Raw genomic sequence first — 141,086 nt, forward strand, 5'->3', positions numbered from 1 at the left:
AACCTTCCATAGACCCATGGGTAGTTCAGTACATAACTAGGCTTAAATACTTGTTCAAATGAACAGATACATACAACATTTACTGTTTGGTCCTTGTTTCTTAAAAAGTCCTGCATTGCTGCTGTCTTTGGCCTTGGCCAGCCTTTTGTTTTGGCTTTCTTATACCAAACTCTAGACCACTTGCTAATTTACCCATGTAATAGTATCTTTGGATTGGAAATGTTTTCCACTAGTGTGATTGTCTGTGAACTAGAGGACATCATTTGATCAAGTTGAATGCTGTCATACATTTCTGATTATGTATTCTACTAATCTGCTTAATAGGATCTACAGAATCTGATTCTAATCATGTTGGGCACTACTGTTTCTTCAGAGAAGAGCTGTAGATTCTCTGTAAGCAACAAAGAGCTTTGAAACTGGATCTTGAATTTTCATGGTAGAGATGGGTTACACTTTATATGATCTTAGTAATGATCCCATTCCCTTCAGACCCAAATGTTGGTCTTCTGTCTTTATTCTGTTTCTTCTCCTTTTCAGTAGACTGCCCTTAGCTGGTTCTTCAGTAGTCTGTCACTATATATGAGGATTCTTTTGGTTGTCTTCAGAGACCTAACTGTCATCAAGACATGAAACTTTTTTCAGCTAGAAGCAGCCAAATCAAGTTAATACCTAGTTCCTAAATGACTGTAATGTAGTTAGTATGCTAACAGCAGGTTTGGAGGTCATTGAAACTCCATGTCATAAAACAGGACTTTGATTGCTATTTTTAAAAGGGGGGATTTGAATGATGTCTTTGGCCCTAGTAGACATGACATTGTGAACTTCTAGAAGGATCATATATGTAATTACTATTGGGTAGGAGGCTTTCTTTTTAAGATTATCTTTTTTAAAATTTTCTATGTAGGAGTATATGTCACATGTGTAAGGTTGTCTGTGGGTAGTCCCCTGGAACTAGAGTTACACTCAATGGCTCTGGGTGTTGAAAATAAAACTCCTGGGCCTCTGGAAAAGCACTAAGTATTTTTAACCACTGAGCATCTCTCAAGTCCACTAGAGACTTTTTAAAAATGAAGAACAATGTCTTAGTACTGTCTACTCCCTTAAGAGTTAAACAAGTCAGGCATGACTTTAATTCCAGCACTCAGAGATAGAGACAAGCCTGTGAGTTTGAGGTCAGCCATAGCTAGTAAGACCCTGAACAAGGACACCGAAGCACGGCCAACTACCGGACGACGGAGACAAGAGAGCTGCAGCGGGAATTGAGGACTCTTCAGGCCATATAGCTCGGTGCGTCGCTGGAGAGGGAAGTAAGGACCAGTTGTCCCATTGTCATGGGGAAGATATGGATTAAGGAGGCTTGTTTCAAGGGTTGGGGATTTAGCTCAGTGGTAGAGTGCCCGCCTAGCAAGCCCAAGGCCCTGGGTTCGGTCCTCAGCCCCGGAAAAAAAAAAAAAAAAAAAAAAAGGGACAAGGTAATGGTAAAGTGTTTTTGTGTATGCATTCTTTTAGAGTTATGTTCTAGTCTTTGGACCCTGAGTAGAGATAGTTTACACCCTAGACATGAGAGAGAATGGGTTTGGGAAAACAGTCCTCCCGGACTCTCTGTGGATGCTTTGGAGAAAGAGAAAAACTTTCAGAGCTCTCCTAGGAACAGAAGAAAGGCAGGAGATGTCCTGCCTCACTGCTGGCTCCTATTGGAGAAATGCTTATTTCTGGTTCTGGGTTCCATAGGTAGGATATCTGGGTCCCTTCTGTGGGACACCATCTAGTTTTTCCCCTCTGTGTCTATTGTCTGTCCTTGGTGCACCAAGCTGTCCATGTCTGTCAGTTTATGTCTGTGGTTTTTGTTTCTCGTTGTTTAAATGTTTTATGTTTCATGTTCAAAAGAAAAAATGGTAAAAACTTTATCTGCTGGTCGTTCACACCTTGATTTGGTTTTAACTCGTTTCAAAAAAAAAAAAAAAAAGGAACAAATGAATAAAAACAGTTTCAATTGGCCTTTGGAGCCCTGTACCTGTAGCTAGGAGCCTAGGTCAGCTGGAGAAACTGCCTGGGGGGCTGAGCGTCTGGAGGAGCTGATCTTAAAGGCGCCAACAGCTCCTCAGCTTCTATGGTATGGGAGCTGATGGCTGTTTCTCTTAGAAAAATCCCTGACTTATTATTAGACTTAGCAGGTGACAAGGCGCTTCTTTTAAAATCACAGCTAGAGGGGTTGGGATTTAGCTCAGTGGTAGAGCGCTTGCCTAGCAAGCGCAAGGCCCTGGGTTCGGTCCCCAGCTCCGGAAAAAAAAAAAAAAAAAGAAAAAATCACAGCTAGAAAAGTAAAAATGGTGCTTGGTCTAAATATTCAAGATATGTGTAGCCACTTCAATTTTGTTTCTGATTGGTTTTAAATGTATAAATATGCTCTACATGCCATGGTTATGGACTATTGGCTTTTAAGTTATTGGATATGGTTAAAAAATGTTACATTGGTAACAGAAAGTTGACATAGAGCTGGTAAATTTGGATGGAGTCATTCTAGACAACATGTGGCATGAGCCAATCTAGGGAAACAGGTCTAAATTGGGATAATTTTTTTATAGAACTCTTAGCCTAGAAACCAGGCTTCTAAAAGATTTTAAGGCAATGTCTCTTTGTTGAGGTATTGGAGACCGCACCATCGTGCATTCATACGTAGGGATTGGCAGTCAAACCTTGTAGCATGAAGGACAGACTCGGTGTCTTGGAGACTAGATTTTGGAGACTAGGTTGTTTGTTGGAGGTTGAGTTTTGCTTTCCAAAATTGTGGTTTGCCCTGAAGTTATCTGTATTTTGATGCTAATTCTACTGCCCCAAGGACAGCTGCCTAGTCACATACTCAGAACTCAGGTGACTTCCCAAAGTTGTGGTTGTGCTCTGGTGTTACAAGGAGAACTTAAGTATTGTGATTAAGGATTGCCAGTGTTACACTGACTAACTCAAACTTATTTATAATTAAGAAAAAAATCAAACAGGTAGAGATTGTTACAAGATTTACAAAGGATTGATGAGGTTTTAGAACTTATGAGAGGGGTTGGGGATTTAGCTCAGTGGTAGAGCGCTTGCCTAGGAAGTGCAAGGCCCTGGGTTCGATCCCAGCTCAAAAAAAAAAAGAACCAAAAAAAAAAAAAAAAAAAGTAGAACTTATGAGAGCATTACAGCCTGTTTGTTTACTCCAACTGCCATTTCAAGATAGATTTAAAGGATTGTTTTTATGCAGTTTGTTTACGTCCTGGCGATTGTGAGTAGTTTTCATTTCGTGAGCTTGCTTATAATTTTACAGAGCCCATGAAGTGATATCATTAAAAATTTTACAAAAAAAAAATGGCTAATAGCCTTATATTATGTAATTTTGTCACTTCTTCAATGTAAGAAGTTAAAACTTTAAATCTTTCAGTGTATATGGAAATTTTTACTACAAACCTTTGCTCTCAAAATGAGTTTTAATATTTGGGGAGTAGCTGTTGCACTACTCCAGAAAAGAATATTTTAAACTAATTTAAAGCTTCTAAGGATATGTTAATTGGCTAAGTACTTCACCTTACCAGAGGACTTAGGCCTTTGTTTGTTATCCTCATTGGAGATAAAGCTTCAGTTGTGTTAATACAGAATTGTAGGCTAGAGTCTTGAAAGTATTTTAAAAAGAAACCTGGTAAAACATAAAACATATTCCAAATAGCAATTAAATTGGTTATTACAAATACTGATATTTGGCCTATTACATATACAAATCTTTCAGGCAAAATTGATACTTTTACTCTTTGCATGCTTTTGTATTTACTGTAAATTTGTATATACAACCCATAGAAAATGCGCTTACTGTATTTATAGGTGGTTCATCTAATAAAAATGCTACATTTATAATTGGACCATTTGTTTATTCTCTTGAGTTTCCCCTGCTTCAGCACAGATTATTAAATTGCGAGCTGTAGCCACTGTTTTTAAAATGTTAAAAAGAAAAAAATCAAGCTTTCAATTCATATACTGATAGCCAATGTGTGGCTTATGGTTTACAATTGATTAAAAAGTTTTCCTTTTTTTAAAGATACTACTAACCCTCAAATTTTACAATTACTTAGTGCTTTATCGGAGACAAATTTTCTACATGAAATCAGTGAGTGATGATTTCAGTGTGAATATCTGACAACTCACTGTCCTTTCAGTGCTCTGCTTCAGACAACTAAACAAAACCATAGACTCACACCCAGGTCTTTGGAAATGGTAATGGAGTTGATAGCACACCCTCACAGAAAGAGGAAGACTCCATTTGCTTACTCTCAACTCCCAGCCTCACCCTGCCAACTCAGGGATTTCTAAGTAAGGCTAAATCTGGACCATGTTTACAGGATTTGGCATTTCTAATTAATGCTTACATTTAGGTAAATAAAGCTGGTGAGGGGCTGGAGAGATGGCTTAGTGGTTAAGAGCACTAAGTACTGTTCCTTTATAGGCCATTTAAGAACTCAAACTGGATTGCCTGGACCCCTTAGCAAGGGAGGACAATGATACCAGACAGATTATAGGCCTTACATAGGAACAATTAGTCAAAAAATCTCATTCTTTATATCACCAAAACAATAATGCTGGAGACAATAATTTGGTATAAAAGTCAATTTATAAATACAAGTGCTCAGTGTCCTCAATTTAATCCTCGAGGACTTATCTTAATAAATAATATCTTAACTATATCTTAATAAATAAAAAAGGGGAGTTATCCCTGTATGCTAAATAATGCTCCTTTTATTTCAATTTTAAAATTTGGATGCCAAGGACTCTGAGTGTTTAATAAATAACAACTAGGCATATATGCCTAGGTGAAATAGAAAGATCCACATATTGGATGATCCTATCCAGGTATTTTATGGGGAAGAGGAATCTTTGTTTTTTTCTATAGGATGCTACAAATGTGCCAGCTGCCTGAGTGGCTGGTGAGACATGCTGATCCTGGAAGCATGAAGATTCAGCTCTCCTGGTTCGGGTCCTTGGAGTCATTCCTGTGCCCTTGGAAGAAGATGGAGACTTTTTAGGATTTACCCTTACCAAGGTATCCGGGGTGGGAAGCTGTATTTTGGGAGAACATATGCTCCCTCCTCACCAGCTGTTAGAAATATGCAACCATACCTTGGTTGTTAACATCATGAGTACCTGCTCACCCCAAACCATACCTATCTGGCATGTTCATCAGGGCTGACTACCTATGTAATATCTGATTTCTTGTAGCAGCGCGATTATTGCATATTAGTACAATTACTCCCCAGACTCAGCATTCATGAGCCACAAGATATCTTGGAATTTTGGAATAGAAACCCTGGTGCACCCCATCGAAATAAGAGACAGCCTATATCGGCCTGAAAGAGCGTACCCCAAAACGGGAACTGCGTCTCTGGCAGCTGCCTGAGTGGGTGGGGTGCCCCCAGGAATCAGTAGCCATTCTTGATGTAATCCACGAGGTAGCATTTATTAATGAGATCCCTGGTTTGGGATCCCGGGTCATTCCCTGATCTCACACAGGAGACAGAGGAATCGATCAAAAGCCTCCAAACTCGGGGGTTTATATAGGGGAGGTTAGGGGTTTGGTGGTTACACACAATTGGCTAATTTCTGGGGCTATAGGTGATTGGCTCATTTAAACATGGCAGTGAGATTACAGCACAACCGGAGAGTACTTATTGACTGGAGCGTAAGGATTTTTTTGAGGAACTAGGGGCGATCAGGGTTTGAAGGACATCAGTGTGACTCTGATAAGCTGGGGAGGTGCCCTTCATGCCAGATGGCTGGGTCAGCCCTGATAACTCAGGCTGGTTCCTGCATTCCTTTTCTTTATCTTTATGGTCTGTTAGTCCTAGCAGCAGGGCGGGGCTGCCTGGACTTGCTTTTCACAGTGTTTAGTCCTGAGTCTGAATTTTCTTTTAACTTCATATTTTTAAACCTTAAATCTGTATAATTTTCCTTTCAGGCCATAACTCTTGCAGTCCTCTTGGGGTTAGGGACAGCAGGGACAGGCACAGGCATCACTTCTCTTGTGACCTCCCAACAAAATCAACAACACTATCATTTACTCAGTGCTGCAATTGACCAGGACCTAGCTGAACTGAGAGAGGGCTTAGCCAATTTAAAAGATTCTGTTGCCTCCCTTTCAGAAGTAGTACTGCAAAATAGAAGAGGGCTTGATTTGCTCTTCCTACAACAAGGAGGACTTTGTGCAGCCTTAAAAGAGGAATGCTGTGTTTATGTAGATAAGACTGGACTTGTAGAAGACAGTCTAAGAAAAGTGAGAGATAGCCTAGAAAAATGAAAGAGAGAACGAGAACAACAAGAGTCCTGGTATAAAAACTGGTTTTCTACATCCCCATGGCTCTCTACCTTGTTGCCTTCGATTTTAGACCCCTTGTGGGCCTGCTTCTGTTGATTTCCTTTGGTCCTTGGGCCTTTCAGCGCCTCACCCACTTTATTAAATCACAAATAGATTCTGCTTTGTCTAGAAATTCTGTTTCAGTACATTATCATCGCTTGGAGACCGGAACAGTTGAGGAGAACCAGAGAGACGATGAACAAGATGAGGTGCCCACAGCATATCAGGAGAGGCTCAACTTCCACAATCTCCTAAATTAATGCCGTTTGGCCCCTACCCTTTTGCACCTGGGCTCAAGTAAGAGGAATGAGAAGATGACCCGGAGTAGCCATACTCAGTGATGGGCAACGTCCTCTGACTCTTGACCAATCTAAGACACGGAGCCTTGAGGGCAACAAGGTAATCCTATGACGGATAAGACGAGGGTTAGAGAGGTCGATCCTAAGACAGAGGTAACTGCACCCCGTTTAAATGTACGGGCCGGTCAAATGCTCCTCTGCCCAGTTTCTCCCCTCCAAAACACACACGTATAGCCCAGAACGGTGTGTTACAGCATAAGTTCATTCCTAGCCATTGGGGTGCAGTCCTAACTACAAGAGTGGCTCGCCATGGCCAAGCTGGGCACTCTGTGAGCCATGTCTGATCTCTCTCAGACCACTACTTCCATATAATGGTCTTTTATAAAAGAAAAACGGGGGAGATGTAGGGAGCTGTATTGGATTTGGGCCTGGCCTCTTTGCGACTGTATGGCTCAAAGTGGCTACGTGACTCTGGGCTGTATGGCCACAGAAACTCACCCCTAAGATGACTGCCATAAAGTCTTGAGATTGTTGGACAAAAGCCTCTTCCATGAATTTACGGCACAGGAAGATAACAATCACGGAATGCTTCAGCCTGAGCAAATACCAGATTTCTCCTGAGCAAACACGAGGTGTCTCCACCACATGACCTCTTCACCTCCTGCTATCAGAGTACCCTTGTCCCTCCTTCCTTTGTGTTTCACAAAGGTCACTCCCCCTACCTGAAAGCCTTAAAAGCTGTAACGCTCACCCCAATAGATGAGACCTTGACAACAGAACCTTGCTTGGTATCCTTCTTTTCTCCCCCCCTTGATACTCAGGTAGAGCCTCTTTGGGACCCTGAATAACTGGACTTGCTGGACGGGTCAGTCTGTGGGTAGTCCCCTGGAACTAGAGTTACACTCAATGGCTCTGGGTGTTGAAAATAAAACTCCTGGGCCTCTGGAAAAGCACTAAGTATTTTTAACCACTGAGCATCTCTCAAGTCCACTAGAGACTTTTTAAAAATGAAGAACAATGTCTTAGTACTGTCTACTCCCTTAAGAGTTAAACAAGTTAGGCATGACTTTAATTCCAGCACTCAGAGACAAGCCTGTGAGTTTGAGGTCAGCCATAGCTAGTAAGACCCTGTCTCAAAACAGTTAATCCAAGAATGCCTGGCAATCATCTGGACAGGAAAATCCCCTCAGGAAAGCTGTCTGCTAAAGTGACTTTAAGGAATAATATGAAAGCTGCCTGAAAAAGTAAATTGGTATAAAGGCCATCTCTTCATTCCTGAGAGTACTTTGTTCTACAGTGGCCTGTCCACTATCATCTCTCCAGTGCTCTTATTTAACCTTGCAATAAACTCCATTTTTATTCTACATTCCACTTTCTAATCATATCTGAATTCTTTGGAGAAATCACAAAGCTCAGGGGAGCTAAAGAGTATGCAGGAAAGTCCCTAGGAACAGAGAAACAGCTCACTAGTAGAGTCCTTGCCTGGAATCTCTGAGTCTATTGGTTTAACCTCCAGTATTGCAACAAAAATTTTCATACATTTGACTGGCAAGATGACTCACTAAAGGTATCTGTCACTAAGCCTGATATCCTGAGTTAGAACTCTGACCCATGTGGTAGGAGAGAACTAATTAACTGAAGCAAGTTGTCCTTTGATTTCACCTGAAAATATATTTCCAACATGCTTACTATTGTCTTATATCTATTTAATGAGTCATAGCTTTTGATTCATCACTAAAAATAAAAGATCTCAGATGTAATGTAGAATATACAAGGCAAATACATTTCAAAGTTGGGAAATAGGCCTCTGGGCATGTCTGTGAGAAGTTATCTTGATTATGTTATTTGAAATGGGAAGACCTTCCTACTGTGGGTGGCACCATTCCCTACACAAAGGCTCTGAGACTATATTTAAGAGTGCAGAAAGTGATTTGAGCACTGACGTGAATGTATTCCTTGCTCTGTATTCCTAATTATAGATATGACATGATCTGTTTCTTCAAGTTCCTGCTGCTGTGACTTCTCTGTGATGAACTGTGATCTAAGACAAACCCTTTTTTTTTAAAGATTTATTTGTTTGTTTATTTATTTGTTTATTTATTATAAGTACACTGTAGCTATCTTCAGACACACCAGAAGAGTGCATCAGCTCTCATTATGGATGGTTGTGAGCCACCATGTGGGTGCTGGGATTTGAACTCAGGACCTCCGGAAGAGCAGTCAGTGCTCTTAATCACTGAGCCATCTCTCCAGCCCCAAGACAAACCCTTAAGTTGCTTTCATAAGAGCATTTTATCATAGAGAAAGAAAATAAACTGACAAAAATTAAAGGTAAATAAGAATGATATTCTTCCCTGCTTTCTTTCTTCCTTCTCTCCATCTCCAGACAATGATTTGCCACCTATACCCTGTCTTTCAGACGATGACTATCCCTTGACATATACAAGTCTAAAAGAAATAAGCATCTTGCTTCAGGGCTTGTCTGAGAAGGGTTAGGGATTAAGAATCTGCAGGCCCTGGGTATCTGAAAATATGGACCCAGCAAAACTAGATATTATGAAGTAAAACTTCTTGAATTCTTCACGTTGGCCTCTTTGAAAGAAAGAGAAATGGAATACAAAGTTATGCCTGAACACATTGACTTTTACTGTCTATCAGAAATGACTAGTCCAAGACCAACTCAACTTTTTAAAAATTCTGTTCCACTGATCAGGGCCTAATAGTAGCAGTACTTGGTAAAATGTTGGTGTGAATTAATGAGTAATGTATTTTTCTTCCCCAAATGAAATTTTAATGTTTTTTCATTACATTTGTATAATTCAAGAGTGTAGCTTGAAGTATTTTGTATTTAAGAAGATTTAGATCTATTTTATTTTATAAAAAAGTTTCGTTTGCATGTGTGGTTACCTATGGGGCCAGACAGGGACATCACATTCCCTAGAGTTGGAGTTACACATGATTATGAACCAGCATATGAGTGCTGGGAAACAAATCTATGTCTTCTTAACCATTGAGCACTCGCTCCAGCACAAGGTTTTGTGTTTTTTTTTTGAGATATAGCACAAGCTGCCTTAATCTCCTTGAAGAGATCTTCCCATCTCTGCCTTCTGCGTGCTGGGATTACTGGCTGTGGAAAGGTTTTCAGGTAATTTTTTTCAGACTGGTTTTAAACTTTTTCCTTTGTTTTTTCAAGAAGCCAAAAGGGGCCTGGCTATCCTGGAACTCTCTTTGTAGACCAGGGTGGCCTCAGATTCACAGAGCTCGCCTGCCTCTGCTTCACAAGTGCTGGGGTTAAAGGCTGTGCCACCAATCCTTGCAATTTAAAAGTTTTTATCGTGAACATTTGCAACCAACACAGAAGTAAATAGACATGAGCTGTTGTGTGTTAATTAGTTCAATTAAGCCATTTTCTAATATGCTTACAGCGTGTTGTGTGTTATGAATTGATTAGATGTTTACTTGTCAAGTATAAAGAATAAACATATTGTCTTAGTTAGTTAGGACTTCTATTACCATGATGAAAAAAATCAGCAAAGTAACTTGGGGCAGGAAAGAGTTTATTTAGCTTTCACTTATATATTGTAGTCCATCACTGAAGGAAGTCAGAACCGGAACTCAAGCAGGGCAGGAACCTGGAGGCAGATGCTGAGGCAGAGGCCCTGGAGGGTGCTGCTTATTGGTTTGCTCCTCATGGCTTGTTCAGCCTGCTTTCTTGTAGAAACCAAGACTACCAGCCTAGGGATGGTGCCACCCACAATGGGCTGAGCCTTCTCCCATCAATCACTAAGAAAATGCCTTGTGGCCAGATCTTAAGAAGACATTTTCTCCTTTCAGCTGACTCTAGCTAGTGTTAAATTGACACAAAACTAGCCAGCATGTAGAACCACAGAAGCGTGGTAGAATGCTGCTTTCCTAGCATTCCTTCCCTAGCATCCTGTGTTTAATCCTCAGGCTAAATGACAGCAACAACAACAGTAGTCAAGGCATGGTGGAGATACCTGCAATCCCAGCATTGAGAAGCAGAGGCAGGAGTCTCAGCATGAGCTGGAGACCTGCTACAGAGTAAGACTCTGTCTCCACAAAAGACAATACACATTATTAAAAACGCTTTCCTTTTTCTCTGTCTTTTTCCTGCTAACAGAATCCAGGATGGTCTAGGACTCACAGTCCTTCTGCCACAGCTCTGAAGTTCAGGGATTGAAGGGATGCTCCCCATTCTCAGGTCTTATTTCTCCCTCCCACTCACCACCAGGGCAGCTCCCCAAGAATGGACTGTCCAGACATATACTTAGTTCTTTTTTCCTCTTTGTGTGACCTGTTTGATGGAAGGGCTCTACCACCTTGCATCACAGAATGACTGCAGAAATGACTCCAAGCAGTTAAGTGTGGTGAAGTTCAATAAATTGCTCCAATATTTTTTGTTATGCTTTATTAACAACAATATTCCACAGTAAGAACAAAGAAGTAATCACAGTAAATCATTGACCGTTAATGTGAGGAAAACTATAGGTGTAAAACACACTACCTGTTGTTACTATCGTCCAGACGACAGTCCTGTAGCATTTTGGTCTTCTGTAGGCTGCAGCAGTGGACATAGGAGGGCACAGGCCTGCATTCCACCTTCTTGAGATTGTGGTTTGATTTGAGAATTAAATTACCATGAGACAGGCTAACAGAAGAAAAGCCTAGTACAAATTTAACTCTTTTTCTTTTACATTTATCTATTTTGTGTGTGTGTTTCTGCGCACCCACACATGTATGTGCACCATAGGATCCATGGAAATCAGAGTATAACCTGTGGGAAGATGTTCTCTCCTTGCATCTTGTCAGCTCTGGAGATTGAGCCCAGCTGGTCAGGCCTTTCATTTCTACCCACTGAGACATCTCTCTGACCTTTACACAAGCTCTTGTTTTTCTGTTTTGTCTTATCTTGTTGAGACAGGATTGCTTTACATAACCCAAATGTCCTGGCACTCACTATGTAGTCAAGGCTGGCCTCAAAAAAATCAGAGAAATCTGGGGTTGGGGATTTGGCTAGGGGGTAGGGCGCTTGCCTAGCAAGGGAAAGGCCCTGGGTTCGGCCCCAAGCCAAAAAAAAAAAAAAAAAAAAATCAGAGAAATCTGCCAAGATCTGACTCTATCTACTTCCCAAGTGTTGGGAATAAAGGCATGTACCACCATGCCACCACACTCAGTCTGATACCATAAATAAATCCCATTTTAAAAGGGGAAGAGTTACTGATATGTGGAGCCAGGCAGGAGAACAAAAAGCAAACTGAAATGTTGTTTCATAAAGGAAAGAGGCTTGGGCCAGGGTGGCTGTAGGAGGAGTAGCTGTGGAGATAAGTTTACAAGGCTTATTTGTGCATAATTCCTTGGGCCTCTACTTGTTTCTCCTCGATGATAAGAATGAGAACAGCTCTCCCCAGGGATTTCGCTGGTTTACAAAAAGTAGTGCATTCATAGTCAATCTTGCTTTTTGCTTGCTACTTTTTAAATGCCTTTAGTTCAGACTGTCCCATCTGCCAGACCTCTGCAGTCAGCAAAGAGAGCCCAGGCAGCAGTTCAAGTTGGAAGAAGCCAGAATCCCCTGCCCTGCTACATCTTAAATCAGAGTTTTGGAGCTGCTTCTGAGACCAGGAGACAGCAGGTAGGTGTGTCTCTAAGACACCTTTCTCTAGCCTGGAATCTGCCATATTTCTGTAAGGAGTTAGATATTAAGTATTTTCTATTGTTCTACGGTGTGGTTGAAGATGAAGCTGTATTTGGCTGTGACAATAAAACTTAATGTATGTTCTGGGGAGATGGTTCAGTTGGTAAAGTGCTTGCCATGCAAGTACGAGGACCTAAGTGTTTGATCCACATCAAAAAGCCACACTCTGTGACAGATGCTTGCAATTCCAATGCTGGGGAGATGGAGAAATGAGGCTCACTGGTGCTCACTACCCAGTTACCTTAGCTTACTTGGTTAGCAATGACTGGTCCTGCCTCATAATAAGGTGGACAATGACTGAGGAATAATACCCGAGACTGTCCTTTGACCTCTGCAAACACACACACACACACACACACACACACACACACACACTCACACACACACTATACACACATACACACTACATGCACATTACACACACATTATACATACATACACACACCACACACATTACACACACACACTACACACACATACAACACAAACATACACACACACATTATAGACTATACACACATATTATACATACGTACACACCACATAGACATTATACAACATACACATACCACACACATTATACACACATATACACTACACATACACACACTGCACACATAAACAATACACACACATACATACTATACACACACTACAAACACACACACAAACAATACACACACACTATGCGCATACACTACACATACACAGATTCACACATTATACACACACACCACATACACATTATAGACATATTACACACACATTATTATCACACAGACACACTATACACACATTATATACACATACACACTACACACACACACACACACACACACGTGTAAATATGGGCCATATAACTTCATGTAATTTGTCATGGACCAGTATTATTATAATTGGTGGTAAACCTTTGGAAATATAAAAATAGCTATGAATGCTGTAAAAATAAGAGGTTATGTGCAGCTCTTCCACAGTGTGAGAAGACCTTCTGTCTGCTCAAGTAGTTTTGGACATCTGAGACTTTTCTAGAAACAATGTAAAATTTGCACTAACACACATACTCTATTTTCCCCAAACAAAGGTAGTCTTTGCTGGATGTGCTGGTTCACACCTATAATACTAGCACTTGGAATGCAGAAGCAAGTTGGAATTCAATGCCAGCCTGGACTACAGTGTGAGACTTATCTCAGGAAACAAAACAAACAAACCTTGTCACAATGCTGATGTTGTGGTTTGCCCTGGTTACTGTATTTTGATGCTAATTCCACTGCCCCAAGGACAGCTGCCTAGTCACGTACTCAGAACTCAGGTGACTTCACCAGAGCCACCTCCCCATTGAATTTGTAAAGTACTGGTGAGGGGCAGGTACAGGATAGAAGGAGGCCTGTCATTGAAGGAGAAGGAAGGATGGGCGGGAGAGAAGTTTGAAGGAAGAGGAGGAGACTAGGAGAGAGGAGAGAGAGAGGGGAGAAGCCATGGCAGGTGATGTTAAGATTCTGCTCTGTGTATTTACAGGTTGTTATTAACGTTCTCAAGGGATGGATAGTACTGGGCTTTGTATGTTTAAGTGGGCAATTATATCATACCAATTGGGTCAAAGATTATTGTGTTGTATGTTCTTTTATGTGAGGGTTTCAGAGTAGGAAAGTGTGCGGTTGAGCTGTGTTTCCGCCAAGATATCTAGCAGATACCTTGGGCACTGTGGTGTGGACCAAGCGGATAAAAGACAACTACTCTTAATTATTTTTATATTTTTACAACAACAGATGGCGCCCAATGTGGAGCACCATCTGTTGTTGTATAAATATAAAAATAATAAGGAATAACAGTGTCTTTTGCCCCGCTAGGTCCTCACTGCGGTGCCCCAAGATATCTGCTAGATATCTTGGCGGAAACACAGCCCAGCCGCACACTTTCTTACACTCAAACCCTCACATAAAAGAACACACAACACAATAATCTTAGATCCAATTGGTAAAATATAATTGCTGATACTTGTAATTCCTGAGTAAATCTGTTTCACTAATATTCTTCTCATTATAATGGCATCTTGGGGGGGGCGGGGTTGGGGATTTAGCTCAGTGGTAGAGCGCTTGCCTAGCAAGCGCATGGCCCTGGGTTCAGTCCCCAGCTCTGAAAAAGGAAAAAAAGAATAATGGCATTTTGGGAAGAGTTATCCCAAAGGCAGACTCCAGTATTGAAGATTATTTAAAAATACCTTTTAACAGGTTAGTCACAACGGAGGTTATTATGTGGACCAAGTTGCTTTCGTATCATCAAGTTCATCTCCATCCTTCTCTTGTTCTACTCCACCAAATAAAGCATTTCTTCCCCAGCAACTTTATCCTTTGGCTGCCAGGGAGGCAGATGAGAGTAAGGCAGAAGCCAGGACACCTCTCCAGCTCTTGATCCGGAGGCATCTTAGTGTCCTCAGGACATCCCCCTTCAGAAACTGTAGCAGCCTTTCATTAGCCTTGTTAATTATCTGTGTGGTACTCGAGTGTGAATTCCCCATCCTGGTGGCCAGTTAATTTTCCTTCCTTGGCAATGCCTTTCAATTTAGCCCAGGGCATCTGCTTCTGGAAAGTGATCTTTTGTATGAAATCTTGCCTCCCTCAAACCAGTTCTCTTGGGCCTTTTCAGTTTAACGTTTACTTTTTCTGCTCCACCAGGGACAACTTGCTCTTGTTTACTAAAGAACATTCACCAAAGACCTCTGAAGACCTCTAAAAATACATCAGAGGTCAAAGAAGGCAATTTTTATCCAATTCAGGAGGGTGGAAGGGAATCAGAATCTTGGGATTGCTGTTGGTCAGGAAGCAAAGCAAGGCATGCCTGAATAGTCCTGACGCTGCTTTTAGGAGGATGAAGTAGACCTGGAGATGGTGGAAAGCAAGCACAGTGCCGGTGATGCTGGGAAGGTAATGATTTCTTATCTGTGGTTGTAAACTATCTTTCTTCCCTTTCCCTGTCACAGACATAATCATGGAATGTTTTGTCTCCATTTGTCTAGTATAGAGAACATAATGGCCTTCTTTATGATTGTTCAGGTTGGAAAGAAGTGCGTTCAGTTGTCCCAATTTTTAGCTGTCTGTGGCCAGATTTATGTTTCAATTGACCTCGCAGACTTATGGTGAAGACTCGATATAATTGTATGATGACACTTGAATGTTCAGAGAAATACACTTGACATTCGGTACCTGTGCTGTTTATTTTTCTGTTGCTGCCAAAGTTACAGAAGACGGAGTTTATTTTGGCTTACAGTTCAAGGGGATTACAGTCCATAATGGTGAGGACAGCATGACATCAGGCAGCTACAAAAGGAAGCTGAGAGATCGCATCTTTAAACATAAATGAAGAACAGAGAGAAAATTGCAAGTGGGGCAAGGCAATGACTTTTTTTTTCTCCATCTTTATTAAATTGGGTATTTCTTATTTACATTTCAATTGTTATTACCTATCCTGGTTTCCAGGAAAACATCCCCCTAACCCCTCCCCCTCCCGTTCTATATGGTTGTTCCCCTCCCCATCCTCCTCCCATTACCATCCTCCCCCCAACAATCACATTCACTGGGGGTTCAGTCTTAGCAGGACCAAGGGCTTCCCCTTCCACTGGTGCTCTTACTAGACTATTCTTTGCTACCTATGCAGTTGGAGCCCAGGGTCAGTCCGTGTATAGTCTTTGGGTAGTGGCTTAGTCCCTGGAAACTCTGGTTGCTTGGCATTGTTGTTCATATGGGGTTTCAAGCCCCTTCAAGCTCTTTCAGTCCTTTCTCTGATTCCTTCAACGGGGGTCCCATTCTCAGTTCAGTGGTTTGCTGCTGACATTCGCCTATGTATTTGCCATACTCTGGCTGTGTCTCTCAGGAGAGATCTACATCCGGTTCCTATCAGCCTGCACTTCTTTGCTTCATCCATATACAGCTTGGTGGCTGTTTATGTATGGGCCACATGTGCAGCAGACTCTGAATGGGCATTCCTTCAGCCTCTGTTCTAAACTTGGCAATGACCTTTAAAGCTCATCCTCAGCAATATACTTTCTCAGAGCAGATGTACCACCTCCCCAATGAATGTCACCAAATAGTATAATACCCAAGTCTATGGGGGACATAGCTTGTTCAAAACACTGCACTATCTAAGAACATTTTATTGATACTGATGTCAGGAACAGACTTCGATGGTATCTGGGGCTGCTTGTACTGGCTCATAGGAGTGAGCTGTGCAAATATCTTTCCAACTCAACATTGGGCAACATAAGTGACTTTATAATGAATGTTCTTAGGTCTGGGGTACAAGGGGGACACTGAGGCAGATTGCCCTTTTGGGTAAGAGGTTTATTAGAAGAGATAGTCACAGTGTTGTAGTTTGCTTTTCTGTTGCAGTGGCAAACATCACAGCCAAAAGCAAATGGAGTACACAGGGGTTTATTTCAGCTTACAGGACTGCAACTCATCATGAAAGAAATCTGGGCAGGATGTGGTGTCAGGAAAGGAAACAGAAATTTTGTAGAAACAACTGCTTACTGGCTTGCTCTTTATGGCTTGCTCAACCTCATTTCTCAAGCAACCCAGGGCCAGCATCTGCCCAGGGGAGGCACGGCTCATATTGGACATGTCAGTCATCAATCAAGGAAATGTTTCTCAGACATATCCATTGGCCAAGCTAATCAAAGGGATTCCCCAGTTGAATCTCTCTCAGCTGGGTGTGTCAAGTTGACAGCTGAAGCTAATCAGGAGAAATGCCATGGACAAACAGCTGTAGGAAAGAGGCTACTACAGAGGAACAGGGCTGTATCAATATATGAATAACCTGAATCAGCTATGGTGAGAGGATTTGCCCCTCTGAAATTGGCAAGCTCTTGACCAGCATTGTGTTTTTTTGCCCAACAATGGCTGCTAAATATGTGTCAGTATGCTCCTGCTTGGGAATTGTCTGGAGAGTGAGCTACCAATGACAACATAAATGTGACAACAGACTGCTACTTTACTCTTTGATTTGATGACAGTGGGAAACATGTTTATCTCTGACTCTCCAACTCCTTTCCACTACTGCAATGACCAAGTTCATTATAACAAGGAAATATAGCCTATACTCAGCTTCCTACACAGGATCAGAGACAAGGTTTTTCAATACATTAATTTAAAACCCTTTACAATTCCCAGTAGCTATCCTGGGCCATCTTTCCCTTTCTCCTTTTCTTCTCTTCTTTCTTCTTCAACTTGGAAAGTGAAATTTAATTTTTCATTTTTAGAAAGGTGACCATTTTTATAGCAGCAGTCTTCTGTTCACAGTATCAAGTTTATTTCAGATCTGGAGGAGAAAGAGAGAAAAAAAGAAAGAAAGAAAGAAAGAAAGAAAGAAAGAAAGAAAGAAAGAAAGAAAGAGAAAGAAAGAAAAAGAAAGAAAGAAAGAAAGAAAGAAAGAAAAGAAAGAAAGAAAGAAAAAGAAAGAAAGAAAGAAAGAAAGAAAGAAAGAAAGAAAGAAAGAAAGAAAGAAAGAAAGAAAGAAAGAAAGAAAGAAAAAAAACTCCTCGGCTTTCGGAGCTTTCCTAGGCAGGTCCTTTTTGGTTGGAATCTAATAACCGTCGGCTCCACGCCAGACAAGGAACCGTTTCCTGTACAGAGTTCTGAGACCACCTTTGTCAGCGTCCTTTGAAGGACAGGAAGGAAGAAAAGGACTTGTTGAAATCACTAAGGTGTGGCTGAGTAATAGTAGAAACTTAATTACATAGATTGGGTTAAACAGCAATTAAATAAACCTTCCAGGGTGACCTCGTGGCGCAACGGTAGCGCGTCTGACTCCAGATCAGAAGGTTGCGTGTTCAAATCACGTCGGGGTCAGTGTTTTATACTTGCGATTACTCTTGAAAGAGTAGGAAAAAAGTCCTTCCTCCCAGTTTACAATGCCGAATTATTGTAGTTATAAGAAAGAAGAATACAGGCAGGTACCCACAAGTAATTTAGTAACTTACTACAAGCATTTTGAATTTCGGTACCCACTCTTGTTCCTGTTTTAACCGCAGATGCTACTCTTCTATACTCGCAACGTCTCCTATAGCAACCGCTAGCCTTTGTAGACTCTTACTTAGGTTTAGGTCACCAGTTGGAGATTTCTGCCTCATATTAGCTTTTCCGCACCACAGTGTCTCAGGATTTCTGATTTCTCCACTTCCGCAAAACCTCGAATTTATTTCATTTCTAAAGGAAGGGGATCTGACCGCAATTAGGCTGCCAAATTCTGGGAATGAACCACTGAAACTTGTGAGCTACAGACCACGCCCCGCCCAACTCCACGGACTTAAATAAATCTCTATATTTAAAAAAAAAAAAAAAAGTGTACAAACGTGCCAGCACTTACTGCTCTATGGCACCAGATCCACCAGAGCACCAGCACGTTTATTTCTTCAGAAGAATTACGTTTGTTAGACCTAAGAGGGTGGGGGAAACATTTCCACGACTGTCTAATTAAAAGGAAGCTTTACTTAGACTGACCAAACGGCTGCCTCAACCCTAAGTCAGGATTTCAGACAGCGGCCCTCACTGGCTTTTGAGGTTCCTTTCCTGGAGAAGGGTTAGGGTTGATAGAAAACAGCTGTCGAGATAATTGGCTGTTGGCACTTGAGCAGAAAGGGGGAGGGAGGTGTCAAGGCTCAAGGCTGCGTATGGGGTAGATAAGCATGATAGAACACAGCTGTCGGGATAACTTGCTGTTAGAAAGGAGACAAGAAAAATAAGTGCAAGACTACTTCATGTAGGAGAGTCATCAAGGTATCTGAGAAGTCACATTTTCATAAGGCAAAAGAGCAATCATATTTGGCAAACAGGAGGTGAGCAAGGCACAAAAGGGTGGACACACATCATGAGGTTCCGAGTCTAGGTTGAAAACATAGTTTGCAGGATACAATTAGGCTTAGGAAACAGAAATGTATTCTTATAAGGTATGGAGACTGAATAACAGCGTGCGAAAATGACTCCTGTTTGGGTTTCACACTTTGTACTGATGATTTTTAAAATCAGGAATTCGATCTATCAGCAGATGATATAAACGAGGTACTGCACACAACCAATTGTTTTTGTTTGTTTTCCGGTTTTGTTTTATTTTGTGACAGGGTTTCTGTGTGTAGCCTTGGCTGTCCGGAAACTCCCTCTGTAGACCAGTCTGGCCTCCAGCTGAGCCTCTCCTGGTCTAAGGATTAAAGGGGTGACCCATCCAGCCCCCTACTGTCTGCTATTTTTTTCTATTTTTAGAATTATTTTCTGTGTATGAATACCTTCATGTATGCATATGCACCGTGTGCCAAGGAAATCAAAAGAAGATATTGAGTTCCCTGGAACTGGAGTTATATTATAGATGGTTGTGAGCCACCGTGTGGGTACAGGGAATTATACTCAGGCTTTATACAAGAGCAACCCGTAATCTTAATTACTGAGCCATCTATCTCTACAGACCCTTTTTTTCTATTTGCAATAGTTGTGGTGCTCTTGATCCATGGAGATTTCAGAAGGATTACATGCCATATAGCAATTTAGAAAAGGTTTTAAAAAGAAGTGTGTGGGGGGGGATATCAAAAGATAATTAGCACAGTAGCTTTACTGTAGCGTGCTGGGCCCATAACCCAGAGGTCGTTGGGTCGAAACCATCCTCTGCTAGAATTTTCCTTCTAGACTCATATTTTGAGTCTTCCTAATCCGAGTGCATCTCTGGTATATATAAAGTATTAACAATAAAAGAAGGGATTGATCAAGGGCAGAGAGTTGTTGAGAAGGTTGTACAGAGGATACTTATTTCTGTAGATGAGGCTTGATATTAAGGAAAGTCCTTAAGGAGAGGAGTGTGAGTCACAGTCACCTACTGCAGTGATGCTCTTTGAAGAAAAACAACCACTATGTATGAAAGAAGTGTGGCGAAGTTAAATTCTAGCATATATTTATTTTGTATAAGGTAAAATGTATAAAAACAATTAATTTACAGAAATTTAATACAGGAAAAAAACTTGAGCATTCCTAAACAAGATAAAGCAAAATAAGGATGTCGAGCCAGCCAGGAGTCGAACCTGGAATCTTCTGATCCGTAGTCAGACGCGTTATCCATTGCGCCACTGGCCCATCTCTAGATCTATATACATAGAGAAAGAGGAAGTGACAGTATTATGTTGAGGTTCTAAGGTTACACTTGGGAAATATTTATTTCATTTCAAAGAAGATGCAAAACTAGAAGTAAAACTAGAAGTTTTACTGGTGTCTTTAAATTAATTTACTTTCGTTCAATTTCTTCATGAGAAAAACATCTAAAACGCCGATTAGGAAGTTTATTATGAAATAGCAATTCTATTATTTTAAATGAATGCCAACCAGGAAGTTTATATCTACTCCAGTGAAATGGAGAAGGCATTGACTTGATCAATGTCATTGATGTCATTTATAAAACATCCGAGATGGATTATTTACTCTCAAGTAGAGTTGGAAATCACAAAAGCCCACAGCCGTAGTCGGCAGGATTCGAACCTGCGCGGGGAGACCCCAATGGATTTCTAGTCCATCGCCTTAACCACTCGGCCACGACTACAAGTGCTGTAAACCTTCTTCAGGATTCAGTATTCTACATCTTAATGTATATCACACATTGACTACCCTTCTGGTATTATTAAGGATTTATAATTTGTTGAATTCATGATCTACCAATGGAATCAGAGAGAAATCAATCAAATTTAATTCCATACATGAAAGTGGGGACTTGAAGGGCATTGTTTGATTCTTTAGAAAACAAACCCGCAATATGTTCTAGGAACTGTATCACAAGCCAAAACTTGTGATATTTATCCTCACGCGTCCCAGAAACATTAAATGTCACAAATTTTAAGTCTGACAGAGGAGGGTTGTTCTTCAGAAATTCACATGTACAACTAGTTAGTCCAGTACTTGCAATACAGCTTAAATAAAACTTAACTGCCATTAAAATTAGCATTTTAAAATTCCATCGAAACATTTTACAGGTGAGACTATCGTTTGTTTATTTGTCTAGCTGTAGATATTTTTACACCATTAAAAGTATTTCTGAGGGACTGGAGTGATAGCTCAGAGGTTAAGAGCACTGAATGCTCTTCCATAGGACTTGAGTTCAATTCCCAGCAACCACATGGTGGCTCACAACCATCTATAGTGGGACTGATGCCCTCTTCTGGTGTGTCTGAAGATAGCTTCAGTGTACGCATATACATTAAATAATAAATCTTTTTTTTTTTTTTTTTAATTTATCAGTACATTGTTGCTCTCAGATCTCATTTCAGATGGTGTGAGCAACCATGTGGTTGCTGGGAATTGAACTTAGGACCTCTGGAAGAGCAGTCAGTGCTCTTAACCGCTGAGCCCAATAAATAAATCTTTAAAAAATTATTTCTGAGTGAAGTTAGAAAATATTTTTGATGGTTAAATCCTTTTCATTCTGAGGGATCTTCTCTCATAGAAGGAAGTATCTAATATTTTGCAGATAATAATTTAGAAATACAAAGATCATTCCCAATGACAGGACAGAACCTCACAAACTTCACTTTTCTGAAACTTGAATACCGTGGTCACAATACTGTCCTGTTTATGCATTCGTGAGAACACAAGGACTTCCGTTTCATCTAAGGCTGAGAAACCACCGCTCGTGTTTTCTCTCCTAGGCTCCAGAATATTTAGGTGCCCTAGTCATTTCTTTTTTTGCTTGTCCCCAAAGTAACACTTTCTAACTCCAAAGGTTGCACCCTCCCAGGTATGGCAGTATGTGCCTGTAATTCCAGCCGCCTCGGAGGCTAAGGCAAGGAGATAACTGAATTGGGAAATAGACTTGGCTACATAGTTAGAGGTTATCTCATGCTACATAGTGATGCCCTGTCACAAAGGAATTAAAAATTAAAAGAAAAAAATCCGGCCACAACCTTCAAGATTTTTTAAGTATCAACATTTACAGACGCGATTAAAATGAAACGTGCTGCGTGTTCCAGTAGCCGAGAAACTCGCGCTAGATCCCACCCACGGAGGTCTTAGCGTATTCCCTACAGTCACTGTAGAACCCAAGGTGCGTGAAGACAGCTGCCAATTCTACATTTGATTTAAATGTTACTGTTGTTGTTAAACTCTGAATTTTGCATGGGGAGCTTGATAAATATTCATAGAATGAATTATACCTAAGCTCAGATCTGAATGTGTATGACGGAGCCAAGCTGGAGGCAATGAAGTTGTGTTCTAAACTTAAACCTCATGGAACGTGGCACCAGTGGAAGAAAGATCTGCCTATGAGAATTGCTTTTTGAAAGACAACGAGAAATCACATTGGAGACATCGTGGAAGGTGGATTATGTCTACCACACGGTTGTTCTTCCTTCTATGAGAGAAGATTACCTCATAATGAAAAGGATTTGATCATCAAAACTTTTTACTAATTTCTCTCAGAAATAATCCTTTCTGGGGTTAAAATATTTTCAGCCAGATAAAGAAACAAAAGATAGTCTTGCCTGTAAAATATTTTGGTGGAATTTTAAAATGCTAATTTTACTGGGAGCTGTTTCAGCTTGACCTTTATCCCACCTAGTATTTTCTGTCCTCCCAGGCAGACCACTTGTCAGGCTAGAAAACATGCAGCCACACTTCCTCATGAAGCAAATACTTCTTTCTTCACCCTGATCCTTGCTTTGTTTACAGCCAATGTGCTCATCCTTAGGGCTCTTTTTTGTGAGTAGCTTTTGCCTTGCCTTGCCTTGACTTGCCTCTCTCTCTCTCTCTCTCTCTCTCTCTCTCTCTCTCTCTCTCTCTCTCTCTCTTTTCTCTCCTTCCCTCTCCCTCTTTCTTTCTTTTTTAAATTCATTTTTTTAAGACAGATTTATTTTTCTTATTATATACACTGCAGCTATCTTCAGACCCACCAAAAGAGGGCATCAGATCTCGTTACAGATGGTTGTGAGCCACCCACCATGTGGTTGCTGGGATTTGAACTCAGGACCTCTGGAAGGGCAGTCAGTGAGCCATCTCTTCAGCCCTCCTTTTTAAATTCAAACAGGAAAAAAAAAAATTGAGTAGGGTTTTGCTTTGTAGCCCAGGCAGGCCTACCACTTGGAATCTTCCAGCCTCAGCCTGAGGGCTGAGATTACAGGTATAGGCTACTACACTCAGCAAAATATTTATTATGATATTTTCAATATATAATGAAAGTGGAAATGGAATTATTTATATATTCATCATCCACAGTCAACAAGTAACTGTTTATTAGTTTCATCTAGTTTTTAAATTTTTTACTGAATAACATTAAATTAATTTGGGGACATATGATTAAATATATAAACATGTCATGTATCACATGAACATATATTGATACAGCCACTGTGCCCTTGTCCAATTGAAGACGCTATAACAATTCTTTACAGGTATCTAGTAATGTTTTGTTTTCTTTTACGTTTCTTTAAAATATAAGGTTTTTCCTTTCCCCTTCTTTTTCTTCTCCGACTCCCTCTGAGACCTTGTTTCATTCCGAAGTCCTTGCTGAAACCCCTTGTGTAGACAGTGCGATCTTTAAACTTGTGATGATGCTCCTGCCTCTGTATTGGGATTACAAGAATAGTAGTTGTTTTTTATTCCGCCCCTGGTTCAAGTTGCTTCATACTGTTTGACAGTAATGGCTACTTCAGTCTCTGAGTTTGAAGTTTTCCAGAGTTTTCGCTTTGTTATTTTGCTCTGCTACAAACTTTTTTTTAAAAGTCTTGTTTGTGCTTACCCGGTATTAAGGTTACATCAGGAAGCAGTTGTCAGATGACCTATTGTCAAAGATGAAAAGTAAAATCCACTACCCAGATCAACCACGAAGGGATTCGAACCCTCAATCTTCTGATCCGAAGTCAGACGCCTTATCCATTAGGCCACGTGGTCCCACATGGAGAGTGTGCTGCTCGTGTATTATTGGAAAACAATCTTTTCTCTTTGCGTTTTATAGTGATTGATGTTATTACAAATTTATCAGTGAACTATGTTTAAATCTAATATAATGGAGTTCTTTCTGATCAGGAACTCTTGAATATAGAAATTTGATGCACCAATTATAGTTGTTTTTGTTGTTGTTTTTAAATCGTTAGATCAGAAGCAAGAATAAAAGGCCACTACAAGCGCAAGGGCTTCCACGGGGCATTAAAGGAAGGGAGCCACTGCTGCACACACAGACCGTGTACCACTCACTGCCCTGCAATGTTTCCAGGTCAGGAATTCAACTTGTGCACTGGACAGACCCACCCAAATAAATCTAAGACATAAATTCATATAGTATAAAAGACACTCATGAACAGAGACCAGAACTTTTATAATCTGGACGGTTGATGGAGGAGCAACAGGACCTGTTAGGCCTCAGAAGGCTCAGCTTCAAACTAAGACGATGGTGAAGGTAATGGGGCTGGTACCATCTGCCTCTTCTGCTTCCACTGCGCTCGGCTGAGGCGACCTTCAGGTGCTCTACTGTGTCCTCCAGATTCCTCAGATTCATGTGTCTAAACCTAGATCTTCTGAATGTCACTGTACTGGAAGAGGAATTCTTTAAAGAGGCGACAAGGCAAAACGTGACTGTCATTCTTACATTCTAACAAGAAGAGTATATTAGAACACTGGTTCACAAAGAAAACCACATAGAGAAGATCATTGCCTGCAAGCCAGGGGAAAGAATCCTTAGGGAGGATATATATATGTACATATACAGTATCTATTCAGTATATACTGTGTGCACATCAGTATAGACTATATGTAGGATATATACTATATATGTATATATTTATATCAGTATAATTTTTAAAAAGTAGAAAAACAAACAAAAAGAAATTCCTGTTGTTCAAATACTGCACCTTGCAGTATTCATTATGGCCGCCCTATATGACTACTACTTTGTCTAACACAATCCTAGAAGGTCAGAAGTTGTGTCTCTCTCCCTTTTCCCCACTTCCTTCTGCTCTTCCAGGTTGTCGCACTGTAGATTGGAATATCCTGGAATTCGCTATATAGCCTAGACCATCCTCACACTGGAAGCTTATCTTCATAAGAATGTGTTTTAGCCTGGTTTTGCCTGTTACTCCTTTTAAGAGTTCATTTCAGCTTGTAGAGAAAGAACACCAAGTCTCAAATCTGACTTGAGGAATAAACTTTGAAGATATTAATGGTCTGAGGAGCAAGAAATAAAGAAATCAAAGAACACACGACAGTAAGCAATGAGGTGGGGCAGGGGAAACTCCCAAACGTTTTCCTCTGGCTCATGTGGACATTTGATCAAAACACGTGCTTTTGATTCATCTTCAGATTCTACAGCAAGAAAATTTCTTTTTTCTCAATTCCCAGCTGCAAGAGGGTTCTGTAATGTACGTAATTTCCAGTATTAGTCAGGAAGATGGTTGCAAATTTGAAGCAAGACCCTGTCTCAAAACCCCTAATAATGGGCTCTTGGGCACTCAAATTCAAGTAAGTAGCTACTTTGCTTCGAAATACAATCCTTTAGAAGACCCAGAACCCCTTCCCCAACCCCACCCTAGTAACAACAGCAATAATAGATCAGCTGTTCTGCTGACCCTGGGGTAATTGCCCACAGAATCGAGGATTACCTCGGTGAGTGTGCTTTCTTTGTATCATTGCTGTGAACCGAGCGACCTGTATAGGCATTATGGAAGCTGGTGGAGTATGACCTGGAGGCGAGGCTTTAGGGCTAATAGTGGCCCTCCAGGCAGAAAATGGTCGGCGCACTCACGGGGCAATTCTCCTGGCTCACTGCAAAGCTAGAAGTTTGGTCTAGGGTTAGAAGAGATGTTTCTTGGTTCTGTTTACTGTGACTATAAAGTACATTCATCTACTGTTTTTCTGAAAATGAGACAAAATTAGCAAATGAGAAAACTGTATGAAAGTAGCAAGAGCGTTTGAAAGTTAAGGATAAGTTGGCAGAATTCCTTACTTTACCACACAAGGCCTTAATGGAGCTATGAATTTTGAAAACATAAAGGATCAAACTTTGAAACTTAATTTTAGCACAAGTGGACAGGTCATTCTGAATACTTAGATGAGCCTGAAAACACCTTAAGGCTGTGACCTCGTGGCGCAACGGTAGCGCGTCTGACTCCAGATCAGAAGGTTGCGTGTTCAAATCACGTCGGGGTCAAAAGTTTTGGTCTAGGTCGGTGAAAAAGATTCAAATGAAATGTTTATTTAATTAGTTCCTTGGTTTAAGATCTGTGCTGATAAAAAGCGCTGCATGTTTGCCCTCAGTAAGATTTCTGTTGTGTCTTATTCGGGTTTTTACTGGCATTGAAAAGTGGGTTGCGAGTTCTAGCTTTTGCTACTCTTTAAAAGTGAGTTTGTAGAAAACACAGAACAAGAACAAAATTAAATAGAGTGGTTCGCAAGATCAGGACGGACTGACAGCAAAACTGGGTAACTTGGTAAGGTCTGGGAGCCGTCTGCGGCATCAATCAGGAGCAGGGACTAAAAATTCTGCAAGGAAGGGATAAACCTCTGTGCTGGTTAGTCTTATGGCAACTTGACATAAGCTAAGTGTGATCTGAAAGGAGAGAACCTCAACTGAAAAAATGTCTCTTATAAGATCAGGCTGTAGACAAGGTCGTAGTGCATTTTCTCAATTAGGGATTGATGGAGGAGGGGCCAGCTCATTGCAGGTGGTGCCATCCCTAGACAGGTAATTCTGGGTTCTGTAAAAAGAAGGCCGAACAAGCCAGTAAGCATCACCCTTCATGTCCTGAGTTCCTCCTGTCCTGACTACAGTGTGGAAGTATAAACCCTTTCCTCCCCAACTTGCTTTTTAGGCCTAGTGTTCATCGCAGGAATAGAAATCCTAACTACGAACAACTCTGAATGTTCCAGGAAGCTCATCGGGTTGTAGTCCCTAACGTGTTTTAACTCAAGACTTTAGTACACTAGCAACTCCGGACCTTTCTGGTGACCTCACCTCCCACCAGGATCTCCTATCTGTGGCATGGCTTTGACCTTGGTGATTATTGAAAATTGGGCACCCTGTTTGATCTGGTTAGCACCCATAGCTTTCAGGAACAACGCTCCCTAGGAACATCTACTGGAATCAGCTTCCCACTCACTGCCTTTCCCACCGCGGACATTGGCTGCTGTGCTCTGAGCTATTGGACTCATTTTACCTCTACCCATGTTAATCCCAACAAATGAGAGATCGTTACCCAAAGTCTTTGGTCAAATTAAGCAAACTTTATTTTCTGTCAGACAGGGCTAACTCCCTAAAGTAGGGTTTGAAAAAATTTCATTGGACATAAGAGGAGGTATGATTTATAATTAAAAAACAAAACAAAACAAAAACCTGAAGACTAGGGGATTTTCAAGAGTTTGGGAGATCTCCAAAGACATTTGGTTATGTACAAACTTGACTGAACATTTTAAAATTATTTGGCAGAACATCTTATTTTATCAGGGTATATTCAAGGGCCGAGTCAAACTCCATAGGGTGAAACAGATTAAAGTGCAGACAACTTGATTTTTGCACCAAACAGAAACGGACTTGTCTGACCTTGTAACAACATGTCTTCCATCCTTACGATGGAGTCAGGCTGGCCCATCACCCACTGTCTGTGGATAAATTCTGTCTCCGATTATCCATGGTATGTATCACTTAGGCTAAGATTGCTGTAAGTTGTTTTCCCCCTTTTTGTGTGTGAACAGTAAAGTGTGCGTTTGAAAAACCATACCCGACGTGATGTGTCTGTGATGTGCAAGTCATGAAGATACAGACATGAAGCTATTCACCTCTTCCCAGTTTTTTTTCTTGCTCAATAAAATCTGTGTTTTTACTATGCTTGCTTTTAAAAGTTAAGATTGATTTATTAGACAAGTTGTGATTGTGCACATTTGTGTTTTAATGGTGTGTAGCGTGTAATGCGGTTTTATGGTGTTTTAATATTATGCTTACATTATGCTATTTGAGATAGTCTATGTAGCCAAGGCTGGTCTTACCTCTTATCCTCCTGCTTGGGTTTCTAGAGTGTTGAGATTACAGATATGCACTTGACTTCTAATTATCGTTTTTTTTCCCCCCATGTAAATCTTACCCTGGCAGCTGCCTGTGCCTGTTAACTATGTGTTACTGGCCTTTCAGATCCTGAAGCCTAGTTGCTTTTTCTTTCCACAGGACTTTTGTGTCTGATTTTTCTGAGAATGTGTTCTGAAAAGGTATTCTCTGCCCTTCGATGCTTGATTTAGATACTTATTTTTCAGTGCACAACCGAAACAAATCGGTTCCTCCAAAGCAGCCTTTCTTCTGACTTTAGTCAGAGCTTCACTTTCTGAATGGTCTCTACCACCAAGTCCTGGGAAATCTGTAACCCCAGTGCCTAGCAAAGCATGTGACAAATGAATGAAAAATAGAAATAAAACGAAAGGGAAGGGCATGACTCTCCCTAGGTACGATGAAAGGGAAAATTTATTGTAGATAAAAGGGGGACATAGCCAGAGGTAGACAAAACTGGGAGAGTCCTTAGTGGTCAAGACCCTGATCATGTGGGAGAGGGGGATAGGAAGGTAGAGAGTCACAGGAAGGGACAGAAGGAACCAAGTGCAGCAGCTAGGGGGCCACAGGTACAAAAGAGATGAGTAACCAAAATAGATTATACAGGAAAGAGCCTCTGGGGGAAGGGCAGTCCAGTCCCTGGGCTGGAGAGTTCAGGGTGAAGGGCGGGGTATGCCAACCATACCCTGTAACAGGTAGGGACTGAGGGATGCTGGGAGAACCTGGAGGCCAGGTCTGATTTGATATGTTAAACAGGCATCTCAGAGGTTTGTCCAGGGTTTGAAACTTAACAGTGTACAGAAGGTACCTAATTTTGGAGGAATTATGGAAGGAGATGGAAGATATATATCACAAAATACTACTAAAGAGTTTAGGAAAGATATTGGAAGTGTAGCTCAGTGGTAGCACACTGACCTGATAGAGCTTCAAGCAGAAACCCTTAGTAAGGATAGGGCAGAGTTGCAGCATCAAGTAATGTCACTAGCCTGAAGTACTCTCTTGGTTTTCTTCTCTTTCTCTTTTCTTCTCTTCAGTTTTTCAAGAGAACAGGGTTTTTCCTGTCTAACAGTCCTGACTGTCCTGGAACTCACTCTTATAGATCAGGCTGGCCTCAAACTCAAACTCACAGAGATTTCTGCCTATCTCTGCCTGTCTCCCAAGTGCTGGGATTAAAGACCTGCACTACCTCTGCCCTACTGGTGTGTTTGCTAGCCTATCCTAAATCATACATTGTAAATGACTTTCACTGTGGCATTTTTTTTTACATTAAAGAGTGTATTTTGATCATATCCGTCCCTTACCACCTTATCTTGTCTCCCCCACTTTTTCCCAATCAGACACCACCTATTTTCATGGTATATGTTTGTGTCTGTGTGTTCCAGTTTTGTCAAGGATGCTTATAGGAACATGACTAAGGATTTCTTAAAGTAGGATAGGCTTTGGAACTCACAATTCCCACACAACCTATTAATTGCTTATAGATCCTCAGGGCTCGGTAGAGCCCTAGGAGCCTCTCCTACCTCCTTCACAGGACCAATCAAATGAAAGTGATTACAGCAGCTGAGAAATCAAAAGTGCAACAAAAGCTTTATCCTGCCTGGAAGACAGGATAAAGTAAATCCTTCCTTTCTTCTCCCTCTTCTGAGATATTCCTTGAATCTTGGAGGGGGTAATAACAGATTTCCAATTTTTGGTGGAGCTCCTTCTCAGCATCGTGGCCAGATATAAATTTCTGCAGTGACCACTTCTCACTACAGAGAGCAGCTTCTCACTGTACTAATCTGTGGTTGTAAGTACAGACAATTGTTAGAAGGCAATTTAACAAAACAATAACAATTGTTTTCTCATTATGGCCTGTGACCTCCCAAGTCTGGGGATTTTTAAATTATCAGAAGTGAATTCTCTTCTCTGGAGTAGGACTCAAATTCAACCGGTTATCACCATAACAGAACTGTCACTGCTACATCAGTAGGCATGCCTTGCCTGGCTGCTTAGGAGGGTAGGATGTCATTTCACAACAGAGTGTGATTACATTTCATAACAGAGTGTCATTACCACCACCACAAACACCAATCTGCACAGAACCATCCAGAATTATGAGGACTGTCCAGGAAGAAGGAAGATTCTAGTTCAGTTCTAGCTTCATTTCTCAGTGTCTAGTCACCAGGGTATGTGATGTTTTCAATGGGGGGTTAACCTTCTAGTTCCGGTGGGCAACCAGGGGCAGTGGCAATGACCAGTATTGTTTCTAAGGCTTGAGGGGGCCTCCCTGGCCAACAATCTATAGAGAAGTAGCACATCACCTTTTGGGTTTTCTCTTCATAGCCAGTGGCTTCTAGTAACATCTTTATCCATTCACAAATCTGCTAGAACTTTATTTATTTTGTTTGTTTATTTATTTATTTGCATTGCATTTAGTTACATGTACAGATGTGTGGGAAGGTCAGAGGACAACTTACCAGAATTGGTTCTCTTTTTCTACTATATGGGTCCTGAGACAGTGTCTCACTAGGTAGCCTTGGTTGGCCTAGAACTTGCTATATACAATAAGCTGGCCTTGAACTCAGAGTGACACCCTTTCCTTTGCCTCCCAGTGCTGAGATGAAAGGCCCACATCACTCTATCCACATTTGTTGCTATCTTACAAATACAAAATGAACTCACATTTTATTCTATCCAATATCTAGTGAGCAAGTGTATAAGCTATCACAACCACTTAGAAGGAGAACTAATGTGCACACACAGATGCACATGCAAACACACACACACACACACACACACACACACACACACACACACACACACACACACACACCAAGACACAAGAGGGAAGGTAGAGAAGAGAGAATGTCTTGTGTATTGTATCAGCGCAGTAACCCTCAATAAAATGCTGATTGGCCAATAAGCTTACACAGAAAATAGAAGGTAGGGCATCCAGTAGGGAGATGGACTCCTGGGACAGGGCAAAAGAGGGAGATTGGAGGTCAGAAGTATGGGAGCTGAGCAGAGGTAATCAGTCACATGGCACAACTTAGGTTAGAAAGTCCCTAGGGCATAGTGGTACATGAAGGGGAGGCAGGCAAGTCTGAGTTCTTGACCAAGTTCTTGAAAGATGTGTGAAGTCACTGTTTTCTACATCGATTAAATTTCACAGCATGGGGCTGGAGAGATGGCTCAGTGGTTAAGAGCACTGACTGCTCTTCCAGAGGTCCTGAGTTCAAATCCCAGCAACCACATGGTGGCTCACAACCATCTGTAATGGGATACAATGCCCTCTTCTGGTGTGTCTGAAGACAGCTACATGTATATAATAAATAAATCTTAAAAAAAAACAAAACAAAAAAACAAAAAAAAACACCACACACATACACACGAACACACCCACATTTAAAAAAAAATTTCACAGCATGTCTGACTAATGATTCTACTTAATACAGCAGGAGATTCAACAATATTTTAATATGTTTGTTTTTGTGATTTGTCACCTAAAATTTTCAGATATGTATAGTAAAGTTTTTCTTGAAAAGTAGAAAATATATTTTGTTTTGTTTTTGTTTTTCATGTTCCAGTAACCCAGCAATCCTGCAACAGCAAACACGATAGCAAATGCAACAGCAGCAAGGGGAGAGTCAAAGGGGGCAGTGGTCACCATGGGCCCTCTCAGGGGCTCTTGCATTTATACCCTCTCCAGAGTTTCCAGAATTAAACTATCTGGAACTGGCAAAAACACACCCCCTCCTCCAGCACTAGGCAACCATAGTTAATGGCCATGGATCAACTGAAACAGCCCTCTATCCCACACCTGGGGTTAAAATACAGTCATATAACATAACTGTTTTGTTTTGTTTTTTTACCCCTCCCCCATAACTGAGTTTTTTAAGAAGTCAAAACTTTCACTACATAGGGTTTCCACTGTGGAGCAAATATCAGGCAAGTGTCGAGAAGAGCCAGTATTAACTGGTGACTAGGATAAAGTATGGTATTTACAAGAACAAGCCCATACTTGACCCAGTTATAGAGGGAGCTGTAAGAGATGGCACTCTCTGGCCGATAGTGGGAGGGGCAGAGTGCAGAGGTCAGGCCTGAGTTCAAAGAATGTGGGCACCAAACAAAGCTTGGTATAAAAGACAACCCCAGAACTGTTTGATTTAAGGACAAGGAGGTGGGTGGGAATGCTGAAGGAACTGAATACCGATTACGTTCTAGAGTAAGGATTGTATATAGAGAATGGTATGACATTAAAAAAAAAAATTGGTTTCTTTAATTCAACAAAGTAGCAGTGAGAACTTCAGTTGTTGCTGTTGTATTTTGCAGCATGGTGCAGAAAAACACCTAAGGATTAACAAGCAACAAACAAACAAATGCTTGGCCAATTTATTCTGCTTCATTGTCATTGATTTTAAGGTGGCTCTGCATGACTTCTAGTGACCACATCTGACAATGATTTAACAACTTCAGTATTTGAAATGTTAGGTTCTGCCTAGTGGATTTCTATAAGGTATTGTCTCAAAGACTCAAAAAATTCAGAGTAGTTAGGCACGGTGGCACACACTTTTTATCCAGTACTCAGGAGTCAGAGGCTGCCCCATTTCTGTGAGTTCCAGGCCAGATGGAGTTATGCAGTGAGACTGTTTCAAAAAACAAAACCAACCAGACAACAACCCCAAACAAACAAACTCCAGACTAGAATATGGGTTTTAGTTTCCAATAGGAGGAGGAATGTCTTTTGGAGTCAAGGTACGAAATTTTCATATTGTTGTTACAGAACACGGGGGAGGGGGGGATGATTTAAAAGAGGAAAGTATCAGAGACACTGTGAATACATTCCAGCATGGTAAAGAATATATGAGAGTAGGTGAGGTATGTCAAGGAAGTGATAAATTTGTGTGATGAGCTTGCTTTCTCCTTATTCAGTCTAGAACTCCAACTCAAGAAATGGTTGGTTCCATCCTCAGTTAGGGCAGGTCTTCCCACTCAAGTGACCTCATCTAGACGATCTCTCACAGACACTCCTAGAATCTTGCCTTTTTAGTAATTACAGGTCCTGCCAGGTGGGCAATCATTATTAATCACGGGAAGAATTTGAGGCAAGGGCCTGTATATGTAGATTAGGCCGGGTTTGAACTGAAACTTACTGATAACTGAGGATGACCTTGAACCCTGACCTGCGGCCTTACGGCCCAGGTGATGGGATTACAGGGTTGTCCCTCCACATCCAGGTACAGGTATTTTAACGTCATTGTAAGAAAGCTAGAAGATTACCTATCTACCGTTTTTCTCATTAATTTTTTAATGTAATGGTTTTTAAATATTGTGGGAGCTGGTATTGAAGGTGAGGTTTGAAAATGTCCCGTATGGTTTACTCTTCTTATTAACATGAGTTTACTTCTTACGTGTTCGTTCTAGCATTCTGTTCACTAGATATTTCCTCAGGAACCAATTATGTTGCAAATAAGTGTTTATTCCAGAGCTCCGTGAAATATTCATCAAAGTTTCAGTAGAAGACTCCGAACGACTGCTTCTTGGTTTGATCTCAGCCTTTGGGATGGTTATAAAATATTTTGTTCTATGTGTCCAGTAACAGGCTTCTACCCAAGACCCAAATGCATGATTTTGGAAGGGAAAATTTTCAGCTTAGGGATGCCTTCCGATGACCAAAGTAGTCGACATCCTTCGCCCTCATGAGAGATCCTCCATCCAGGTAAACCCTCCTTAATATCTGATCCAAAGAGTCTTTGAGTTTTCTTTGCCTTGTCTTGCCTTTTCGTTTTTCCAGACAGGCTTTCACTATGTAGTTCTGACCAGTCTGGAATTGTTGTGTAGACCTAGGGTGGGATGGGGTTGGGTGGTGGGCCTCACGAGTCTGGGTGGTTCTGGAATGACATCGTCAGAGATCTGTCTGCCTCTGTGGTTTCGGCGCTGGAATAGCATATGTAAGTCACCACACCTAGGTTATTTCTAAAGGCTTTAATTTTATTTTTTTCTTTAAAAATTTATTTTTAAGTGTTTTTAATGGGCACTATTTAAACTTTCCTTTGTAAGCCAGTTCTTTATTCCAATTGTTAGAAATAAGTAATTAAGAACAAGTTAGGTAACTCGATCAACATTTTAGTTATTTCCCATACTCTTCAGATCTGTATACCAAATTTAGGACTTGGAGGAACTTGATTAAGCTCCAGTTCTCCTTTTCCAGGAAACTGATAAGTTTTCTGCTGTTTTGGGTTCTTGCTTTTTCTTTCTTTCTTTTGTTCCCCATTCCACAGCAGCCAATCACAGCTACCAAAAACAACTTGTACACCTTGGAAGACCTACACTTCTCTATTCTGAAGAACGGATAAGATAGATAAGAGGGACCATATTGCAGACTTTCGTTTCGTTTCTTTCTTGAAATAAAAAACTTTTTTTTTGTTAGAGATAATCTCTATTTTCTAATCATCTATTAAAAATTGTTGGGTAGTCAATTAGATAAGATGGATGAAGCAGAGAAGTGCAGGCCGACAGGAACCGGATGTAGATCTCTCCTGAGAGACACTGCCAGAATACAGCAAATACATAGGCGAATGCCAGCAGCAAACCACTGAACTGAGAACGGGACCCCCGTTGAAGGAATCAGAGAAAGGACTGGAAGAGATTGAAGGGCTCGAGACCCCACATGTACAACAATGCCAAGCAACCAGAGCTTCCAGGGACTAAGCCACTACCCAAAGACTATACATGGACTGACCCTGGGCTCCAACCTCATAGGTAGCAATGAATAGCCTAGTAAGAGCATCTTGGTCCTGCCAAGACTGAACGTGATTGTTGGGAGGAGGATGGTAATGGGGGGAGGATGGGCACGGGAACACCCATATAGAAGGGGGGGGGGGGGGGCTAGGGGGATGTTGGCCTGGAAACCGGGAAGGGGAATAGCAATTGAAATGTAAATAAGAAATACTCAAGTTAATAAAGATAAAAAATTGTTGGGTAGTAATTTTCTGGTTGTTGACTTTTTCCATTTACAAACTGACCAAAAAGATTGATACCATGTAATAATAGCTAAGTAAGGAGAAAGAAGATGGCATTTTCAGATGGTATTGGTGGTTCAGTGGTAGTATTCTCGTCTGCCATGCGGGAGGCTCGGGTTTGAGTCCCGGCTAGTGCATAGCAAAGCATGTTTAAAGATTTATTTTAAATAAAACCACCAGAAAGAAACAAAAGAAGGACAACAGAACAAAAACAAAACAAACAGGCAAATAAAAAGAGACGCCAAAATGAGTTTGGGTCCAAAACTTCAGGAATTTGGCAAGTTCAAGCTTTTGCAAGATTGCTATTAAAAGTTCTGACATTGAGTGTGTTTTTTGTTCTCTAATCCGAAATAATTTTTATCAAGCTCCTGAGCTCTAACTTCAGCTGACCGATTTTCAGCAGAAAGAAATTCTAAATCGGCGAATTCGTTATTAACCTTTACATTCGTGTAAAGATATCAAGTCACTTTCTATATAGTGCTAAATAATTGATAGGAACGAACAGAACATCTTAGTCTTTAATAAAGATTTCAAAAGGATAGCTTTTTTTTATTTTTCCCCCCTCACTCACGCGTCAGCAGAGTGGCGCAGCGGGAGCGTGCTGGGCCCATAACCCAGAGGTCGATGGATCGAAACCATCCTCTGCTAGGTGGTACCTTTTGGCCTTGTTTCAAGGAAAATTTTCAATAAGGAATAGCAGAGTTCGCTAGTAGACTTTTGAGTTCTCAATTTTATCTATAAGCAACACAAAGTCAAATTTTATAAAAGCTACTTATTGTATTCAGTAAGGGCTCCTGAGAGAGATTCCTACATTCACGATCTCTTTGTCCTGTGTCTCTGTCTGTTCTGAGAACGTTCATATCAGCCAAGTGTTTGGCTACATTTCCTGTCTCCAGCTTTCAATAGCATTGTATTTTAGTACGACGGCAAGTAGTCTACATCTGCTATTACATTTCAGAAATATCGTTTGAAAAATATTTATGGAATAACTTCTCATGGGAATATATACTGTATGTGTGCTCATTCTTGTAGTCGTGGCCGAGTGGTTAAGGCGATGGACTTGAAATCCATTGGGGTCTTCCCGCGCAGGTTCGAATCCTGCCGACTACGTGCTTATGTTTTCTCGACAGGTGTTAAAACCTGTCCCTACTACCAATATAAATATTATGAAACACCCAGTTTTCTTTGGTTAGGAACAGCATTTTATTCCAATTCCATTTTCTTCTTTTGAATCTAACAAGATGCAAGGTCGTGCCGGTTTGACATTGAAATATGTTTTTTGTCTGAACTTCAAATCCTCGCCCGCCTTCAAGGTAAACGCAGGACATCGCACATACACTCCAGGGTGTATTTACTGTTTTGAAATAAATATTTCAAACACATTTTCGTTTGACTTACCTCTAGATTGTTTCGAAAGACGAATTTCTGAGTCAAAATAGCAGATAATTTTCAAAACTGGCTAAATTTAATTTTAAAAATAAATAACCTTGTTGGACACCAATGGGAGGAGAAGCCCTCGGTCCTGACAAGGCTGGAACCCCCAGTGTAGGGGAATGTCAGTGGGGGAGTGGAAAGCGGGGGTGGTTGGGGAGGTGGAAGGGGAGGAGGATAGGATAGGGGATTATGGACAGGAAACCAGGAAAGGGAATAACATTTGAAATGTAAATAAAAAAATCCAATAAAAGTAAATAAAAAAATAATAGCTATCGCTATTTAAAAATGCCCAGACATTCTAACGCGTACAGACATTGCTGTTGTGGAGAAAAAAAATTTAAAAAAATATTATTAGCATTATATAAGTAATCGATCCATTGTTAAATGCGGATAAGGACGAAGAAAGAAGATAGTTAAATAGGTAAAGAAATTTATATCCTAAAGTATTAGTGAATTCTCCTTTTTTCTTGCGTTGGCCACATGCCTATGTATAACAAGAGATTTCTAGGTGTTGACACTTTTTCCTGTAAATTTCAGTGTAGCAAATGTTGATAACTTTGGTCTGGCAAAATCACAGTTCTTATTTTGCAAGGAAGAGTTGTTTTCTAGCAGTACGGCAATGTTTCAAATCCAAATCACAAAAACATTATGAATCAATTTTCCAACTCTTGGTCTATTATCTACCAAAGACATACAGTGACATGGGCCCCATGGTGTAATGGTTAGCACTCTGGACTTTGAATCCAGCGATCCGAGTTCAAATCTCGGTGGGACCTAATATTAATTTTGGCGCATTTCCTTTAGAATTTGTCTGTGTATCCATAGCAAGTTTAGAATCCTCAAGTTCGATGGCGTCCGAACATTTTCTCTTCTCATCTATCCACCCCTTCAAGATACTTTACTTCTATACTTACCCTTATCTCTCAGCTGAAGTTTTACCAGGAACCATTTTTGTTGGAAACTTCAGTTTCTAATCGGGCAAAGTTTTGTGCAGATGCGAGAGTTAGGGATGCATCTCGTTTATACTGGAGCTGAATTCCTGTGTAAAGGACTACTCATTACGGTTTGAACTTCAATAGATTTTATATATGAATTTGGATCTTACAAGATAGAACAGGTGAGATATTTCTTGTCTGAGGTAAATTTGTCACAAATTAAAACCTAATCTACAAGTTGAGATTAAAACACATGTAAACATACTTCAGGTAGTTTGTTATAGAGAATGACGTCTCATGTGTGGCCCCATGGTGTAATGGTTAGCACTCTGGACTTTGAATCCAGCGATCCGAGTTCAAATCTCGGTGGGACCTGCTTTCCTTTGTTTTCTTACATTTCTTTCGATGAGTGTATCCTCTTTCTCAGTTCTGGCCTATGTTAAGTGTATGTGTAGTCAGAGAGCCGTTCAAATGTCGATGTTTTCACTCAGCAATCTTTTCTCCGGAGTCTCTTCAAAATATGTTTTCGAATGCAAAGAGAAATGTTAGCAACAAGCTAACACTAGTTATCAGGAGCTACCAGTGACTGTATAAAAATTATATGCTATAGTGGGGTCTATGTTATACTCTAAAATGTGTCCTGTCCATGATATGTTTCTCCTTCCTCTACCTCCACATCTCAAGTCTCTTTAATCACCCATTAGCTCTCCTTCAGAATGTATGCACCTAGCTGCAAGTGCTTTCATTTTTAAAATTTGTTTTTCCTTTGCCTCAAAGCTACTCAAAGCAAAACTGGCTTGTTACCATGGACTCTGTCTTGGAAAGGTTTGGGGTACAGTGGTACAGTGTGTTTATCTTAAGGCTTCTTTTATTTGAGACACCATCTAAGCACCTATACTCACCTGTTGACATTATTTAGATTAACTGTCTATTGAAAGTGTATGTCAGACTTTCAGTAATTATCCAGCTTAAGGCACTCAAATTATAATGTCTAGCAAGTGGACTCCAAGATTCAGTAGATCTGTCTCTTTTGGTGTTCTGGCTTTTCATTTTCACTCAAACTAGGAATCTACCCAGCATGCATAGACACAGCTTCAGACTTACACTTTCTCTTCTCAGGAACAAATCCTAGCCCCTTGGGTAAAGGAAGCCCTAGCAACATTACCCACCTTTCTTATTTTTCTTACTTATTCTTGTTAAAACACACACTTTCTCCTGCCCACCCCCACCCCCTTTTAGCAATTGCATTTGGTACAGAAGAGAAAGAGAAACATATTCTCTGGTGTCCAGAGACAGGCCTGGATGCTAGGGTCTAGCCTGAGACTCAGAGTTGGGCCCTAAGGATTGTCTTCTGATGCTGTGTAACCTCACAGCTTCTCCACAGAACACTGACATTTTTTATTTCAATGAAATGAGGTAGAAATTTGATCTAACAACAGCAAAACATTTCGCATCTTGATACAATGATTAAAACAATCACTAAATATCTCCTGATAACTACTAATGAGAGATCACAAGTTTTACAGCCTTTCTTTCTACTGTTACCTTCTACATCAAGTCCACTCTGATACATAAGCCCATTTGTATTTTATCTTTTCTTTTTGTAATGAGAAATTGTTCTTCCTTAGTATATCAGTTATACATTTACTGATACTAAACTGTTTAGGTATAGAACTTGGTAGCATCCAGCTAGAATGAAACCTCTTGCTCCTTCCTCCAAAGTGTAAGCATTTGCTGGGAAGCCCTTTCCTACACTTTCTTGCTGAGCCTTCCAGAGTTTCTTCTTATGATGCATTCTTCCTACTTGCAGAGAAACAAATCCAATTCATCTGACTGCAAATGTGTTTTTGGTGATCTTTGCTTGGTTTGGTGTGGAAACAGATAATAAGAAACGTATCAAATGTAAATACCAAATGATGAGTTTTGTCTCTTTTTCCTCTATAAACTAGACAAAACCAAGTCCTTTCCAATATCCCGTTAATTCTGTGTCTCAAAGTCCACAGCTTGTTAAGAACCAATGATAATTTAACATATCCCACCTCTGCTTCTTGGAGTCTAGGATTATGTCACCCGGTAGGCATTTATTTCTATTGGAAGTATACTTGGGAGCAAAGAGAGGTACGTCATAACGCCAATGCTGAAAGAATTAATATGTATGGCCTAAATGACAAAATCCAATCTGAGTTTTAAAACCAGAGTCATCATAAATGGTCTTTCTTATTCATTTCTGCTTCTGTGGCTATATTCAGATCCACTTCTCAGCAGTTTATCTTTCTCTGATCAAACTAAGGGGGCCACTTATACACAGTAAAGGCTTTGGTTTCATTAATTAAAAAGCCAAATTAGACTAATGGAATTTTCTTCCAAAAAAAAACAAAAAACAAAAAACAAAAAACCAAAAAACAAACAAACAAAAAAAAAACCCAAAAAACCAATCCTTATAAATTCTAATTGCTCCACAACATAAAACCTATATCAAATACTGTGTTGCCATGACGAGGTGGCCGAGTGGTTAAGGCGATGGACTGCTAATCCATTGTGCTCTGCACGCGTGGGTTCGAATCCCATCCTCGTCGACGAGTTGTGCTCACTTGTGGCCTTGTGGGCTTGAGGTTTTAGCACGGGTGTTGAACACAACACCTGGCCACTTTTACTTTGCCAAGTTTCTTTCTCTTTTCCAAAACACTTCTCCGCGTTGTCACTTCCTTGGAGTTTTATCTGGTAGATTTCCTCACTGTTTCTTTTCAGGACCAAATTAGTTCTCCATATGTCTTTATGGAGACATAAAGACATATTGATTTACTCAATTTCTTATTTTCGCGATTTCAGGCCGGTTTATAGGTATGAAGTTGTCTCACCTTATAGTCTCCCACCATTCTTCCACCCGACTCTGCCTTTCACTGTTTCCTGACTTTGCCTTTTAGGCGTGGTTTCTTTCCCCTCTGTTCCGGGGCATGATGTTCCTTCTGCTCTTTGGCAAAAAAAAAAAAACAAAAACAAAAAAAAACTTGCCTTGAATTTCCTCCGTCAGAAAGCGTCGCTGTATTTTAACTGGAGATCGTCTCAGGTATTCCAGTTTCTATTTCTGTCTTCTGTATTCTTACACGTACACCTTAATTTTAACACACCAGAAACCCAGAAAAACATCACTTACCTGCTTTTCCAGAAAAATATTGTGCACCCATAATAGAAACACAAAATTGGTGGGGAGGGATTACTAACAAAGATGGTCTCTGAAAAATCTTTCATCTCTTTGTCACTTGTCTCTTTTATAGATAAGGAAATTGAAGTAGAGTTGTTTTAGATCTATCACTTAAAGTGCTGAAGTCTTTCCAACAAGGTTCAAGTTTCCAGGTTCCCAGGGGATTTCAAAGCCTCACACGGGAACTGGAGATTGAGTAGCAATATGTTTTTGAGGTTTATGCACAGGATATATGGTTTGAAGACAGCTTTATTCCATTTGATCTTGTAAATGAACGCGTAGGAGGTGGCTATTCAGTTTGGGAGCAGTCGAGAGACTCCATAAAGTGGATGCTGTGCTCTGTCTCCGAGATACCTGAAGTCAGGAACACCTGAACAGGCCCATCCTGACCTGTTCCTGCCCTTTATGTTGAGAATACGTTACAATGGCTTTTTCTCTTTACCTTTTAAGTTTTACACACATCAAACATGTAACATATTTATAAAATAAATGCTTATAGACATTGCATGTGTGTGTGTGCGTGTGTGTGTGTGTGTGTGTGTGTGTGTGTGTGTGTGTGTGTTAATGGAGGGATTTAAGGAATTAGAATTTTTTCTATATGTAATATATTTAGGTCATTGTCAATCTTATAGTAACACCCGAGTGAAGCTTTTAATTGTCTGAGCGTGTTAGAAAATAGGGAGGTGGCAGTAGGGGCAGTTTTGCCTTTCTGAGCCTTCCATCTTGAGAAAAGCCAGGCACAGTATCTACCTGTAATCCCAGCACTTGGTGGGTGGAAGAAGGTGAATTAGAAGTTCAAGAGCATCCTTGGCTATATAGGGAATTCCAGGCCAGCCCAGTCTACATAAAGAGGGAAAGAGGGAGAGGGAAGGAGGGAGGGAGGGATCTCTCTCTCTCTCTCTCTCTCTCTCTCTTATCAAACATGGAAGACATTTTCAACCTGTTCAAGAAGTCCATTTTCAACCAGCTCAAGAAGTGGGGTGACTTAGAGAGTATGTGGAAAAGGTAGGTAAAACCTTAAGACCTCAGGCTCTGTGGGTCACCCCTACCCTTTTGAGATGCTCCATTTGTGTCTTTGGGAGTGTTTTTTTTCAGTTACAATAAACCTTGCTTGCTATAACTCTATGTGTTTGTACCTGGATTCTTCTCAGTGAAACGACTGGATATAACTTTGGTAACCACAGCACCCATTAGTCTTTAAATTGCAGATTGAATATCTGATGCTTTATAATAGATTTAGTTCAAGCACTGGAGCAGTGCTTTAGTTCAACCACTGAGATGGAGCAGGAACACATCACTTCAGGTTACTAGTGGACACCACTGAGCTCTGGTGGTGTTAGCACTTATCATGCAATATACACAACTAACCGTGTCTGAATAATTGTCTCTTTGTTTCTTTCTTTGTTATTGCTGGGGATCAAGCTCAGGGCTTCATTTAGTGATGGGTAAGTGCTTTACCATGGAGAAAAAAAAATGCCCAGATCTTAAATTATTTCTAAAAAATAGAAACGAGTATAATAAATAGTTTGGCATCACCTGCCCCCAAATGAATTTCACTCTTGGAAGGAATGTAAATTACATATGTGTTCTCAAAAGATCATGGACAATTTACATCAGAAACCTAAAGCCTGGTCTGGTGGTTAACACTCATAATCCCAGCATTTGGGAGGCTGAGGCAGGAGAATTAATCACCTTGGGTTCCAAGCCAGCACTGGCATTATATATCCTTTTGGATGTAGAAATCACTCTGGTTATTTCAGTTTATATTATTCAGAAGGTCTCACTCTTTCGACTAATGGGGAAGAAGCAAGTGATAACAGGTCAAAAATATTTTATCCAAGGTGACAATGAGCCACGTAAAGGAAAGAGTACTCAGGGACCTGTGTCTGTAGGTTTTCTATGGAGTGGTATGGGATTAGATGAAGACCTAGCAAATGTGTGTCGCTGACAAGAATACAGTTATGTCAAAGACTTCAATGCCTCAGATCCATTGGAATAGCAAAGCCTTCCTTGATTGAGCTCTGAGGACTGGAGAGGCCTTCCTAGTCAAGACTAATTGCATACAGAAACTATTAATCACAGTTTCCTCCAGATCTTTGCAGCCTAACACTGCTCCCCTATAGAAACGTTTTAACAAAACAAGATAAACCTGCCTGCCTTCCCCCCTCCCCCCAGCTATATCCAACAAATTCATTCATTTCCTGGCTGTTCTTCGTGCATCTCATCAGAGTGCACGCCTATGCCACCCCATCTTTTCTGTATGCCTGTCTATTGTTTCTTCTCCCCATAATGGATCCAATTAGGGCAGTCCTTAAGATCTGCAGGTCATTGTAATGTGTTTATATTTACTGGCTGTAGGAATGTGTAATGCAGCAACTGCTTATAACTGTAACTATTAGCAACGTAAATCAGAGGTTGGTCACGTACACTATGCTAAACAAAAGACCATTAACATTTATAAGACAGAAAGGTAAAAGTGTGCGTCGTGAAAGTATGTATAAAAAAAACCACAATAAAGACGCTGATAAAGCTAGTAAGTAAATATTTATATTTTCCCCACTTATCTTTAAACACATAGAATGTTGTCTTCTAGTCCTCTGTTTCTCCCAAGTAAATGAAAGTACAGCAGTGTTTAAAAAAAGAAGTTAATTGGAAAATATTGCTACAGTTGTGTCTTGCCAAGTATATTAAAATGTTTAACCCACCTGCTCTTGATCTGGTTTAGTGGTGGATAAAAGGGAAGTGTTACGTGGAAGATAGCTGACTCATTTGTTTCAAATTCAAGAGCAACTTGCTTAGCATGAGCAAGGCCCTGAATCTAGGGTTTGTCCCCAGAACTGCCAAGGAAAACGCTGGACAAAATTGTTGGTTGTGGATAAGGATTTAGTGGCTCTTTGGTGCCCTCATGTGGCTGGACTGAAGCACTGCTAGGCTATGGGAACTGTGAGAAAGATGCTTAGGGCCCACAAAAGCCTGGAGCGGCATTTGCATTACGGAAGCTATAGATGAATTTCGTAGACATTCATAAGCAAGTTTCTGTGAGCAGCACTTTCCAACTTTCTTGGGTAAACGGCAAGGCATGTGGTTGAAGGATCCTACGGTTGGGGAGACGGAACCCGGGACCTGTGACCCCTTTCTCTGTCTGACTTTTCACTGAACATTTAATTTAATTATTTTCCTCTATAAAACAACGACCAACAGAAACATACCCTCAGTTATGCAAAATGGAATGTATTAGTTTATTGCAACGAAGGAGGCAAAATGTCGTGGTGAATCAGTTGATTCAGCAACTATTCTTGAACTAGTCTTTTTATCTAGTTGAAACAATAATGTAAGACTATAGCTATAGGTAGGAAAGAAGTAGTCATCACATGGAGTCGGGGTGGGATGGGTTGGGTCTGTGTTTAGGACATTTAGTCATTTGTTAGCGCTATTATTTTACACTGGTACTATCAACCGACGATGGCTTGTTTGCGGTCCCTTCGTCCCTTTCCCATTCTCCTCTTCCCCTCCCCTTGTTTCCTTCCCTCCCACTTTTTACTGCTTTCCCTTCTATCTTCCCCATCTCCATTCACTTTCCATGCATCTCTAAAGAGCTTCAGAGCATGCGTGTTTCTGAACCCCCGCTTTAAAACAACATGTCTCACATATTTATCAAAGGGTGTAAATATTATAAATATAATATATTAAAAATAATATAATTTCTGATTTTGGGACAAATCTCTAGCATCTGATGACCACTCAGGGTGTCCGAGATTTTTCTTCTTTTTCAGTTTTCCTCTGTGGTATTTCATGGATGGAACATGCCTTTTCTTCTGTGCAATAGAAAGAGGAGAAAAAGGGGAATACTTTGATTCAGGCACGTTTTTATTTTCTTGGACCAGAATCCCATTTCTCCTAGGCATGATGCGGCAGGCATGTGTATGGTATGTGCTTCTTGACCCTGGGAGAATCAGTCCAAGATACCCGAAGGCCTCACTTCAGTTGATTCTTGTCTTCCTCCAGCTCAGTTCTTCGCAGTATTTCTCAACCTGGGGACCGCGCCCCCCGCCCCCCGGACTGGGAGTTGCATATCAAATATCTTGCATTGATCAGGATATTTACATTAAGGTTTATAACAGTAAGAAAATTACAGTTATGAAGTAGTAATGAAATAATTTTATGATTGGGGATCACCACAATATAAAGAATTGACTATATTAAAAGATCTCAGCATTGAGAACCACTGCTTTACGGTGTTCGAAAAATGGTCTCTTTCCTTTTGATTGAAACAAATAAGAATTTCGGAAAACCCGGAAAACGAAGGAGTTTTCTTTTATTTTTTGACCGTACGTCACAATTTAACTTACAGAAATCAGAGGGAAGAAAAAAAAAAAAGAGCGTTGCTAACCACGAAGGGATTCGAACCCTCAATCTTCTGATCCGAAGTCAGACGCCTTATCCATTAGGCCACGTGGTCACAGGAGCACTTTCTGGCCACAACATTTAGGAAGCGAAAGGAAGTGTCTGCTGGGCGCTCCACATTATAAAAGGCAATGCAGTCCACACCAGGAGAGTCTATGGATTATTCGGGACCACAGGGCAGATTTAGAAAAAATTGGGACTGAGTTATTTCGGTATTGTAAACTGCTTCCCTATTAATGCTCGTCATTCACAAACTCATTACTTGCAGACCCTCTAGCGTAACAAAGCCACCCTCCCATGTTCTACTTTCGTTGATTCTTATAACTTGGTGCCACAGCACTTTTCAAGATACATACTGTTCATTTCAGAGAGAAAACAGTAATTTTTTTTTTTTTTGAGATCCTCTAGTTTCTTGACAGGTCCAAGATCATCAATTGCTATTTGTAAATTAGCTTTCATTAATAAGTGAAAAGACCTAAAGTTAGGAATACAAACCACTTTGACTATTACCACGTTTTACACTTATGAATAAAAAAATGGTATTATAACAATTTTAGAGAAGAAACATTCATAGAATTCACGATGGTTTCATGATTACTAAAAGCAATTACTGGAGTTCAGAAAGGGAGCCTTTTACACAGCCTTTCTTTCCTGTCAGAAGAATAACATCTGGAAAATAGGAAGAATGAAATAGAAACACGAATTCTTTACACACTTTTGTTCTGGAATCCCACAATCGCCTGTCAGGTGAGCTTTGTTCACATGGACACATCCTTTGGTACTGTGGAAGGTGATTTTGGTATGTAACAGGCCCTGAGACCTTAGCACAACTGACTTCATGATTGAAATGCCATTCCGGCTGTAATAGGTGGCACTACCTGTCAAAACTAAAACAAAACCTCAATCCATCAAAGTCCATAGTTTTGGGAGTCTCTAAATGTATCACCCTTGTTTTCTGGCTTCTGTAGTTCTGCTTCTAGCTAACTGTTCTTGTCAATTGAAGTACCTCACATGATTTTTGTGCTTAAAAGCTAACCCAGAGAAAGGCTCAGGGCCTCACCAGTGATCTGGAACACACAGTGTAGTCACTGGTTGGCTAAGAAGGACTTTCTATTTGGCTAAAACCCATGTCTGAGAAGTCTTTTCTGGTGAACACCCCACAACAGAATGTTCTTTCTTCCTGGAGTCAGCGATTTCTTGAAAAGCTGCGTAGATGTTCAGATGGCACTTGCAGCTTAACCATCATGGAAAATGGTGGCACAGCTGGTGAGAATTGTTGATGGAAGTCTTATTAGTCTTCAAGACTTTTATTTCTGCTGTTGCAAAAAAAAAAAAGTGTTAATTACATAGACTCAGCAGGTTGTATTTGTGTATATGCTTATATTTGTAATAATGATGATGATGATGATGATGATAGAGCTCATGAATTTCATAGGGATTGAGGTATGCATGGGAGGAGTTGGAGGGTGAGGAGGGATGGGGAAATGATATTATTACATTTTAATTAAAAAACTGCAAACCCAGCAAACAGCTATCCCCATTGTTTTTGTTGTATGGGATGGAGGAACACTTGGGAGGCTGAAATGTGTGTGTTTAAGGTTTGTTTGCCTAAGACTGTGTATGAAATATTAATGTAGAAATGCCCAATTTAAGATGATCACTCTTGCATAGTTTAATATAGACAGCCCCAAACGAACACATCAGAACAATTCCATATAGCCCATATTAGGTGTCTCGTGTTCTAGTGTTTCATGCCATTTCCAGTGGTTGAAGAGATGATCTGAGTGCAGTCTTCTCTTTTCAGAACCGCCTCCCTCACCTTCCTATTATCCCACACTGAATTTTTGTAGTTAGAAGTGTTAAGCTCTCATGTACACCTCTGTTGGTTTCTTTTCCATAGAATGCTCTTCTTGGCTGTCTAGCAATCACTTACTTAAATCCACCCCTTTTCCTGGTGTATAGATGCCAGTGTGATGGTGAAAGAAACTATTTTATGCTAGTCATCCATCTAGCTGCTTGTCTCTGACTCCGGTCCACAAGTCTCAATAACCCTGATTCAATGAACCCCATTCAAAAATGTAGACCCCTGTGTGACTATGTTATTATATGACTAACTTCTTTTTTGCTTCTGGAACTTGCTTACACAGATGCCCACAGATGGCCTTGAGTTGGCTTAACCACTCAACTTGGCAGAATAGAACAGTTTTTGCTTGCTTGTATAGATATTAAAGGTCTTGGAAGTTTCCCCTTTGGAACTCTTTTCCTGGCAACCTCAAATTTAGCTCAGAGATTGTTTGTCCTGTTAGCAGCTAATCAATAAATTTTGTAATTATAATCAGATTGAATCTGTGGCCTTTTCCCAGTAGTTACAAACTCCCTAACATCAGGACAAAGCTATGGGAGCAGAATGGCTTGATTTAATTTTCAGTTCTGTGAAATAAGTTCTGTGGATAAGTGCCATGGTGATGACCCTTGGCCATACTCTAAAAAGTACAACCTGGGAATGTTCACATAGCTCCTGGGTGGTAATTTTATTCTACATTCCTGAGGCAGGAAGTCAGTATGATCCATGCTGGTAGCATATTTAATGTAGCATTTAATTTGTAACCAATAAGCATGTGGTCACCGGGCAACCAGGTCCTTGGAGCTACTCTGACTCCTGTTCGATGGACTTTACTAGACTAGCATAGCAGATACACACTCCAGTGGCTCTCAGTTGGAGAGAAGAATGTCTGTCACCAAAGAGGAGAGGACAAGAGAGACTTCTCCAGTCTTCTTCTTTGTGACCGTCTTTCCCTATATTGTAATCTTTCCTGCAATCCTGCACATGCATGCAGAGTTATGGGAGGACTTCCCCAAGTCACTGAACTAGGGGATGGTTATGGGGCTGAGATCAACAATTGGTTTTATTCGCACAGCTCACAAAGTAAGTTCTTAAATTTTATTTTTTGTCTGAAGCAAAAAAAAAAAAAAAAAAAAGGCTACTAGGCGGTTCTGTCAATCATTTTTAAGGGCTGATCTTGACCTTCAGTCCTCCCTGAGAAGAAGTAAAGTCTTCCATCTTTCTAGCCTAACAGGAGAGAGAGGCCTTTGAGGTTCGGAAGAACTATTTCAAAAAGACACAGTAAACCTTGTTGGTAGAGGAAGAGGAACACATCAAGGTCACTCAAAACAAAGGTCACCAAAGTCCCTGTATAGATTCTAGGCTACTTAATGTGTTTTTTCTGAGTTTTAACTTCTAGGACAGTATTTGAACAATTTGAACAGGAATCCTTCCTGTGAGAGAAATAAAAAAGACAGTGAGTACGAAACTTGAAAAATAAATGTAGAGAATAGCAATAGCTTAGCAAAAAGATTTATATATGGGAAAGTAGAGATTAGCAGGACTAATGTCAGTAGGAGAAGTAGTTTTCTGACAGACTTCAACTGTAGACCCCACATTTTCCCTCAGTGGCACACTTTTCTCAAAACACTACCTACTGCTGTCAAGATTAAGACTCTGGTAATTGCAAAGAATATCTACAGGGACTGTTCACTGTACTTCTAATTTATCACCAGACTTTTGAAAAATAAGGCTTTATGAATTATGTATGGAAGAAACTGAATTCTTTTCCTCCGCTCTTACCTTTGTATTCGTCTTCGTTTAGGGATTTAAGGCTTTATAGAGCAAAGATTAGCCAAAGTAAATATGACTTGTTATCAAGAGAACACATTAGTTACTACTTGAGCGTCCATGAAAATTTCAGTTCCGTTTTGTCGAGATCTAACTACAAAACGAACTTAACTTGGAAAGGGAAAAACATATATCACCACATAGCAGAGGATGGTTTCGATCCATCGACCTCTGGGTTATGGGCCCAGCACGCTTCCGCTGCGCCACTCTGCTAGCCGGTAGAGAGGATCTCTTAATATTACCCTTAACTGTATTTGCAGTTGCTGTTCTATACTTCAAACAAAGGCCTGCAGGAAGGCACCTTCTTACTTTGTCTACCCAAAGGGTGCTATTTATTGAGAATAATGTTATTGAATCAAGGAAAAAGCCAAATTTGGACCAGAGTAGCAAACATTAACATACTAGTAAATAATTCGTCGAAGGAGAAAACAGCACAGGACAGTCCCCAGCACGTCAATTGATAAGTCTTAGTGACCACCCACACATTTACCTTGCGGAAGCAAGACTTTGCAATCAGGCTTGTCCTGAAGTCGAAATAGTGGAAGAAAATGGTGCTGTTTTCTCCAGTGTTTAGTTCTTTACAGCAGGAAATAAAAGCAAGGGAAGCAGACCTCACATGCACCCTACATCAGCATTTGTGATAGCTTGGCTCACTAAAGAGCTGCTGTCTCTCTAAATATGTCCCAAGTGACAAATGTGCATTGTTAAAGAAATTCTTTAGTCTGAACTAGATAAAATGGCCGGAAAGTCCTGTTTGAGGACAAAGGACCCAGGTAAAGGAGCGAGAACAACGAACGTTGGTGACGTCATTAGGCATGAACCGTGCCAGGGGCGGGGCGAGAGGGTTCAGTCTTCAATTAGGTCCGAACACCCTGCATATAAGGAATGTGCCTGTACCTTCCATTCTGTTGAGGTCTGCTCTCCAGCTTTGTAGAGATGTCTGGACGCGGTAAAGGCGGCAAGGGCCTGGGTAAAGGCGGCGCTAAGCGTCATCGCAAAGTCCTGCGCGACAACATCCAGGGCATCACTAAGCCCGCCATCCGCCGCCTGGCTCGGCGCGGAGGAGTGAAGCGTATCTCCGGCCTCATCTACGAGGAGACGCGCGGTGTGCTGAAGGTGTTCCTGGAGAACGTGATCCGCGACGCCGTCACCTACACGGAGCACGCTAAGCGCAAGACCGTCACCGCTATGGATGTGGTCTACGCACTCAAACGGCAGGGCCGCACCCTCTACGGCTTTGGCGGTTAAGGGACTCTCGTCTGATCTCACAAAACCAAAGGCCCTTTTCAGGGCCGCCCACCTTTTCCTATTAAAAGGGCGAGCATGATATCGTTTAACTTTTGAAATTTTATGATTAGCAGTGTATTTATGATCTATGTTGATAATTCTATTTAAATTCGAGAAGGAGTTGGAAGGATAAAGCGTCCTTTAAAGGTATTCTTCCAGGCTTTAAGCGGTGCGGGTTGCAAGGACAAAGCGCGAGAGCTAGCGGATGCACAGCTGGGATAAAGGCACGGGGCGGTAGTGAGTGCACAGCACTGACGGTGGCTGGTTCCTTCAGTGCTTTGGCGCGTCTGCGCAGAGTGGGGATATCCGGCTTCAAAGAATGTCGCCTTGCGTGTCCTGGAGACCCAATCGGTGTGGGATTCTCTGGTACTCATGGTGGAGGACAGGTGTCTGCTTATTAAAGAAGGAATGCTTATTAAAGTTGGGCATTATGTAAAGTATAAAAACATTGGTAGTTTTAGTATGTAATTTTATGGGAATCTTTCAACTTCGTTCACATGTAGAAGGGCATCCACGTTGGATGTCTAACTTTTTTTTTTTTTTTTTTTTGGTTTTTTTCCGGAGCTGGGGACCGAACCCAGGGCCTTGTGCTTCCTAGGCAAGCGCTCTACCACTGAGCCAAATCCCCAACCCCCACGTTGGATGTCTAATTAAAATCTAAGACAGTATAGGCAGTTTTGACATTTTCAATGTTGTCTTAGGTTTGTATCTTCAGGAATTTGGTTTCAGCTAGGAGTGGTAAGATTTGAAAGTACTGTACACCGCAAAGTTTGGGGCTAAATGTCCTGATACCTTAAAAAAGGCAAAAGAGGCAAAAGAAAAACTCAATAAAAAACATACTTTTCTTCATAGGCAGCAATCCAATTGTATGGTTATTCTATGAAATCAAGAGAATTCAGGGTGTTACTGTGATATTTATTTAGCATTCATTTCCCCTCTCTCTCTCTCTCTCTCTCTCTCTCTCTCTCTCTCTCTCTCTCTCTGTGTGTGTGTGTGTGTGTGTGTGTGTGTGTGTGTGTGTGTGTGTTAGTGTGCGAGTGGATGACTTAAAGGATTTGGGTCTCCTTCCACCCAGGGATCCAACTCAGCTTAACTGGCTTTGCAGCAATCACTTCTACTCTTTGTTCAGCCTTCTGGCTGGGCTTTTCTTTTTTTTTTTTTTTTCTTTTTTTTTGAGACAGGATTTCTTTGTGAAGCTCTGGCTGCCCTTGAACTCACTCTGTTGACCAGGCTGGACTCAAACTTAGATCCCCTACCTTTGCTTCCTGAGTGCTGGGAATCATACATTATTGGAGGACAAGAACTTGTTTGAGGGAGAAAAAAATTTGAGGCTTGAAAAAAAATAAACTGAACAGGACACATGTCAGGTGTTGGGAGCGATGCCCTTGAAGCCCTCCATTGTTGATGTTAAAATAAGTATGACTAGGTTCATGGAAAATCCCCATCCAGCTGCAGAAGACTAATACAAATCTGGTGGTCAGGATGAATGATATGATAAAGCTAAAACCAACATCCTGCTGACTAATAGATATGACAAACCTGTGACTTTTCTGACATCCTGTCAACATCAGCCGATTCCCTGACCACAGGAATACTGTGTCCTTGGCCTGCATAAATGTTTCTTATTTCCCCCCTTCCTCTGTTACCCATGTTATGGTTTAAATTCAGCTTTGGGGAAAAATAAAATTGTTGCCTTGATCAGACTCTTGGCATCCTTTTTCGAGTCCCTTGTCCCCCATTCTCTTCCAGGTACCTTCAGACCCTTCGCGTACAGTCAGGTATTATTCTGTGTTCTGGAATTTATAGGTATGTATACGTTAAATGTATATGTATGGGTGTTTGTGCACCATGTGCCCAAGAGAGCTAGAAAGATGGTGCTGGATCCCCTGAAACTGGGCTTTAAGGCAGTAGTATGCCACCACCATGTGTGTGTGCTGGGAATGGTTCCCGGGTGCTCTGGAAAAGCAGACAGTGCTCTTAATGAATGAATGAGGGGTTCTTTGTTCATTTTGTTGGAGTTTGCTCTCATTGAGGTGGGTGAGGTGAGAACTATTGCAGGGGTTTGAGCTGTGAATAGGCAAGAGTTAAATTTAAAAACAATAAATATAGATGTTTGATGGAAACTAGTGTCAAGGAAAACTAGTAAGGAGGTTGCTACAACAATTCAGTTTGCAGATGACATTGGTTTGGATCAGTGGTCTGGGCTGTGGAAAGTAGGTTCTGTGTATGGTTTTGTAGGTTTAAGATCTACCCTTAAACAATTTTAATTTTTATTTGACCACAAATGGGGCTACGAGAAATATTAAAAATATTGAAAGTTGGAGCTAGAGGTGCCTTGGTGGTAGTTAAGAGAGTACTGCTTTTGTAGAGCACCAGAATTCAGTGCTCACTGCCTAGTTGGGTGGTTCACAACCTCATGTAACTCCAGTTCCAGGAGATCCATACATACAGAAAGACATGCACATATTTAAAAATAACTTTTCAAAGAAAAAGTATTAAAATTAAAGCCAACAGTACTCTGTACATTTTTAAATACATTTACCCAAATGCTAGGCTGAATGCTACCCGAATGCTAGTGTCTTACACAGGAGCAAGTTTTTCCTTTTATTTAGTCTTTTCCTAATTAATTTGTTAGATCTAGTTAAGTCAGCGGAGTCCTGTAAAGGCCTTACATGGCTTCAGTGGAGGCTGAGGGGAAACACTTACAGAGGTAGAGGATCTAGAAAGTCTCTAAACATGAGAGGAAGTTGAACTGTGTTCACAGGACCGGTTGAAGAACTCTGACACAGAGGATTAGCCAAACTGCCAGTCCAGAGCCTCATTAAAGTCATAGATTATAGAGACTTCCCTGAGACTCAGACTGCCTTCCTCAACTGTTAACCATTATACTGAACACACAAGTTCTAAATTATTCCACCTGGGAGCATTTCCTAATCCTAAATAGAAGATATACTGCATAAAATTCCCGAAATCAATAAATAGTTGAGGCCTGACAGTGACAGCAAGAGAAATTTATTGTGCTTCAAGTCCCTGACAACTTATATTCTGATATGGGATACATATCATGCTTTCAAGTCTTTATATTGTAGTCATATTTCATTAAGTGCTAGAAGTGGAGGGAACCTGATAGAGTATTCAAGTATTCTTTGTCTCACCTCAGTTTCATAATCAAGGTTACCAGACCTATTGACGTATCTAGGAGGCTTTGAAAATAGCCTTTTGTTTGGAGTTTGTTTTATTAAGCACATTCCACTTAAAGGTGGAATTCAAACCATTAAATAGCCCACGCAGAAACACTGGTGATGAAACATTGTGTATTCCATACGCTGGTAAATGAACCTTAAAATAGTCCTACATCTTGTGAGGGCTTATTTGCCAGTAGTTACTAAGGCAGACAGTATTAAAGCTCTAATTTTGAAATCTTAGTGGCTCTGAAAAGAGCCTTTGGATCTGTTGTGAGCTCTGTGGGCTCACTTGGAGCTGGTGTACTTGGTGACCGCCTTGGTGCCCTCGGACACCGCGTGCTTGGCCAGCTCCCCGGGCAGCAGCAGGCGCACGGCCGTCTGGATCTCCCGGGACGTGATGGTCGAGCGCTTGTTGTAATGCGCCAGGCGCGACGCCTCGCCCGCGATGCGCTCGAAGATGTCGTTCACGAACGAGTTCATGATGCCCATGGCCTTAGAAGAGATGCCGGTATCCGGGTGCACTTGCTTCAGCACCTTGTACACGTATACCGAGTAGCTCTCCTTGCGGCTGCGCTTGCGCTTCTTGCCATCCTTTTTCTGGGCCTTGGTCACAGCCTTCTTGGAGCCCTTCTTCGGGGCGGGAGCGGACTTGGCGGGCTCAGGCATCGTCTACAGTGTGTGAACACCAAGAAGGAACAGAAAGAGTTGTTGGGAGTTCTCCGGTTCTTCCTGCTATTTAAACAAAGCTGTGGCTGTTCTTGTCAGAGAGTCTGCAGACGTCATGCACGAACTGTCCAATCAAAATATGTATCTTTCAAACTACGATACTATTGGCTTAGGTTAAAAAAAGCTGTATGAGTAGCCAATAAAATCACTCCGTTTTTCGCGCCAGGAGTTGAGTATAAGTTTATAGCTGTGGCTGCTTCACTTTACACCTAATATTTCTTTTAAAGAGGTGAAATGTCTGGCCGCGGCAAGCAGGGCGGCAAGGCTCGCGCCAAGGCCAAGACCCGCTCCTCCCGGGCCGGCCTGCAGTTCCCCGTGGGCCGCGTTCACCGTCTGCTGCGCAAGGGAAACTACTCGGAGCGTGTGGGCGCCGGCGCCCCGGTGTACCTGGCGGCCGTCCTGGAGTACCTGACGGCCGAAATTCTGGAGCTGGCGGGCAATGCGGCGAGGGATAACAAGAAGACGCGCATCATCCCGCGCCACCTGCAGCTGGCCATCCGCAACGATGAGGAGCTCAACAAGCTGCTGGGCCGCGTGACCATCGCGCAGGGCGGCGTTCTGCCCAACATCCAGGCCGTGCTGCTGCCCAAGAAGACCGAGAGCCACCACAAGCCTAAGGGAAAGTAAACCAGTGAGCGAAGCGTTTTTATCTTTGAAAGACCAAAGGCTCTTTTCAGAGCCACCACTTGTTCATGTAAGAGTTGGTAACCAAACCCTGGTTTTACCTACTTTGTTGCAAGCCCATATCAATCTTAGAAGCATCAAACTAATTCTGTTTGCTGGTTGGGCTAAATCTTTAGCTGGTTTGTGGTTCCCGCAGAGAAATTATTGGGTATCGCAGAAACATGGCAGGTTTTTATTTTTATAGTCCGTTCTTGCAGTACTTTACCTAGTATTTCTCAGTAGCAGCAGACTTAACGTCTGGGATTGGGAGAAAGTACATAGCGTTATACAGGAATTGCTGGGTAAGCCTTTACAATGCAACAGCGTTCAGAGGCTAGTGGACGTGTAGTTCCGGTTATATGGCTGCTGGCTTTGTCATTTCAGTCACCTGTGGAGCAAGAATATTGCTTGGTTTCTGAGTCCTTGACAAAGTACCCAAGTGCATATTTTACATATCAAAGCAGACCTGGCCCATACTGTTCCTGGTTCCCTGCCACTCTTTGATTTGACTGGTCTCAGACTTTGGGGAAATCAACCAACAGCAGTTTCCCAACAAACCTGCCTTCCACGTGTTCTAATCTGGCTCACTTCAGCTGAGAAATAACCTATCACTTTTCTCTCCCGGCACCAGAAGCGAAAAATAAAACCCAAGGAGGATAGAGAACATACTTTTTTAAATTATTAACTTGAGTATTTCTTATTTACATTTCGAGTGTTATTCCCTTTCCTGGTTTACGGGCCAACATCCCCCTAACCCCTCCCCCTCCCCTTCTTTATGGGTGTTCCCCTCCCCTCCTCCCCCCATTGCCGCCCTCCCCCCAACAGTCTAGTTCACTGGGGGTTCAATCTTAGCAGGACCCAGGGCTTCCCCTTCCACTGGTGCTCTTACTAGGATATTCAATGCTACCTTTTTTTTTTTTTTTTTTTTAAAGATTTATTCATTTATTCTATATAAGTACACTGTAGCTGTTTTCATATAGACCAGAAGAGGGCATCAGATCTCTTTACAGATGGTCGTGAGCCACCATGTGGTTGCTAGGAATTGAACTCAGGACCTCTGGAAGAGCAGTTGGGGCTCTTAACCACTGAGCCATTTCTCCAGCCCAAGAACATACTTTTCAGAGTGGTTTCTGGGATATCTAGGGTCATGACATTTCAATGTCAAGATTTCTTTGCCTCTGTTTTTTAAGCGGCTCAATACAAGATACAGGTGTAGACATAAACTTAACGTTCAGCTGTGCCAGATTAAAACATTAAAATGTACCAATCTGTTTTATCAGTGTACAAGAATTAACCAATCACCACCTGAACTCCTCAGCCAATAGTACTACTGCGCGTGATTTTTCAAAAGTAGACCAGCCTATAAGGATGCCTCTTTGGGGAGGAGGGGTACGAGTATCGCGCGTGCGCAAATGCAAGCGTACTTAAGGGCAACCCTTTCGCTGCTTTTCATCTTTCTGTTCCTACCATGGCCCGTACTAAGCAGACCGCTCGCAAGTCCACCGGCGGCAAGGCTCCGCGCAAGCAGCTGGCCACCAAGGCTGCTCGTAAAAGTGCCCCGGCCACCGGTGGCGTGAAGAAGCCCCATCGTTACCGTCCGGGTACCGTAGCGTTGCGTGAGATCCGGCGCTACCAGAAGTCGACCGAACTGCTGATCCGCAAGCTGCCGTTCCAGCGCCTGGTGCGCGAGATCGCTCAGGACTTCAAGACGGACCTGCGCTTCCAGAGTTCGGCCGTCATGGCCCTGCAGGAGGCCTGTGAGGCCTACCTTGTGGGTCTGTTTGAGGACACCAACCTGTGCGCCATCCACGCCAAGCGTGTGACCATCATGCCCAAGGACATCCAGCTGGCCCGCCGCATTCGTGGCGAGAGGGCATGAGGAGTTCTGTGATCCACGCAACCAACCACTTTAAAAGGCTCTTTTTAGAGCCACTAATCTTCCAAAGAAAGAGCTGAAGCGTTCTTTCCTAACTAGTGGGTTTTAATATATCAACTAAGGAATTTCAACTTCTACGTCTTTAACAGATTTATCACAAGCATGCAAGTATTTGGATAAGTATAGTGTTAGGATGTGAGCTACAAGATTCCCTGTATAATCAGGCTGCATTTCTGTATGCGGTGTGCAAGGATTCTGTTTAATGCTGGGGCTTCCCTCTGGATTCCTTTTTCTGACATCCCTCTTACATGGAAGTTGTACATCTATTTAGAGTAAGTTATCCACCTAAAGACCCGGATATATAAAGCCTTGGTGCATGGTTACAGTTAAGCATTTACGGAAGGTGAGATAGGATTTTTTAGTAGATGTGTACGCTTTGTAATTGTGAACCATTTCCGAGGGAAAGGACTAGTAATGTAACTGCAAAAAACAAAATAAAAAAAAAGTGGTTTCCCACACCTCAAGTGGTAATTTAGGGATTTTAATCCCCCTCCCCCTTCTCCCCTTTTAAAAACGGACTAGGCTGGCCTGCAACTAGCTTTGTAGAGCAGGATGTTCTATATCTGTGAGTTCTGCCCTTTTCTCCCACAGTGTACTGGGATTAAGGTGTATATGTCTTGCCCTCTTGGGTTTTTTTATTTTTGAGATTCTGAATCTAAGTGTTTTTTAATTACTTGTTTCAGCTGATTTAATAATCATTACTTTGAGAAGACAACAACCACTTGGGCACTGGATTTGTCCTAGGTCATTATGATCATCTAGTATGTTATGGAAATTTGAATGCTGGTCTTTAAGGAACTATGCCAGTGACAGTGTATGATGGAAAACAGTTTCATATCTGGAGGGTGAAAGTGCCTCTTTTCTCTGAACAGGATTCCATGGAGAGCGGTGAAGATAAAGCTGGTAACATTCACTTGTCTCCTTTCTACACTTTCACTTTTCTCCACTCTACAGAGCCTTCTCAATTCGTTCCACAAGTGTTCAGTAATCTTCAGAATCCACTCTTTTTAAAGAGCAAATGATGATCTGCTACTTTCCCACAAAAGCATTTTTGTTTTTGTTTTTTAATACTTAATAGACTTAATAAATGAACGAACAACTGAGTGTCGCTCTGTATTTCACTAGGAACTGGACTAGTGGGAAATTCAGTGAGAAATTTTCCACATCATAGATTCAGGATTTATATTATGTATCTGTGTATTTATGCATCTATGTACCTATGTATGTATCTACATGTGTGTGTGTGTGTATGTATGTATGTATGTATGTATCTATCTATCTATCTATCTATCTATCTATCTATCTATCTATCTATCTATCTATCTACAGTCTGTCTGTGTAGCACTGCTTGATGGGATTAATGATGTGTGACCAGGCTGGCCTGGAACTCAGAGATTCATTTTGCTCTGGTCACCAAATGATGGGATTAAAGATGTGTAGCACGACGACATGCTGTAGATCCAGAATCTTAATATCTTCCCTGATCTCCAGTTAGCTTATCAAGCCATGACTGGTAGTGACACCCTGGATGATGCAGATGCCAAAAGTATTTGTACACATAAAATGTGCTTTGTTGAAAAACCACAGGTGACTTGCTGCAACATTTATTGCTTTTGGCTTTTGAAGACATTGACAGTGATAAGATAAAATACAGTGAGGGGGCTGAGGTATCTTTAGTGGGCCTGAAAGATCCCCGAAGAGAGACACTTACTCAAGTCTTGGGAAATCTCGGACCCCAGACACAGAGAGACCATTTTGGATGTAATACGCAAAGGCGAGGTTATTACGGAGATCTATTACGGAGATCTCCGGGCCAACACGTATCCCACGCAGGAGACTGAGGTGTCGACCCCGAGTGGCTGGGAGAAGGGCTGTTTAAAGGAAGAAGTCACAAGCTCCAGGAGATGGGGGGATGTCAAAAGGAAATACCAAAAATGTCACAAGGGGACACTCTCAAAGTCACAGGATTGTTAAGACTCTAGGGTTTAAATGAGGGGAAAGGTCAAGCATTCTCCTGAGTACAGATCCTGATTGTCCTTTAGGGTAAAAGTTTGTCAGAGTTGATGAGGCATCTGCATCTGAAACACATCTGGTTAGGCTTGGCCAGTCGGTTTCCTGGAGTACTCTCTGCAGGACACAATGGCTGGAGGGCACAAAGGGGACTTGAACAAACATCACAGGGGCAGAACAAAACCCATTACTCGTTTACTCAGTCCAGTGGTAAGCGGGAGGGTCAGTGTCTCTGAACCAGTTCTCCTGCATTCTTAACAATCTGTCTTCCTGAGTCAGATCCTGTAGCTGAGCTTTGAGCTAATTTAAAACTCTATCTTTCAGGCCCTGCCAAGGTGTGCCCATGAGAAATAATACCATGTAACAGATTTAGTGTAAGAGATTTATTGGGGGAGGAGAGAGTAAAAGGCAGACTCAGCGTGGGGACAAGAGGGAGAGCTAGAGGCAGACAGATGGGAACGGGGTGGGGGCGGGGGTGGGAGTGGTGAGAATAGAGATCAAAGAATCACACACAAGATGACAGAGAGATGGGGTGGTTGGTGGCCCTTTTATCCACAATACCTAGCACACCTGGCATACCTGGCAGTGGCAGGTGATGAATTAAGGTGCTCCTAGGTCCGCAAGGGAAGGCCAGTGGGAATGCCTGGTCATTCTTTTCCCTTTTTGTTTATTGTAAAAGTGAGGAACTAGGGAGGGATGATGGTGAAGTAGGAAGATGGGATTGCATTCTTTAGACTGCTTTCTGCTGTCTGGGGGCAACAACACCTTTGCGGACTCAAGAAAACCAGGATGCTGGCCACCTGCTAGGAGAGCTGGTTGTTTCACTCACTGTCCAGGCTCGGTGGGACCTCTGAAGCTAAGAATGTACAGGCCTATTTGAAACAGACTGAACCATCTAGGGATAGCCGCTTTAAAGCTGTTCAGGACGCAGATTTTGAGGCAACACCAGAGCTTCGTAGGATACTGAAACATATCTATATCTGTGTCTATGGAGTAGAAGATAAAGCTAAGAAATCCAGGGCAAAACCTTTTTTGTCCTTAGGTGTACATTTGAAACTTTTAGGCTCAGGGTCCTGGTAGTTGGATGAGGGGAGTCCCAAGACCAGGGAAGTGGAGAAGGAACCCACCCTCAGAAATAGGCAAAAGGTGGGGGATCTTAAACTGTTGACTGATGGGGTACTTATCTGGAGTCCATTTGACTCATGAAAGGCGGATTCAAGTTGATTCCCTAGATCTTAAAGGGTTTACAAAGAGATAAGTCTTAGACATGCTAGCATTATCACTGTTTGTAATCTGTGCTGAAACCCACATTGTAGAAAAGGAAGTAAACTCACATCTTTGCGTCACAGTGGGAGATTTAAGGAGAGCTCAGGGAGAGACCCTTTATTTGAGCAGAGGGAAGAAAAGCTCACTTGCTCTTTATTTCAGGATGAATACAGACTGTGAAAGTGCAACTTCTTCCCTCTCTCCAGAAGAGTATACAAATCAGAGACATTTTTAGAGCAAGTAACTTTAAGTCTATACTTAGAAGACAACCAAGGGAAATTTAAACTTTGAGCTTGTGACTAGTGCTTTGCCATAGCTAGACTAGAATAGTTTATCAGAATTTCACTGACTAATGTTAAAACTGAATTTTTGAAGTCTTTTAGTAGCCTAGTGAGGCAAAGAAATCTAAAGCATTTTTCAGTATATTTATATACCTTAAATCACTTTCTTTATCACCATTTAAGTTTCAACCTTTATAACTTGCATTTACTAACAAGTTATAGCTTGAATGTACATACCTTAAAACACCACCTTAGACCCTAAAACACTTTCTTAGACTCTCCCAAAGTAAGCTTTCATATCCTCAGATCTTACATAAACTTTACACATTTTTCCTATGCAATTATTTACCACAAGCCACAGGTTTACTGGAAGTAGCCCCTGAGAAGTGGGTTCCTTTAAATGAAATCTGTTTTGTGAGTTTATCTTTTTTCTCAGTCTGGTAACAGGGTAAACTGTATCTAGACAGAGATAGTAGCAGCTCTAGGGGAGTGAGGCCCGAGGCCTGATTGTTACACGTGGAGAGAATGGAGAAGGCAGCTGAATCATTGGTTGCTGCTGCTACACTGACAAAGTTTTCACTAGTATAGCTAGTGTCAGCCCCATCAGAGACCCCAGAGGAGTGAACCAGAAGTACAGATCAAACAGCTTCCGAGTTTATTAAAAATAACAGAGACCTATCTGATACCTGAAACCCTAGGTTCCTTTGTGGTAGGTGAAGAGCAGCAAGAGTTTTGACCCAGAAGATCCAATGGACTTTCCTGTTGCCTAGCAGATTGAAGCAATCAATTCCCCAGTGTCCTGTTTGTCCACAGTTTGGACAGTGTACTGTCAGGAGTTGATGTACATGTTAGGTTTTGCTCATTGGCCAGCTTTGCCACATTTAAAACAAGCTACAGATAGAAATTCTTCCGTATCCATTATCTTTGGAGTTGATTAGGGGTACTGCCAGGAACTGATGTGTCTATCATGAAAGGCATTTTTTATTAAAAACCCTTAAATGCTATATTCTAGACATCTTTGAAGTTTTTGAAGAGTACCTATATGAAGTGTATCTAAATAGTCAAACTTTGCTTGCTTTTAGTTACTTATTTTAGGCTTAACTTTGAAAACAAACACAGGAGGCTAAATAAAGCTATTCCTGTAATTAATTGCATTAGTACTTAGCAAGTATAGTTCTGAACACATTAAAATCTTTGATCAATTCTAAGTTACTTCGTACCATCTTATCCTTAAGAGTTTACAATGATTTAGCAGATTTCATAAAAGCAAGACTTTAGGTTTATTCAAAAAAAAATAAATAAATAAAAAATCACAATTTAGTATTGACGCTCTTCCAGTATCAAAATAAAACCTTTAATCATACAGCCCACAGAGGGAATTACAATTTTACTAATTCTTTTATAGTGCGCCACTGTAGGCCATTGTAGTCTTTTTGTATTTCTTAGTTCATTATACAAATGGCTAAAACTTAAAAGGCAAACAAGCTAGACAAACAGTGAAAATGAGTGGACCTTAGGAATTTATAAATCTTGATTATCATATACATCTTATGAAACATGTTGTCTGGTCATCCCAAAATGAAGCCACATGGCATGTACACTTAAACCTCAGTAAAGATATTTACATAAACAAAAATAAGTGCAAGTTGCATGCACTTACACAGCTTTTAAAAGTGGTCCTAAAATCTGGTTCATGATTCTCCTGTTCTGAGTTTTACTCACTTAATCCCTAAACAAAAACACCATACCCAGGCTATTTGGAGTTTCAGTTAGACACTTCACTAAAGGTTATTGGCAAATCATAGACTTCCTTTGTACTGGGTAACTGAACCACTGGGTGTTTGGTCTTGAGACTCAAATCCCGGACCCAGGTATGACAGGGTTCTTAGGATCCTTGTGCTTAGTTCAAAACATATTTAACTAGACCACACAGAATACACTGGTGACGGGAAATGTCTCCTCTGTGATTAACTTAACCTTTTAAGAATTGTACACATAATCACGCAGATAAAGTCAGCTATACCCCTCTGAATAATAAATCAGTATTAAAGCTTCAATTTTGAAATCTTAGTGGCTCTGAAAAGAGCCTTTGGATCTGTTGTGAGCTCTGTGGGCTCACTTGGAGCTGGTGTACTTGGTGACGGCCTTGGTGCCCTCGGACACAGCGTGCTTGGCCAGCTCCCCCGGCAGCAGCAGGCGCACGGCCGTCTGGATCTCCCGGGACGTGATGGTCGAGCGCTTGTTGTAATGCGCCAGGCGCGACGCCTCGCCCGCGATGCGCTCGAAGATGTCGTTCACGAACGAGTTCATGATGCCCATGGCCTTAGAAGAGATGCCGGTATCCGGGTGCACTTGCTTCAGCACCTTGTACACGTATACCGAGTAGCTCTCCTTGCGGCTGCGCTTGCGCTTCTTGCCATCCTTTTTCTGGGCCTTGGTCACAGCCTTCTTGGAGCCCTTCTTCGGGGCGGGAGCGGACTTGGCGGGCTCAGGCATCGTCTACAGTGTGTGAACACCAAGAAGGAACAGAAAGAGTTGTTGGGAGTTCTCCGGTTCTTCCTGCTATTTAAACAAAGCTGTGGCTGTTCTTGTCAGAGAGTCTGCAGACGTCATGCACTAACTGTCCAATGAAAGGAAGCACATTCGCTCACCGGTTAATTGGATGTATATCATGAAGGAGAGGCGGACCGAAGTTACAGAGGATCTATTCAAATGAAGTCTCATCTTTCTTTCTTTTGATTGGCTAAGTTTAGGTAAGGGCGTCACATTCTGAAAACTGGACGAAATAAAATTTTTTTAGGAAAAAGTTGACATGTGGATACTGTGCTAAAGGAAAAGTTTTTACTTTTAAAAGTTATTTTGTCAGTAGTATCAATAAATTCTGTCCCCCTAAACATAAAATTCATATGTAAATTCTAGATTCATGTAAGGGTGATTTCCTGTAGTCTATGAAGAATTCATATGGAAGACATCACATACAATAGTGAGAACTTCTGGAATTATTGTACAGTCCGGTTTAAAGTGGACATGCTTTTCATTTGGCCCAAGAATCCTCACAGGTACTGACGCGCTGCGACAATAATGCAATTTAAATGAGCCTTGTATAAATTTACTAGAAATCATGCTAATGTTTTTCTGAAGATAACTAGGTTTACTCATGCTAAGACATTTGTAAAACTCATGAACTCATTAAAAGTTATATAAAGTTGTGCGTGCTTGTTCGATTTCATTTTGATCCGGACAGTAAACTGCTCCCTTTCATCTCAAATATAATTTAAGGAAAAAGAAAAAACTCAGTTCGGGTAACCAAATTCAACAAGTAACACTTGGAACCACTCTGGAATCGCCGAAATCTACATAGTATCTCTTATTAAGTTTTCTAAAGCAAAATGTAACAATTAAAGTACTTAAGGGCAACAATGTCGCGAGAAAGCTATATTTAACAAAAAACAGTGAGCGGGATAATAAAGTAGATTTCTATTGGTCACAAATTTAAAGTTGAGAGCTGTTATCCAATTACAGAGTACTTCCGTATAGGAGGCATTTGAAGATTTCAACCAATCAGGAATGTCTAGCCTCTATAAATACAATCCCACAACCCTTCCTTTCACGTTACTTATCTTTTTGCTGCTATGGCTCGTACTAAGCAAACCGCTCGCAAGTCCACCGGCGGCAAGGCCCCGCGCAAGCAGCTGGCCACTAAGGCCGCCCGTAAAAGCGCCCCGGCCACCGGCGGCGTGAAGAAGCCCCACCGCTACCGTCCGGGCACCGTGGCTCTGCGCGAGATCCGGCGCTACCAGAAGTCCACCGAGCTGCTGATCCGCAAGCTGCCGTTCCAGCGCCTGGTGCGCGAGATCGCTCAGGACTTCAAGACCGACCTTCGCTTCCAGAGCTCGGCCGTCATGGCTCTGCAGGAAGCGAGCGAGGCCTACCTTGTGGGTCTGTTTGAGGACACCAACCTATGCGCCATCCACGCCAAGCGTGTGACCATCATGCCCAAGGACATCCAGCTGGCTCGCCGTATTCGTGGGGAGAGAGCTTAATTTTGTACGAAAAGCCACAAACCCAAAGGCTCTTTTCAGAGCCACCCACACATTTCTATGAAAAGTGCTGTTCCATAACTTTGACACCATGACTAAAGGTGGTTAATAATCCCTGCCATCTCCATTTAATAGTCCCTTTTCCATACACAACTTGTATCTATCCTTGTGCTAAAGTGTAATGTTCCTTATTAGAACTTTACTTTTCCCCGTCCCTGTGTTGTCTTGCTCTGCTCTAGTTGTCTGTTTTATAGATTGAGGCTTAACGAGCTTGTACCAAGTCTCCAAGCCTCTAAGCAACTCTGTTTTACGAAGCTGAGTCAGCTGTTTCCACTGTTACAAGATAATCTGCCAACATCTGTCTTTAAGTAAGGCTAAGTACTGCAAGTAATCAGAGTAGCTGCATTTACAGATTCGTAAACAGGCCTATAATCCAAGGGTTTTTTCACATGATGTGCCTAAACTTAGTTCCTTTCATCCGTGGACAAGAGGGAGAGAGTGCTTTTCCTCATTTTATTGCCTGTTTTGAATAAGGTCAGCAAAGTTATTATCCGAGGGGTTAGTCCTAAGTAACAGCATAGTAAGTTTTCCTTTTGTACTACAGGTCTGGTCTGGGCTAGGGCGGGAAAGGCCTGGGCAAGGGAGATGAGACAACATCCAGTGTATCACTAAGCTCATAACTAAGGTCCTTCGTACTAGGAGATGAACAGGGTGAGTTTCTGGAGAGCATACCAGATTGTCAAAGTCATGGAAGTGGTCCAAGCTCTGGAGATGAGCTGTAGGTTTTGAGGCCAGTATCTGCAAAAAGGGTCTTTTCAGGGCTGCGCACTTTTAAGAATTTACACCTCACTTCTAGTGTGACCTAAGGGTGACTTGTTAAAGAAATGAGGGTTTTGTTAGTGTTTCTGCTTACATCTACTTTATCAACAATTAGAGGTAGTTAATCATTTAACCCTTTTTAAAGTTTTGTTTTGTTTTTGCTAACAGCGTCTTACTTGAGCAGCCTTGTTTCATTCCATAGTGATGTTCCTTAGACTTCCTATGCATTGGGATGTCTTTAGGGTACTAACTATACTTGCGTATATTAAGTACTCCCAGTCTTTGCTATTGAGACTGTCAAATATAACTTTCTTACGTTTTGTTCAGATGGTAACCTAACGTCACTTTATTAGAAATATAACCTTGTCCAGTTTGGTGGCACTCAGCTTTAGGCCCAGCATTTGGGTAGCAGAGGCAGAGAGAGAGAGGCAAGCAAATCTTAGTTCTAGGCCAGCATAGTCTATGGGTTTAGTTCAAGGCCAGCCAGAGCTACAGAGAAAAAACAGTTTACAAAGAAACAAGAAAAATATTGATCCTCACCGTTTTCAATCTGATAATTTACTGTAAATAAAGAAACCTGTTAAATATCAGCTTAAGAGGAACAGATACTAGTATCCAGGACATGAAATGTTCTATGTGACACTTGTTTCTTTAAAAAAATCTTGTCATTAAAAGAAGTGAGGTTAGGGTTCTAGCTCAGTTGGCAGAGAGTTATACTAGCTTACTTCTTCAGCCATGTATATTGGGATCATTCATGGTGGTATATGTCTATAATTCTAGAAGTTGGGAGGTGGAAACAGGAATCAGTTCAAGGTGAACTTTAACAAAATGGCCAGTTGAGAGAGACCTTGAGAGAGAAATAGTATCTGTGTGGCAAATAGTTCAAGTTTAAAACAGACTTAAACAATATAGTAACCAGATCAAATAGTTAATTGGATTCTGGCTCTAAAGAATAGTAAGATTTTAACAGAGAAAAGAGATGTGAATTGGATAGCATGTAATTTTTTTTTGTCTTATTTTGTTTTCAGTCATCTGTGAAGATTATAGGGAAAATTCCCTTATTCTTGGGAGGTTCATGTTCAAGTATTCAGGGGCAAAGTTTCATGACGACTGTCTGAGATTTACTTTCAAATGATTTAGACCAGTAAGTCACACATGGGAGCATGTGCGTGCACCCCTTTTCAGTAGTTAGATGGTAGATGATACATTTACATATTTGAATTTATTCATTGTTTTTATTAAAAAATTTGAGGCATCTTAAAAGGGTGACAAAATTGTGTGTTAGAAACTCTTTAGAGCAATAATGAGGGAGGAGAGAGGTGGGAGAGAAAGAGAGAGATAGAGAAAGAGAGAGAGAGGGGGAGGGAGAGAGAGAGAGAGGGAGAGAGAGAGAGAGAGAGATCCTTTGAGCGCATAAGTATAAAAGGTCTACCTTTGGGAGACGTTAGAAGCTTCATCATTTGCTGCTCCAAGGCATTGCCCTGGGTCTTGAGTTTGCAATGAGCTGGAGTGGGTGGATCTATAAACGGCATTTCAGACAACATTAGCAAAGGTCAGCAAAGATGCCAGATTAAGATATAACAAGGGTCAGCAAACAATACTGTACTGTGCTATACTATGCTATACTATACCATACTATACTATACTGTACTATATACTATAGAGAGGGAGAACAGGTATGTAAGGGTGGCAAGCAGGCCCGGCAGTATTGAACAAGGAGAATTTATTATAAACAAGTGTAGAGCATATAAATGATAACAGGATTAAGTTAGATGTTATGGTGAGGAATAGCTAGGTTTTATTATTTGTGTGTAGTAAATAAAGTATCATGTAACAATGTAATACCGATGTGTAATTGGCTAAAATGGAATTGCCTTTTGTAGCTAATAACAGATTTGCAGCAGGCAGGCAGAGACCTTGATTGTGTATCATTAAAAAGTATTCTGTTGTTTTGCTTTTTAACAAAAAACAATTATTTGCTGTTTTGGCTGAGTACATTAAAATAAAAATTAACAGGAACAACAACAACACCCCCCAAAAAAAAAAAAAACCAAAAAAAAAAACACGCCAAGCAATGAACAAACTGCAAGCTGCAAGCTTGGCCTGAGAGCCAATTTGCTACTTGCTTTTGAGTTAGGTACCATTGTAAACTAATGCTTGTCATACTAAATAAACCTTAGCATCTAACAGTATCATTAATTTTATGCCAAATGTAGAAATGACCTAGAAGTGTCAAAGTTGCTGCTTACCAAGTTCAAACACATAGATGCCAGACCCTTAAGACACTGACACCCAGAACAGATGACAGCGACCATCATTTCATCTTTAATAGTTGTCTGCTTGACCTGTTTGACTTATTAGACCCAGAGTAAACTAAGTATACTTAATCCTTTCAGATTTTCTTCTTATACCGTCCCCTTGTTCAGGCTCATGGGGAATAAACTGAGTTTCATCACACTGTACAGAATTTATAAATAAGAATATTGATGTTATCAAACATAAAAGTGGATGTTATGTCTAGAATGTGGACTCATAGACAAAAGCTTCAGACAGAGAGCAAGGGCTTTGGGGGTCAGCTTGCTGCTTAGAATTGAAGCTGAGATTTTCTCAGAGAAAGCTCTTTCTAGTCAGTCTGATTAGATGGTGAATTGTTCACAGATTATATTTAAAGTCTACTAGGCTGAAAGGACTTAAAAAGTGTTTTTCTTCAAAGCTAAGGTTTTCTATGTAACTACATGGGTATTTTTTCTTTTCTTTTTTTTTTTTTTTTTTTTTTTGAGCTGGGGACCAACCTAGGGCTTTGCGCATAGGCAAATGCTCTACCACTGAGCTAAATCCCCAACCCCTCTACATGGGTATTCTTGATCAAATACTTCGTCAAAATCTAATTGTTATATTGCAGGCCAGAGATATATAGAGGGAAGCCAGTTTTGTGTTTATAGCTTTTAATTTTATTTGTCCTGAGTAACTACTGTGTGGTTAGGTTCTATAATTGGCACTGGCAGTACTTGGGCCAGATAGAAAGGTTCAGGTTGAAAAAGATTTTACGTTTTTATGATAGCAGACAAACCTCATGTGTACGGATGGCAATTTCATTTGGAAAAAAAATTTGTTGTTCAGACTGGTCAGGAGAATAATTCAGGGTTAAGAATGAAGTCTTGGAAGTGAGACAGATGTCAGATAAAATACAGGAGTTTGGGTTTTATTTTTTTAGATACAGGATGATCAGTTAAGACAATTTTATCTTTGTATAAATGAGATGAAAACAATTTTTTAAGTTGCTTAAAAAACACTGCAGGGTAACTTAAGATACTTAGAACACAGGCACCATGTAAGGCCTCTGTGGTTACTCTGATGTATTGATGAAAAGGGTGAATGAATGATGGCAGTATAACCCCCTGCAGAAGGACTTGCATGTGTACATTTATCATAGAGGATGGATAACTCATCATTACTATAGTTTGAATAGGACCCAGAAAGCAAACAGAAGAATGTGGAAAAACAGGATATGTGCCAGTAAGCAGGCCATCTTGACATTGCTAAGTTAGGAGTAGCAAACAGGATCACTAGTGTGCTTTCGGACCATCAGTTTGACCACTGGGGTGGTTTGAGAACTCATGAATAGCAAGAGTTGTAAAGTTGGGAGCAGTCAAGTCATTTAGTAATTGAATCCATCTCAGTGTGGAAAGCTTGGCTCACAACAGGGTTAACAAGGCTAAGTTGATTAGTAACAACTAGAAATTATGAGTAAGTCTGTTTGCTGAAAACGAGAGTTTTCACTCTGGAGCAACGTTGTCAAGGGTAGCTGGCAGCCTCAATTGACCTTCAGCCCAGCAAGGAAACCAAAGGTTTTATCAAGGACACAGGGGAAAGGATACAGGTTAGCAAAACAACAGCTCTTTATCATCTCTTCAAAAGAATCCTTCCCTTTTTTATAGTTTTAAGGGAGTAAATCTCAGCAGAAGTACTGGGGGAAATGTACTGGGTAAGCATTCCCAGAGTCTACCTCTTAACCACCTGAGTCTTCTGTCTCCGCCGCCATTTTGAACTTTAGGGACCGGTAAGAGAAGGGAAGGTTGAGAAATGCAAGCAGCTCTTTATGATAAAGTGGGTGCCCCTAAAAAGGGCCTTTACACAAAGTTAAAATCTGTTTAGCTTAGGCGCCGAAGCCGTAGAGTGTGCGGCCCTGGCGTTTGAGAGCGTAGACCACATCCATGGCAGTGACGGTCTTGCGCTTGGCGTGCTCCGTGTAGGTGACGGCGTCACGGATCACGTTCTCCAGGAACACCTTCAGCACACCGCGCGTCTCCTCGTAGATGAGGCCGGAGATGCGCTTCACTCCTCCGCTTCCGGCCAGGCGGCGGATGGCGGGCTTAGTGATGCCCTGTATGTTGTCGCGCAGGACTTTGCGGTGGCGCTTAGCGCCCCCTTTGCCCAGACCCTTGCCACCCTTTCCGCGACCAGACATGGTTAAGAACACTAAAAGTTGAAGTTCGTCAAGCGCCTTCTGCAGTTGAGATAGATCTATCTATCTATCTATCTATCTATCTATCTATCTATCTATCTATCTATCTATCTATCTGACGATAGCAGACCTTTTAGAGGACTGAAAAGGCGCGGGCGGGAAGGTGTGTATCCGTTTCTCTACCTCACTGGCTGACTTCGATTGCCTGGTGGAAGGCACAGGCCCTGTGGTGAGGGGAATATGAGTTTGCCACTCTTCTCTTTAAGTTCTTAGTCACTAGTTTGTGTCCTTAAGGAGCGTACTTGTGGGTTCTGACAGTCTATAATTTATAACTCTCCTAGCCACTCATCATATGTAAAAAGGATGTTGTAACCATACAATTATCTACAAAACCGGATATAGTACAGTACGATTACCTTTAATTGGAACATTTATAAATGTAAAGTCTAAAATTTTGCAAGCATTATTAAATCTCATTTGTTATGAAGCACTTTGCATTTCTCAGAGGCCTGCATACAGCTCCATTTTCAAATTTCTGCAGAGGGAGCTAGTATTAATTGAATATACAGTTTCCCATCTTATAAGATGCTGTTTGAACTGGAAGATGGAGACTTGCTTAGGGTTGGAGATCTAATCTTACTAAACGCTATTGTTGCTGGGGAGGATTCTTTGTCTCATGGCCTTGCTATCCAGCTTTTTAGTTTCAACTGCTTTGAGCCCCATCCTTGTCTAGATAGAGGTCATCCTGAAGAAGTGCTTTGGCTACTGCTTGTGTAAGACGTTTCAATGGTAATGGTAGAGAAAAATTATTAAAAGTAACTTCCAAGTACTCAGGCTGTGCATAGGATTTGGCTCATCCCAATGAACCCATTGAGTTCTCCTATGCTTCTTTCCAGAAACTCACCAGTCTTCCACCCCATTCGCCTTAAATATCAGAATGGCAAAACTAGTGTGGAAAGAGTGGTTTTAAATAGCACAGTGGATTGATTCCTCTACCCACCTAAGGAACTCAAAGGCCACTTAGGAGGAAACTAAATTCAGGCCGGGGGGTGTGATGTGACATCAGCTCAGCATATTCCTAGCTGCTGCCTGGTATCCTGGTGAAGCAGCCATATTCCAGTTGCATTGTTCTTGTCCTGAAACTTGTTAACCACAGTTTCAGTTGTGTTCACTGTGGTTGGGAATATATTGCACACCGGAGAATGGGCCTTTCTAAAAGCAGGGAGGACTTAGAATACTCTTCAAGTATCCAAGATGCTTTTCAGCTTCCACACACAGTTAAATGATATTACAGAGGGGAGAGAGAAAGCAGGGGAGGGGGGATTTAAACATTTAAAATTGCCCAGTTTAGAAAATGAAATTAATAAGACTGTTTGTACTTGGATGTGAGTTTCAAGTTGTCAGTATCTTCATGTAATGTCAACAGGAAGGGTTATAAAGTTGCTAACTCTAACTTATCATAGTCCTTTGGAGCACATTTGCCTTAACTAAATTTGTCTTTGTCCCCTTCTACATTTCTTTTCTTGCTACCTATCTTCTTAGTATTCCTACTTTCCTTCTGAAACAGGGTTTGGTTTCTTCGGGTAGCCATAGCTGTCCTGGAACTTGGTCTGTAGACTGGCCTTAATTTCAGATATCCACCTGCTTCTGCCTTCCAGGTACTTGGATTAAAGGCATGAACCACCACGACCATGATGATTTCTATGTTATACAACCACTCCTTCCTGTAGATTTGAAAGTCTCTAGGCATTAGAATGCCCAAGAACATGTCCTGTAGAATAACTCATGAGATTGTTATCTCTTGGTTGTTACTATGGTAATGGTGTGCATTTGTGTGGATGTGTGTGGATGTGCTTATCTAACACAAAATTGAGAGAAGAGGACAAAGCCATAAGTTTCATGGCTATTACATGTCTTAGAAATTCTATCACCTGTTTTTAATTCTACAAAAATAGTGTAAGCTTTACTACAGAAAATAACCTGCTGTTTTTCAGGATGTAATTATACTTTGGAGTCAAGATCAAAATCACATTTGTGATATTAGCCTCCAAAGTAAGAAGTGGAAATGAGTGAAGCCTATGGTTCAAGTTTGTAGTCCCACTGTTGATCACCTTTTCAGGAACGGTGTTCTTGCTGTAGTTATCATAATGATAAACTGACTCTGCAATGTTTTAAGTCCTTCTGTGGATACAAGCCACTATCTGTTTTGCTTGTGAAAGACTGTAATACATATTTAATATATGTAATAAGATCAGCATCTATTATAGAAATTAAAAGGCAGAGTTTCCTTCAAATTCTGCATATTTTTAATATTAAAGTTCAAATTATTTAAAAAGAGGAAATATGTAGAGAATGCTATGATATGTATTGTCAAGGGGAAACAGATGTATAACACAGTGTCCCAAAACACCATGTATAATATAGCTGTGTAACAGTGTACTCTAAACACGGAATTAATTGTCAAGTCAGGTTATATTTCACTGTTCCTCATCTCCCAGTTGCTAAAATTCTGTGTTTTTGTTTTTTTTTTTTAACCTACGGATCGTTTTTCTGTAAATGTGGGAGCTGGTGTCCACTATTCTACTGAATCTAAAAACATGTGGTTTGAGTTGATCTATAAGAGGGATGGCACATACTCATCTCGCCTCCAGAAAATGGCTAAACCACTAAAACACGAAAACCGAACGAGAATTACACAATGGTATTTCAGATACCTTAAAAAAAAAAAACCAATCGATATTTCCACAATAATCATTCCCCCGACTCCCACAACTTTCCTATCTAGTTCCAATTCCTACAGCTTGGTGTAAATAGCCCTGGGACCTTCTGTGTTGTTGCTTTCTCGAAAAACGCAAATTTCCCTACATATTTCCATGAAAACAAGTTATTCCACGGAGTTCTGAAAGGATAAGAATGTGCAGAACCATCTCCTGGAACAAAAGTTTGCTAACGACTGCGAGAGAAATAGTATTTTTAAGGAAAACCTTAAAGTTGTCCCAATTTTCGTCAAGTTTGAAAGAGAGTTGGGGCAATCAGAGAAGTTTCTGGGTGCCGATTTTGAATATAGCTCTACAAATTAAGGCAAGAATGTAGCCTATAGGCTCTCGGATCAGATTCCTCCAAGTTCCTAATTATTTCGTGCCCATATTGCTTATATTTTTATTCTTTTTTGAGGGGCAACAAACACAGCGACAAGGCAAAGCCGAAGATCCTTTCGCTGGCAGCGCGGCGCACGGCGCACAGCGCAGGGAACCAATCACCACGCAGCTACTCTCTATATAAACCCAGAGCCTGCAGCACTAGGAACAACCCTCTCTGACTGTGCGTACTTTTTGCTTTACAAGTAAGGCTTGAAACATGTCTGAAACAGCTCCTGCTGCTCCCGCTGCTCCCGCACCTGTGGAGAAGACACCTGTTAAGAAGAAGGCCAAGAAGACCAGCTCCGCAGCTGGGAAGCGCAAGGCGTCTGGGCCTCCGGTGTCCGAGCTCATCACCAAGGCTGTGGCTGCTTCCAAGGAGCGCAGCGGCGTGTCCCTAGCTGCGCTTAAGAAGGCGCTGGCAGCCGCCGGCTACGACGTGGAGAAGAACAACAGCCGCATCAAGCTCGGCCTGAAGAGCCTGGTGAGCAAGGGCATTCTGGTGCAGACCAAGGGCACCGGCGCCTCCGGCTCCTTCAAACTCAACAAGAAGGCAGCTTCTGGCGAGGCCAAGCCCAAAGCAAAGAAAGCAGGGGCGGCCAAGGCAAAGAAGCCTGCGGGCTCAGCCAAGAAGCCCAAAAAGGCTACCGGTTCCGCCACACCCAGGAAGACCAAGAAGACCCCGAAGAAAGCCAAGAAGCCCGGTGCTACTGCCGGCGCCAAGAAAGTTTCCAAGAGCCCGAAGAAGGTGAAGGCAGCTAAGCCCAAGAAGGCAGCCAAGAGTCCAGCAAAGGCCAAGGCTCCTAAGGCTAAGGCTACTAAGCCTAAGGCTTCTAAGCCGAAGGCCAACAAGGCAAAAAAGGCCGCTCCTCGCAAGAAGTAGAGTGGCGCGTCCTCCTTTGAAAATCTCAAACGGCTCTTTTCAGAGCCACCTACAGATCTCATTCAAAAGAGCTGAGCTTGTTCTGGTAAGGTTATTTTAGGTTTCCTCAGCCGGCTATGGTCTGAGGCCAGCTAATTCTGTACTCCACTTTGGGTGGTGTAGGTAAAAGCATTCTGGACCTTTTCAAGTCATAATTTAGGGTAGGTTGTGTCATTTTCCGCTCCATTTTGGCTTCTGTCCAAAGTAATAGTACTGAGCATCTGCTCTGAACATTGTTATATTTAAGCTCAGAGCTTGTTGGAAAGCCCTCACTTCTGGCGCCTAGGCTCTATGCACAGGGACATTTCAGCAAGCCAATCCGGCAATAGTTAAAGGCTCTAGTTGCAGTTTTTAAGTTTTCCTTTCCAACCCGTATACAGACTTGTTTTGAGAATTATCCAATCAAACCGTCCCCTCAGTCACTGTTGTGAAACCTTGCACCAATCAGAGATTGTGATATTAAGACTTAGGTTTATACTGTGACGCTGGCTGACACTTTTTTCTCTGCTCCCGCCTCTGCTCACTTCAGAGTTACGGAATTCAGCCCTAAGAGTGAGAGGCTGACATGTTTTTAATTTTTGTGTTGGCAGAGAAATTACAAGAGCTACGATTTCCCAAAGGTTTAGCCGGAGTTTTTAGGGGCTGATCACATGTCACTTTAAGCGTGGAAGCTTTTCTAATACGTGCTTACGTTTTAGTAAAGAAATCGAACAACTTTGGCAGTTCTGTACTTTCCTTCCCCATACATTGTTCTGAGCTTATCTGTTCTCCCTTATTTTGTGGGTAGACCAGTAAGTAGACTGAGAACTCGAAGGAAAATTATTTTGGGAGGTCTGGTTTGCGACTTGACTTACCAAATTTGGGCAAACAATACGAAGCAAAACAAACACACAAACAAAAACACAGATCAAACTAACATACCCCGAAGGAAGGTGACCCTGATTTGGTGAATGTTATTTCCATTTCATTATTTAAAGTACAAAAGTCTGTGTGTGTGTGTGTGTGTGTGTGTGTGTGTGTGGGTCAGAGCACAACTGCAACAGTATAACCTATCATGTCTATTGTATCCTTATGAGTCATTTCAATCTAGTATTTCCTTCAGAGGATAGTGGTTAAAGCTTGACCTGAGTTCAAACCCTGCGACCCATATGATGGAAGAACACAGGCTCCTAAAAGATGGATTTTGACTTTCACAGGCCAGTGCTTGTGTAATTCACTCCTCACTCTACCCCTACTCCAGATAAGGTAACGCTATAGTGATAGGCACTGAATTTGATTTTCATGTCATTTAAAAATTAAAGGATGAGTAACTTGCTTCTATTTTTTGAAGTGCCTAGATATCAAAAGTGTATGTGTAATCAGATGCTTGTAGAATACTCTGCAGTTATTGTGTCTCCAAATGAAGTTCATGTTATGAGTGTTCCTTCTATGTGCTGGAGTTCATTATCTGATGGTGCTAAAGAATGCCCAGTAAGAACACAGGTAAAATATGATCATAGTCACTATTTTTCTCATCCTGAATATTTTAAGACCTCAAAGGTTATTGTCTTAAGAATGTGTATTTAGCTTTAACACAGCCATTTCCATTGACTGTACAACAGAAAGGAATTGGACTGTCTTAACTCCAGTGGGTTAAGACCTGATTTAAATGCTATTGCCATGTTAATGCCCTTTAATCCCAGGCAGATACAAGTCATCTTTCCCTTGTTTCCCTCTACTTTGTCAATGTATTTGAATTTCCAAAATCCCATGAACTGAATTAGATTGGATTTAGAGACTTATAATAAATATATCAATATATTAAAATTTTATGAACACTGAATATTTTTCTGACCTTGAACTCTATGGTCTAATTTGTCATCTCCCTTTACGTGCTGAATCATGCCACTTCAAATTTGGGGAGTCCATAAAAATGGAAAAATATCAATATGGGAAATATCAATATTACTGTGTATAGATGGATTAGAAAATGCAGGAAAATAACAAAATGGTATTTTTGAATTTTCTTGCATTTTTGCTACTATTTCTGTGAGAAAAAGCTGTTGACTATTTATGGACTATCTCTTTTCTTACCCATCATTGAGGGTTAATGTCATGGAAAATGCCATGATAACAAAAGATGTGTTAACAGATGAAGTTGTCTTGTAGTTTTACATAGCAAAGGAACCTTTGGACTCCAGCCCATGGGTAATTTAAACATTTTATTCTTCAGTAATAAAACACTGATAGGGTCATGATTACAGGGGAACTGCATATTCTTTATTCTAAGACCACAGTTAAACTTCACTTTGTGGGAAGGAATATTGATACATGATCTGCCCATGATTTGTTTGCTTAGTTGCTGTAGTCTAGGTGTTGTCACATGACTGGCTCAGGTAGAATGCTTCAGGCCTTTGACATTTTTGAATCCTTCTGCAACAAGAGGTAAGATAATGAGAAAAGCAATATAAATATCAGAAAAATGTCTTGGTATCTGATCCAAGGGGCAACCCTAAACCTGCAAAGACTGCCTGAATTTCCCACCTGTACATCAGCTGGGCAAAGGTGCAGTGGAGGACTAATCTCTAGATTCCTTCCTTACCTGCTGTCTTTTCATATCACCTTGACATTACAGACACAGGTTCAAGTTTCAATTTCTAGAAAAAAAGAAAACAACAAAAAGACACCGTTTTAATTTTCTGCATGTGCGAGACACAGCTGCCTAAAACATACCAATGTGTAGAATTATGATTGTAGGGAGTGTATATAATTTACTTCTGGTATAATGTATGCAGAAATCTAGCCAGATTTGTTTCCAGTACTTCTTTGCCCTGTGTTACATTCTTTTTTCGGGTATGGACACAACTCTCTAAGTGGTAATGCTTCATCTTGATCTGCTTTTGGACAAGGGAGGTTTGTAGAATTTTAAAAATCATCATCATCATCATCATCATCATCATCATCATCATTGTTACTGCTAGCTGCAAGACAAAGAGGTTGGTGAAGATGAATGTTTTAGTAGTTTTTGCTTACTTTGGGAAAAATAGTTAGGTCTGGTTTTCTTACATTGAGGAAGGGATATTCTTGTTTTTAAACCTTCCTTTGGGAGGAGGTGTAAAAAGGAGAGTGTTGAAGGTAAGAACTCTCATTTCTGAAGCTGCTTCTGAACTTAGCTCATTATATTATGTTGAAGCTTAAAATTATTTTATTTTGAGACAGGATATCATTACATATCCTGGGAGATCTATCTATCTATCTATCTATCTATCTATCTATCTATCTCTGTATCTCTATCTCTGTATCTCTATCTATCTATCTATCTTTGTATCTCTATCTATCTATCTATCTATCTATCTATCTATCTATCTATCTATAGATATCTATATATCTTCCTGATATAGACCGTGTTGGCTTTTTGTTTACCAGTCTTGGGATTAAATGTCTCATTTTGAGACAGATCTTTCTTACTTACCTCACGATAGACTCAAACTTGATATATAGCTAAGGATAATCTTCAATTTCTGGTTCTTTCTCCTCAATTTCCAAAGTTTTGGGATTATAGGCATTTTACCTTTCATATATTCTGATTAAGTTTAGGGTTTTAAAAGAAAATTTATACTTGTAATCCTGAAATGACTACACAACATTCTGTATCTCTCACTCTGTTACATAGATTTTCATCTTTTAGATGAAGTATCAGAGTGTAGGTACTACCTGTATGTATGTGCTGATGAGCAGCCTAGATATAGTTATTAGTTTTCATAAATTTCAATGTGGGAGAAAATACATAAAATTGGAAGTGTTTACGATGTCAATTTTTTTTCAAATGAGAATTTCAGCCTGCAATGTGAAAGACTGAACATGTTTTTTTTTTTTTTAGAAATTTATTTATTCATTTTATGCATATGAGTACACTGTCTTTATACCAGAAGAGGGTATCAGATCCCATTACAGATGGTTGTGAGCCACTATGTGGTTTCAGGGAAATGAACTTGACCTCTGTAATAGCAGTCAATGTTCTTAACCCATGAGCCATCTCTTTAGCTGGAAAGCCTGAACTTTTAGATTCATTTTTATATTATTACATGTTGGAAATAAAGTAATAAAGAATAAAAATAACTTAGTTATAGTAAAAGAGATTTTAAAATGTTATGTTATGGGTTGTTTTGGGTTTTAAAAAGGTACATATATATTACAAGATTCACCTGTGATTTTAATTGAATTATTTCATGCTTTATTCTAAAAGCATTTGAACATCAACTATTATTTTTATTGGTTGTCAAGATTGGTATTAAGTTTAGAAGCAACTGAAGTCAGTCATCGTCCCTGATGATGGGAGGGGGGAGGGAGGGAGTTATCAGGGTTTCTTTAAATCTCACTGGGAGAAATCTACCTCTCTTTTGCCAGAGGAATGAATTCTAATGTTTCTAACTCTGGCCTTGGGTAGAAACATGGCATTCTTATTTTGCCTAACGTTTAGAATATTTCTTATTTAGTATTTTGCTAGGAGACTCCTCCAGTTCCCCTTTCCCCCCCAAAAGCTCGTTTTCCTAAAGATGTCTTAAAGACCTGAGAAAAACAATTATTGCCTTAATGGGATAATGCACTTACATGCTCCAGTAGGTTCCTTAGGATGACGTTTACTGCTGTATTTTCGAAGTTTAAACTCGAAGAGAAACATTTTCACCTTCCCCTTTCTCTTTCTCCTCTCCCCCCCCCTTTTTTTTCTCAAGACAGTCTCACTGTGCACTCCTGGCTTGACCAGAACTTTCTATCTAGACCATGCCTGCCCCTCTGCAGGCCAAGGGGGTGGGGTGGAGTCTCAGAGGAGTAGAAGAGTAGATTAAACTCATGTACCACCATGCCCCCCCCCCTCTATCATTATTGGCCACAGACCAGAATCCCAAACCTGTTTGAATTTGATAGTCCAGGATTCTGTTTTCTCTGAATTCCTTCCACCTCTTTACAGCTGTTCGTTCAACAATGGCTGAACTTGCTTTCTGGGAAAGGGCACGGTTATTTGCTTCCTAGTATCAATTTCTTCTTTAGATACCAGTCAATATTTACTAGTTTTCTTGCTATTCCTTTCCTTGTTAAACTATAAAAAATAGTTCTTGAGCTTCCTTCTAAGTCTTTTCAAAGATTTTTTTTAAGATGTTAGGATTTATTTTTAATGTAACTTGCTACAACAGGTTGGTTAGTTCAGAGATTTGCCTGCCTGTAACCCAGGTGTTGGTATTATAGGTGTAAGCCACCACACCTTACTAAATTCTTTAAGATCCAGAATCAATGGTAGTTTTTTGTTACACCTTCAAAATAATACTACTAAACTCAGCTAGATAGTATTAATACAGGCCTATGGTCAAGTAAACGATAAACAGGTCTTTAAATCCCAGGAGAGAAGGAACTGAATTAGAAAACACGGAGAAAAAGTCTTTGAAAAAAACCAAAACAGAACAAGTAACCAAAAGTTAAAAGCTTTGTTGCCTTCTAAAACTGTGCTACATTGTAACATCAAAATGCTTAGTGACTAGAGCAACTAAAATGTTACCTGCTCACTTTAATGCCTGAAACTTGAAAGAAAATTAAGACGGAAAACACAATGAAAGCCCTTGCCTCCAAACCCTGGTAGCTCAAGCTGGTCTGAATGCTGTTGCTAATCCGGGTAAAGAAAGACAAGGGAGCTGAATGAAATAGAGGGTGGTCCCGCCATACACCCTGTAAACTAGCACCACAGCATCTCTTGTGGACAGTGGAAGCGGCTCTTAAAAGAGCCTTTTTTAGTTCAGATTACGTGCCAATGTAGAGAGAATGCTACTTAAGCTCTTTCACCGCGGATACGGCGAGCCAGCTGGATGTCCTTGGGCATGATGGTCACACGCTTGGCGTGGATGGCGCACAGGTTGGTGTCCTCAAACAGACCCACAAGGTAGGCCTCGCTCGCTTCCTGCAGAGCCATGACGGCCGAGCTCTGGAAGCGAAGGTCGGTCTTGAAGTCCTGAGCGATCTCGCGCACCAGGCGCTGGAACGGCAGCTTGCGGATCAGCAGCTCGGTGGACTTCTGGTAGCGCCGGATCTCGCGCAGAGCCACGGTGCCCGGACGGTAGCGGTGGGGCTTCTTCACGCCGCCGGTGGCCGGGGCGCTCTTGCGGGCGGCCTTAGTGGCCAGCTGCTTGCGCGGAGCCTTGCCGCCGGTGGACTTGCGAGCCGTTTGCTTGGTACGGGCCATTGCAAATGCGGTAGAGGAAAATTCCGGTGTCGTGCTCTAGCGCCGCTGCTATTTATGCTGGAAATACTTCGCTCTGATTGGACCCTGGCCAGCTCAACTCAGACTTCCGTCGGAATTTGCGGAAGTGCATCTAGGGATTTAGGATTGGCTGACTCTTGTAGTGCAACTTTTGATTGGTAAATAACCAGTGGTAATTCCGCTCCCTTAAATCAGTCTCTAAAAGGCTGTGACACACTTAAGCCCGGAGACATTTTAAGGACGAGCCTTTCTTGTGTCGTCTTCCGGTTATGAGCCGGACTTACTATACACAAAGCATGTTTCCAGAACAAAGTACTCCACAATTTTAGTTAAACCATTTCCCTGTCTTGGCCATTTTCCTGATAGTTATTTCTCATATATATATATATGTATTTCTCATATCTGGGAATTGCTAATTCAGTTCATCTGGCGGCGATAACCTGTTAGGAGCGAGGCTGATTCCCACCTCCGGTTCCCGGAACTACGCTCACCTACGGAAAGCTTTCCGCGCCTATTATTTTCCACGCGTTAGTGTCACAGAAATGACAAGTGTAGTTTGTGTTTAAAGTGTAAATTAAATTTCTCTGTAGAGACTTCAGTGCGGTCACTTGGTTTTTTGTTTAAGCAGAGCGAGAAATTACCCAAAACATTGAAAAGGATGGCGACGCGTTTCTGAAGGTCCTTTGTGTGGTCACAAAGGTCTTGTGTTTCTGAGGAGACCTGAGGCTCCAAGACAAGTAATACTTTGTTCTTGCCCATGTTATAGAACTTTACTTATTTTCAGGCACAAACGGGACAATGACAGCTTATTTTCAAATTACCATATGGTCGGTTAATAGCAACTATAAAAAGAATCTACAGGGTACAAAATTAACCTAGGGGTGGTCAAGCAACTTACAGTATCCCTTGCAAAATAGTCATTTCTTTCAAACTCACAGGGTTTCGAAATTTGGTCCAATCAGAGTTCAGATTGGTAACTTCTCGTTTGCATATTTCTGAGGTGCACAGTACCATTACTTTCCTTTCAGTTTACCAGGTTCAAAGTGAATATAAGACGATTTTACTTCCCAAGCATCTTAACTTAACATAGTGCTGGGAGACCTGTCTATCCTTCAAGCACATCTTTTATGAGCTTTAAATTGGTAAATTGTAGTTGAGATGTAAAGGTTTAAAAACTTGCTAATGACCACTAGCACTTGTTCATGTTAGTCCCAAAGTGAGTATACATTACTGAAGTGTGATACAAGTATTTTTACTTAATAATAGATCATTTCCCCCCTGTAACCTTTCCTTCACTTTATGACTTGTTTCTATTTATATTTTATTTAGATAGTGTTAGTCCACTTAATTATCTATTTTGCATAACAGGTTTTTAAAAATTCAGTAGCTTTAAACTGAACAGTTGAAGTGTCTTCTAGTTTCTGCTTGTCTGGCTATGGCTTAACTGGATGTCTGTAGGATTACCATGAAAATGTGGACCATAGTTGAGGTTTCCTTGATATCTTACTGCAGCAGAATCATTTTGACATTCTAAATGAAGTAATTCAGTTGGTATTCTTATTTATTTTCCAAGAACTGTTGCTGTATTATGGGATAGGTCCCTAGCCTTAGGAGAAAAAACAGGACACAGCCACAGGGACTGGTTAATTTGCATGCATAGGCTGGCTGGTTCAGTCATTTGTAAGTGGGACACTGAATAATCTCACCTGGAGCCCTTTCCTTCCTCCCTCTCATTTTTGCAATCCCTGTCTTATAATCTTCAATTCCCAATCACATTGTAGGTCCCCATGTATGAGAGAAACACACAAACCAAAAATCATTTAATAGGCTCTGTTTTTTTATAGTCCTTGTTATCTGTTTATGAACATCAGTTCATCACATCCTGTGTATTCATATTAAAGCTGATTTCATCAAGAAGCCTGGGTATCCTGTCTTCGATCAGAATTCCATAAGTCATTTTTTTTTTCTGGCAAGATGTTAACTGAGGGCCCTAAATGGTTTATAGATAGCAATAGACAATTGGTCTTCCCAAGTCAGATGGTTATTGCATACATAATTTTTGTATCTATTTTTTTATAAATTGTATTTATATTAATTATGTTAACTTTTATTTTCTTTGTTGAACTATACAAGTAACGATGAGGTATAGATCCAGTTTATCTTAAGGTTATGTGTCTTCTAAGATTGAAACCTAGGAGGGGTTTTCTTCAGGGGAAGAAGTAGCTTCCTAATTTTGTCAGGAACAAAAGTCAGAAGAGACTTTACTAATCTGACAACAAGCATGCACTGGGACACGGGATGAGTACCAGATATTTTGAGATGCTTTTAAATATTTTTCTTGTATAAAAAGTACATAGGGGAGGTAGAAGAATGAATCCATTATGATCTAATTTTCCAGTTTTTCAGTTGGGGTCACTGTGGCAATGATTCTCAAGAGAAAGACATACATGAATGAGTAGCACATGATTTAGGAGCCCTCATAAATTAAGACCCACAGAAGACCTAACTGGACACTTGGGAAGGTTCATTTCAGATTATGTCATAGTGTTTTTTATGTGTACTCCATGGAACCTGTAGTAAATGTTCACCCTTGGTAGGTGGAATGCAACCTGTGCAGCCTCAAAGTGGGATGTTGTTTCCTGCTTCTAAGCAGGAAGAGACAGGGCAAGTGAATGTGACTTTCTGACAGCTGCAGTTTCATTGTTCCTTTTTGTTTGTTTGTTTGCTTTTTCTGTTTTTAAATGGTGTGTGTGGGTGTTTTACTAGCACCTGTATACATTGCACCACATGCGTGCAATGGTCTTGGAGGCCAGAAGAGGGCCTCAGACCCACTGGTACTGGAGATGGTTATTAGCTAGCAAGTTCACATTGGGGAGAAAACTGAACCTGTCCTCTGGAAAGTCAGTAAGTGATCTTAAGTGTTGTGTCATTTGTACAGTACCAACTGCTTTTATTTTTTAAGTGTTTAAATGTAGCTCTAAAAAATATGTCCAGATTTCTTATTTGGGCCTTTTCCCAGGTCAGATTTGGTGAATTGCAGCAGAAAACTGTACCCAAAACACTCAAGTCCTATATAGGCTCCTATACAGGCTCACATTAAGTTAGAAATTCCCAGTTATAGCTACTTTACATTTTATATTGAACATGAAGAGCATGGGCAGAAGTGAGAGGGGAGGGCTCTAGGAGCAAACAGCTTTAACCCAGGAGTCCCAGAGGCCAAACCTTAATGGGCTGAGTGGGAGGAGAGAGATTGTGTGGCATGTTCTTGCTAATTTTTTTAAATTAAACAAATTTAATTTTACATGTGTGGGTGTTTTTGTTGTATTTTAAAAGATAGAGAGGGAGGGAATTATTTCTATGGGAATCTGGGAGAAGGGGGTGCCTTGGCAGGACCAGCCACAGAACAGTATAATATGGAATAATTTATCCATGGGGAGGAAAGTTAAGAGTAAGGAAGAGAGAGAGGAGAGAGGAGAGAGGAGAGAGGAGAGAGGGGGGAAGAGAGAGAGAGAGGAGAGAGAGAGAGAGAGAGAGAGAGAGAGAGAGAGAGAGAGAGTGAGAAGTGTGGAGAAGGGGATGGGAATGGGGAGAGAAGGGACAAAGAGGGAAAAAGGGAAGAGGAAGAGGAAGAGGAAGAGAGTTTCTTCATAGAGAGAAACTGCTTCAGTTGATTCATGCTGATTTGGCAGAGCCTTGAGGTTTCTGCTGGATGGTGCTGGTGTTTGCTATTGGACTGGGCTGCTGGTATTCTGTCAATGAAGAGTAGAATCTTTCTAAAGAGCTCCACAAACCTCTTTTCCTATTACCCTGTTTTCTCCTCAACCTCTAGTCACTTGGCAAGATGGGAGGTTGAAGCATTCAAGAACCCTACTGAAAGTAGGTTTAAAGAAATTTCTAAGCTTATAACCAAACCACTATTAGTTTTTAGATTTATTTTCCTTTTTAAATAGTGTGTGTGTGTGTGTGTGTGTGTGTGTGTGTGTGTGTGTGTGTGTGTGTGTGTGTGTGTGTGTGCGCAGTTGTCTGTAAAGTTTAGAAGAAACTACTGCCAGGTCCATTGTCACTGGAGTTACAGGTCATTTTGAGCTGGTTGATATAGATACTAGGATTCAAACTTTGATCATTTGTAAGAATAGTATAGCTCTTAACCATTTAACCATCTTTACCATTTTATCATCTTTTTGTCCTCCTAAAATTGACTCTTTAACCAATTGACATGACCAAGTCCTTAAGTTCTGTTAGACTGAAGAAATACGCGTGCAAGGTCAAAGTTATTTCATGAATAGCGCACAAACCACAACACAATTTATTTTTGAGAAACTTCGCAAACAGCAAGAAACACAGAAGTAGAAAACATCAGGCTTAATTGGCTTGGAGTCTGATAAGAATGAATAACAACAGTAGCTACTGTTTGATGAATTGGTGAAATAGATGCCCAGGAGTTACACTAGATTTATGAGCTTCTCAGAGAAACAGACTCTGAGTCTTTTGTTTCCTGAGCATTTTTCTTTGTCTGCACACAGACTCAGCCGCGATATATCTAAAGGCTGATACTAAAATGGCAGGAATGTGAAGGAAGAGGGTTTACTGGAAGACTATGAAGCTCCAGGTACACATATGGACACTTACCTGATCATGGTACTTGCCACTTTCCCTTCCCCATTATTATTATATAGGAAGATTCAGACATTTTATGTTACCGAATTTTTTCTTAATAAAGATAGACAGGGGTTGGGGATTTAGCTTAGTGGTAGAGCGCTTGCCTAGGAAGCGCAAGGCCCTGGGTTCGGTCCCCAGCTCCGAAAAAAAAAAAGAACTAAAAAAAAAAAAAAAAAAAAAAAATAAAGATAGACAGTTTGGGCAAAATACCTTAAAACTGGGAAATATGGTAGAGTCTGTTGTACAGCATGGAAAGGCTAAGGCCCAGTGGGATTATAGAGAAATATAGTTCTTTATTTTTGTCTTTACTATTGATACAAGCAAGCATGGATTACTTTTTACCTGTAGTATTTTAAATGTGTAGCAACGCAAATTATTAGTGGTTAGTGGGAGCAGACAGCACCCAAAGATCAGAGCTGGCACGATGGTCCATCCAGTCTATACCTGAAGATTTCAGTTTAAACTTATGGAAGCCAAATAGTGGAGAAAGAGAATGGTATCTTGCAGGCTGTCCTCTGACCATCATATTCTGGATAGCTTTTATGTTTGGGAATACACACTGAATACAGAAACAAAAAAGTAACATCAAAAGCTATGAACTTTAAAGATTATTGGCTTATGGACAGTGCTTTTGTTTCACTCTAGGTTAGCAACATTTTTTTTTTTTTAAAGATTTATTCATTTATTATATGTAAGTACACTGTAGCTGTCTTCAGATACACCAGAAGAGGGCATCAGATCCCTTTACAGATGGTTGTGAGCCACCAAGTGGTTGCTGGGAATTGAACTCAGGATCTCTAGAAGAGTAGTCGGGTGCTCTTAACCGTTGAGCCATCTCTCCAGCCCAGTTAGCAACATTTTATTCTTGTTTAAAAAGCAAGATACATCATTTCAGTTTCTGAGATGGCTTAAGACCTTCATAGCTTTTACCTTTTTATTGATAGGATGTAGAAGAAGCTCAAAATGGTAGAACTGATACTTACAAGATTTCCTAACAGATTGCTTGGGAGAGAGAGACCTTAAGTAACACAAAGTAGAATTTAGCTAAGGGAGTGTTGCCTCCAAAATATCCCAGAGATAAGCAGTATGCTAACTAGCCTATTAGAGATAAAAAGAATTTAGGATACTAGAATGCTAACGTTTGCTTACCAACATTGATTAGGTTTTACTTACAAAAAAAAAAAAAAAAAAAAAAGAAATTTACAACCTGCCATTATGCTCATCCCTAGTGTCAAAGATCATACTATGGAACAGCTCTAGAGGGCAGTGCAGAATCACCACCACCATTAAGTCCTCATCTGCCATTCACTCTCTTGTGCTTTTATCAGGAGAAACGTATTTTTGTCAGGTGGGCAAGATGGACCTGGGTAACAACTATTCAAAAAGAGCAATACTGGTATGCTTAAGAAGTAATTCTGACAATGTATTTGTTGTAAATCTTCCTGCTACCCAAGTGACCAGACTTTGTGGTCTCTCACTTTTTAAAATGTTCAAAGTGTAGCCTGAAGCTGGAACCTGAAAGAGATCTAAGGTTGACAATATATGTGGAATGCATAAGTCTGAAGTGCATATGAGTTAGGAAAATTTTATTTTATTGTCAGCATTATTAGCAATAGCTGGACAAGGGCTATATATATTAAAGAGGTTCCCTTCCCTTTAGTACTTTCTAAATGTGCAGGGTGATTTGTCATTAATTTGAGAACAAATTAAGTAAATATAGTCTTTGATTTCTACCTTAACAATCAATTATAAAGTTGCCTATGAATTTACTGTACAGGCCTAGAGATGATGAAGAAATATGTAGACAAGATTAAAACATGAATAAAAGTTGCTAAGTAATTTTTGTAGATAATGACCATGTGTGAGGTTGAGACACATTTTCATCCTGAGAGTGGTTCATATGTCATCTTAATAGTGCTCTAATATTTTCTCTGGAGTTTGAGGATTGGACAGTCTTTGATCAACTATGTTGACAGTCTTAAATAAGAGGATCAGTAAGGTAAAGCCGAGAGTCCTATTTTCTTGTTCTGCCTTAATTTCACCCATTTAAAACAATGAGTTAATTGATAGTAAAGAGGTGGCTCTGATGGATGGTTCTGGTCTTTTCAGGTTGCTTAGTTCTGGAAACTGAACAGTAGTCCTCCACCCCAACTCCTAGGCTACACTGTCATTGTTTGTATGAGGGAAGTGGGAAATGCAGATACTTCCTTTGAGGACATCAGGAAAATGAACTCTGGACATCATGGAAGAGCTCGGACTTCTGTTGAGAAATATTGGAATTTTGGTATTAAGGCCATTATGGAATGCACTTCCTTTCATTGTAATATGAAAGCTTACTCTAAAAGGTTTGCTGATAGTTCTCAAGAATATTTTAGGGGCTCATGTCCTCCCCTTCGGTCCTCCAAGTGGTGTTTTGAGACTCTCACTTGAAACATCCTGACAGTTGACACTTTGTTTCATTTCTTTCTTTTTTTTTTTTCTTTTTTTTCTTTTTTTCAGAGCTGGGGACCCAACCCAGGGCCTTGCGGTTGCTAGGCAAATGCTCTACCACTGAGCTAAATCCCCAACCCCACTTTGTTTCATTTCAAAGCACAAATATCTTTTCCTGTAGAAAAAAATAACCAAAAGATTGCAATATAGCCAGGCCACAAGGTAGTAATTATTTCGGATATTTGCTTGTTTGACTACTTTTTCAACTAGCACCTGCTAATCACATAGACACTTGATAGTCTATATATATTCTTTTGAGCCGTGTGGAGCTTCCTAGCGATTTCTCAGAGGAATTACATAGTATAAAAGTGTTTATTATGTACTTGGAACTTAATTATTTGCATTTCATACCCCATAACTGTCATAATTAAAGGCACAATTTTTTTTTTTTTGTTGTTCTTGTTGTTGCTTGTTTGTTTTTGTTTTCTTTGAAAGAAAATGGGCCTTTACTGGGCAGGCTACTGAGGCCCACCTGCTGGATTGGAAATCAATTACAACTTGACTTCCTTTGCCTTTCCTCGACTTTACCACAACAATTGTAGTTAAAAAGGTTTCAAGGTTTCTTAGAACTAAACTCACCATTGTCTAATGCTCCCTTTCATCGTCAATATGTAGAAATGATTTCAGTCACACCCCTGGTTCTGTCAATATATTTAACTCTCAAAAGGACAAAGTGATTCTCATCTATATTCCCAGAACAAAGTAGGGTAAAATAGGGGGATTGCTATGAATTGGGAGTTAATCAGGGTATAAGGTAAGTTTCAGGGCAGCCAGGTCTGTATAGTGACAGTGTCAATGAATGATTGAATGAATGAATGTATACATAAAATAGATTCACAAACCGAGGCCGGAGAGACGGCTCAGCAGTGAAGAGCACTTGCTGCTTCTCCAGAGGACATGAATTGGATTCCAGTACCCTTTTGCTGTCTCCAGATCACATCAGTATTTAACTCTACACCGGGGGCTTGAGACTATTTCCCAGTCTGTGAGGACACCAAATACATATGGCAAACATACATCCTTTATCTTAAGTAAAAATAAAACAAAGCCCTTGAAATTTGCACAGTAATGCAAGCAATGATATTAAATAAGTAGTAGCTGGACAGTACTTTGCCATCTCAGGCCGATTTTTCAGTACAGACAGTTTTCTCAGTCGCAGTCTGAACTGATCAACTTTCAAGAATAACGAGATAGAATTAATCAAGACTAATTAGAGCAACTCAAGTCCACTTTAGTTTTAATGAATACTGGCTTTGAGTCCTTAATTTTTTTCTGAAGACTAAAAGCCCCAAACTCTCCATTGGTTGGGCATAGTGGTTCATGCCTTTAACCTTAGAAATGGGGAGGAATAGGCAGGTTCTCTAAGAGGTCGAAGCCACTTCAGACCACTCAGTGAGTTCCAAAAAAGCCAGAGCTACATAGTAATACCCTATCTGGAAAACAATCACCCGACACCTATAGCAACCCTCCATGAAGCTATTGGCAGAACTTTATATTTTTTACTCATCTTACCTATTCTACAGTGCAAGAATGTTATGTGCACACCAACATATATACATAACTTCTAACCATCTTGTCAAACTATCACAATTTCGTTGTCTAATGGAAATTCTTCCAAACCCTTGGCAGAAAGGCAATCTCAGGGCGTTTTGGTTCATATACACACACAAGTCATGAGAAATGTCCTCGTAAGCAACCTGACAAATTTGAGATAACTGACTCCTTCATTGAAGATAGGAGACCATTGACACGTAGAGGTTGATTTTAGCTTTGTAAACCTAAGGATTATATAGCTTTACAGCACCTTACTGAAGTAAGTAGATGGCTCTGAAAAGAGCCTTTGTTTTCATAATAAGGACCGGAGACTAATCTCATTTATTTCCCCTTGGCCTTATGGTGGCTCTCGGTCTTCTTGGGCAGCAGTACGGCCTGGATGTTGGGCAGAACACCGCCCTGCGCGATGGTCACGCGGCCCAGCAGCTTGTTGAGCTCCTCATCGTTGCGGATGGCCAGCTGCAGGTGGCGCGGGATGATGCGCGTCTTCTTGTTGTCCCTCGCCGCGTTGCCCGCCAGCTCCAGGATCTCGGCCGTCAGGTACTCCAGCACGGCGGCCAGGTACACCGGGGCGCCGGCGCCCACGCGCTCCGAGTAGTTACCCTTGCGCAGCAGACGATGCACTCGGCCCACCGGAAACTGCAGGCCAGCCCGGGAGGAGCGGGTCTTGGCCTTAGCGCGAGCCTTGCCGCCCTGCTTGCCCCGTCCAGACATTATTATGTAGAAGCGTAGAGGAACTAATGATAAGAGCAATATTATGAATGCTGTGTCCTCGCAGGCCCAATGAGAAGCTACTTATATTTCTAGATGGAAGTGGAAAAGGTAAGGTGTGATTGGTTAAAATTATCTTTCTCTCTGCAGCCAATAAGAGAAGAAAAATTCAGTATATAATTTGCATATTGGTGTCACTAACTGGTCTTCAAATCACAGTTGACTACTTTTGAATCGCTTATTTGCATAGAAGCTCTATAAAAGCCCTGAACCAAGCCCTCTATCATATTACATTTCCCCGTGTTTCAACTATCGTGTTGTCATGCCTGAGCCCGCGAAATCCGCTCCCGCCCCGAAGAAGGGCTCTAAGAAAGCCGTTACCAAGGCCCAGAAGAAAGACGGCAAGAAGCGCAAGCGCAGCCGCAAAGAGAGCTATTCGGTGTACGTGTACAAGGTGCTGAAGCAAGTGCACCCGGATACCGGCATCTCTTCTAAGGCCATGGGCATCATGAACTCATTCGTGAACGACATCTTCGAGCGCATCGCGGGCGAGGCGTCGCGCCTGGCGCATTACAACAAGCGCTCGACCATCACGTCCCGGGAGATCCAGACAGCCGTGCGCCTGCTGCTGCCCGGGGAGCTGGCCAAGCACGCGGTGTCCGAGGGCACCAAGGCGGTCACCAAATACACCAGCTCTAAGTGAGCTTGGAGATTTAACTTTGAAACAAAAGGCTCTTTTCAGAGCCACCCATATTATCACTATAAGTGGATGTGATGCTTAATTTATTCATCTCGACGCCAAGTCTAAGCCAATTCATCCTTACCGACTAGGTGCACTAAAAAGTAGCAAATAGACAGAATTTAACAGCCCCTTTCTGAGAAGTTAAGTGGCTCTCAAAAGAGACTTTTGGTTAGGAGTGAGTTAGAGGAACTTAATTGGATCTGGTGTATTTGGTGACCGTCTTGGTGCCCTCGGACACCGCGTGCTTATTCAGCTCCCCGGGCAGCAGGCCCATGGCCGTCTGCATCTCCCGGGACCTGATGGTCGAGCGCTTGTTGTAATGTCGTTCACGAACGAGTACATAATGCCCATGGCCTTGAAAGAGATATCGGTATCCGGGTGCACTTGCTTTTAAGCACCTTATACAAGTACACCGAATAGCCCTCCTTGTGGCTGCTCTTACGCTTCTTACAGTCTTTCTTCTGGGCCATGGTAACGGCCTTCTTGGATCCCTTCTTCGGGGCGGGAGCGGACTTGGCGGGATCAGGAATATTAAGACTGGAATTTCAGAATTGTAGCCTGAAGGCCACCACCATCGTCTATTTCATGAGTCCTCATTCAAATGAGGCTTAGGAACGCTCACCTATGATTGGTTTATGATGTCTATGCCGTCACCCGAATTCTTGTCCAGTCGAAGTTCGGGTCGGAATGTTTCCCATTGGTCTAGAACAAAAAGAACTCAGCCAATCACATAGAGTCTTTTTCGAACCCAGAGAAAACTATAAGTGCCAAGCTCTCGCAGTTTTTTTTCCAGGTTGTTCTCCGCTACAATTTTCTACAATCATGTCTGGACGCGGCAAGCAGGGCGGCAAGGCTCGCGCTAAAGCCAAGACCCGCTCCTCCCGGGCCGGCCTGCAGTTTCCGGTGGGCCGAGTGCATCGTCTGCTGCGCAAGGGTAACTACTCGGAGCGCGTGGGCGCCGGCGCCCCGGTGTACCTGGCCGCCGTGCTGGAGTACCTGACGGCCGAGATCCTGGAGCTGGCGGGCAACGCGGCGAGGGACAACAAGAAGACGCGCATCATCCCGCGCCACCTGCAGCTGGCCATCCGCAACGATGAGGAGCTCAACAAGCTGCTGGGCCGCGTGACCATCGCGCAGGGCGGTGTTCTGCCCAACATCCAGGCCGTACTGCTGCCCAAGAAGACCGAGAGCCACCATAAGGCCAAGGGGAAATAAATAAGATTAGCCTTCTGAAAAAAAAAAAAAAAGGCTCTTTTCAGAGCCACCACTTCATCATTTAAAAGAGCCTTTTCCTGACTTTTCTAAGTAGTCCTAGCAATCCTTCCATTTTCACCTTCCTATTTTATAAGACTTTAGAATTTAACATCCGTAATAAGAGTTAAAATACAAAGCATGTTCCAGCATTATTTTTAGTAAAGTCACACGGAAAGTGATCTACCTTAGTAACTGGTAATTTTTTATAGTAGGGTAAAGTTTTTTTTCAAAGTGCATTATTTTTCCTTGATACAAGTGGGACAAAACATCATGGTTCTGTACTGTTCTGCATTGTCACTTCAATTAAAGACTGTGTGGAGGGCTGGGATTTAGCTCAGTGGTAGAGCGCTTACCTAGGAAGCGCAAGGCCCTGGGTTCGGTCCCCAAAAAAAAAAAAAAAAAAAAAAAAAAAAAAAAAAAAAAAAAAAAAAAAAAAAGACTGTGTGGACCTATATTTAACGTTGTAGAATGAGCTTTTTTTCCTTTTCCCAAACAGATTACACGAAAGCCCTTCCGTTAAATGGCTTTAGGGAAAAGTGCTCATTTATTCAGATAAAAAGCGATTTTAAAATTACTGGTTTTTACTGTTAATACTTAGAGTTCCTCGAAGTTTTGATTTTTGACGTGATTTTGACTCCCGAACAACGGGAGTTGCTTCGACCTTTCTGGAAAGAGAAAAAAATGAAACATCTACTTATTTAAATAATCGCCTATAGCTCTGTGCCTTTCAGAACAATTGATGAGGTTCTGGAGTCACAATTTAAAAAATGTTAATATGCAAACAGCATGAGTCCTGACAAGTACAATTGTGAAAGCTGTAACAGAAGCTTAAAAGGTATAAAACAAGATCAAAGGGATTTATTAAAATTAATGGGGCGGGGCCTGGAGAGCCATATCACAAAGGTACCAATAAGATTGCTGTTCTACTGTACTGTCTTGTCCAATGAGAGCGGGACTCTCCCGCTTTATATATTTGAACTCCGGCAGCTGTTCATTAGTTTTCCCTGTGCCAGAAGGTTCTGTTCATTTATTCCTATGGCTCGTACTAAGCAGACGGCTCGCAAGTCCACCGGCGGCAAAGCCCCGCGCAAGCAGCTGGCCACTAAGGCCGCCCGCAAGAGCGCCCCGGCCACCGGCGGCGTGAAGAAGCCCCACCGCTACCGTCCGGGCACCGTGGCTCTGCGCGAGATCCGGCGCTACCAGAAGTCCACCGAGCTGCTGATCCGCAAGCTGCCGTTCCAGCGCCTGGTGCGCGAGATCGCTCAGGACTTCAAGACCGACCTTCGCTTCCAGAGCTCGGCCGTCATGGCTCTGCAGGAAGCGAGCGAGGCCTACCTTGTGGGTCTGTTTGAGGACACCAACCTGTGCGCCATCCACGCCAAGCGTGTGACCATCATGCCCAAGGACATCCAGCTGGCCCGCCGCATTCGAGGGGAGAGGGCGTAAAGGATGGCGTGAAATTTGAACACAAAGGCTCTTTTCAGAGCCACCTACACGATCTCTAAAAGACTGTAAGTCCTAGTAAGAAAAGAAACCAATAGGCCCTTCTTTAATTACTATTATACTGTAATTGTCTGCAACATCTTTTAAGGCCTGTAAGGTTTGTATCTTAAACACTAGTCCAAATCATGGGCTATCCATATATTTTAGGGTTTGGGGTTGTTGGTCTTTGTGTTAACTGTTAATTGGCAATGGCTGGACCTTTGTGTTTCAATTATTTTGAGTTACTTGCCTTTGGGGTTTTGTGGAGGCTCTGGCGTCAAGGTCCGAATCCTGCCTTACGAACCCTATTAGAAGAAACTCCTGGGGTTGGGGATTTGGCTCAGTGGTAGAGCGCTTGCCTAGGAAGCGCAAGGTCCTGGGTTCGATTCCCCAGCCCTGAAAAAAAAAAAAAAAAAAAAAAAAAAGAAGAAGAAACTCCTTAGAACCTCTCAGAAGAACTCTTTAGAACCTCGTACTATAGGTTCTAACTACTAGCTCTGCCTCCTTTTTCGCCATGGCTAAATACATGTCATATCTCTCGAAATACGTTCATTTTTCTGGGAAGAATTTTGGGACTGTGTGCCCTTGCAGGCCTTGAGGCTAGGCAGAACTTGAGTTGACAGCACCAATTGAAGTTAAGCTGTCCAGCAAGAGAGAATTAAGGGACCATGCTTTCGGGTAGGTTCCCAACTTACTCCTCTGAGTGCTCTCAGGTACAATGTTTTAATTCTGAAATGGGTTATAACGCAGGATAACCACCACAGTGTGAGAGTGGACGTTCACACTTGCCATTCCTGGACTAAAATGGTGATGCAGGGAAATGGAGGAAGTTGGAGACAAACCTGGGATACAAAGTTAAGTTTAGGTTTTATCTGGGTTCATAACGTTGTCTTTAAAAAGGAAAGAGAGAAAAGGATATAGAGAAATTGTTAAGAGTACTTTTTGCTCTTGCAGGGAACTCATGTTTGCTTCCATGTCAGGGGAGCCAGAGTTGCTTATAGTTCCCATTCCTGGGGGACCTCGTGCCTCTGGGGGACCCTTGTGTACATACCAAGCACAGACATAAGTATACACAATTAACAATAAGTATTCAAAGGGTGAGTGAAAATCCTGAGGAAGGACAACACTGATTTTTACTCTGGATTGCTGCATCTTTGGGAGTTTCGTGTTTTCTTTCTCCAGTGTTCAATCAAACAGCCCCAAAGCATTGTGCTGTATTTTGTCTACTTGACTCACACGAAGGTCACTTGAGGGAAAGGAAGCTCACCCAAAGAAATGCCTTTATCAGAATGTCTGTAGGCAAGTTTGTAAGACATTGTCTTGATTGATTGATGTGAACAGCACAGTTCACTATGCGTGGTGCTAAATTGAACAAATTTAGCAGCTTTCCTCCATGGTCTCTGATTCTAGTCCTGTCTCCAAATTCCTGCCTTGAATTCCTGCCCTGACTTCTGTCAATGAGGGACTATGATGGGGATATGTTAGTCAAATAAACCCTTTCTTCTACAAATTGATTTTCATCATTGTAACAATACAAAATGAACTAATATAACCTTCATCAAAGACTTTGAGTCTTTCAGAGAGCTGAGAGGCATCTTACTATCTAAAACAATTCTATACATTTTAATATAATATATAATATTTTAATGTAACATATAATTATAATGTAATGTGTAATGTGTTATCTATCTATCTATCTATCTATCTATCTATCTATCTATCTATCTCTTCATATAATTTTTTTTCTGTTACAGGATTTCCTGTGTGATAGCCCTGGCTCTCCTGGACTTGCTTTTTAGACCAAGCTCGCCTCAAACTCTCAGAGATCCTCCTGCCTTTGCCTCCTCAGTGCTAGAATCAAAGGTGTGCACCACCATGCCTGCCTATCTGCTTATGTTTTTTATTGTGAGCTCTCTAGTAAAGCATACATTCTAGAGATTTTAGACCTAAATAACCTCTTGGTTTTTCCATTGAGATTTACTTTAATAAATCAATATCTGCTTTGTATTTTAACAAGGCTACTTTTTTTTTTTTTTTTTTTTTTTTTTTTTTTTTTTTTTGTAATCCACCACAGGCATCACAGTAACAGATACCCATCATTTTCTGATTGGAAAAATCTATTGGACCAGACTAATTATTTTAATAGATTTCTGTTGACTATTTGGAGGTTGGATTTACTTTGGTATTTCCCATGTTCAAAATCTTCCTTCCTTCCTTTCTTCCTCTTCCCTCCCCCCAAGAAAACAAGAACTGTAGCAGCAGTTGTCCTCACTCCATTGTCAGAAAGTCTTTCCCACTCCATTTTCTGTGGTCACACTGGGACATCCTGGCTTTTCCTTTTTTGTTTGGAAAACAGCAATGGTGCCACCCTTTCTTACGTGGCTCTTTCATGCTTGCTTTTTTTCATCACCAAATGCAATCTATCACATTTGGTGAGTTTTTCAGAAAATTCATGCTTATCTGTCATTATTTAGACTTTCCATCATTTGTGACTGTGCAGGGACAGGAGATAGAGTGGAAAGGGAAGCCGAGAAGACCCCCACCTCAAAAAAAAAAGCTGAAAAATTAGCATATGGAAAATAAAAATTGTTATGAGGAGGTTTGGAAAGCACCATTCAGTCCCTTGCCACATCTGTCACTCTTGGAGAACAAGTACTTTATAAAGCTTGAAGGTGACCTCAAAAAACCACCACTTGGAGATTTGGAATTCCAGTGAGATTGAACTGTAGGAAGCTGCAAACAGTATAACAGCACTATGTGAATGCCCATGCTATTCAGATGTCTATTCATGAGACACAAAAGCTCCATTTCTTTGTACAGCTTTTTGCTCTGGTTGGCTTCCTTCTCTGGATACATGTTGCTTAGTAAACTGTCCAGGCTTTTGATGCAACTGTATTTCTCTATTCAGCTTTTGTTCTTTGACAGAAAAACATGTGAACTTTAGAAATCTGTTTGCATTGACCTAGATAGATAATTCATGTCAGGCATGATAACTGTTCATGAGAAAATAAAGGAATATGAAATTTCCTATACTCTTTCATGTTTGAGAGATTTACCAATACAGGAGAGAGAATACCACTTATCAATGATATGACGTACAGATCTTTTAATGTCTGCTCCTAAGACATAGAAACGTGACTATAAAATTAGGATGGCAATCTCAGCTCACAAAGCAGAGTGGGAGGATGGTACAGTAAAGACTGAGTCTCTGGCACTCTCCTGGCTATCTTGGAAGATTTCAAAGCTGATTCAAGAGGAATATCTAGTCTTACTGAGAGGTTATTTGGCCCGTGACCTTACAGACATCTCTCCATTATTAAAGATGCAGACTTGATTTAATCTCTATAAGGTTTCACAGCTACCCCTGGGAGGAATAAAAGTGATGTTTACTATTTCTCTACAAAAACCTGTAAGAATAATTGAATGACAGAAATTATAATAGTACCATTCATCTCCAGACTCTTGGACATCTCTAATATGTCATTATAAGGAACACAATTTTATTTTAACCCCCCCCCCACGGCCCTCCTCCCCCATCTCTCTGTTCTTCTCTAAAAAAACCTTACATAACCCAGCCTATTCTTCTATTAGTTCTTTTTTTTGGTTCTTTCTTTCGGAGCTGGGGACCGAACCCAGGGCCTTGCACTTCCTAGGCAAGCGCTCTACCACTGAGCTAAATCCCCAACCCAACCCAGCCTATTCTTACACTTACTATGTACCTGAGTATTATTTATACCTGATTTCAATTTCCAAAGCTGGGATTACAGGACTATGTTATCACCAGGCCATTGTATATAGATAGTCCCAAGGCTCAAACTCAGGCATTTTATACTAGTCAAGCACTCCACTTAGTAAATATTCACATAAACCTTTAATGTTTCTCTCTTAACATTCAGAAACTCACAGTCTTTGAATTCTGCAGGGCTCTTTTAAAAGGGTGATTCTGAAACATTGTTTTGGGTCATAGACTCATTTGTAGAGCAGAAGAAACTATTCTGTGCCTTTCTAGAGAGTAATGTAGCTCTGGAGACCAATATGTAAGTATTGACTGTATTAGCATTTTATGAAAGTATTTTAAAAATCAACTTGGTGAGGTATTATTATGCAACTTTTCACATGAAACCATCAAATCCTTTGACTAAGAACTGTCAGTGTGTGGTGGGTGGTGTGCATGATATTTTGAGGTATGTTTAACCATGATGTGCTAAGGATAATAGATTTTCTGTGTAATATTTATTGACTAAAAACATACACGCAGGAAATCCTGAGATTCATTGAAGGCATAGTAAAAACAGAGAGCACCACCCCCATCCTCATGCCCAGAACCCCTGATGTCTATGTGTAATTAAAGCACAAGAGTCACACCTTTGGGAAAAATATCCACAACATCTTTTAATCTTTTAGCACTACAGTCCTGCAACATTTTGAGGCTTTACTTCCCCCTAGTTAGCCTGAATGCTTAAAAAAAAAAAAAAAAAAAAAAACAGCAAACAAACAACAACAAGAAAACACAGTTCAGATTTGTAGGCATTCCTAAATCAATAAAAATCTCAGAATGGGGAATAGGACATGTTCTTAAAATTGTACTTAAAACCTTAGAGGCAGTGGTTCTAAACCTTCTTAATGCTGACACCCTTTACTACAGCACCTCATGTTGTGATTACCCTCACCCATAAAATTATTTCACTACTTCTTAACTGTAACTTTGCTGCTGTTATGAATTGTAATGTAAATGTCTGATAAACTACTAGGGGAGGGGGGTCCTGATTCATAGGTTCAGAAGGCTAATAATGTATTATTTTCTATTTGGTGAAATAAGAGACAAGTACCAAATTTGTTTTTTACACAATACATAAATTGTATCTATTGAGGGCCGAAAGAATTGCATGAACACATTTAATCCAGTGTGTTAAAATTTTAACTTCAGGCTCTACCTTTGCCTCAGGCCCCGCCTTGTCTTCTCAGCCTTTTCATAGGATAAATGCAAGAGGGGCGGGAATTGACTGTGGTTTCCGCCCCTTCCCTTCCTGTTTTCAAACAGGTCCGCCATGGTACTATAAAAGCAAGGAAGGGCATTAGTTAATACCACTGTGTAGTGAGGTTCGTCATTAGTCTTACGGGATGTCTGGACGCGGTAAAGGCGGTAAGGGCCTGGGCAAAGGCGGCGCTAAGCGCCACCGCAAAGTCCTACGTGACAACATCCAGGGCATTACTAAGCCCGCCATCCGCCGCCTGGCCCGGCGCGGCGGGGTGAAGCGCATCTCCGGCCTCATCTACGAGGAGACCCGCGGTGTGCTGAAGGTGTTCCTGGAGAACGTGATCCGCGACGCCGTCACCTACACGGAGCACGCCAAACGCAAGACCGTCACCGCCATGGATGTTGTCTACGCCCTCAAGCGCCAGGGCCGCACACTCTACGGCTTCGGCGGCTAAGCTTATCCACTTTTTTGCTTAACATCACTCAAGCCAAAGGCCCTTTTCAGGGCCACAACCTTTTCACTTCAAGGAGCTGAGCTAGGTTTGTGAAATCTTCTTGGTCTGTGGGGGATACGGTGATATTAGCAGCACTATGCACTGCGTCCTGCAATCAGTAACTTCTAGAACTATATAATCTCAGGTAGTTAATACAGTGACCTGAGGATTTTACCCCTTCCTATTGTAGGACACAATCCACTATGAACCTTTACAATACGTCATAGGTATTTATTTTTGAGACAGTCAGTTTGATTAGTTTGCCCTGACTTGGTAGTTGCAGGGTGGCCCCTAATTTGATAGCCACCTGCCTGAGCACTGTGGGCTAGGAGTTTTTTTTCTGTGCATAAGTCCAGGTTTTCCAGCATTTACATAGTGGCTTTTACCCATTCGTAAATCCAGTTCCAGGGACCTTCAGAGAGGATGGCTCGAATACATGTGATGGGCATACAGGTACAAGCTACCAGAGAAAGGATATTAAGGTTCTGGTCAGCAGGAGAGAGAGAGAGAGAGAGAGAGAGAGAGAGAGAGAGAGAGAGAGAGAGAGAGAGAGAGAGAGAGAGAGAGAGAGAGAGAGAGAGAGAGAGAGAGAGAGAGAGAGAGAGGACACAGAGAGACAGAGAGAGGACAGAGAGAGAGAGAGAGAGAGAGAGAGAGAGAGAGAGAGAGAGAGAGAGAGATTGATTGCAGAGTCAGAAAGTGGGCTGAAGCGATAAAATCTCATGGCTGCTCAGCTTGCTGCGATTATGTTGGGGTGTTGTTGAAGTATGGGAATGAAACTGATACATCTCATCAAAGGAAAAATTCTCCATATATCTCTAGCTTGGCTTAAGGTGAAACCACCTAGAGTGGTCCTAGGGGTTTCCATTTGGCCAGAGACCAGGATTTTTTTGTAATGGGCCTTCATTGTTACTTTAAATTATATTCACACATAAAACTTATACAAGTGTTTAATCTGCTCTTATCAATAGTTTTCTGGAACGGGGTTGTCTTAGGGTTTTATTGCTGTGAACAGACACCACGATCGAGGCAAAGTCTTACAAAGGGCAACATTTAATTGAGGCTGGCTTGCAGGTTCAGAGGTTCAGTCCATTATCATCAAGACAGGAGAATGGCAGCATCCAGGCAGGCATGGTGCAGAAGGAGCTGAGAGTTCTATATCTCCATCTGAAGTTCTGTCAGCCGAGCTCTCTCTTCCAGGCAACTAGGATGAGTATCTTATAGCCCACACCCACAGTGATATATCTATTCCAACAAGACCACATCTCCTAATAGTGCTACTCCCTGGGCTGAGCATATACAAACCATCACAGGGATGAAGGCATGGGAGGAATGGAGTGGGTGCTGGGACTGTGGCTCAGTGCGTAGTGTTTATTTAGGCAGGCCTAGCATTTTATCTCCAGTATGGCCTTGGTGGCTCATTCTTTAATATCAGCACTCAGGAAATAGAGACTTGAGGGTCAGAGGTCATCATACGCTTTTCAAGGCCCTTAAGGTATAGATGTTATCCTGTCTCAAAACCAACCCCCTCTAATCAATCCAGTCCTTGGAAACCGAGAAACATTGACTATGTATGTTTCCTACTTGAGCTTTCTACAATTTCTTTCCCTGCCTCCCTTCTTTCATTCTTATCATAGCTTCTCTGTGTAACAACTTCGGCCTGGAGCTTGGTCTGTACAGCAGAGTGGCCTCTAGCTCACAGAGATCTGCCTGTCTTTGCCTCCCAAGTACTGGGATTAAAATCATGGGCCACCATGCCCAGCTTTCTCTAACTTCCTAATCTGTAAAATAAGCACCAGAGATTGACATATAAATCTTATATCAGGAAGATTATATCTTATATCAGGGTATCAGGTCCAGGACTTTATTAACTTTAGTCAGCGTTATCAGTTCTCAAAGAATCACCAGAGAATAAACATCAGTGTCCCCTGAGAACTTGGAAAAAATTTTTTTGTTTGTTCATTTGTTACCTTTATATAAGTTTCAGGGGTCAAACTCAGCCCCTCAGGCTCACAGGGCACTTGCTTTAACTATCCTTCCAGCCCTTCCCTTTAACGACTTCGGGGTGGGGGGCGAGGGAGACAGAGAGATAGAGAGAGAGAGAGAGAGAGAGAGAGAGAGAGAGAGAGAGAGAGAGAGAGAAAGGCTCCCAGACCTCATAGTCAATAAAAACAAGGTTTTTGGCTTTGGACCCTGAGACAAGTTAACATATTTTACATTTCAAAGCAGACCTGGCCTCCAGGTTCTCCCAGCACCCATCAGTCTTTACCTGGCATACCCTGTCCCCAACCTGGCTGCCCTTCCCTCTGAGGCTCCTCCCTATGTAATCCAGACATTTTGATCTCCCTGCCTTCTCTTTCCTCTCACTTTTCCCTTTCTGTTCTGTCTTGGTGTGCACCCTTTCTCTCTTTCTCTACTTTATCCTCTCTGTCCATGGTGACTTCTCTGGCCTTGGGGCCAGTGAACTCACCTGAGAGCAGCTTCCCAATAAACCTGCATTTAATATAATCCAGTCTGGCTTGAATTCGTTCATTTAGTCAGAGGAGAAGTAATTTATCAACCAATATGTCCTTCAACAAGCCCAACAGACAATACTCACATCCACTTTGGAGTCTAGATTTTCTTTCTTTCGTTTTTGTAACTATTTTAAAGTAGAATCTCCCTATAGGCAGGCTAGGCCTTGAAAGATAGCTTAGGTAGAGAAAATCTGCACATAACAGAAACCAGAGGGATCATGGGGAATTTCAACCAGTGGGAAAAGATTAAAAAACAAAACAATCAGGGGAGAGGAACCCTGCAAGGTATGAGTTTGGGTTTTATGGAGAGCTAGTGAGCACTACTCCACTGCAATTCTGGTTTTAAGATCAGTGGGATGACTGAAAGGCTTTGAGCAGGCTTAATCAGGAATTCTTTAATAATGAACTACAACAGGCTCAGAGGTACACATTCCAGTGCACAGCAGGCAGTCAGGCTGAAGTCCCTGAGGCCAGCCTGGTTTATTGAGCTTCAGAATTTGTCCCAAGAAACAAACAAGCAAACCACAAACAAGAAAAGAAGAACCAATATGGTAGTAGTTTACATTTATAATTCCATATTTAGAAAAGTGAAGCAGGGGGATTGTTGAGTGTTTTAATTTGGGCTTCATAGTTGAATTACAGGGTAGCCAGGGCTACAGACTGAAACCTTGTTACAAAGAAAATAAAGTCAAACGAAACGAAGGGAAAATATTACCATGAACATTTTAACTCACAGGGATGTTTCAGTATTGTTTCTAAAGTCACTGAGTAAAGTTGACTTCTAAGTTTTAAAGTTGACAGTGAAAAGAAAGGAAAAAAAAAAAAAAACAAAAAACAAAAAACCCAAACCCCATAAATGTGTGTGTGTGTGTGTGTGTGTGTGTGTGTGTGTGTGTGTGTGTGTGTGTGTGTGTGTGTGTGTTCTGCTTGCCCTGGAATGTCTGTAGGTCAGAGAGCCTGTTTCTTAGGTGCTTTCCTACCACCATGTGAGTCTGGGGGACACAACTCAGGTGTTCAGCCTTCACTGCATAAAACTTTATACAGTGAGAAACCTCCTGGATTGCAGCTGCAATTCTGTTACTTTAAAATAAATCGTTTCTTTGTATTTACTTTTAAAGTCTCCTGGATTGCAGCTGCTACTCTGTTACGTTAAAATGGATAGTTTCTTTGTATTTACTTTACTTTTAAAGTCTCCTGGATTGCAGCTGCAACTTTGTTACTTTCAAATGAATAGTTTCTTTGTATTTATTTTACTTTTAAAGCCTAGGAAGGTTGCATAAAGGGACTTACCCAGCCTCAGAAGGGAGCCGTGAAAGAGGCTGGATGGAGGGAAGACTGAAGCCCTCTGGAACTGTGCCTTTAGTTCCATCCCCAGCACCGGTGATACTTCCAACATCCAGCACTTTCTGATACTCCTACTTCTTATTTTTTCTCCCCAACAAGACTTGGCCAGGGTCTTTCCCTGCTGGGACCAATAGCTCAAACTCAGAAGCTGTAGACTCCAGAGCCTGGCAAATTAAAGGAATGGGAGTCCACAGAGCCACACCTAACATTCCATAGCCTTAACTTCATAGAAAGTGATGTGGTTAAATGCTAGGAAATGAATTTTTTTCCCAGTTCTCTTTATAAAACCGAATCAGGAGAGGGCTTTGGAAATTTTCATGGTGTTTAAAAATTACCCAGCAGTTCAGGAAAGGGAAGGAAATTAAATGCTTGCAGGCCTGCCTGCTATTTCCCTTTTAGGTTTACAAACTCCTCCATTTCCTGTAATTAAACAAAGTGAACGTTTAAAAAAAAAAAATGGAGATCTTGTTGCTTCTCCCAAATTTAGTTCATATACAAAAGCCTTGAAATCCAAAAGCTCTAGGCCTTTGGAAGTGAGGACCAGATTAAGAATTAGGAGCGGTAGACCTCGGGCTGGCCCTTCATTGCTGAGACTTTCACCCGGCTGAACTGAGCTCTATCCAGGGCGGCGCCGCATAAAATGGCGACTCGAGCGTCACCGAAAACCAGTTGAACAGACTAGATCACAATCCTGCGTCTTGATCGAAACTAGGAGACACTGGTTAATTAGGTTTATGTTGCTTAGCTAAACCAGACAGTGAACCCACGGTTCTACTGTCTTCTTGTGTTGTTTATTCCCCAGTTAGACCTAGGACAAAAGCCCTGATATATGCGCCATCAGTTTGTACGCTCCGGGACTCTTTCCTGGAACTTCACCTCCGGTAGATGCTAATATTAAACCTAAAGCCTAGCTTGTGACCCATTAATGATTCGTTCCGGGTTCATTACTCCAACAGCAGTAAGGAAATTTACCTTTTCTACTGCAGTACTCAATACCTTTACGTAGGACATTTGGCAGTTTCCACATAAGTAAGAAATGCTTACAATACTTGCGCCTGAACCGACAGGAATCATGAACAAGCGCATAGCTCTCAATTGTGAACTCTTAGGTGGCTCTGAAAAGAGCCTTTGGGTTAGGAGTGAGGTAGAGGAACTCACTTGGAGCTGGTGTACTTGGTGACCGCCTTGGTGCCCTCGGACACCGCGTGCTTGGCCAGCTCCCCGGGCAGCAGCAGGCGCACGGCCGTCTGGATCTCCCGGGACGTGATGGTCGAGCGCTTGTTGTAATGCGCCAGGCGCGACGCCTCGCCCGCGATGCGCTCGAAGATGTCGTTCACGAACGAGTTCATGATGCCCATGGCCTTGGAAGAGATGCCGGTATCCGGGTGCACTTGCTTCAGCACCTTGTACACGTACACCGAATAGCTCTCCTTGCGGCTGCGCTTGCGCTTCTTGCCGTCCTTCTTCTGGGCCTTGGTAACGGCCTTCTTGGAGCCCTTCTTCGGGGCGGGAGCGGACTTGGCGGGCTCAGGCATATTCAGGTGTCTTTCTCGGCAAGAAAAGGAAAATGAATTCTGCAGCAGGGTTTGTTTTTTTGTAGGCAGTCTCATGCAAATTAAGTCTTACTTTCACCCGATCTGATTGGTTAGAGGTTACAAAGGACAGTCTATTCTCCCATTGGTCAAACTCTAACCTTGTAATAATTTTCAAGCGACTATGCCTAACGCTCCTTAATCAGATTGGTTTCTTTTTAAAGGTTTCAAATTAAATTGCTTGTTAAAAAACAAAAACAAAAACAAAAAAACCAAAACCAAAAACAAACAAACAAACAAAAAAAAGAAGTTGCTCTATTTTGAAATTCCAGAAGTTAAAGTTTGCGATCAATTTAATACCAAATATTCTGAAACCATTGAAACGTTCCTGTCAAAACTATTTTAACACTTCAATCCAAGTTTCGGTCCAGTAAAGGAAAAGGAAGAACAGAAAAGATCTAGTCGACCTTCAAGCTTCCCGGAGTTCCCAAGGCAGTGCAATCTAGCCTATAGAAAGGAAAGGTCAGAGTGAAAGTAAACGGTTGGGAGTAAATCTTACAGATGACAAAAGTTAGACGCAGGGATACGACGTCCTGTTTGAAAAGAATAAACAGAACAGTTTAATCGAATTGGAAGATCATGTATTAGGCGAAGGTGGACAGGTGGAATGTACGAGAATTAACATATGAAAGAAGCTAGATTGCTGAGGAAGGTTGGAAATCCTTTACCACAGCCTCTGGGCAACAGCAGGCAACAATACAAACAAACAAACAAACAAACAAACAACAAAAAAGCAAAAAAAAAACCCGCGCGAAAAGACAAAGAAAAAGGCGTGCTGTCCTTTCTGGGAAACTTCCTTCACCCTATTGGCCACTACCTGCTTGGTTGCTTTTCCTTTATTACCTGTCCCTAGTTATTTTGAACCACGTGGCCCTGGTGCAATCCTTTTCCCTGAGACGTCCCTGGAATTTGGTGACCTATGCTCAGCCGACCAGACAACATTTTTTTTTTTTTTTTTTATTAACTTGAGTATTTCTTATTTACATTTTGAATGTTATTCCCTTTCCTGGTTTCCGGGCAAACATCCCCCTAATCCCTCCCCCTCCCCTTCTTTATGGGTGTTCCCCTCCCCACCCTCCACCCATTACCGCCCTCCCCCCAACAATCACGTTCACTGGGGGTTCAGTCTTGGCAGGACCCAGGGCTTCCCCTTCCACTGGTGCTCTTACTAGGATATTCATTGCTACCTATGAGGTCAGAGTCCAGGGTCAGTCCATGTATAGTCTTTAGATAGTGGCTTAGTCCCTGGAAGCTCTAGTTGCTTGGCATTGTTGTTCATATGGGGTCTCGAGCCCCTTCAAGCTCTTCCAGTTCTTTCTCTGATTCCTTCAACGGGGGTCCTATTCTCAGTTCAGTGGTTTGCTGCTGGCATTCGCCTCTGTATTTGCTGTATTCTGGCTGTGACCAGACAACATTTTACATGGTACTGTGGGCTATTCTGTTTCTGACCTCCAAGGTTAACTTAAAAGTATAATCCTCCCCTGTCTATCTCTTCCTCCCTCCCTCCCTCCCTTTCTCCCTTTCTCCTTCCCTCCCTTCCTCTGTAAAGCAATCCCCCCCTCCCCCCCACATTTTCTCAGGTTTTAGCGCGGCTGTTGAACTGTTTGTCTTTCAAACTCTAATAAAATGGGCATTGATCTTCTTAATCTGTTTTTAAGTTCTTGTATTAGTGAGACTAAGAACCCAAAGAGGGAATAGCAGTGTATTGGCTGGTTTTGTGTGTCAACTTGGCACAAACTGGAGTTACCAGAGAGAAAGGAGCCTCCTTTGAGAAAATGCCTCTATGAGATCCAGCTGTAAGTCATTTTCTCAATTAATGATCAAGGTGGGAGGGCCCATGGTGAGTGGTGCTATTCCTGGGCTGATAGTCCTGGGTTCTATAAGACAGCAAACTGAGTAAATCAGGGGAAGCAAGCCAGAAAGTAACATCTCTCCATGGCCTCTGTGTCAGCTCCTGCTTCCTGATCGTAACTTTCTTTGGTGATGAGCAGCAATGTAGACGTGTAAGCTGAATAAAGCCTTTCTTTCCCAATTTGCTTCTTGGTCATGATGTTTTGTGCAGGAATAGAAGCCCTGACTAAGACAACCAGTTTCTTTGGTAAACATCAGAACTAAAATTTTAATTTAGTGGGGGTATCAAAAGAAAAATCTAGCCATTGGTATTTGTGAATTTGGCGTTTTGTTTTTTGACCGTCTGCACTCCTTCCTATACCTATCCCTATGCTGGTCCAGAACTCACTGGGACATTGAGACTTATATTGATAGGATGGCAACACTGCTTCTGCCATTCAGATTCTTAGCTTATGGAAATGAGCCAACGTGAACAGATGACCTATGCTTTTGTCATAAAATCTGATTTTTAAATTTAAATTTTAATTATTCCATTTATATTATAAATATAATTAAATGGAATAAATATATATTTATATAATATAAATGTACAATATGTACTTATATAATATAAATATATTTAATAATATAAGTAAATAATATTTCCTTTTATTACTGCTAAAGACTTAAATTCCTTCCCTTTTATATCTAGCTTTAAAAAAAAATGGGGCTTACACATAGGTAATGAAGACATGATTTAAAAAATTTAAATTCTGAGAGCTACCTACCAGTGCTGAGAATTTTTTATCCCTGATTGAACATAGTAGTTATTTGTTTCCGGTAAGGTTTAATGTCGCCCAGGTGACCTTAAACTCACTCTGTAACCAAGTGTGCTCTTGAATTTCTGAACATTTTGCCTCCATCTCAAGTGCTGGAATTATAAGCATCAGCTCACTGTGCGTATTTGTAGAATTTTAAATAAAATACTGCATGCATGTGTCTACGGTGTGTATTTGTGCCCTGGCATGCCTCTAGACATCTAAGGACAATTTTGGAGCCTGTTCTACTTTCTGAATTGTTTGAGATACCTTCTTTTATTTTCCTTTGGTGTTTATTGCTCTGTATACCAAGATAGTTGGTCCTTGAATTCCCATGGAGTATCCTGTCACTCGCTACCTTTTATCTCCATGCAGGAACACTGGAATTACAGATGCATCTCATTGTTCTGGGTGTATGTGGGTACTGGGGATTCAAATTCAGGTCCCTTTGCCTGAACAGCAAGTACTTTACTCACTGAGTCATTGTCTCAAGACTCATTTGTAGGTTTAAAAAAACAAAACAAAACTAAAGTCACTTATGCAAATCAAATTTGTCTGGAGCATATTAGGATTATAAAATAAGTCCCGGTAACCAATGCCCTAGTTTAAAAGCTCTGGTGTGAAAACTGGGCATGTTTCAGTAGGTCAGTTACAGAGCAATGGTGTAGCATGCTCCAGGCTGTGAGGTCAATATATATTCTGTATTACTACATCTCTTTGGCTACCTATACACACCCTACCAGTTACCTGACATGGATGCTAGGAGACGAACTCTGGTCCATTGTTAAGAGAAGTACCTGCTGTTAACTGCTGAGCCATTTCTCCAGATCTTTGAGATCTATTTTGCTATGGACTTTCTTGCATGTTTTCTGGAAGAGATTCATCTAGGGTCTGTGTAAAGAACATCTCATTCTAAGAATCTCTAATTAGCTTTCATGGTGGTTGATTCTTAGTTTTCCTTTGACAATACACATGTCTCTCTGTTGTGATCATGTGTCCCTTTTTGAGAGCAGTTGTTGAGTTTCATTTCATTTTTATCTGACAAGAAATACCAGGTTGAGTCTGGACAACAATTTGAGTCCAGGAACTGGAAGTTGGCATGGCAAAGTAGAGAGACAGAAAAAAAAAAAAAAAAAAAAAAAGTCACAGGAGTGGGGGAGGATGGGGAGAGGGAAGTATGTGATCAATGATAACGAGGAACCCTGTTTGGGGAAATGATGTCCACTTGGCTTGCATAAGCCAGGAATGCCCACAGCAGGATCCAGAGATATTTCACACGAACACCTTGCCCTGAGGTCCCACCACTCCCTTGGTAGAAACCCTTGAGGAAGTTATCAAAAGCACATGATATTCTTTTTTTTTTTCCTCCTCTGGGAGAAGTCTTGGTTATGTTTTCCAGGTTAGGAACTGGTGGGGCCAAACAGCCTGTTTATCTCAGCTGTTTGTTTATCAAGTGGATTGTTTGATATGCCAGGCTGTTGGCTTGCTAGGCATTGTCTAGAAAGCCCTCTATAACCTTTGTGTTGATTTACACCACTTCCTGCCTCTATCCCCCAAAATTAGATAAAACAAAAACTTGACAATCTTTGTTCTTTTTGCCTGTGTTTTAGTTAATTAATGCCCAATTAAATCTATTGGACATTCTAGAGCTTTCTTTCTCACTTTTTTTTTTTCCTTTTCTTTTTTTTCAGAGCTGGGGACTGAACCCAGGGCCTTGCTCTTGCTAGGCAAGCGCTCTACCACTGGGCTAAGTCCACCCCTTCTTTTCTCACTTTTGTATGTATGTTATCTGTGCATAATTAAGGATGATTAGTGATTGCACAGCATTTGCTCATTTAATAAATACTAAGTATACCCAAACCAACCAACCAACCAACCAATCAACCAACCAAATCTCCCTGAACAAAAAAAAAAAAAAAAAAGCAAGTGTTGGAGAAACAAATTAAAACAGAATAGTTTGTGAATTCATGCTCAGACAGACTAGAGGTGTATAGTTGTTTAGGCATGGTTAAGCTACTGATAATGTTCAAAATAGCACTTAAAGGTTTTATATTGTCTTTTTTTTTTTCTTTTTTTAAACATGCTGTCAGCATATTTCCTTGGCTAGCCTGGAACTAGCTGGGTAGTGCAGATGGTCTTGAACTCCAGCAGTCTTGAGTGTTAAGATGGCACATATACATTTTCAGGTACTATTACTGTGCACGAGAAAAGTTTTCTTTTGTGTTTTCTGCCAAAGGTGACTAGCTTTCTAAAGGCCTATATTCCCTAAATCTCCCAATCACTTTAGACTTTTAATCTCCCCTACTTGGTAAATCTTTGTTTATACAAAAGCCCTGCTCCATTCCTTGAACATGCTGTCCGAGAGTGGCCATCCCCTTCCATTTTTCTTCATTTCCTTTGTGCTAATTATGAGTTTGTCAATTGTATCAGATCAACGGGAAGATGCATAGTCACCACCTATGTTAGAATGAAAACTCATTGAATTTCCTGCCCCAGTTCTACTAAAGCTGACCTGGGTTTTGACCCCCCCCCCTTTTTTTTTACAAGAGAAATTGCCTTTTTGAGTTACTTTTGCTTGGTTTATTTCTTTGTGAGACACTAAGGAGGATGTTCTTTTCCAACAACTGTAGCCCTGCAGTAACAGATACTCAAGCACTTTTGAAAACACAAGTCTGATGCAGTAAAAAAGCTGGGTATCTAAATCAACTATTTCCTATACTAATTTTCTCTTAAATCAAGATGAGGTCTATATCTAAATTACACATCAACTCAAAAATTTACTACTAAAAAAAAAAGGAAATAAGTGGTTTTGTTAATAGTTTTTATATTAATTACATGTTGAAACAATAACATTTTAGCTATATCTGGTTAAGTAAAAAACACTAACTGTAATCACCTGTTGTTGCTTTGCAGCCCTTCTGCAAAGCTTTCATCAAGGGTAAGTCTAAATTCAAGGACAACCTGTGATTCAGTGAATACACTCCTTGAGGTTCAGGTGTCTCTGTGGAAAAGGCAGGCAATTTGATAGCAGAAAGGAGAGTGCCTCTAGGTAACCTTGTCATGCCAGTTTGGCTGTGTTAGATTCATGGTCTAGTGAAAAGGAGAAGGACTCCCATCTGGTTGTCACACTGTCATAATAAACAGGGAAGAGAGGAAAGAGGGAGGGAGATGAAGAGTGAAAGAAACTGCTGCTTGAGACAGACAGGCAGGTGGTCCTGTCCTGCCTATCTGTGACTTGGGGCTGTCAAGTGGATGAGGGGAGGGAGGTCTGTCTTTGTAGAGGCTCAGGTTGCCAGTAGGCCTCAGATGAGCTTCCTGGGTTTTGGTACAGAATGTTAGATGTCTGAGGCAGCATAAAGAGACAAAGGGCTAAGAGACTGGCCTTCAACAGATAGATAGGACTGTGTATATTAATGTGCACACAAGGAGGGTGGGGTGGTGGAGTGGACAACAGCCTCCTTTGGTCTGCCAAAGAAAAAACCTGGCTTCTACCTTTTTGGGGCAGGGTGAGGGATTTGAAAATCAAGAAATTGTTTCAACCATAGTGTCTCTCCTGCAGTATCTCCTTCAAATTCCTCCTCCAAGACAAGATAGACTATTCTTTCTGTGCCAACTGATAAGCTGGACAGGGTCACCTGTAATATCATATGATAACCCAGGAGTAAGTTAAAAAAAAATCATCTTGAAGGTGTGTGGTCATAATAGTACTTTGGGCCTATATTACATTAAGAGGTTTAATCCTACACTTTTACCACAAGGTCAGTCTGTCTCAGTCCCTTGTATTCCTAAGTAGAAGTTTAGAAAATGGTAGAGCACCTAGAACCCCAGCATTGGGAGATGGAAGAGGAAAGATGGAAGTTCAGCTCTGTTTGCTCTGTTTAGAATCGATACACCCTCCCAGTCAGTAACCCTCCCAGTCAGTAACCCTCCCAGTCAGTAGTAACCCTCCCAGTCAGTAACCCTCCCAGTCAGTAACCCTCCCAGTCAGTAACCCTCCCAGTCAGTAACCCTCCCAGTCAGTAACCATCCCAGGAGATTTACAGGCAAAGCCTGCACTGATTGTTGCATGACTGCTCTTGAAAGACCCTCAGACAGAGGAGACTCTCGCTCCAGTCCTGAGGACACCCACCACCCCACAAACACACGGGACTCAGTCTTGATGTAAAAACAAGAGGTTTACTTTGGGATACCAATGCATTGGGGCTCGACATGGTCCTCACGCAGGAGGGATGTGAGGAGCCTTGAACAACAGAAATGTACAGCTTAAATAGTCAGTTAAGATTACACAGTTTCATTAGCTCAGCTATTTTGGTGCCAAGGATAACTAGGCAGATGTTTCTTGTCCTGGAATTCCTGGGATAAGGCCGTAACCACATCAATGCAGCTATTTCAGTACCAAGGACGTCTGACTTGATATATGTTTTCTTATCCTGGGATTCCCAGGACAAGAACCAATGATATCTGTCTTGGCAGGTGTTTCTCTTCTGGAGTTCCCAGGACAAGGCTATAGCTATGTCAACCTATAGCACAGCTGCATTCAGTATCAAGGACATCTCACTTCTATAGTAATCAGTTAGCTTCCCAGAGATGTTTCCTGTCTTGTAATTGCCCTGCAGTAAATATGTTCTATACCCTCTGTTCTTATGGTCCGGCAGCTTCCTAGAGAGTGGGTGGGAATGTGCTTTCTGTACTTTCTGGTCTATTGTCTAACATCTAGGGGCTAAGCAAGGGCCAGCTTAAAAGATTCTCATTCTTAAGAAATGGCTGCACTGATATCAAACGGGGATCTTTCACTCTGAACAGAAATCCTTGACAGTTTATATAGTCTTTTTGGCCCTAATTTACACTTTGATCAATTAAACATGTTTTATAGAACAAAATCCCAAGGTTTGGTTGTTTGGACAAGTAGGGACATTTACAGTATAAAACATTGTTATAGTTTTCTAGAGACAGAGCAAGGCAGCTTTTCCCATGAAGCTGCCAACCAGGCCTGTCCTGCCTGCCTGTCAGAATTATGCTTTTCCTGTTAAGAGGCATAGGGAGTAATTAGGACCTGTCAGTCCGGGTTGTCCTCTCCAAACTGCTGGCAGAGAGAGGCATGCTTGGTAGCAAAAGTTTACTTGTGTGCAACAGAATGCTTTCTAAGCAAGTTTATTCTGTTTCCTCTTTCAGATCCTCTTTCTCATTTCCTGCACTTCCCACCAAGAGAAGAGTAGAAAGGGTCATAAGGCATTTCATGTTGGAAAGTGTGATGGAATATATGTAGCCTCATAGAACAGTAGATCAAAGAACATTTTAGCCTGCAGTCTAGTCTCAAAGAGAGACACTTAAGGCAGGAGCATACACAGGCTGAGATAGAGAGGAGGTGGAATTCCAAGGGCATGAAGGAGAATTTCTAACTAAAGTTGAAAAAGAAGTGCTTTGTAAATTAATCTGCAAGACAGATCAGGTTATTGTTTATAAGGCAAAGGATAGGAATTTAGTCTGTGTTTGGCTTTGGCTTCAGGAAACAAAGCAAAATGTCCATTTAATTCACAAACTAACTCCTCAAAGAGGGGGTAGGGGAAAGCCATTTTAAGAAGACATTTAGGATCTCTTCAATGGCTATTGATTTCCAGGGTCACCTCAGATCATGGTCAGTATTGTCAGGTGGAATAAGTAAAAGTGTGCTGGGCCTAATGTGTGTGAATGACTATGACACACAATTGGTGTTGTGTTAGTGTAGTTTAGACTTACTGGAATGTATCAGTGATTTGTAGTGATGTGTGTTGTTCACCCTAAAGACTACAGAATTCTTGATCTGATTGGAACTGCTTGTGCCCCAGTGAAGTCATTGTTTGCCGATGCACTGAAGCGTCTTACTAGACCACAAGATGCTAGTTTGGAAAGTACATTGTACCAGGCTCTTGTGTTATAGATGCTTTAATTCTAGCCTTTTGGGAGTAGTGGAAGAAGGATGGCTACATAGTGAGTTCTAGGCCAGCATGGGCTACAGGAGATGCTATCTCAAAGCAAAAACAAATCCAAAAGTCAACATCAACTATCCAAACAAAACAATTGCCTAGAATGCTTACAGGTAAGATTGTTCTGGTAAGGTTTGTCCTGTGAAAATCTTTCCCCACTTCCATGTTTTTTCCCCCACACTTCACTAAATAAAACCTAAATATCATATTGACTTAAAGATTCATTCCAAGGTTTTATTATATGGGCATGAGAACTCAGAGAAGGATTGTTTATATTTGCTTTTGCCTTTTAAAAAAGTATGAGATCTGGAATATATGTACATGTTGTTTATTAAAATAAGGGACCTCTATGCATATTAATTATACATTATAAGAACTATATAAGTGTACATATTGTAATGTAATATAAGTATATCAGCTTGAAAACATTGCATTGATTTAAACAATATCTGGTTAATGTTTACAGGAGAATGTTACACAACAATCTTAGTATCAGACAGAAGATGAAGGCTCAATGTATTAGTGACAGAAAGGGACATGGTAAGGATTTTAATTTGTGGAGAGAAAGACTAGACACTATGAATATCTTCCCGAAGCAAACACCTACCTAAAGACGAGGGAAACTTACCATACACATAAACCTACTCTTCCCTGCTTAAAAAACAAGTACATAACAACAGAGAAATCCTTGAAACTCCACAGAACAACACAGACTTAAGAAAGACCTAAATCAGGGTAACGAACAGCGGAATAGGAATTTCTGGCATGATAAGATTTGAGATTTAAGAGTCTATTTTTGCCTACTGGAGAAAAGAGTTCCAGGTTACTTCACAAAACAAAGATACCTAGACTCGAACCAAGAGTAAATTAAAGCGAATAATAATGATTAAAAAAAAAGTGTCAGGCAAAGTCTGTTTGCCTATAAGACTGGCAGAATTCGGAGGAAGAAAACGATCCAAATTTACAGCGGGGTTTCAAGTGCCCTGGAATTAAAATTATACAGCTTCGCATCGCCACCTAGTGCTTTACAAAGGCAAACCGCCTTCTGAGGATCCCAATCATGCTTCTAAATTCAGTTGGCAACATTTTACTGTTGTTAAAAGGGAAAAAACAGACAGCTTGGAGCATCCATTGGACATCAAACAAATCTCTGCATACTTCCCCAGACAAGCAAAGAATTTTTGAGATTGAAATTCTCGTAAGCCATAAACTAACGACTTATTAGGGGTTTAAGTAGATACGAAGGGGGAAATAAAGCAAGGAGCAAGGGGTGGTAAAGTATATTTGATTAGGAGCAAGCAGAAATGATCCAGAAATAACGTGCAACATGCATCTAACCAGGGAGCTTCAGAAGACAGAGACTGGCAGAGTTTGTGAAAGGACGGTTTCAGAGGCTGGCAAAATGGCTCCGCGAGCAAAGAGGTTTGCTGCCAAGCTCAGCAACTTGACTGAGTCCTATCCCTGGAACCTACATGGTCTTAGGAGAGTTTGCTCCGTGGAATTCACGAATAATTTACTGTCTTGGATAAATAACAGATAGAAATGCAGAAAGAATGAAGGAGGGGGAGAGGGGGTGGGGAAAGGAGGAGGATGCAGAGGAGGAGGGGGGAGGAGGGAGAGGAGGAGGAGGAAGAAAAAGGAAAAGAATTAAAAAAGGCAAAGGGGGGAGCTCACCGAGGTAGGCTCATAGCTCCTGTCAGGTTGTGAGGGCAAATATGGAGTTAGAAATCCCATCGGCTGGGGTGTATGTTAGGCCTTCTAAAGTCCTCTGGATCCTCCCATTTTCCTTACCTTATTCTAAAATGTTTGTGCCAGAGCCAGCCCACTTCAAAGGAGGAAGGCCACTCCAGAAGCCCTTACCTGGCTTTCTATTTGCGTTCTAATGGGCCCTCACTCTGACTGCCACAAACGTACATACACAAAATAAAACAAAATATGCAAAAGAGATGATTTTTGAAAAATCATCATGTTCTATTGTTTAATTTATTAAAGTTGTCTATAGCACTCTCTTCTGGTTTTGCACTTTGCTTCTGCTCAGGGTTTCTTACTGTTATTTTGGAACAGGATGTCAGTGTGTAGTCCAGGCTGGACTGGAACCACCCATCTACCTAGCTCAACCTCCCAAGTGCTGAGATGACAGGCATGTATCACAATGCTTTGTGTCTTGTGACTTCTTAAAGCTCCTTTCTGGTAGTTACTTTCCTCTTAGTTATTATTAAACTCTCTCTCTCTCTCTCTCTCTCTCTCTCTCTCTCTCTCTCTCACACACACACACACACACACACTCATACACATACACACATACTGATACACTGACACACTGACACACACATATGAACTTTTCTCAAAGGACAAATTTTTGACTTGTAGATAATTTTCATTTTTTCATAATTAATTCCTGTTCTTTTAAAATTTATTTTTAGGTGGGCTAGTCCTGGTGGTAAACTGAGCTACTTACAGGCTAGGGCAGGAGGATTGATTATAAGGTCAAGATTTATAATCTACAGGGTGAGTTCAAGGCCAGTCTGGGAGACTTAGTGAGGCTAGGAAAATAGTTCTGTGGGAGTATGTTTGTCTAGCATGTCTGAGACCCTGGGTTCAACCCACAGTGCTAGAAAATAAAATTGACAAATAAATAAAATTTATTTCTCCCTTGTTTCATTTTACTCTCTCTGACTTCTTTGCTATACTGTATATCTGCTGGTGCTGCTCTCTAATTAGATTGTGAGGATTTTACTCTTTTAATTTCTTTGGTATACTTTATACTTTATATGCCTCTGCTGGTATCACTCTTTAATTACATTTAAGAAAAGTGCAGTGTGTATGAAGCTAATTCTTTACTATCTAATGTGCAATTTTTCTGAAGTCAAGATCAAATTATTCAAGTTATGCAGTGTATGCTTCAAAAAATTATTCTCTGTATCACAGGTTGTCTCTTGTGTTTAAATCCTCTGTAATCCTAGATGCAGTTCATTACCTGTCATATGACATTCTAAGGGTAGTGTGTTGAAAGATCATCCTACATTTGGTACTGAAGATAATATAGCAAATAAGAATATATGAACAAGCTGGTTTAACAAGATCTCAACTGAGTTCATGGGTATAAGGATGTACACGAGAAATTACCTATTTGAAAATGATACAGGAAAGTCAACCCTGTCTTCAGAGCAATGTGAAGATTTCAGTTCCTAGAATAAGCATTCTGGATACAGGTGAAGCACACTGAAGACATTTAAATTGAATTATACAAGATCTATTTACACATATAGGTGTACTTTGTTATGTTTATATTTTGATGACTGTGATGACATGTCTGTACTGTCCCAAATAACCTAAAGAATCAACATTATGTTAAACTTTAATGGCTCTTTAGTAGAAAGTCTAAACAGTAAAATTGCTACTGATGAACCAAAATGGTTAAGATGATAATAAAAAAAAGAAAGAAGAAGAAGGAAGAGGAAGAGGAAGAGGGGGAGGAGAAATGGGAAAAGGAGAAAGAGGAGGAGGGAGAGGAGGAAAAGGAGGAGGAGGAGGAGGAGGAGGAGGAAGAAGAGGAGAGGAGGGGGAGGAGGAGGGGGAGGGGGAGGAAGAGGAGGACAGAGGAGCCTCTCAGCAGTTGAGTACTTGTTGCTCTTGCACAGGTAAGTGTTCCATTCCCACCACCCACAAGGAAGCTCACAACACTCCAAAGTTCTTTTTATAGGGGATCAAAAACCATCTTATGTCCTTCAAGACTCTACATGAAAGGGTTTCACTTACATACACAAGGGGAATCCAATTTAAAAAGAAAAAAAGAAAAAAGATAGGTGGGTCTTGACTTGGTTACTGTGACCTTATATCACTGTTTGTCATTAAGTGAGTTGGGCACCTGCAAGTACATGCATTTCTGTTCATCTATCTTCAGATTCCTAGCTTTTATTTTCAGCTAAAGCTTTCTTGTCCTATACTTTAATTGCCTTTAAATTGGGCTTGCTGAGATGGGACAACCCCTCTATAAACATGTATATGCTCCCTGAACGAAATCCCCATGCTTCCTTTGTTTAGAGAGGCCATTGCTCTGGGAATGATTTCTGGGTTCTCCCTGCTTACTGTAGATAAGTCTTTCTTTACTTTTTTATTCTCGAATGTGCTTTGTTTGGTTTTGCTCTCACTCAAATGTGAACCCACTGGGCTTGATTACATAGCTCAATGAAACGAATATACTGATGTCATGTCATGAGTGAGAGGAGACTTACAGGTGGGTAGTTCATTCAAAAATAGCCAAACCACTAACAAATCCCATCCACCATGGTGGATGACCTCATTGGCAGTTGTATCATGGAATTCCTTCCTCAGCTAACTATGGACTCTATGTACAGACAGCTGGGAAACTGGTGGGAGAGATGGCTGGATTCCCAGTTGAGGGTCCTTATCATCTTTTCCTGCCCCTTCTGCTATGGAATTCATATAGTCTCATCACCAAAGACCTAGTTGTAACTGTTGTTGTTTACTTTGTTATCATGACTTCTGGGCCAAGGTTAGCTGTGTTCTGTCATGGATGGGATGGCCATGCTTATGCTCCGAGGAAATAGGTGAACCACAACAGCCTGGATGGGGCTGGGGCAGTTAAGTGAGTGTTGCCCTGCTCTTGCTCTGTAGGGTGAGAACATCATGGATGCTAGTGGCTGCCTGCAGGGAGGAAAGTGAAATTTCACTATCTTGTGAGAAGCAAGTCTTACTCACTCACTAATTCAGTATGTTTGTGTGCAGGTTGGAGGACAACTATCAGCTGTTCGTTCTCTTTGTCCACAGTGTGGGTCCTAGGGTCTGAACATCAGTAGCCAGGTTTGATGGGAAACTGACTTTATCTGCTCAGTCATTTTGCCTGCCCAAGTTGTTTTGTTGTTGTTTCTTGGTTAGTCTATTTTAGTGTGTTCTTTGGATTAATTCCTTAGGGTTAGCAAGTGATGATGTCTTCAGTGCAATGGTTACAACAAAGACTCATAGCTAATGAGGTTGGATGAGCATGTCACTGCCACTTATTCCTTATAGGAAATTGGAAAATAAACAGTCAAAGAGTATCCGTAATGTCTGCTATGTACCCTCATGTCTACATTACATGTTTTGGATTCTATATACTTTTGCCTTTGTGTGTCTCTTCAGCTATTAAAAATAAGAGTGGTATCAAATTAGAGGAAGATGAGTATGTCTATTAGAATATTTTCTTTGACCTAAAATTTTAATTTTCTCTTCTTATTTATAATTGAATTTTTTATTTTACATTCATGGCTATTTTGCCTATATGTATGTACATGTACCATGTGTGTGCCTGCTGTTCACAAAAGCCAGAACAAAATGTCATATCCTCTGCAATAGAGGAACAGGTAGCGGTGAACCTTCCTGTAGGTTCTGGGGACAGAACCTAGGTCCTCTGCAAAAACATTAACTCCTTTTGACCTCTGAGTCATCTCTCTATCCTGTTCCCTTTTATTTCATGAGAAATTACAATACTTTTGTGATTTTTAAAAAGTTTTGTAAGCCTTCATGCCGCATGTCCTGTGCCTAACTGATATGGGCCCTTGTTCCTGTCAGGCAGAACAGTGGTTTCAGGGCATGCTCTGTGCTGGGTTTTTCCATTTTGAGTGAACATATAGAGACTGGATGACTTGTTGGACTTGTAAAGAAATGAATGGCACCATCTGTCCAGCAGCACTCAGGAGGGAGAGAGACCAGCAACTAGCTTATTCCTAAGAGTCAACAGCCTTTACTTATATACCTAGCACAGTAGACTGGGCACACATAAGCACATGGGCTTTATTTAACACAATAGACCTACAATATATGCTCCTGGACCCCACGTGGAGAGGACAGCTATCACTGTGATGGTGACAGCCTACACTAACCTGTCCCTTGCATGTGGACTCTGCACATTCCATATTATAAGAATCCATTTGTAGGGAAGGGAACTCACAAACATAAGGCAAGTGGCTTGTTTGGTCGTGTCCCACTTCAGTCTAGCTGTCATCACATTGACTGGTTAAGCAGGATTGTAGGACTCAGGACCTTGGTATATGTGAATTCTCGTTTCCTCTTGCTTCAGGAAAAGGAGACAAGAAGGAAAGCACCTACCCCTAAGGGGTAGTATGTATAGTTTGAGAATTAATATCAATAATTAAGACTGCAACAGAAGCACCTGTGTTTATGAATGGCCAGCTACTAAAATCAGCAATTATTAGAAAATTGTAGTAGAGGAAACCAATATAGCTTGTGAATTTGATTTTCAATAACTTTTGAAAGTATGGAAATGCACATGTGTGCTCATCTATTCCATCAAGTTTTCTGGCAGAGTGTGCTTATGACAACACTAATGATGAATTTTTAAAAATGATCATTGAAGTGGGAAATAATCCTCTCTCTCTGTCTCTTTCTCTCTGTGTCTGTCTGTCTGTCTCTGTCTGTCTCTGTATCTGTGTCTCTGTCTCTGTCTCTCTCTCTCTCTCTCTCTCTCTCTCTCTCTCTCTCTGTGTGTGTGTGTGTGTGTGTGCACGCGCGTGTGTCTGTTGGTTAGCTTCTTTTTTTTCCCCTTCAACTTGTCACAAGCTAAGCTATAGGCCTGTAGGAAGAGGCAGCCTCAATTGAGAAAAGGCTTCCATGAGATTGGTCTGTAGACAAGTCTATCAGCACGTTTTCTTGATTGATTGATATGAGAAAGCCCTGGCAATGCTACCCCTGGACAGCCAAGCAAGCCATAACGAGCAAACCAGTCAGCAGTATTTATTCATTGCTTTTGAATAAGTTCCTGCCTGTAGGGTATTTCTCTGCTAGAGTTTCTTCATACATTTCCCTCAGCAATGGCCCAGTGTGAACTGAAATAAAACCTTTCCTCCCTCAGTTGGTTTTGGTTATAGTGTTTTATCACTGTAAAAACTCAAATTACAACAGTATTTTATCACAGCAATAGAGAAACTAAGACAGAAATTGATACCAGGAGTCGGGTATTGCTATGACAGACCTACCGTGTTGTCTTTGGAAGGATTTTTGGAAACATTTAATATTTTGGGCTGGAAAAGCTGTTGAGCATTCAGAACATAATCACCTGTATTTCATCACAGCAATAATAACTCTAACTGGGACAGGCTGAAAAAACCAGCTGTAGTTAATAAAAGACCAGCATCATTTAGATGAAATATTCTATAAACCATTTCCTAAGGGTTAGTTCCCAGAGCTGTGATCAGGGGGATGAGGGTTTGCCAAGGCTGCATCTTAAGCTGGCTGCTCGATTTTGTGATGTGTAAGACTCTTCATGTTGTTCTTGTTTGGTAGTATAGAAACTGCAGCACTAAAGGAGTCCTGGAGGACAGCTGAAGGTTGGCACTGTGAGAGGTTCCAGTAAGGTACTGGTGAAGGTACAGACTCAACTGTAATGGAGATTCCAGCATACTGGGGATGTCAGGACTGTGGAACGATGACCAAGGACAGTATAGCAGCAGTTGGGAAGACGAGCTGGCCTGGGCCTTAGAGACAAGGTGGGTTTGTGGTGGAGGGAAGAGCCAGAGAAGTAGAACTTCATAAGATCTTTGGATCCCAGAAGATAATGAGCGAGTTCCAGATGTTGGAAGCTGAATTTTTTACACTGTTGCAGTTTGGTTTTGCTTTGATCTGTTTTTAACTGTTCCTGGTTATTCGCTCTTGGAATAGCAATTATGTAACAGTTATGACACTTTGAACTTTTAAAAGACATTGGAGTTTTAAAGACTTGGAGGGCTGTTAAAAGTGAATGTATTTATGTATGTATGTATGTATGTATGTATGCATGCATGTGTGCATGTATGTAATAGAGATATTTGTGCCTGCATAAGGTTCTGGTTTTTAAAATGACATAGTTACATATTTAGTTGGTGAGTAGCGAATTGTTACGGTTGGTTTTTAGTGTCACCTTGTCACAAATTAGAATTATGAATGGAAGGCCTCAACTGAAGAACCATTCTAATAGTGCTAATTGACTTAGGAAGGACCACCCTGACTGTTAGTATCCCAGATAAGGAGGGCATGGGAGAAGAAAGATGTCTCATTTGTTGCTCATCTGGTGCTCAGCTATTGCTAGGTTGCATTGTTACTGTTACTGTTGCTGCTTCCTTCAGTGATTGAACCATTGCTTCCAGTCTTCTGTCTCAGACTAAGGACAGTAGCTCTCCAGAGACCTTCCAGATTTTCAGTGCCAGACTGGGATTGCTCAGGCATCCATGATAATGGACTGAGCAACTACTGGGTTGTCAACCTCTCAGTAAAAGACAGTTACCATGAGACTACTTAGGCTGCTGAGGGAGAGGCAAAACTCTTTTAGTTACATTTTACCTTTGTGTAACTTAACATTTTCTAAGCAAGTTTATTGGTATCATTTATAATGATAACCTTTATTTTTTTTAAAAATTTTTTTTTAAACATTTATTTATTTATTATGTATATATACATCATACAGCTTTCTGCCTGCATGTATCCACCTGCAGGCCAGAAGAGGGCACCAGACCTGATTATAGATGGTTGTGAGCCACCATGTGGTTGCTGGGAATTGAACTCAGGACCTCTGGAAGAGCAGACAGTGCTCTCAACCTCTGAGCCATCTCTCCAGCCCCTATAATATCAGTTTATTGCTTTCATTTCCTCATCTACATTAAAAGTATAAAAAAGGTCTTCAGTTTATGAGGTGTTTTTCCAACCAGTGGAGAGAAGTTTAGGGACTATTAAGACAAAACTTTTCATGGAGGAAACACACCACACATCTACTAAGCCCTAAGATAGGGAGCCCATGACAGAATAAAGTACACAAATCACCAAAGTCCTACTTGGTGAGCCAATGGATTTTATTGGTGTTATTTATAGGAGTATGGCTGTGGGGTTCCTTACAGGAGCATGGGGATAGCTCACAAATCTTGGAACCTGGAGCACTGCACAGCCTGCAGGCATTGCGACAGGTTGAAAAGTGCTCTTTCCAGATGCCTATGTCAGTGTAAACTTCTAGTTAGCTCATCTGGTTTCTGATTTTTCTTGGCAGCAGTTCTGGTCTGGTCTGGTCTGGTCTGAGAGTGGTCTTTGTAGTTTGGCTTTCTCTGTCTGAGAGCTTTTATAGTTTACTCTTATAGGAAGAAGACTAGTGAGTCTGGTCAGTTTCAGAGACTTCCTGAAGCTATTTTAAGTTGTTCTGTTCCTGCTTAAGGAGCTTCCTGTAGGTTAGAATGTTTTAGTCTCAGAGGAAACTGTTACAGAATAAGGATACCCTCTCTCAGCAAGGAGACTTGGGATAGATGCTCTTTTTTTCTTCCTGTATCTTCATTGTTTCTCCACATGCTGATTCTTCAGAAACAGTTTAAGAGAAGGAAAAGGTCCAAAATATTCAAACTGCTCTTCTTTATTTTAATAAAAAAGTGTGTGTGTGTGTGTGTGTGTGTGTGTGTGTGTAGGTTTGACTAGGTGTTGATCTTGGGTATTCTTTCTCAAACACTGTCCAGCTGTGTGCCTTTTTATTTTTAATTTAATTTAATTTATTTTTTAGACAGAGTCTCTCATTGGTCTAGAATTTACCAAGTAGGCTAGGATGGATGGCCAGGGAGTCCAGGGGGGCCATCATACACAGCTTTTTTATTTTTTTTTAAGTTCTGGGGAATCTATCTTAAGTTCACAGTGCTTGCAAACCACTATACAAAGCAAGTACTTTGTTCACTATGCTGTATCCTGAGCCTTTTTATGTGTAACCTTCTTTTTAATGTGCAAACGACTGCAGTAGAATGTTTAGACTCCTGGGATTTTATGTTCTGAGACTACTAACTTTACAGAATTGCTTTCCAGGCTGTGGGAACATGAGGGAGCAGTGTCTGGGCTCATAAGCACAAGCTATCTAAAAGGTTCCTGAAATGTTGAATTGTGGTAAGAATGCAAAACAATGCCCTGAAATCAGGTCTTCCCTGCTTTCAGGTGTGGACACTGTAGACAAGAGCCTATGAGACCTGTGGCAGGGCTCTGTAGAGCGACAGAGATTTTTCTACCACTCTTTAATATTGGCCCCAGCTTCTGTCACTTTTGTGATCCCCAAGCTCTAGTTAAAACACTAGATTGGCAGGATTAATATAGTAAAGATGGCCATTTTGCTAAAAGCAATCTACAGACTCAATGCAATCCCCATCAAAATTCCTACTCAATTCTTTATAGAGATAGAAAGAACAATTTGCAAATTCATTTGGAATAACAAAAAGCCCAGGATAGGAAAAACTATACTCAACAATAAAAGAACTTCTGGGGGAATCACCATCCCTGACTTCAAGCAGTATTACAGAGCAATAGTCATAAAAACTGTATGGTATTGGTACAGAGACAGGCAGATAGATCAGTGGAAAATTGAAGACTCAGAAATGAAAACACACACACATGTGTCACTTGATCTTTGACAAAGGAGCTAAAACCACCCAATGGAAGAAAGATAGGATTTTCAACAAATGGTGCTGGTTCAACTGGAGGTCAGCATGTAGAAGAATGCAAATTGATCCATTCTTACCACCTTGTACAAGGCTTAAGTCCAAGTGGATCAAGGACCTCCACATCAAACCAGATACACTCAAACTAATAGAGAAAAAGTAGGGAAGAGTCTCGAACACATGGGCATTGGGGAAAATTTCCTGAACAAAACACCAATGGCTCCTGCTCTAAGACCAAGAATTGACAAATGGGACCTCATAAAACTGCAAAGCTTCTGTAAGGCAAAAGACACTGTCATTAGGACAAAATGGCAACCAACAGATTGGGAAAGGAACTTTACCAATCCTACATCTGATAGAGGGCTAATATCCAAAATATACAAAGAACTCAAGAAGTTAGACTCCAGAGAGCCAAATAACCTTATTAAAAAATGGGGTACAGAGCTAAACAAAACATTCTCAGCTGAGGATTATCAAATAGCCAAAAAGCACCTAAAGAAATGTTCAACATCCTTAGTTATCAGGGAAATGCAAATCAAAACAACCCTGAGATTCCACCTCACACCAGTCAGAATGGCTAAGATAAAAAAATCTCAGGTGACAGCAGATGCTGGCCAGGATGTGGAGAAAGAGGAACACTCCTCCATTGTTGGTGGGATTGCAAACTGATACAACCACTCTGGAAATCAGTCTGGAGGTTCCTCAGAAAATTGGACATTCCACTACCCGAGGACCCAGCTATACCTCTCTTGGGGATATACCCAAAAGATGCTCCAACATATAACAAAGACACATGCTCCACTATGTTCATAGCAGCCTTATTTATAATAGCCAGAAGCTGAAAAGAACCCAGATGCCCTTCAACAAAGGAATGGATTAAAAAAATGTGTTACAACTACACAATGGAGTACTATTCAGCTATCAAAAACAATGACTTCATGAAATTCATAGGCAAATAGAATGAACTGGAAAATATCATCCTGAGTGAGTTAACTCAATCCCATAAAAACACACTTGGTATGCACTCATTGATAAATGGATATTAGCCAAAAAGCTCGAATTACCCAAGATGCAATCTACAGACCACAGGAAGCTCAAGAAGAAGGATGACCGAAATGCGGATGCTCCCACTCCTTCTTAAAAGCAGAAAAAAAAAATTCCATAAGAGGGGATATGGAAGCAAAGTTTAGAGCAGCAACTCAAGGAATGGCCATTCAGAACCTGACCCACATGTGGCCCATATATATACAACCACCAAAACTAGATAAGATTGATAAAGCTAAAAAATGCATGCTGAAAGGGACCAGATATAGATCTCTCCTGAGAGACACATCCAAAGCATGTCCAATACAGAGGTCAATGCTAGCAGCAAACCACTGAACTGACAATAGGACCCTCTTGGGAGGAATTAGAGGAAGGATTGAAAGAGGTGAAGGAGCTTGCAACACCATAAAAACAACAATGCCAACCAACCAGAGCTTCCAGGGACTAAACCACGACCGAAAGACTATACATGGACTGACCCAGGGCTCCAACTGCATATGTAGCAGAGAATAGCCTTGTTGGGGCACCAGGGGAAAGGGAAGCCCTTGGTTCTGCCAACGTTGGACACCCCCCCCCCAGTGCAGGAGAATATGGGGGACAATGAGGGGGATGTATAGCGGGAATACTCGTATGGCGGAGGGGAAGGGGAGGGAATGGGGGCTTATGGACAGGAAACCGGGAAGGGGAATAACGTTTGAAATAGAAATAAAGAAATATATCTAATAAAAATTAAAAAAATTACATTTGTTGTTTGATAATAATGTTTGAGGGCAATCAAAACAAAGTAATCAAGGTGTGTCGTTCCCAGACCAAGATCATCACCAAGATAATTTAGGGAGTTGATACTCACTTGCAATTTGCTTTAAAAGTCTTTTAGATGATTTGGGGGTACAAACGAGTTTGAGAATGTTTCAGTGCCTTCTGATAAGGATGGTACTTCTCAAATGACTCAGTTAAATGGAAGCAGTCTTACCTTCAGAGTTATTCCACACAGACATAACAGTGCTTAATGACTTGGTCTACTCATTCATGAAAATGTGAAGCTAACTAAGTAGGCAGATGAATGGACACACATGCACGTGGATTGATGGTCTACGAAGGGGAGTGGGAGAAATACTCAAGTGCACATGGAGCCCTGGTGCTGATTTCAGGTGTCTTCTTTGTTTTATATATATTGCTGATGCCTAGTCTAGTTATTCAACCTGTCTTTCCCCTGCCTGCTGGAATAAAAGAAGAGTTATCATGGCTGTTGGACTTTTATATGGGTTCTGGGAATCCAAACTCTAGTGCTCAGTCTTGCTCCATTAGAGCTATATCCATTGAGCCATTTTCTCAGCTTCTAGCACTTTCTTAGTCTCCTATATAAAGACATTTAAAAGTATACTGAGAAGGGAACTCCAGGATGATTTTGTTAGAGAAATCAAGAGGGCAGGCCAGCTGAAGATCTGGACAGGTGCCAAGAGGATTGATCGGGAGGAGAAAGTTATGTTTTCTAAGGTGGAAGTTAAGGAAGACTCAACACTGTTACAGCCATAGTACCTACACAGTTCCTCCTGACTGCTAGGGTTACAGGTCCGGGCCACCATGCCTGGCTCTAAGCACACATCTCCTTGGATGGGTAGTTATTCCTCGTATCTTGTCTTCTGGTGTGCTATTATTATTCTTTTTTGTCTTTCCACTTTGGTCTTCCTTAGATTGCAAGACTGGAAACTGCTATCTTACATCAGAAGGTACCCTTGACCAGCCAATTGTAAACGTGGATCATTGAATGTCAGCAGTACTGTTGTGTCAGAGGTTGTGAATATGTTCTGGTTCACTTATTCCTAAGGGGTTGTTTGATGAGGGAGATGTGCTGTCTGTACCAGAAAGGTATGTTATGCCCTTCATGTCAGTGGACATTGACACAGACACTCTCATTTCCCAGTATGCCTGGGAAGCAACCAGCTGCATGTAGATAACCCTTCCCATTGCCAGCCCCACCAACCCTCCATTGGAAGAATGATGTCAATCACCAGTAAGTACCAACCTTCATTCTCCACGGATATTATTATACATAATAATCCATTTATAGTCTTTCTCCATTTCTCATTCAGATTTCTCTTTCAAAGGCTGCCTGGTGTAAACTGTCTTCCTAGCTGTTAGGCCTGTAAGAGAAGCAAATTCTACTTTCACATACTAAATAAAACAATCTAACAGAACAGCTCTTACATTTTACTTACTTCCTTTACATCAAGCAAGTGTCTCCTTTTCAGGCATCAGTGTGTAGCTAAACAGAAAGCGTTGGGTTGGGTGGGATCTGTCAGATATTCTTAGGCAGCTCTGACACTTTATATTTCAGAACATCTAGGACAGTTTTGTGCTTTCAGTTGCTTTTTGCACTCACCTCTCTTCTCATTAAAGAGAAGGTGTATTTTTAAGGTACCATATTTGCCATCAGCATTGTTATTTCTTATAAGAGAAGAGGGTATGTATGAACAGTGGTTCAGCAGGAATTCCTGCTCCAACTTACCTCCAAAACTTACAGACAATAGCTTCAGTCATTCTTAGTTATGAGACACTCCAGAATGATGTGATTTGATGACAAATTCCTCAACTCAACTTCTTGGGTTGGATTCAGATACTTACAACTTTTCTTTGTTTCTTTATTTGTCCCCGTCTCCCAATCTCCTCTTTATTTTAATTCAGTGGAATGAAAAATATAAAAGTTGGCTAATATTCCCTAATAGCAGCTAAGTAAGCACCACTAATTTCAGAAATTTGTGAGTTATCTCAATCCTTAAAATAACACTAGCAGACCAGTTTGGACCATTCATACAATTAAAGTATTTTAACATCTCATCTTTGTCCTCTAGCCCTGTTGCCATTGACATGTGTATATTTTAAATAAATTAACTCAGTATAAATACTCGAGTCTTTATATATGGAAGTTTCTTAACTGTTAAAAAGACAGGAAGAAAAAAAATGACATCCCTTTACCCGTAGCTTGGTCCTATGCAGTCAACATGTATTAGTACTAACTGTCATGAATGTGAGTAGAGGAAGATAAACATGAAGATACAAGAGGACATATCACATCTGATCAGAAGCTATCCCAGGGCTAGAGACATTCTAACTAGTCAACTCAACTCAAAACTCAGTGGTTAGAGAGTTCATGGTGGTGGAATAAAAGCATGGTGGCAGGAAGAGCCAAGAGTTATAAATTGGTTCACAAATGAGGCAGAGAGGGCTAATGGGGCACATAGAGTTTTGAACCTCAAAGTCTACCTCCAGTGACATAGCTCCTCCAACAAGGCCACACTTCCTATTACTTCCCAAACAGTCGCACCAACTGCAGACCAAGTATGAGATGATGGAGTGTGTTTTCACTCAATCAATCATACCTTTTAAGACTGTCTTGTTTCCCAGTGACCCCGAACTGCCCTGGTCAGGCTACTGATATCACTTATGATGGAAACATTGACAATGCCATATCTGTCTCTGGACAGAAAGAAATTGAAGTTCAATAGTGTAAGCACTCACTTTGGTGTGTGAGACTGAGGCCTAGAAACAAGTTTCATAGTAAAGATGCTGTGGTTTTCCTGGGCTGTCACTACGTATCAATATGTATCTTTTATTTTTTTTTTCATTCAGTAAGTTATTTTATTGGGTGACTTGCCTCATACAGGTGTGTGAGAGTGATAGGATGTGGATCAATTCAAGTCCTCTTAGTATCCTTCATGCATTTGTCAGTCTGATAAAAATTACTTTACACTCTAGTTTCTCAGAGATCAGATGGAGCAGCCCCTTTCATTCTATTGGCTAGAGACAGGCCAGAGTTACATGACTGAACAGATAGTAGTGTCTATATCAGTGCTGGTCAGGGGTTTGTTCTGGATCTCCTGTTCCATCTCTTGGCCTTGGGCCTGGTGGTAAGCTACCAGGCTACCCACATATCAAATCATAACCTCTACTCACTGCTTTGCCTTGTATGATCCAACCACAGTGATTTGAGTCTGGCCTGAGTCTGTGAACTACTTATCCAGCTGAATGAGGGTGTTGCTATGTATCTCAATGCATAAAAGATATATATCTCCATGTAAATATGTGTTCCTCTTCCATGAGGAACATTAGTGGGACATTAAAGTTCTCAAAATATACCATGGATTCTCAGTTATAGAATTCACTTCTATCTCAAGCACTTGTACTTTCTTCAGAAAAGCGTATTGTGTGTTCTGAGATAACAATGTGCTTGAAAGCACCTTCCATTCTGCACTGTGTGACTTTAATATGTTATTTCGTTATAATGCTCTACCACTTTGTGTGCATTAGCTATTCATTCATTCATTTCTTTATTTGGCATAGGATCTTGCTATGTACTTACTATGTAGTCCAAGCTCTCCTTGAAATAATTTTTGATGTACTCCACTGTGACCCTGAATTCCTGATTCCCTGCCCCCACCTCTCAAATGTGGAAAATCATAGGTTCATTTTTTTTTGTATTTCTACAGGACTAAATCTTCTATTTTGTTTCTTCTCTTTTTCTAATTCTTAATTTGTTATCTTATGTTTTCAATATTACACTTAACATTTTGTCAATTACTAGTCTTATACTTTACTTAATTATACTTTAATTAAATTGGCCTTAGCTTTGGGTCTAGCTTTATTTTATTTTCTTGCTTTGATTTCCCTGGATATCCTGGAACTCCATATGCAGACCAGGACTGGTCTTGAACTTACATTGATCTGCCTACCACTGCTGCCCAAGTGGGCTTAAAGGCATTGACCACTTCATGCCTAACTTTAAAACCCATTAATTTGTTAATCCAGGTTACTTTCTTATCATATCCCATGTTACAGTATTGAGATATTATTTTCTATAAGTATGTATTTTGCTTTAATTCCTATTTATTTCTTAAGCACAAACTGGCCAAACCTATATGTTAGTCATCACAGATTTGTTTTAGTGTTTGCAGTTTCACAGATGAATTAATTCAAGTTTTTCACAAGTCAGAGTTGGCTATCTTTGAACTCTGTGTAGAGAGCAGATTTGCTGGCTTCCATAGCTGTGCTCCATTTATGCAATGCTAGGAGCCCAACTCAAGACTTCATGCATGCTGGGCAAATATGCAAGAAGCTGAGCTACAATCCCAGTGATCAAATATGGCTCATTCCACTCTTGTGCTTTCTATGATCTCATTCATTGGATACTAACAGCTGCCTTTTCCCTTCATTATTTCCTTCCTTCCTTCTTCCCTTCCTTCCTTCCTTCCTTCCTTTATTATTATTATTTTTTCTTTTAAAGATAGGGTTTTACTATGTAGACCTGGCTGGCCTAGAACTCACAGAGATCCACCTGCCTCTACCTCCCCAGTGCTGGCCTTTCCCCCAACTCCCCCATGCTCCCTTCTCTGTTTCTTTTCCTGAGACATAGTATGTAGACAAGGCTGGCTGGGATTATCAGAAATCTACTTTTTTTTAGCCTTCCATACTGGAATTCCTTGTTTTGAGGATGGTCAATGAGGTTTCTAAAGAGCCTTGTATAGCAAATGTGGAAGCTCTTTGAAACATTCAAGTATTTCAAAGCTCTTGGATGACCACTGTCATGCTTCCATTTGATTCAACCTCAGGAAAGATCCCTTTGGTTTAAGCTCCCACTTAATTTTTGACTCAAAGGAGATGATAAATGATGGTTACTCAGTGATTTTGAGTATTCCTGTTTAGAGTTTCTTCCTTCCTTCCTTCCTTCCTTCCTTCCTTCCTTCCTTCTTTCCTTCCTTCCTTCCTTCCTTCTTTCCTTCCTTCCTTCCTTCCTCTCTCTCTCTCTCTCTCTCTCTCTCCCTCTTTCTTTTCTTTCTTTCCTTCTTTCTATCTTTTTCTTTCTTTCTTCATATAGCAATAGATGAGCATGACTATGAAGCTGTCATAATCTTAATGGCAATACCTAGGGAAGGTAACCCTCAAAGAGAAAATAACAGAGTAATTCATATGTGAAAATAAGTTGGAAAAAATTCATGTAAAATGCTAACAAAATGTACCCAGACATATTTTAATTAAATAACTCATCAACATTAGGAACACTACCTTTATTTCTTTTAATAGGTAAAAAAAAGGTAGGGTATAATTTCATGAGATGCTAAAACAGAATGGATAAAATTCGTAACTAATTACTAACTGAAAATTAAGAATTGGAAGAAAATTACAACTCAATAAATACTAAACACATACACAAGGAAATATTTTAATCATTTTTATGGAAATGAACTTAAAAGATAATGATGACTATTAGTCTCTCTCTCTCTCTCTCTCTCTCTCTCTCTCTCTCTCTCTCTCTCTCTCTCTCTCTCTGAGGTTTGGTCTCACTATGTGGTCTTTGCTAGCCTGGAACTTGATTCATAGATCAGACTCTCAAACTCATAGAGATCTGCCTGCTTCTGCCTCCTGAGTGCTGGGATTAAAGGTGTATGCCACCACACCCTGAGGTTTTCTTTTCTTTGAAAAAAATTATTAATTTTTATTTTATATGTATGATGCTTTGCCTATAATTACATATGTGCATTGCATGTGTTTCTGGCCCCCAGGAGGCCAGGACATCCAGACAATGAGCACTGCATTTGTTAAGAGCTTATAGTTTGATTCAACATGAATCTTGTAATTTTTTTCATTTATTCATTTCTTGTAATGAGAAATCCATCAACGTTAGAACATTCTCAACCATGATCCTAGTGTTTCTACATCATGCACTGATGCCCAGTTCTAAGAATACAAAGTAATAATTAGTATTGGGTCTCCCTGGTGTTCCCAGACACAAAAGTACCTTAGCAAAACCCTAATTTAATATACAGTTTAGCTACTGTATCTGTTGGTTTGAATTCTGGAATGTAAGCCTGGTCCAGAACCACGTTCAGAACATGAGCCTTTTGGGTAGTCATGGAGAGGCAGGCCACCTGTTTTTGGCAGTGTGGATTTTCAGATCATCCTTTGCTGAAGAAAGGTCTTCAGCCTGGTGCTTCAGCATCAGCAGGTCAAGATACTGGTTAAAGCTCCACCTAAAGGTCCATGTAATACCTTATGTACTGAAGTTTAGACTGGGTAAAAATCAGCTGTAGTTCTCGAGGTTTCACATTGTAAAAAAAAAAATAAAAGTATATATATATATATATATATATATATATATATCACTACAATAAGAACCTTTATTGTTTATGAAGGTGTGGGACATTTCTAAATTTATTGTTTCCACCATCCCACCCAATTTACTTCATATTCAGCCTGATCCATGTTGAGATTTTTGAAAACAAAACAAAACAAAACTATATTTGCTTTTTTTCCCTAGCCACAGTCCTTCCCAGCCCCTCTATTTCCTTTATTTTCCCTGCTATCATCTCTTCCCTAAGCACTAGATGCCAGTCTATATCTGGCAGACCTGGATTTTCCTCTTTCTGGCTTCAGCCTGCTTCCTGCCTGCAGGTATCACAGGGGCGCCACCATGATGGGCACTTAGGGAATATACCTGTTGAAAGCTGCTCAAAGACCGTGAACTAAGTAACTGTCTAAGATACAGTAACAGAGAACCTGCTCATCCCAGATTGCTTTTCCTTCTGTCAGAGACTAATCTCTGCCAGTAGCAAACCCAGTCACATTGCCTGGCCTGCTTGCTTTGCCAGCATTTACAACCAACCACATTTCTGTGGGAAGTCTTAGATCCCCTTTTTAAGGAAAAAAAAAAAAAAAAAAGGTTGGGGGTCGGAATGGGGACGAAAGCAAAAGTTCCAGTCGAAATGAAATTGTCTGAGCGTGCCCATTTTTGTTCAGGGGGAACAATCTCCGGACTCTAAAACTAATTCTCTAGAAGAGGAACTTGGATACATAAGCACCTGAATGGAGAGCTGCATGCTTAAAACAGTATCTTTGGTTAATCTTAGTACCAGTAATTATGTGACAGCGAATTAACTATATTGAACTCTACGCTGTGAGGATGTTTGTGCCAGTGAATGCATGGTTCCTAGAAACCATTGCCATCACCCCCATTTGTAGGGCACCACGGAGTTTACATAAACACAAGTTTGAAGCATGAGGAGTCTGGAGGGCATGGTAGTTCTCGGGAATACATTTCACTTGGGAAGGATTGAAAATTCTGGGCTAACTTGGCTTGGACTTGATCAGATGTCCAATAGATTAGGGGAAAAAGCGCATAACTTTAAGTTTAAGGATACTTGAAACAACTCATTTGTTGAAAGCATGCCTGACTCCTAAAAGTCTTTGAAATCATTCGTGAAAATGCCTACTTGGCTTCTTGGTGACACTCTTGGTGCTTGGCCAGCTTCCTGGGCAATGCAGGAGAATGGTCGGCTGGATCAACTGAGAGATGATGGTCACGCGCTATTTGTAAGTGCCGCACGACACAGGCAATCCGCTTTAAAATGTAGTTGATGCCCATGGCCTTGGACGAGATGCTCATGTGGGGGTGCACCTGCTTCAGCACCTTGTACACTTAAACTGAGAAGCTCCTTTGTGCTCCTTGCAGTCCTTCTGTTGGTGACAGCTTCGAAGAGTCCTTGTATGTTGCGCAAATTTAAACTCCCTCTCACGGGTACACTAAACAAACATTTGGTAAAATAACTACCCCGTCACCAGGTACACCACATTCATTTACATTACGCAGTATTCAAATGAGGTTAATAAGATTTCCTTCAGGATTGGATTAGTTTTAGTGTTTCGTCACGAACAGGAACGTAAACGACACTTGAAGGTCTACTGTCTCATTGGCTGTCTTGTCACTTCGCTTTCACCAATCGGGAAGTACGAATTAAACTGCACAAATCTGCAATAGCTAACCTATTTAAGTACGACTGCTATCAAACACTGGGGAAATACAGAAAAATCTAGGAGTACTCTGGTTGGGTCTGCATGCTTAACTTAGCAGTCAGAACTGCAGTGAGAAGCAGGCGAGGGTTGTCAGGACACTGACCCAGTTCACTCCGCATTGAAGCGCTCAATGCTTATGATTCTCCCACTGCAAGTTCTGCTGTCTCCCTTAGAAGTTAACCGCACATCAACGTGGAAAACAAGGGTTCCATTGTCTAAGGGCCACTTGTGGGCTATGACCTCGGTTCCCCACTACCCCGCCCCGACGAGATGAAGTATGTACAGACAGACCTAGACAGGCAAGACTAACTAGCCTTGCTCTGAGACAATTAGAGTACCCCTCAGCACACGTACTTATCCCCAGCCCCTTAACTGTGAAGCTCAGCCCACTAGGTAGCGTTCCCACCCTAACCACGCCCCCTTAATGTGCAACAGCTCTTTTATTGAGACTCGTGGGTGGCTCTGAAAAGAGCCTTTGGGTTGTTGGGCTTCTAAGCAGTTGGCCAAAGAAAATTTTATTTCTTCTTGGCTGCTGTTTTCTTTGGCTTAGCTGCTTTAGGCTTGGAGGTTTTTGGTTTGGCCGCCTTGGGCTTCACCGCTCTCGCCTTGGCAGGGCTCTTGGGGGCCTTCTTAGCCTTAGTAGGTTTTGCTTTCTTCGGGCTTTTAGCTTTTTTGGCTCCTGCAGCTGCAGCCGGCTTCTTTGCTTTCTTTGGAGTCTTCTTAGTGCTCTTCTTGGGAGTGGCTGTTCCCGTAGCCTTCTTGGGCTTCTTGGCAGCGCCTGCAGGCTTCTTCGCCTTGGCCGCGCCTGCCTTCTTTGCTTTGGGCTTGGCTTCGCCGGAAGCCGCCTTCTTGTTGAGTTTGAAGGAGCCGGAGGCGCCGGTGCCCTTGGTCTGCACCAGGGTGCCCTTGCTCACCAGGCTCTTCAGCCCGAGCTTGATGCGGCTGTTGTTCTTCTCCACATCGTAGCCGGCGGCAGCCAGCGCTTTCTTGAGCGCGGCCAGAGACACGCCGCTGCGCTCCTTGGAGGCGGCCACAGCCTTGGTGATGAGCTCGGACACCGGGGGTCCGGACGCTTTGCGCTTCGCACCACCTGCGGCCTTGCGGGCCTTCTTCTTTATGGGTGTCTTCTCTGCGGGGGCCGGTGCGGCGGGCGCAGCAGGGGCAGTCTCAGACATGGTGAAGCGTGTGTAAGGAGAGAGAACTCGAGCCGGAAGCAGAGGCACTGGCCGGGACTCGGGCCGCCGCGCTGCGCCCGCCCGTTTATATAGGGCGGAGCTGCGCCGTGATTGGTGCGCTGTCCAGCCCGCCTCGCTGGCAGCCGCAGAGTGTCCTCTCTGATGCGGAGTTGTGTTTGTTACACCTCAAAAAAAGCCAAAAATGTCAAAATTCCCCACATAGAATTGCCCAGTTTTTCTCAAATAATGATCCTTGAAGTCTCAGACTTCATGCATATCTCAAAAAATGTGCAAAGCACTAAGCCTTCTGCCGAAAACTTGCAATATTTTCCGCGGTGTTCAGCAAATTTCAACTCAGAGAAACAAAACTTTCTATTTTCTTCGTAAATTATAAACTGATCTTCGACTGTACAGTTTTCTGACCCATCAAATACTATTCTTCAAGAGGTTAGCTTCTTGTGCAGCCCAAAACCATGCCATTGGCATTATGATTTTTATTACAAATCTGCACTTAAGTGAGGGAAGTAACACAGGCTCCTCCGAGAGTCCTGCCTATTGAGCCGAGGGCATTTGAGTTCATCAAACTGGTTTAGTTCAATGCTTAACAGATTATTTATCATTTTGAGTTAAAATCTTCTCTCCTAGTCCTTAAGCCTATATATCTGTGGTTTTATTTCTCCCCGCTCCACCTAAGTTTTTAAATAATTTCTTAGTATAATTGTTTTCTTTTTGCTCCCAAGGGTTGGGGGCGGGGCTGTTGCTTTTCCATCTCTGGACAACTACTCCTTTGGGTTGAGGTACCTCAAATTCAGAGTACTGGGGTCGGGGGAGATTACAAAACATATCTATGGTGCAGACATGAAAATGACTAATTTCCAAGTAGCATATAAATTGTGTTTTCAAAGTCTTTGGAAATGAAGGTGAGCTTTACTTTGAGGAATTTCTCTTGGATCTTGCTTAGTTCTGTTGACATATGTTTTAAGACTAAATTGTAATATATTATATTAAAACTAGATAATTGGACTATTGATCAAGAGAAACACAGATGAAAAATATAGCTCAGAACATCACTACTCCCATTGTTAGGGAATCCCAGCCCTGTTACTGAACAGCTGCTTTCCATACATGGCTACTTCTCATGAAGACATGGACTGATGTCTCCTTGAATGTGACTGACATTCAGGGTGAATGAGAGGTCAAGATTTTAATCTTAGAATCAGAGTCAAGAAGACACTCAAGCAGAATCAAAGACATGCCTTGCAAGACGTTGAATGAATAGTTTTGTTTATGTCGCTGCACAACCAAGTTAACATCTAAGAGGTCAATGAAAGCCCAATGATAATAATTATTTGTGGGATGTTTGATTGGAATTATATCCAGAAATTACAAGGCTCCCACTACAGAGACAAGATACAATGTTATCTTATGAAATAGTATACTATACATTAGCATAATATTCAATAATATAAGATATAATTCCATAATATACAATAGTATAAGATACAATGTTATATTATACAATAGTGCAAGATATAATGTTATATCATACAATAGCGTAAGATACAACGTTATATTATACAATAGCGTAAGATACAATGTTATATTATGCAATAGTGTAAGATACAATGTCATATCATGCAATAGTGTAAGATACAATGTTATATTACACAATAGTGTAAGATACAATTTTATATTATACAGTAGTATAAGATACAATGTTATATCATGGGATAGTGTAAGATACAATGATATATTATACAATAGTATAATGTGATGCCTGCTGTTTTGTGGTACAATTGTCTCTAACATCAGATTATCAATTCTACTGCCCTAAACCTTCCACACACAAAGCAATGCAAACAGAGGAACACAGAAGTTCAACACACTGTCCATGTGGTATTTTTAAGATCTTGTAGTATTATCGTTAATGATGAATTTGATATAAAATGATTTATATTATCAGTATTTCTATGCTATAATATATATTTCACCTTTGTGTATTAATAAATGAAAACTTTGGTGTTCATTCAAACTCTGAGCCAGAGCAGAGGAACTATATGGGTGTTTGATGCTGAACAGTGGGTTAACAACAAAAGCCCTCCTGCAAATGGTAGAACACATTAGTATTTGTTCTCTTTTTTTTGTGCGCTTTTCACTTGTCTAGTATTTGTTCTCTAATATTTTTCTTTGGCTTCTTGTTTTTCATTGACTTCAAGATGGGCGCAGGAATTAAACTCCCTGAATTTTGAGACAATTCAGGTTCACTGTGCCTTTCCCTTAAACTGCTTGCTTGACAGAGAAGGAAATGAAACTTGCCCACCATTAAATCAAGTAATTTTGATACTTTTAAAATAATGAGATAGGAACAATATAAGAAAACTTTACTCTTTTACATTAATCTGCCAGGCAAGTTAGCAATAGCAAAATTACACATGTATGTGTGAATCTTCATTATTGTATTTTAACTACAAATTCCAAACTTTTCTCCAGATGATTCTGACTAATGTTTCTCATGTGTCTAAAAATATGAGTGTTTTAGTTTCTCATAACATGTTCCTACCCAGTCATGTCTGAGAGCTCTCTAACTCGAACTGGGATGAAATGAGGCAAGCTTACCTCTTGTCCTGTTAGTTTTTCTGTGGAAATATGGGCTTGCCTGTTGTTCTAGTTTCCTTTCTTCTGTTATAATTAACTCTATGGTCAAAAGCAGCTTGGGAAGGAAAGGGTTTACTTCAGATTACAGGTTATAGTCTATTATCCAGAGAAGCCAAGCAGAAAACCAAGGCAGGAGCATGAGCATAAACCAATTGAGGAAAGCTACTAAATGACTTCCTCCCTGACTCTTGGTCAGCTGCCTTCCTTATATAGCTCAGTCCTACCTTCCTAGGGATGGGGCTGTCTACAACAGACTGGATCCTCTTACATCAGTTCGAAATCTAGAAAATAGCTCACAAACATGTCCATGGTCCAATCTGATGGAGGGTGATTCCCTCTTCCCAGGCGTGCCAAGATGCCAATCAAGATTTCTACAACACTGTCAAAAAGCTGGGCATGGACATGCCTACAGGATGTGAGCACATGCTAGGAAGCTTCAGTACTGCATACAGCTGAACAAGGAGGCAGGGTTTGTGGTGTACAACTGGATCAAAGAGAAAAGTTTAGTTAATCTTGGTAGGAATAGGGAGTAAGTAGGGGATAAGTCTTCAGGCTGCATCATCTGGGGCAGGGGGAATGGGGCAAAAAGTAATGATGGATGTTTGCTGTATTCACTCTCAACACTGGGACCAGTGGAAAACTTTGAGATCCCTCTGAGCCTCACTGGAGGAAGACTTTGCCACCCCCATGGGGCTAATGCACCAGTCTTCAACATGATCATGCTTATGTCAAACAACACACATGTACTCAGGACTTCAATTACACTCAACTGTCCTGTTTTAGCCTCCTGTGTCCCAGTGGGGGTGATAGGCATAACTCACTATTCATGTCTGACTTAAAAAAGTTTCTAAGCATTCTGGAGTGTTAGAGACATGGAACACTCTGATCATTCCACTTTGGATTGGATAACAACTCTCATAAGAGAAGCAATGTGATTTGTAGAAGAGTTGAAAGAAAAAGAGGCATGAACTTAGTTCCTTTTCCTCCACAATTTGAGTTCTTTGCCATTTCATTATGATGCTATGTATGATCATATCATGGGTAGTATTTTAAAGGCAGAGTTTGTAGAAGAGATGCTTTATAATAAACAGAATACCTATTTATTATCCCAGGCATCACTTTTCTTTTCAATGACAAATTAAGCTGTGGGTTGTATACTCAGAGGTATTTCTAGCAGTAGTGCTTGGAATTTTAAAAACTGGAAATAACCTCTATGTCCATCTAAATGTGGGTGGTTGAATGAGCACAGGTATTATCAACATAAGGGAATAATATGAAGCTACAAAATATCTCAGGATGATCTCTATGAACTAAATTGGGCTGAATTATTGGAAATACATTCAAGTAATAAGATAAATCCAAAAGAATATTCATAATATGATACTCTGTGATAAAGAAGGCAAAGCAAGAAAGATACTTTTTGCTCATCTGTATAGAATAAATACAGGGAAGATAAAGTAAAAACTAAAGAGATTGCTTGCCTATAGGAAGTAGAAGAGAAAGAAATAGAAAAAGTAGTGGGAAGAGAGGACATTTTCTTTGGTATATATTCTTTCATACAACACTGAATTGCACCTGTAACAAAGTTTGCTATCCAGGCAAAATAAGCTCTTAAGTAAATGGTTGAAACCAGTAGGAATCCAATCTGCATGTGAGACCATGATAACACTGGGGGTATTAAGAGAGAGATAAAATTAAAGGATAAAGGAAAACTAATGACTTAATACTGTAAGCTCAAAGCTACAAGGATACATCTCTCCATGCTGTGATCTTGTGGAAGTGTTTCTTCAGGAATATGAGATATTGATTTAAACAGTTGTTTCTATACATTAGAATCAAACAAACATATATAATATTACTACATTTACAGAACTAGAACACAGGTCTGAGCATGAGCTTGGAAAGGTCAGTATACATACATGTCTTCTCTGACAACTGATGGAGCATAGAAGTAGGTCACTTTCTAGTGGCAGTTACCGTACTGATGTGGCTTTTATACATCATTAACCAACAAAAGGAACTTGAGTTTCTTATTGAAGTTTGGTGGATTTTATGGCTGGGGCACAATATTATTCAATGTGACTGGGATATGGTGCAAGGTTAGAAAATGAGATTAGGAAAAAAGAAAAATGAAACTTGTTGAAAATTGAATGCAAGAAAATTTTAAGGAACTCCTAATTGTAAACTAATCCTATTTGACAGAAGGAGGAGGAGAAAGAATTTGGTTTTTATTTTAACCTATGGAATAATATGTTATATATAATAATATACAATCTTACATATAATATACTATTAAAAACCATATTATTAATTGATAATATCTTATTTATAATATACATGACCATAGAATAACATATTATATATCAATATTATACATGTCCAATATATATGTTACATATATAAATATATAATCCACAAATACATAATAGGTGTGGAGAAACTTTTATATGGTTTAAGTCTGATTAATAGATATAGAAGGAAAGAAGGAGCCTACCATGTAATCACTGTTATATTCTTATTGATAGATATAATCTATGATGGATGTAGAAGGGCAAGATTCCCAGAGTTTTCCATAACTTTCCCGAAATGTTTCTTAATTATGAAGAAAAAGATAGTCTATAGTGAAGAATTCCAACAGGAACCACATTGACACAGTAAGGTAAGTGTTACAAAGTAATAAGACATATCTATTCCCATCACTCTGCATTCCAAGAAATGTGCTTGCCCATTTTGTCAAGATTTCCTGAAAATATATATCTTGTAGCTTGCCTTTCTGCTCTTGTGATAAACATCATGGCCAAAAGAAACTTGGATATTATCTTAGTCATTATTCCATTTCTTTGGAGAGAAACCATGGCCAAGGCAACTCTTATTCAAGAAAGCCTTTGACTGGGGACTTGCTCACTAATAGTTTCAGAAGTTTAGTGCATTATCATTATGGCAGCAGGCATAGTGAAAGAGAGGTGGAAAGCTGTATCCTAATCCATAGGCAGTGTGTGTTTATATGTGTGTGTCTTTCATGAGCTTTTAAAACTTTAACCTCTCCCCCACCTCCCAGTGATACACTTTCTCTAGTAAGGCTACACCTTCTAATCCTTCTAATCCTATCAGAGTTTCACTCCCTGGTGACTTCAAATATATGAGCCTATGAGAGCCATTCTTATTCAAACCACCATAGGAAGGAAGAGAAGGAGCTTTTAACTTTTATATACTATAGCCCATCACCGAGGGAAGTTAACCTTGAACTGAAGGCAGAAACTAGAAAGCACCATGGAGGAAAGCTGCTTACTGGTTTGCATTCAAAGGTTTGCTGGTTCTCATGTGTTTCTTATACAAGACAGAACCACTTCCCCAAGGGTGACACTTCACAATCAGCAATCAAGAAGATCTCTCACAGACATGGCCAAGGGCCAATATAATCTGGGTCATACTTCAACTGAGACCCCTCTTATCAGTTGACTCTGGGTTGTGTCAATTTGAAAATAAAACCCTACAGGATAATACATAACATCACTCCAGGGGAAACATTAGACAAATGCAAGTCAAGGGACAATCTTCAAAATGACTGATCATGATTGGGGATGAGTGGATGGCTGGTTGAGTTAGCACACACAAGGAATTGCATTCAGTCCTCAACTTATACCACTCTTCAAAATATGAGACCCATTGCAGGCTGGAAGAGACGAAAGAAAAACAAAAACTAAATTCCATGTGATTTCTGAATCATGTCTAAGAGCCAACAAAGGACACTAGTGGGAAAATCTGTGGAATTTGGAAAGATATCTGAAGCTTAGTTAATATTGTATTATTGTCTATTTCCTATTCTTGATAAGTATATGCAGTTATATAAAATATCAACATTGCTGCAAGGTGGTTGAAGGAAATAAGGAAATTCTTGAATGCTCCTTGAAACTTTTCTACAAATAAAAATAATTCAGAATAAATCTTTCTCAGAGTGGTAGAATTTTCATTCTTGTGTCTAACTCTGCATGTATTTATGTATTTTCTAAGGTTTATTTTTTTTGGTAGTTTTTTTTTCTGATGCTAATGCCCTCAATAATTTTGACACTGTTTTGCCTTCTTATAGCCTGGACTTTTAGTGAAATAATTTACATTTATTTTTCTTTCTCAAGTTATTATGTATATGTATCTTTGAGCAATACAGTTCAATTTGCCTTGCTTTTGAAACTATTTGAAAACAATTGGAAATAATAGTAGAGTTAGAGTTTTGTACCTTATTGGGGGTGGGGCTCAGGTTTTGTTGATTTGTTTTGTTTTCTCTTTAACAAGAGATTTCCTTTAGTATTTTATTTTTATTTGGGGATGTTGCCCCCCACCCCCACCCCCATCCCCCCGAAGCAGAAGGTTGTACTAGCATGGCATTTATAATCTTCCTGCCCTAGGCTCTGAAGTGCTGGCATTACAGGTGAGTCCCACCATACTAGCAAGTCCAGGTTGTCT

At 41.0% G+C, this 141,086-nt stretch overlaps 13 protein-coding genes, 1 long non-coding RNA gene, 12 other non-coding genes and 1 pseudogene across 27 annotated transcripts; 13 read left to right on the top strand and 14 right to left on the bottom strand.

The window, feature by feature from the left end:
* Window positions 1-18,153: 18,153 nt before the first annotated feature.
* On the top strand, window positions 18,154-18,225 carry Trnaw-cca. Its single transcript has one exon. It is a non-coding gene; the product is annotated as a tRNA-Trp (tRNA).
* A 2,192-nt stretch (window positions 18,226-20,417) lies between these two features.
* Trnar-acg lies at window positions 20,418-20,490 on the bottom strand. The gene has a single exon. It is a non-coding gene; the product is annotated as a tRNA-Arg (tRNA).
* Window positions 20,491-20,868: 378 nt separating this feature from the next.
* On the bottom strand, window positions 20,869-20,950 carry Trnas-aga. Its single transcript has one exon. It is a non-coding gene; the product is annotated as a tRNA-Ser (tRNA).
* A 3,262-nt stretch (window positions 20,951-24,212) lies between these two features.
* On the bottom strand, window positions 24,213-24,285 carry Trnar-ucg. Its single transcript has one exon. It is a non-coding gene; the product is annotated as a tRNA-Arg (tRNA).
* A 2,179-nt stretch (window positions 24,286-26,464) lies between these two features.
* On the top strand, window positions 26,465-26,536 carry Trnaw-cca. Its single transcript has one exon. It is a non-coding gene; the product is annotated as a tRNA-Trp (tRNA).
* Window positions 26,537-36,000: 9,464 nt separating this feature from the next.
* Trnam-cau lies at window positions 36,001-36,072 on the top strand. Its single transcript has one exon. It is a non-coding gene; the product is annotated as a tRNA-Met (tRNA).
* A 380-nt stretch (window positions 36,073-36,452) lies between these two features.
* Window positions 36,453-36,534, top strand: Trnas-uga. Its single transcript has one exon. It is a non-coding gene; the product is annotated as a tRNA-Ser (tRNA).
* Window positions 36,535-37,562: 1,028 nt separating this feature from the next.
* Trnaq-uug lies at window positions 37,563-37,634 on the top strand. The gene has a single exon. It is a non-coding gene; the product is annotated as a tRNA-Gln (tRNA).
* A 462-nt stretch (window positions 37,635-38,096) lies between these two features.
* On the top strand, window positions 38,097-38,168 carry Trnaq-uug. Its single transcript has one exon. It is a non-coding gene; the product is annotated as a tRNA-Gln (tRNA).
* A 2,119-nt stretch (window positions 38,169-40,287) lies between these two features.
* Window positions 40,288-40,369, top strand: Trnas-gcu. The gene has a single exon. It is a non-coding gene; the product is annotated as a tRNA-Ser (tRNA).
* A 5,012-nt stretch (window positions 40,370-45,381) lies between these two features.
* Trnar-ucg lies at window positions 45,382-45,454 on the bottom strand. The gene has a single exon. It is a non-coding gene; the product is annotated as a tRNA-Arg (tRNA).
* A 327-nt stretch (window positions 45,455-45,781) lies between these two features.
* Window positions 45,782-49,825, bottom strand: LOC116883588. Its single transcript, XR_004385773.1, has 2 exons — window positions 49,563-49,825; window positions 45,782-46,715 (listed from the first exon to the last, which is right to left on the bottom strand). It is a non-coding gene; the product is annotated as an uncharacterized LOC116883588 (long non-coding RNA).
* On the bottom strand, window positions 49,214-49,285 carry Trnam-cau. Its single transcript has one exon. It is a non-coding gene; the product is annotated as a tRNA-Met (tRNA).
* Window positions 49,826-49,991: 166 nt separating the features above from the next.
* Window positions 49,992-98,370, top strand: LOC116883586. The gene is made up of 4 exons (XM_032884766.1): window positions 49,992-50,294; window positions 68,116-68,140; window positions 92,462-92,831; window positions 98,040-98,370. The coding sequence occupies exons 1-4, from the start codon at window positions 50,009-50,011 to the stop codon at window positions 98,358-98,360; spliced, it is 1,002 nt and encodes a 333-aa protein (XP_032740657.1). The 5' UTR covers window positions 49,992-50,008; the 3' UTR covers window positions 98,361-98,370.
* LOC116883570 (histone H2B type 1-C/E/F/G/I) lies at window positions 53,782-54,229 on the bottom strand. The gene has a single exon (XM_032884752.1). The coding sequence runs from the start codon at window positions 54,208-54,210 to the stop codon at window positions 53,830-53,832; it is 381 nt and encodes a 126-aa protein (XP_032740643.1). The 5' UTR covers window positions 54,211-54,229; the 3' UTR covers window positions 53,782-53,829.
* LOC116883565 (histone H2A type 1-F) lies at window positions 54,505-55,310 on the top strand. Its single transcript, XM_032884746.1, has one exon. It carries the CDS (start codon window positions 54,505-54,507, stop codon window positions 54,895-54,897), a length of 393 nt encoding a protein of 130 aa, XP_032740637.1. The 3' UTR covers window positions 54,898-55,310.
* On the top strand, window positions 56,020-64,680 carry LOC116883898. The gene is made up of 4 exons (XM_032885166.1): window positions 56,020-56,809; window positions 57,742-57,772; window positions 62,498-62,764; window positions 64,048-64,680. The coding sequence occupies exons 1-4, from the start codon at window positions 56,402-56,404 to the stop codon at window positions 64,467-64,469; spliced, it is 1,128 nt and encodes a 375-aa protein (XP_032741057.1). The 5' UTR covers window positions 56,020-56,401; the 3' UTR covers window positions 64,470-64,680.
* On the bottom strand, window positions 62,542-62,946 carry LOC116883571 (histone H2B type 1-C/E/F/G/I). The gene has a single exon (XM_032884753.1). It carries the CDS (start codon window positions 62,920-62,922, stop codon window positions 62,542-62,544), a length of 381 nt encoding a protein of 126 aa, XP_032740644.1. The 5' UTR covers window positions 62,923-62,946.
* LOC116883582 (histone H4-like) lies at window positions 69,442-69,759 on the bottom strand. The gene has a single exon (XM_032884762.1). The coding sequence runs from the start codon at window positions 69,751-69,753 to the stop codon at window positions 69,442-69,444; it is 312 nt and encodes a 103-aa protein (XP_032740653.1). The 5' UTR covers window positions 69,754-69,759.
* Window positions 73,071-74,524, top strand: LOC116883556 (histone H1.3). Its single transcript, XM_032884736.1, has one exon. It carries the CDS (start codon window positions 73,108-73,110, stop codon window positions 73,768-73,770), a length of 663 nt encoding a protein of 220 aa, XP_032740627.1. The 5' UTR covers window positions 73,071-73,107; the 3' UTR covers window positions 73,771-74,524.
* Window positions 75,756-80,278, bottom strand: LOC116883561 (histone H3-like). 2 transcript variants are annotated; one of them, XR_004385772.1, is made up of 3 exons: window positions 79,607-80,278; window positions 76,391-76,445; window positions 75,756-76,221 (listed from the first exon to the last, which is right to left on the bottom strand). XR_004385772.1 is itself a non-coding variant. In XM_032884742.1 (3 exons), exons 1-2 carry the CDS (start codon window positions 80,015-80,017, stop codon window positions 76,432-76,434), a joined length of 411 nt encoding a protein of 136 aa, XP_032740633.1. In that variant the 5' UTR covers window positions 80,018-80,277; the 3' UTR covers window positions 76,087-76,221; window positions 76,391-76,431. The 2 variants fall into 2 exon arrangements, 1 of the variants encoding a protein (XP_032740633.1); XM_032884742.1 differs by having other exon boundaries at window positions 76,087-76,221; window positions 79,621-80,277.
* On the bottom strand, window positions 89,003-89,564 carry LOC116883562 (histone H2A type 1-B). Its single transcript, XM_032884743.1, has one exon. It carries the CDS (start codon window positions 89,450-89,452, stop codon window positions 89,060-89,062), a length of 393 nt encoding a protein of 130 aa, XP_032740634.1. The 5' UTR covers window positions 89,453-89,564; the 3' UTR covers window positions 89,003-89,059.
* Window positions 89,771-90,167, top strand: LOC116883572 (histone H2B type 1-C/E/F/G/I). The gene has a single exon (XM_032884754.1). It carries the CDS (start codon window positions 89,772-89,774, stop codon window positions 90,150-90,152), a length of 381 nt encoding a protein of 126 aa, XP_032740645.1. The 5' UTR covers window position 89,771; the 3' UTR covers window positions 90,153-90,167.
* On the bottom strand, window positions 90,382-90,889 carry LOC116883899 (annotated as a pseudogene).
* LOC116883563 (histone H2A type 1-B) lies at window positions 91,014-91,575 on the top strand. Its single transcript, XM_032884744.1, has one exon. It carries the CDS (start codon window positions 91,014-91,016, stop codon window positions 91,404-91,406), a length of 393 nt encoding a protein of 130 aa, XP_032740635.1. The 3' UTR covers window positions 91,407-91,575.
* A 4,994-nt stretch (window positions 98,371-103,364) lies between the features above and the next one.
* Window positions 103,365-103,830, bottom strand: LOC116883569 (histone H2B type 1-C/E/F/G/I). The gene has a single exon (XM_032884751.1). It carries the CDS (start codon window positions 103,792-103,794, stop codon window positions 103,414-103,416), a length of 381 nt encoding a protein of 126 aa, XP_032740642.1. The 5' UTR covers window positions 103,795-103,830; the 3' UTR covers window positions 103,365-103,413.
* Window positions 103,831-133,219: 29,389 nt separating this feature from the next.
* Window positions 133,220-134,020, bottom strand: LOC116883557 (histone H1.4). Its single transcript, XM_032884737.1, has one exon. The coding sequence runs from the start codon at window positions 133,968-133,970 to the stop codon at window positions 133,311-133,313; it is 660 nt and encodes a 219-aa protein (XP_032740628.1). The 5' UTR covers window positions 133,971-134,020; the 3' UTR covers window positions 133,220-133,310.
* Window positions 134,021-141,086: the final 7,066 nt, after the last annotated feature.

The sequence above is a fragment of the Rattus rattus genome, chromosome 14, assembly GCF_011064425.1.
Source record: "Rattus rattus isolate New Zealand chromosome 14, Rrattus_CSIRO_v1, whole genome shotgun sequence".
Classification (NCBI taxonomy): domain Eukaryota; kingdom Metazoa; phylum Chordata; class Mammalia; order Rodentia; family Muridae; genus Rattus; species Rattus rattus.

Excerpts from the sequence above, each read along its gene's own strand:
- LOC116883586 (XM_032884766.1), top strand. The coding sequence starts at position 50,009 with ATGTCTGGACGCGGTAAAGGCGGCAAGGGCCTGGGTAAAGGCGGCGCT. Across the intron at positions 50,295-68,115 it reads CGCACTCAAACGGCAGGGCC|CTAAATCCCCAACCCCTCTA; the intron begins GCACCCTCTACG and ends TCTACCACTGAG. Across the intron at positions 92,832-98,039 it reads GCGCCATCCACGCCAAGCGT|TCTTACGGGATGTCTGGACG; the intron begins GTGACCATCATG and ends GTTCGTCATTAG.
- LOC116883570 (XM_032884752.1), bottom strand. The coding sequence starts at position 54,210 with ATGCCTGAGCCCGCCAAGTCCGCTCCCGCCCCGAAGAAGGGCTCCAAG.
- LOC116883565 (XM_032884746.1), top strand. The coding sequence starts at position 54,505 with ATGTCTGGCCGCGGCAAGCAGGGCGGCAAGGCTCGCGCCAAGGCCAAG.
- LOC116883898 (XM_032885166.1), top strand. The coding sequence starts at position 56,402 with ATGGCCCGTACTAAGCAGACCGCTCGCAAGTCCACCGGCGGCAAGGCT. Across the intron at positions 56,810-57,741 it reads GCATTCGTGGCGAGAGGGCA|GATTCCATGGAGAGCGGTGA; the intron begins TGAGGAGTTCTG and ends TTCTCTGAACAG. Across the intron at positions 62,765-64,047 it reads TGGCCTTAGAAGAGATGCCG|TTTTTGCTGCTATGGCTCGT; the intron begins GTATCCGGGTGC and ends ACGTTACTTATC.
- LOC116883571 (XM_032884753.1), bottom strand. The coding sequence starts at position 62,922 with ATGCCTGAGCCCGCCAAGTCCGCTCCCGCCCCGAAGAAGGGCTCCAAG.
- LOC116883582 (XM_032884762.1), bottom strand. The coding sequence starts at position 69,753 with ATGTCTGGTCGCGGAAAGGGTGGCAAGGGTCTGGGCAAAGGGGGCGCT.
- LOC116883556 (XM_032884736.1), top strand. The coding sequence starts at position 73,108 with ATGTCTGAAACAGCTCCTGCTGCTCCCGCTGCTCCCGCACCTGTGGAG.
- LOC116883561 (XM_032884742.1), bottom strand. The coding sequence starts at position 80,017 with ATGGCCCGTACCAAGCAAACGGCTCGCAAGTCCACCGGCGGCAAGGCT.
- LOC116883562 (XM_032884743.1), bottom strand. The coding sequence starts at position 89,452 with ATGTCTGGACGGGGCAAGCAGGGCGGCAAGGCTCGCGCTAAGGCCAAG.
- LOC116883572 (XM_032884754.1), top strand. The coding sequence starts at position 89,772 with ATGCCTGAGCCCGCGAAATCCGCTCCCGCCCCGAAGAAGGGCTCTAAG.
- LOC116883563 (XM_032884744.1), top strand. The coding sequence starts at position 91,014 with ATGTCTGGACGCGGCAAGCAGGGCGGCAAGGCTCGCGCTAAAGCCAAG.
- LOC116883569 (XM_032884751.1), bottom strand. The coding sequence starts at position 103,794 with ATGCCTGAGCCCGCCAAGTCCGCTCCCGCCCCGAAGAAGGGCTCCAAG.
- LOC116883557 (XM_032884737.1), bottom strand. The coding sequence starts at position 133,970 with ATGTCTGAGACTGCCCCTGCTGCGCCCGCCGCACCGGCCCCCGCAGAG.